The following is a 144,179-nucleotide window of genomic DNA, read 5'->3' as shown; positions in this document are numbered from 1 at the left end:
AAGATTGCCAGCTCATTCGACCTTTTCGTATACGCTTCAATTTCTGACCCCGTCATCTTTAAGTTGAAGAACTCGACTTCCAACTTGTGAATGTCATCACGATTGCAGTGTTCTTCCTTGATCAGTTCCTTGAAATTATTCCATGGGGTGGCGTTGGCAACTGCCAACCCTAACATTTGAACTTGCGCTTTCCACCAAGTTAACGCAATGCCCTCAAGTGTTCCAGTAGCATACTTCACCCTACGAGCCTCAGGGCATTCACACATCTCGAAGACAGATTCAAGCTTCTCAAACCAGTGGAGGAGGCCTACCGCTCCTTCAGTGCCACTGAAAGTAGTAGGTCGACAGTCCATAAAAGTTTTGAAGGTACATGCAGGAGGCTGAGCATGTTGACCTGTCGTGTGTGTAAGAAGAAACAATGTTAAGCACAAGTGTTGGTTTACGAGAGTAATCCGAGGGTAAGTTGCAATGGCAGGTTATACCTCCTGCCTGAGTGGCTGCGAGTGCTGCAGTAACTTGTTCATTGATTAAAGCCGTCAGCTGGGCTTGAGTCATGTTGATACGTCCACTCATGATCTTTATACCAAAGGAAAGATGAGTGAGAGAGGTTCGCAAAAGTGTGATGATAGAAGAGAGTAAGCACACATGTGTTTTCAAACAATAGTTATTACGTCCATCTAAGCATACCATGAGCAATGTACTATGTAACTAGTAAGTAGGCAACATAAACATAAATCATATCACCTATAGGGTTGAGCCTTGCACGTGGAGCGAAGCGCCGTTGTGGATCATTGAGCACTGTACAGGTTATAGTATGGTTTTAACAAAAACTTTTTCCCTTATTAAAACCAAGTTCACTATAACCAATGGCTCTGATACCAATCTGTCACACCCCCAAAATCCACATGCGAAGTATCACCGCTTGGAGGCATGACTGACCAGGATCAAGCCACCAATCATATTGAACATAGCGTGTAAGTAAATATAAAACCCAAACACAATATAATTGGTGTCCAATCCAAACAAAGTTTAAGTAATCAGCGGAAGCATAATGTTTAAAACCAAAACAAAAGTTTAAATGTATCAAATGTTTGACATGGTATATGACAACCCGTGTCCCACAACGACCACGCCTCCCCGTGCAAGCTCCATGAGTACCTAACGACCTGCAAGGCATGTAATAACGAGTCAACAACAAAGTTGAGCGAGTTCACAGTTGGTGTTCATTGTTAAGTTGTTTCAAAACCAGGAGTTCATTCGTAAGTTGTAAGTTAATCTGTTTACCCTGTTTCCCAAACATATCCATAGTTGGTGGGGGCTTCCCCATGTTAACCACTAAACCTGTTTACCATATCGACCACTGACTAAAATAAGTTGGTGCCCTGACGTCAATGTCTATCATCAATGACTAGTGCCCAGATCCATTAGTTCACGCCCGTCCTCTGCGGCACGGTATGAGGCTTATCAAACCTAAATAGCGCTATCTAACTAATGACCCGCTCGCCATTGGCCCGGCGATTAAGTTGATATAAAAATGAGGGACTTAATGATAGAGTTTTGGTCTAGATTCCATGTTGTCACCCTTCAGCAAAGAGGGTGTGTACGTGTTCCAAACCAGGAGATCACACAGTTTCGAATTGAATCCTTATCACATGTTGTCACCCTTCAAGTAAGAGGGTGTGTACGTGTTCCAAACCAGGATATCACGCGGTGATGGTTTAAATCCTTTACCCATTCCCAACTCTTGGGAACCCCATGCCTTGTGTAAGTGTGAACTCACATTGGTTTGCTCGGTATATGCTAAACTATGTGCTCACAAGTAATCAGTCAAGTCCTATAGTATGCACGTATACTCAATCAGTTCAGGTTCGTAAAGTTTCACATGCAATCAATGTTGTTTTTCTTTCTAAAAGGTTGAGGTTATTCTGGGCCGGGCTTGGATGGCATCGAGGTACAGAGTGTGTTTGGCAGTTAACATCATGTAACACATAAACAGTTAGTCAATTTCATGCAATTCATGCTTCACATAAATGTCCTTCACGGTTTATTCTAACATGGTTATTCTCTAACATACTTGACAGGGTTAACAGGCATAACAAAGTTAACATACTTAACAAAGTCAACAAACTTAAAAGGATTAACATACATAACAGGAAGAATAACTAACACTGTTAATTAACTAACAGAGTTAACAAACTAATAGAGTTACCTACTTAACAGAGTTAATAAAGTTAACAGAATTAATAAACTTAACTCAGTTAATAGACTGTCACACCCCGGCCGCGTTAAAACAACAAACCGCGGCGGAAACGCCGGGGAGTGAGGTGACAGAATTATTGTTTCAACAACCATGGCAATTAAAATTATGTATTATTAAGATTAAAGTTTACATTTTCTTTAAATTCAAACTAAAATAACATAATTAACTGTCTTTTAAGTCACTAAGGCCTGAGTCCGCCTAAGTGAAGCACAAACATCATCACGCATTAGCATCTGAAACACATGTAAAAATAGGTACGTCAGCATAAAAATGCCTGTGAGATACATAGGTTTTGTTTATGCAGATTCATGACTTGTATTTGAAAGAAGTGTTTAATAAAATGTAGTCATGAACCTTGTAAAATGTTTTCCTTTGTAAAACCATGTGAAAATCGATATGAAAATCAAATGATAATGAAAGGAAAATGCATGGTTAAATGAATAACCAAGTAGAAGTGAATTTGTATAAAAATGTATACTTTGTAAAACAATGTCATGTTCTTGTAAAAATGTTTCATGTCTTGTGCAAGTGATTTAGATAACGCAACAATGTATGATACGAAAAAAGCACTTATATATAGGAAGTACCAGCGGCGTATCCACCATGCTTTTATCATATAACACATAGCCCCGTTACATAAGTCACTTATCAATAACCAACCAAAATGTCATGTTAAATGTCAAAATGTTTATGTATAAACCATGTATAATGTCATGTGTATAACTGTATCATGTATAACTAATGAAATGCATAGCAAGTAGGAAATCATCTACTTAACTATGTGATGCTAACAAATGCCATGTATGGTGAATAACTAGAAGCTACTCAACCCCATAGAAAATGTACAAAACAACGTTTTTGAATAAACCGAGTTGAAAAAGGATTTCATGAACAGGGGCTATGCAGAGCAACCAAAAAGGGATACCTTACAAAAGGGTTATTTCCCTTCTGCACCCAAATTTTTATTTCATACACTGTTAATGTGTGGTTCTAATAAAACAACGTCTTTTAATGAAATACCAACAAAAATTCAGTGCCTGGGGTATGCAATTTTAAACAATGAAAACTTTAATTACTCCCAGGAAATATTTGATGATTTGGTAAAAAACGTTGATAATAAGGCATTTCTGCTCTTTCCAAGATTTTTAAGCTACTATTTTGAACAAAAATTTGTAGAGAAAGATGCAGATTTTCGCAAACAAGGTGCTTCTTTTAAAATAAACTGTTTAACACCTGAAACATTCTCTAGAATGTTGGCACCAATAAAAACAAAAGCAGAGGTGCCTGAGCAGAATTTAGCAGATGAAACTGCTCCTCAGGTATCTGCTGCTGAGCCCACTGCTCCAGGTGATCAAAGCAGCACATCCACTGTTTTGAAACCCACACCTGCCACCACTAAAAAGACCAAAAAGAAAATATCCAGAAAGCCCACCAAACCCAAACCAAAGGCAACTCTGGAAGATGAGATCCCAGAGTCAATGCCAGTGACGGCACAAAAGTCACCAATAACCACTGCTGCTACTTCCTCACAGCAGTTGGAAGAAAGATCTCAACCCTTGCCTCAAACTCCTCCTGCATCCTCACAAAAGGATCAGGTTGTAAACACAGGGACACCACAATATGAAGCTCTGGACCCACTCGGATCCATCTTCCACAGTCCTGATCCCAAGGACATGTCTCTTTCAACCCCTTTACCCTCACCCCACATAATACCACCATCCACTATACCCTTGTTGCATGCAGCTGATGTTACTCAGACACAAACCAGTTCCTCTCAAACACCTATCACTGAGAGTATACTTCAACAGGTGACTAGGTCTGATGTTGACATTTCTGCTATCCCAGCAACAACTGAGGAGGTTACACTGCAGGAATTACAAGTAATTCCTGTCAGTAGTTCAAGTGGAGCAGCCACTACAAATGTTGAACCCACTGGTTTGCATTTGGACAACGGTTACATTCATAAGACTCCCTTGAAGGCAATTTCTTCAATAGCACCACTGAGAACCACCAGTGAGTTTGTTTTAACTACTGGCAACATCAAAAGGTTATCAAGTGCTGAAGAAAGAAGTCCCCAATACCAAGAACAAGGGGCATCAATGGCTGACTTTTGGGACTCTGTTCCTAAGTCATACATTGGTAAAACCACTGCTGGTGGGGATTCAGATGATCTTGTTAAATTAGGTGATGATTCAAAATATCAGGAATTGACGGGCAGGGTCGAAAACCTTGAAACCTCTGTTGCTGAAATAAAAGATATGGTGCAGCAGCTGTTAAAAGCTCAGAAAGCCCAATCCACTGCTCCTCCTGCTCAAGCATCTGCTCAACAAGCGCCTGTTGTAAATGAGTTATGGAACCTATTCCAACCACTGCTGGAAAGACAAAAACAGATGGCAGATCAGCAGCATGCTATACATGTTCAAAAGCTGACAAATATGGTGGAATCAAGATTCAAAGCTCTGGCGGATATTAAAGCTATAAAGGCTCACATTCAAAGTGCCTCTGGAAAGGTCCCCTCCACTGTTCTTTTCATGAATGAACCCTTCCTAGATAATGCCAAAAAGGGGGAGAAGATCAAGTGGAAGAAAAAGGGAATTGATGATGGTATGTATGTTGAGCCAGAAAATAGTCAAGCCAAAACTGCAGTATCAACACACACCACATCACCACACACCACCACAACTACTGCTCCACCTCCATCTGTGTCTACAGCATCAAAACCACCATCACCATCAAAAACAGCCAACCCATCATCACCTCCTGCCAAAAAGCAGAAAACGGCAGATGTTATAACATCTGTTGTAATGGCAACAGTGGTTGAAACACCAGTTGTTTCAACAGCTGTTAGTCAGCCACTCATCACCACTCAAACTACTGCCATCACAACCCCTGCTCAAAAGCAGAAGACATATGCTGATACATCAGTAGTTGTAATGACAACAACAGTTGAGACACCAGTTGTTTCAACAGCTGTTTGTCAACCATCCACCACTGCTCTCACCTTTCCTACATCTCAACCAAAGCTCTTCAACAAAAAAAGAAAGCCAATCTCTGCCGATGAGGGCATACATGATCCCAATGCTGCAAAATATCCATTGGAACTTGAAGCTATCAAAAATGAGATAAGGCAATTCTATACAGAAGAAGATCCTTCAAAAAGAAGATTCTCCTCACTCATAGGCTACATGGCACCAGAGGATATGGATGATTACCTCAAGATCAAGGCAAGGCAAGCTAAAATAAGAGCTAAAGTTGAAAGTGAAAGTGAAGGTTTAAGTGATGAAGGCATTGCTAAAAGACTGGAGTTCTTCCTCACAAAAGTAAAGCAGATAGAAGAGTTTGCACAAGAACTAAACAAAGAAAAGGCTGATCAATGGAAAAAGTTAAGAAAACAATATCTAGGCTACATCATGAAAGAGAAATTCTATCCTGCTGAAGAAAACCAGTTCGAAGAATGGCCAATAGTTGCTTTAAGGCATGAGGCAGAAAGGATTGAAAAAATCAAGAATGATCCTACAAAGAAGAAGAATGCTCCAAGCTAGAGCAAATACAAAAAGCTCATTGCTGACCTAACTGCTGAGTATAAAGGAAAGAAAAAGGAGCTGGTGGATGCAAAAATGGATACTGCTGAAGCCATATCAATATGGTCAAAATAGCAGACTAATGAAGCCTATGAAAGGCTGAAGAAAAGGAAGATAACTGTTTCAGGGGCTTCAAAGAAACGTGAGCAAATGATGAAGCTTGAACAGCAGATTGAAAGCCTCAAAACACTGTTCAAATCAGCAGATAATCCTACTCTTGTGACAAACCAAGAAGAAGGAAAACAACTGTCTGAAGAAGAGGTCAAAGAAAAGGAAGCTGAGTACTTCAATGATGCCATCATGAAAATGGGTCTAAAAGAAGAGAACTCAACAAAGCTTCGGAACCTTTTTAAGAAGGTATTAACCAAGCCTGCATCACCAAACACTTCGACAGGCATGACAGACTTTGATAGGCAAGAGCTGATCGAAAAGGAGACTGCAGAAGACATAGCTGCAGCCAACAAAGTCATTGAGATGGCCTTCAAAAGAATGTCTAAAAGTCTGCAAGATTTTACAAGGCCAACATCTCCAAACTCATCTAAGAATAAATCTCTCCCAAGAAACCCATTTGGTTTAAAAATACTAAAGTGGATATCTGATCAAAAGACCCAAGTATTGACTCTGGTCAGAACCAATGGTGAAGTGAAGTACATATCAAGGAAAGAAGCACTAGGCCTTAGTGTTGAAGATTTGCAGGATCTTCTTGAACTTACACTGTGTAGGGATGAAGATGACCTGAGTTCCAAGGAATTTGAAGCTGAATTTAAAAGACAAGCTAAGGAACTCTTGATGAGAAATAAAGGTCTAGAATAATGAAGGGTTTTGGCATTATCTGTTCCAGGGGGAGATTGTTGGGATCGAACCCTACCAGAGGAACAGATAATGAAAGCCAAAACCGGATCACAACAGTGGAATCACAATAAGCAGCTGTTTACTATAAGCTTTCCCCTTGACTGTGGCTCCAACAGCTGATATACTCCAAAGTAATGATTTTATCAACATCTGCTGACCTACAACTGCTGTTCTATTCAAGGACTGATGAAGACTAAAAGCCCTGCTGTTCAATCTGCTGCCCTGAGTCAAGCACTGCTGATTATGACAAGTACTGCTAGGTGCACAGCAGTGGAATGATGTAGCAGCAGTTTTGTTCATCTCATGTAATGTAATGCAATATCAGTAGTTAGCAAAGCAGTAGTTGTATAGATCAGTAGATAGAGTTTGTTAGGTTGTTAGATGTCACTTTCATGGTGACGTCAGCGATGATGCTTCCGTGGTTTGGATTGTCTATAAATGTAACAGTACTCTGTACTGTTACACTCCATCGTTTTGAGTGAGTTCTTCTCCTCAATTCAATCCTTTCATCTTGTGCAACCAACCTTGGGGTATCAGGCTGAGGGGGAGTTTAGTTATGTAAGCATGCTTGTAATCTTTTGATTTTCATTGTAATCATTCAACTTAATGAGAAAGCATGTGTTTATCAAACTATTCTCTTCTTTGATTATGTTTATAAACTTTGTATTCATTTCCGCTACACTTTACATTGTTTTATATCCATTGATTTGTCAAATTCTTACAAACAAGCATAATCATGACAGCCTCCGATCCTAACAGTACCATTACATAAGTCCGAGCGGCGTAGCTAATGTTAATGAATGTATTATTGTCCTGATTTAACATACCAAATGTCATAACCAATGTAGCATGCGAAAACCATGTACTAGGAATGCTAAGTAAACATGCCTAGTAGAAATGTTCATGTAAAAACAATGTGCTAGCATGCTTATCAAACATACATAGCAGAAATGTCATGTAAAAACAATGCGTACATATGCTAAATAAACATATGCAGCAAATGTGTAACAAATCAATGCGCTAGCATGCTTGACATACATAGCAAAACACAATTGAAAACATTTACTATAAGTGTACTAGATGAAACTAGCATGTTTATGTCATAAAAGCATGAAATGCACAAAAGTAACATGTATGTACATGTGTATCACCCCAAAATATTTGAAAATGATAAGAGGGGAACTATGTACTCACTTGGGATTGCTAATTAGTCTTGAGAATAAGACCAATTTAAGCTCCAAGTATCACGGAATCAACCGGCACCTAGTATAGGTAACTATGTTAATAAATCGGCTCCTAAATCGGGATATAAGATAGAATGAGGTTCTATAAATCAAATGAGTAATTGAACTCATATGGTATGATTTAATAGGCCCTACATTCTGATTGGAAAGTCTACCTATGTGCTTTTGACCCGTTTCGACCCATTATGGTAACATAAGCCACTATAATGCGTCGTTAGCGTAAAACTATGTTCGGATGGTAATCTATGTGCTATGTCAAGTCTTACATGCCCAATTATCCCTAAACATGTTACTAAATCAGATTACTTGTCAAAAATATGTTCACATAGTCAATATACGGATTTATGCTTCAAAAGGGCATTTTGGTAATTTCCTATGGGCATACAAGCTAACAAGCATATGACTAACCAAATCCTATGTGATCATAAGGTATAACCTCTGAGGTTATTACCTATGTAACTATGATCACTAACTAAGCTTGGTCGGATCCTAAAGATCGACCAAACGGGTCGGGTTCGGAAGTATAAGCGGTTGTTTAGACCGCTTACCTTACGACCCTAAACAAGCACTAAACTAATAGTGTCGAGTTAAACATGTCAAAACATGTTTAACCTACTGATGTGGTATCAAAACAAAGTGTTTTGATACCTTAAAGTAGTCCCATTGAAAAATGCGTACTAAGACGCATTTTGACCGAAACTTTGACTCGACACTACACCTAGCTAACGTGGTAATCAGTAGCTATAATCACGAAGGATTATAACTATCGTGATTACAATCACGTTTCAAAGTTCAATTGAACTTTGACATGACCAATTGATGGTCAAAACTGAAAGTCAAACTGTTGGCCAAATTGTTTGACTTTCTGCACTAACATAAAGAAAAGCAATAAAAGAAATGAAAGAAGCTCACTTAGGGTCCTTGCTATCTTTTCTACAAAGAAGACAAAGTCCCAATCAGCTTAGGATAGCTCCAAAGCAGATAAGAGAGGAGAAGAATGAAGAATGAGTAATGAAACAATGAAATTGGATGGCTATTTATAGTTGTAGTGATGCACTAGGATCATTACAAGTGGTTTGTTTGGTCATTAAGCAATAAATCCCAGCCATACACTTGTTACAAGCAGGTTAGAAGCCTTGGGGAAGAGATAAACTTGCTCAACATTCCAAAAAAAATGCATAAACAGCCCCTGAAGTTGCAACAGATTGCTGAAACTGAATTTCTGGAACTGGGCACACTGATACGGCCCGCATAAGATATGGGAGGGGGCTTACGCGGCCTGCCTGGCCCTCCCAGATCAGCAGAAGTTTGAAAAATGGCAGTTTAGGTCCCTGCATGCATTCGAGTCCATTTCTAGCCTTTTTGACCCCCGTTAAGCCATTTTCAAGGCTCTACAAGGTCAATAAAGTTTAGAGGACTCAAAATATGCTCAGAGAAGTCTCGGATGTCGGCTCGTTTGGTCGTACTGTCGCGTTGTTCGTTAAATTACGACGAAACTCAAACGGACGTGTGTACGATCCAAAATGCATGACGAATGGCGTTTTCGTGTCCGAATCACTAAAATAAAAATATTTTAGTGTGTACAAAAATTTTGGATGTCCAGATGTGGCCAGAACGTAAGATATGAGTGAAAATGCAAACTTACGCCGTTTTTGACACTTTTAGTCCCTGTAAGATCATATAAGCATGTTTTCGCATACGAACCTATCAAAGCTTATTTCTAAGATATGTTTAGGTTATATATGGTATGTTTAACTTATGATCAAGTTCCGGACTGTACGGTGCGTTATGAAACGGTAGACTTTTGCAAGTTGACGCAATTAGTCCCTGAGAGCGAATAAACTTGTTTTTGCCATACCAAAGCCTTCAAAACTTATTTTTAACTTATGTAAAGGTTATTTAAGGTATGTTAAGTTTATGATGATGTTCCATAGTGTTTGTCGCATTAAACTGATCGTGTTTATGCATCAGTTTGCGTATAACTCTCTAGAAAGCGATATAAAGTTCAAAATTGATCAAAAATCAACATGGGCACAAAACCAAACATAAATGACAAACATTGAGATCAAAACACATTGTTTTATTAATATTGTATTGTTCAGAGTCTGTAAAATGATATCACAAGCACAGATGTCACAGTCTCCCCTACTTCAGGAAATTTCGTCCCGAAATTTATTTAGAGGAAACTTGTGAGAATAGGTGCGGATATTTCGCTTTCACCTGATCTTCACGTTCACAAGTAAACTCTGGGCCACGTTTAGATTCCCAGCGAACTTTGACCAATTTAATCCGCTTGCCCTTCAACTGTTTAAATGTACGGTCCACTATCTCCACAGGTTTCTCAACAAAGTGCATCGTGTTATCAACACGAATTTCATCAAGTGGTATGTGGAGGTTCTCATCAGCTAAACACTTTATGAGATTGGACACGTGGAATGTTGGATGAATATTTCCAAGTTCAGGAGGTAGCTCTAATCTGTAGGCTACTTTTCTGACTCTTTCAACGATCTTGAATGGTCCAACATAGCGTGGTGCAAGTTTTCCTTTCTTCCCAAATCTAATCACACCTTTTCAAGGGGATACCTTGAGTAGGACGTGATCACCAACTTGGAATTCCAAGGGCTTGCGTTGTCGATCCGCGTAACATTTCTGACGGCTTCTAGCTGTCTGAAGGTTTTCACGAATCTTCTTGACCTTATCTGTAGTCTCTAGAATGAGTTCAGGTCCAGTAAGCTGAGCTTCACCTATCTCATTCCAGCAGACCGGTGAACGACATTTTCGACCGTATAAAGCTTCGAAAGGAGCCATATTGATGCTAGAGTGATAACTATTGTTGTAGCAGAATTCGATCGATGGTAGATGCGAATCCCAACTACCACCAAAGTCAATCACACACGCTCTAAGCATATCCTCCAGTGTCTGGATTGTTCTTTCAGATTGACCATCTGTCTGCGGATAGTACGCTGAGCTCAAATGAAGTTGAGTACCCATGGCAGATTGCATGGTTCTCCAAAAGCGAGACGAGAATCGAGCATCTCTGTCAGATATAATGTTCAAAGGAACACCATGTCGAGATACAATCTCATCAACATAGATTTTGGCAAGCTTGTCAGCAGATAGATCCTCACGGATTGGCAAGAAATGTGCTGACTTTGTTAGACGATCAACAACAACCCAAATGGCGTCATGACCTCTTTTAGTGCGCGGTAACTTGGTAATGAGATCCATAGAAATGTTTTCCCATTTCCAAACTGGAAACTCTGGTTGCTCCAATAATCCAGAGGGATGTTGGTGTTCTGTCTAAACCTTGAGACAAGTAAGGCATTTGGAAACATATAAGGCTATGTCTTTCTTCATACCCGACCACCAATACTGGGTTCGAAGATCCTTATACATTTTGTCTGCACTAGGATGGATAGAATAACGAGACTTGTGAGCTTCATCCATAAGCAAGGTGCGAAGATTGTCTATACTTGGGACCCACAAATGGCCCATGTAATAGAAAATCCCAAAATCTCTCAGTTCAAGCTCAGGATTAGTATGACACGGTATCTCTTTACCCATCAAGTCTTGTATAACACAAGTATGTTGAGCCTGAATTATGCGAGATTGAAGGTCAGATCGAACCTGAACACAATGAAGCTTGACATGTTCCTTACGACTTAATGCGTCAGCCACGACATTCACCTTACCAGGATGGTAGCGAATTTCGCAATCGTAGTCGTTTAGGAGTTCTACCCAACGTCGTTGCCTCATGTTAAGTTCTTTCTGATTGAAAATATGCTGGAGACTTTTGTGGTCAGTAAACACTACACACCTAGTACCATACAGGTAGTGTCTCCAGATTTTGAGAGCAAACACTACTGCACCTAACTCAAGATCATGAGTGGTGTAGTTCTTCTCGTGTACCTTCAGCTGTCTTGATGCATAGGCTATAACTTTGTTTCTTTGCATAAGAAAGTAGCCAAGGCCTAAATTAGATGCATCACAATACACGACAAAGTCGTCGTTACCCTCGGGCAAAGATATAATAGGTGCATCACAGAGTTTGTGTTTCAGCGTCTGGAAAGTTTCTTCCTGTTTGGATCCCCACTCAAAAGATTTATTCTTCTGAGTTAAAGTAGTGAGAGGAACCGCAATCTTGGAGAAGTTTTCAATGAAACGACGGTAATAACCCGCTAGACCAAGAAATGAACGAACCTCGGTAGGAGTAGTAGGAGTATCCCAATCCTTAATCGCGCTGATTTTGGCGGGATCTACATGTATACCTTGTTCGTTGACTATGTGCCCCAAAAATTGAACTTCCTTAAGCCAGAATTCGCACTTGGAGAATTTGGCGAAAAGCTGTTCTTTCTTTAGGAGCTCCATTGTAAGACGAAGATGTTGTTCATGATCAGCTCGAGTCTTAGAATAGATCAAAATATCATCAATGAAAACAATGATGAACTTGTCCAAATAAGGCTTACAAACCCTATTCATTAAGTCCATGAAAACAGCTGGAGCATTTGTTAAACCGAAGGGCATAACAGTAAACTCATAATGACCATAACGCGTACGAAAAGCAGTCTTGGGAATATTTTCTTCGAAAACTCGAAGTTGATGATACCCAGAATGCAGATCAATCTTTGAAAAGCAAGTAGCACCCTGTATCCGATCAAAGAGATCATCAATGTGAGGTAGGGGATATCGATTCTTGATGGTAAGCTTGTTAAGCTCACGGTAATCGATACACATCCTGAATGATCCATCTTTCTTTTTCACAAATAGGACAGGAGCGCCCCAAGGGGAAAAGCTTGGACGGATGAATCCTTTGTCAGATAGCTCCTGAAGCTGCTTAGATAACTCTTGCATCTCAGACGGTGCAAGACGATAAGGTGACTTAGCAATAGGATTTGCACCAGGCACAAGATCAATGCGGAACTCAACTTGGCGTACAGGGGGTAAACCAGGTAATTCTTCAGGAAATACCTCAGGATAATCCCGAACAACAGGGATATCTTGGATAGTCTTACCCTTGCCTTTCTCTTCTACGACATGTGTTAAGAAGGCAACATACTTGTTGCGTAGATATTTGCGGGCTTGGGTACAGGACATAAGCTTAAGACCACTGACGGGTTTCTCCCCACGAACTTCTAAGATCTCACTAGTCGATAGCGGTATACGGACCAACTTCTCAAAACATACCACCTCAGCATGGTACTTCGATAACCAATCCATTCCTACTATAACATCGAAACTCCCGAGTTGCATCGGTGTGAGATCAATAGGGAAAAGATGGTTATTGAGATTCAACTGGCAATTTCGAAGAACAGAGTCGAGTACAACACGATCGCCACTAGCTACTTCTACTGTCAATGGCTTTCCTAGTTTTGTTCTAGTCATCGCAAGCAAAGGCTCAAATGCTAAGGACACAAAACTCTTATCGGCACCCGAATCAAATAGAACAGAAGCAGGATGGTTGTTAACAAAGAACGTACCGTTCACCACTTCGTTATCCGCACGTGCCTCGTTTGCATTAAGATTAAAAGCTCTACCACGAGCCGGTGCTTGATTCGCATTTGCCAACCTCGGGCAGTTGTTCCTGTAGTGGTTCAGATCCCCACAGTTGAAACATGAACCAGGCGGAAAATGAGGTCGTGCAGGATTCTGGGCAGGGTTTTACACAGCTTGGTTCTGAGCTGCCTGATTCTGATTAGGAGCAAAACAGCAAGTATTCGCAAGATGACCAGATTTACCACAATTAGTGCAGATACGACATTGCAACTGTGGCTGGTGGTGGCTATTACATCTGTTGCACAGAGGTGCATTTCCCGCGTACTGCCTCTTGGCAGCAGGTTGTGCAGCCTGATTCTGTGCAGCCTGATTAGGAGCAGCCTGGTTAGTCTGAGCAGTGACAACAAAATTCTTGGAAGCCTTACGTTTCCTCGATTTCTTCAAAGACTCAGCAGCCTTCTTGCCCTTGTTATCCTTGGTACTATCATACTATTTCTGCTTCTTATCACCCTTCCTGTGGAGTTTACCCTTCTTGATTTGGGATTCAGTAAGGGTAGCAGCTAGCTCAATGGCCTGTCGGACGGTAGTAGGGTGACTGCCAGTGACAATATCCTGAACAGGATCTGGCAAACCGTCTATGTACCTCTCGATTGCCTTATCCAAAGGTGTGACCATAGTCGGACAGAGCAAGCTTAACTCCTCATATCTGTCGGTATAAGCCCGGTGTTCACCACTAACTTGCTTCAGATCATTGAACTCATCTTCGAGTGCCCTCTGCTCGTGTCGAGGGCAAAACTCTCTCATCATGAGAGCCCTGAGTTCCTCCCATGTCTGACCCAAAGCAACATCAGCACCTTTATCTCTCATTACCCCATTCCACCAGGTAAAGGCCCTCTTTTGAAATACACTCGAAGCAAACTCGACCTTACGGTTGTTCGGACACTGAACATGGCGAAATGTGCTCTCAAGACTCTCAAACCACTGGAGAAGCCCAGTTGCTCCTTCAGTACCACTAAACTTGAGTGGTTTAGCCGAGTTAAACTGTTTAAAGTTGCACGGAGCAGGTGCATTAACATTGTTATTGGTGGCTTGGTTTATTTGAGTTATGAGACCAGGTAGCATAGCAGCCATCTGCTGTGCTATAATAGCTGCCAGTTCGGCATCAGGTTGAGGAACGTTACGTCGAGGAGGCATTCTAAAAGAGGAAACATGAGAGAAAGCGAGTGAGATGATGTGATGAAAATGAGATAACAAATAAATCAACAAAAAGCAAGGATGGTGGTCATTTGTTTGTTACCACAAAGCAAACAAACAACACACAATGACAAATCAAAGTAAATGAGTCATAATAATGTATTACCGAAGACATGCTCGCCTATAAGTGAACACTCACCCCAAGAGTTCCCAGGTAAGAGTGACTGGTCCGATACTGCAGATTTGTACGAACACTCTAGCCTTAGACAGAAAACTCAGGGTACAGGCATTCACCCTTCCAGTTTGCACGTGTTCACATTGTTTTGACCCAAAACTTTGACGAGATTTTGAAAATTTGGAAGGCACGAGGCCAAAAAGAAATCATCTAAGGATAGATGATTGATTTCAAAATCATTTGGGAAATTGTGTTCAATTTTTGGTAATCAAATAAGGATAGGTGACGGGTATTGTTTTAAGATCTAAACACAAGTAAACTTGTGTTAGGATCCTAGAAAGTTATAGTCTAGGTCAAAGCATTACTAACAACCTAATTCCCTATAACCATTGGCTCTAATACCAACTCTTCTGTCACACCCCGGCCGCGTTAAAACAACAAACCGCGGCGGAAACGCCGGGGAGTGAATGCGACAGAATTATTGTTTCAACAACCATGGCAATTAAAATTATGTATTATTAAGATTAAAGTTTACATTTTCTTTAAATTCAAACTAAAATAACATAATTAACTGTCTTTTAAGTCACTAAGGCCTGAGTCCGCCTAAGTGAAGCACAAACATCATCACGCATTAGCACCTGAAACACATGTAAAAATAGGTACGTCAGCATAAAAATGCCTGTGAGATACATAGGTTTTGTTTATGCGGATTCATGACTTGTATTTGAAAGAAGTGTTTAATAAAATGTAGTCATGAACCTTGTAAAATGTTTTCCTTTGTAAAACCATGTGAAAATCGATATGAAAATCAAATGATAATGAAAGGAAAATGCATGGTTAAATGAATAACCAAGTAGAAGTGAATTTGTATAAAAATGTATACTTTGTAAAACAATGTCATGTTCTTGTAAAAATGTTTCATGTCTTGTGCAAGTGATTTAGATAACGCAACAATGTATGATACGATAAAAGCACTTATATATAGGAAGTACCAGCGGCGGATCCACCATGCTTTTATCATATAACACATAGCCCCGTTACATAAGCCACTTATCAATAAACAACCAAAATGTCATGTTAAATGTCAAAATGTTTATGTATAAACCATGTATAATGTCATGTGTATAACTGTATCATGTATAACTAATGAAATGCATAGCAAGTAGGAAATCATCTACTTAACTATGTGATGCTAACAAATGCCATGTATGGTGAATAACTAGAAGCTACTCAACCCCATAGAAAATGTACAAAACAATGTTTTTGAATAAACCTAAGTTTAAATCAAATGTTATGTTTTGCAGAAAAACAATGCTTTATGATTACAAACATTTATGCAGTAATGTTAATCGCATACATTCAAGCCTTGCGACTGTGGCGACAAACCCTTAAACGAATTAAAGGTTTATCTAAATTATGTAGTCGGATTCTGTCATTCCCAACTTCCAAACAAACCTAGGAAGTCAGAAACGGGAGTTGTCAATTCCTATGGTACCATTACATAAGTCCGAGCGGCGTAGCTAATGATAATGAATGTATTATTGTCTCGATTTAACATACCAAATGTCATAACCAATGTAGCATGCGATAACCATGTACTAGGAATGCTAAGTAAACATGCCTAGTAGAAATATTCATGTAAAAACAATGTGCTAGCATGCTTATCAAACATACATAGCAGAAATGTCATGTAAAAACAATGTGTACATATGCTAAATAAACATATGCAGCAAATGTGTAACAAATCAATGCGCTAGCATGCTTGACATACATAGCAAAACATAATTGAAAACATGTACTATAAGTGTACTAGGTGAAACTAGCATGTTTATGTCATAAAAGCATGAAATGCACAAAAGTAACATGTATGTACATGTGTATCACCCCAAAATATTTGAAAATGGTAAAAGAGGGGAACTATGTACTCACTTGGGATTGCTAATTAGTCTTGAGAATAAGACCAACTTAAGCTCCAAGTATCACGGAATCAACCGGCACCTAGTATAGGTAACTATGTTAATAAATCGGCTCCTAAATCGGGAGATAGGATAGAATGAGGTTCTATAAATCAAATGAGTAATTGAACTCATATGGTATGATTTAATAGGCCCTACATTCTGATTAGAAAGTCTACCTATGTGCTTTTGACCCGTTTCGACCCATTATGGTAACATAAGCCACTATAATGCGTCGTTAGCGTAAAACTATGTTCGGATGGTAATCTATGTGCTATGTCAAGTCTTACATGCCCAATTATCCCTAAACATGTTACTAAATCAGATTACTTGTCAAAAATATGTTCACATAGTCAATATACGGAGTTAACAAACTAATAGAGTTACCTACTTAACAGAGTTAATAAAGTTAACAGAGTTAATAAACTTAACTCAGTTAATAGACTGTCACACCCCGGCCGCGTTAAAACAACAAACCGCGGCGGAAACGCCGGGGAGTGAGGTGACAGAATTATTGTTTCAACAACCATGGCAATTAAAATTATGTACTATTAAGATTAAGGTTTACATTTTCTTTAAATTCAAACTAAAATAACATAATTAACTGTCTTTTAAGTCACTAAGGCCTGAGTCCGCCTAAGTGAAGCACAAACATCATCACGCATTAGCACGTGAAACACATGTAAAAATAGGTACGTCAGCATAAAAATGCCTGTGAGATACATAGGTTTTGTTTATACAGATTCATGACTTGTATTTGAAAGATGTGTTTAATAAAATGTAGTCATGAACCTTGTAAAATGTTTTCCTTTGTAAAACCATGTGAAAATCGATATGAAAATCAAATGATAATGAAAGGAAAATGCATGGTTAAATGAATAACCAAGTAGAAGTGAATTTGTATAAAAATGTATACTTTGTAAAACAATGTCATGTTCTTGTAAAAATGTTTCATGTCTTGTGCAAGTGATTTAGATAACGCAACAATGTATGATACGATAAAAGCACTTATATATAGGAAGTACCAGCGGTGTATCCACCATGCTTTTATCATATAACACATAGCCCCGTTACATAAGTCAATTATCAATAACCAACCAAAATGTCATGTTAAATGTCAAAATGTTTATGTATAAACCATATATAATGTCATGTGTATAACTGTATCATGTATAACTAATGAAATGCATAGCAAGTAGGAAATCATCTACTTAACTATGTGATGCTAACAAATGCCATGTACGGTGAATAACTAGAAGCTACTCAACCCTATAGAAAATGTACAAAACAACGTTTTTGAATAAACCGAGTTGAAAAAGGATTTCATGAACAGGGGCTATGTAGAGCAACCAAAAAGGGATACCTTACAAAAGGGTTATTTCCCTTCTGCACCCAAATTTTTATTTCACACACTGTTAATGTGTGTTTCTAATAAAACAACGTCTTTTAATGAAATACCAACAAAAATTCAGTGCCTGGGGTATGCAATTTTAAACAATGAAAACTTTAATTACTCCCAGGAAATATTTGATGATTTGGTAAAAAACGTTGATAATAAGGCATTTCTGCTCTTTCCAAGATTTTTAAGCTACTATTTTGAACAAAAATTTATAAAGAAAGATGCAGATTTTCCCAAACAAGGTGCTTCTTTTAAAATAAACTGTTTAACACCTGAAACATTCTCTAGAATGTTGGCACCAATAAAAACAAAAGCAGAGGTGCCTGAGCAGAATTTAGCAGATGAAACTGCTCCTTAAGTATCTGCTGCTGAGCCCACTGCTCCAGGTGATCAAAGCAGCACCTCCACTGTTTTGAAACCCACACCTGCCACGACTAAAAAGACCAAAAAGAAAATATCCAGAAAGCCCACCAAACCCAAACCAAAGGCAACTCTGGAAGATGAGATCCCAGAGTCAATGCCAGTGACAGCACAAAAGTCACCAATAACCACTGCTGCTACTTCGTCACAGTAGTTGGAAGAAAGATCTCTACCCTTGCCTCAAACTCCTCCTGCATCCTCACAAAAGGATCAGGTTGTAAACACAGGGACACCACAATATGAAGCTCTGGACCCACTCGGATCCATCTTCCACAGTCCTGATCCCAAGGACATGTCTCTTTCAACCCCTTTACCCTCACCCCACATAATACCACCATCCACTATACCCTTGTTGCATGCAGCTGATGTTACTCAGACACAAACCAGTTCCTCTTAAACACCTATCACTGAGAGTATACTTCAACAGGTGACTGGGTCTGATGTTGACATTTCTGTTATCCCAGCAACAACTGAGGAGGTTACACTGCAGGAATTACAAGTAATTCCTGTCAGTAGTTCAAGTGGAGCAGCCACTACAAATGTTGAACCCACTGGTTTGCATTTGGACAATGGTTACATTCATAAGACTCCCTTGAAGGCAATTTCTTCAATAGCACCACTGAGAACCACCAGTGAATTTGTTTTAACTACTGGCAACATCAAAAGGTTATCAAGTGCTGAAGAAAGAAGTCCCCAATACCAAGAACAAGGGGCATCAATGGCTGACTTTTGGGACTCTGTTCCTAAGTCATACATTGGTAAAACCACTGCTGGTGGGGATTCAGATGATCCTGTTAAATTAGGTGATGATTCAAAATATCAGGAATTGACGGGCAGGGTCGAAAACCTTGAAACCTTTGTTGCTGAAATAAAAGATATGGTGCAGCAGCTGTTAAAATCTCAGAAAGCCCAATCCACTGCTCCTCCTGCTCAAGCATTTGCTCAACAAGCGCCTGCTGAAATGAGTTATGGAACCTATTCCAACCACTGCTGGAAAGACAAAAACAGATGGCAGATCAGCAGCATGCTATACATGTTCAAAAGCTGACAAATATGGTGGAATCAAGATTCAAAGATACTCAGGCGGATATTAAAGCTACAAAGGCTCACATTCAAAGTGCCTCTGGAAAGGTCCCCTCCACTGTTCTTTTCATGAATGAACCCTTCCCAGATAATGCCAAAAAGGGGGAGAAGATCAAGTGGAAGAAAAAGGGAATTGATGATGGTATGTATGTTGAGCCAGAAAATAGTCAAGCCAAAACTGCAGTATCAACACACACCACATCACCACACACCACCACAACTACTGCTCCATCACCATCTGTGTCTACAGCATCAAAACCACCATCACCATCAAAAACAGCCAACCCATCATCACCTCCTGCCAAAAAGCAGAAGACGGCAGATGTTATAACATCTGTTGTAATGGCAACAGTGGTTGAAACACCAATTGTTTCAACAGCTGTTAGTCAGCCACTCATCACCACTCAAACTACTGCCATCACAACCCCTGCTCAAAAGCAGAAGACATCTGCTGATACATCAGTAGTTGTAATGACAACAGCAGTTGAGACACCAGTTGTTTCAACAACTGTTTGTCAACCATCCACCAATGCTCTCACCTTTCCTACATCTCAACCAAAGCTCTTCAACAAAAAAAGAAAGCCAATCTCTGCCGATGAGGGCATACACGATCCTAATGCTGCAAAATATCCACTGGAACTTGAAGCTATCAAAAATGAGATAAGGCAATTCTATACAGAAGAAGATCCTTCAAAAAGAAGATTCTCCTCACTCATAGGCTACATGGCACCAGAGGATATGGATGATTACCTCAAGATCAAGGCAAGGCAAGCTAAAATAAGAGCTAAAGTTGAAAGTGAAAGTGAAGGTTTAAGTGACGAAGGCATTGCTAAAAGACTGGAGTTCTTCCTCACAAAAGTAAAGCAGATAGAAGAGTTTGCACAAGAACTAAACAAAGAAAAGGCTGATCAACGGAAAAAGTTAAGAAAACAATATCTAGCCTACATCATGAAAGAGAAATTCTATCCTGCTGAAGAAAACCAGTTCGAAGAATGGCCAATAGTTGCTTTAAGGCATGAGGCAGAAAGGATTGAAAAAATCAAGAATGATCCTACAAAGAAGAAGAATGCTCCAAACTGGAGCAAATACAAAAAGCTCATTGCTGACCTAACTGCTGAGTATAAAGGAAAGAAAAAGGAGCTGGTGGATGCAAAAATGGATACTGCTGAAGCCATATCAAAATGGTCAAAACAGCAGACTAATGAAGCCTATGAAAGGCTGAAGAAAAGGAAGATAACTGTTTCAGGGGCTTCAAAGAAACGTGAGCAAATGATGAAGCTTGAACAGTAGATTGAAAGCCTCAAAACACTGTTCAAATCAGTAGATAATCCTACTCTTGTGACAAACCAAGAAGAAGGAAAACAACTGTCTGAAGAAGAGGTCAAAGAAAAGGAAGCTGAGTACTTCAATGATGCCATCATGAAAATGGGTCTAAAAGAAGAGAACTCAACAAAGCTTCGGAACCTTTTTAAGAAGGTATTAACCAAGCCTGCATCACCAAACACTTCGACAGGCATGACAGACTTTGATAGGCAAGAGCTGATCGAAAAGGAGACTGCAGAAGACATAGCTGCAGCCAACAAAGTCATAGAGATGGCCTTCAAAAGAATGTCTGAAAGTCTGCAAGTTTTTACAAGGCCAACATCTCCAAACTCATCTAAGAATAAATCTCTCCCAAGAAACCCATTTGGTTTAAAAATACTAAAGTGGATATCTGATCAAAAGACCCACGTATTGACTCTGGTCAGAACCAATGGTGAAGTGAAGTACATATCAAGGAAAGAAGCACTAGGCCTTAGTGTTGAAGATTTGCAGGATCTCCTTGAACTTACACTGTGTAGGGATGAAGATGACCTGAGTTCCAAGGAATTTGAAGCTGAATTTAAAAGACAAGCTAAGGAACTCTAAATAAAGGTCTAGAATAATGAAGGGTTTTGGCATTATCTGTTCCAGGGGGGAGATTGTTGGGATTGAACCCTACCAGAGGAACAGATAATGAAAGCCAAAACCGAATCACAACAGTGGAATCACAATAAGCAGTTGTTTACTATAAGCTTTCCCCTTGACTGTGGCTCCAACAGCTGATATACTCCAAAGTAATGATTTTATCATCTGCTGACCTACAACTGCTGTTCTATTCAAGGACTGATGAAGACTAAAAGCCCTGCTGTTCAATCTGCTGCCCTGAGTCAAGCACTGCTGATTATGACAAGTACTGCTGGGTTCACAGCAGTGGAATGATGCAGCAGCAGTTTTGTTCATCTCATGTAATGTATTGCAATATCAGTAGTTAGCAAAGCAGTAGTTGTATAGATCAGTAGATAGAGTTTGTTAGGTTGTTAGATGTCACTTTCATGGTGACGTCAGCGATGATGCTTCAGTGGTTTGGATTGTCTATAAATATAACAGTACTCTGTACTGTTACACTCCATCGTTTTGAGTGAGTTCTTCTCCTCAATTCAATCCTTTCATCTTGTGCAACCAACCTTGGGGTATCAGGCTGAGGGGGAGTTTAGTTATGTAAGCATGCTTGTAATCTTTTGATTTTCATTGTAATCATTCAACTTAATGAGAAAGCATGTGTTTATCAAACTATTCTCTTCTTTGATTATGTTTATAAAGTTTGTATTCATTTCTGCTACACTTTACATTGTTTTATATCCATTGATTTGTCAAATTCTTACAAACAAGCATAATCATGACAGCCTCCGATCCTAACAGTACCATTACATAAGTCCGAGCGGCGTAGCTAATGTTAATGAATGTATTATTGTCCCGATTTAACATACCAAATGTCATAACCAATGTAGCATGCGAAAACCATGTACTAGGAATGCTAAGTAAACATGCCTAGTAGAAATGTTCATGTAAAAACAATGTGCTAGCATGCTTATCAAACATACATAGCAGAAATGTCATGTAAAAACAATGCGTACATATGCTAAATAAACATATGCAGCAAATGTGTAACAAATCAATGCGCTAGCATGCTTGACATACATAGCAAAACACAATTGAAAACATGTACTATAAGTGTACTAGATGAAACTAGCATGTTTATGTCATAAAAGCATGAAATGCACAAAAGTAACATGTATGTACATGTGTATCACCCCAAAATATTTGAAAATGGTAAAAGAGGGGAACTATGTACTCACTTGGGATTGCTAATTAGTCTTGAGAATAAGACCAATTTAAGCTCCAAGTATCACGGAATCAACCGGCACCTAGTATAGGTAACTATGTTAATAAATCGGCTCCTAAATCGGGAGATAGGATAGAATGAGGTTCTATAAATCAAATGAGTAATTGAACTCATATGGTATGATTTAATAGGCCCTACATTCTGATTGGAAAGTCTACCTATGTGCTTTTGACCCGTTTCGACCCATTATGGTAACATAAGCCACTATAATGCGTCGTTAGCGTAAAACTATGTTCGGATGGTAATCTATGTGCTATGTCAAGTCTTACATGCCCAATTATCCCTAAACATGTTACTAAATCAGATTACTTGTCAAAAATATGTTCACATAATCAATATACGGATTTATGCTTCAAAAGGGCATTTTGGTCATTTCCTATGGGCATACAAGCTAACAAGCATATGACTAACCAAATCCTATGTGATCATAAGGTATAACCTCTGAGGTTATTACCTATGTAACTATGATCACTAACTAAGCTTGGTCGGATCCTAAAGATCGACCAAACGGGTCGGGTTCGGAAGTATAAGCGGTTGTTTAGACCGCTTACCTTACGACCCTAAACAAGCACTAAACTAATAGTGTCGAGTTAAACATGTCAAAACATGTTTAACTTACTGATGTGGTATCAAAACAAAGTGTTTTGATACCTTAAAGTAGTTCCGTGAAAAATGCGTGCTAAAACGCATTTTGACCGAAACTTTGACTCGACACTACACCTAGCTAACGTGGTAATCAGCAGCTATAATCACGAAGGATTATAACTATCGTGATTACAATCACGTTTCAAAGTTCAATTGAACTTTGACTTGACCAATTGATGGTCAAAACTGAAAGTCAAACTGCTGGCCAAATTGTTTGACTTTCTGCACTAACATAAAGAAAAGCAATAAAAGAAATGAAAGAAGCTCACTTAGGGTCCTTGCTATCTTTTCTACACAGAAGACAAAGTCTCAATCAGCTTAGGAGAGCTCCAAAGCAGATAAGAGAGGAGAAGAATGAAGAATGAGCAATGAAACAATGAAATTGGATGGCTATTTATAGTTGTAGTGATGCACTAGGATCATTACAAGTGGTTTGTTTGGTCATTAAGCAATAAATCCCAGCCATACACTTGTTACAAGCAGGTTAGAAGCCTTGGGGAAGAGATAAACTTGCTCAACATTCCAAAAAAAATGCATAAATAGCCCCTGAAGTTGCAACAGATTGCTAAAACTGAATTTATGCAACTGGGCACACTGACACGGCCCGCGTAAGATATGGGAGGGGGCTTACGCGGCCCGCCTGGCCCTCCCAGATCAGCAGAAGTTTGAAAATGGCAGTTTAGGTCCCTGCATGCATTCGAGTCCATTTCAGGCCTTTTTGACCCCCGTTAAGCCATTTTCAAGGCTCTACAAGGTCAATAAAGTTTAGAGGACTCAAAATATGCTCAGAGAAGTCTCGGATGTCGGCTCGTTTGGTCGTACGGTCGCGTTGTTCGTTAAATTACGACGAAACTCAAACGGACGTGTGTACGATCCAAAATGCGTGACGAATGGCGTTTTCGCGTCCGAATCACTAAAATAAAAATATTTTAATGTGTACAAAAATTTTGGATGTCCAGATGTGGCCAGAACGTAAGATATGCGCGAAAATGCAAACTTACGCCGTTTTTGACACTTTTAGTCCCTGTAAGATCATATAAGCTTGTTTTCGCATACCGAACCTATCAAAGATTATTTCTAAGCTATGTTTAGGTTACATATGGTATGTTTAACTTATGATCAAGTTCCGGACTGTACGGTGCCTTACGAAACGGTAGACTTTTGCAAGTTGACGCAATTAGTCCCTAAGAGCGAATAAACTTGTTTTTGCCATACCAAAGCCTTCAAAACTTATTTCTAAGTTATGCAAAGGTTATTTATGGTATGTTAAGTTTATGATGATGTTCCGGAGTGTTTGCCGCATTAAACTGATCGTGTTTACACATCAGTTTGCGTATAACTCTCCAGAAAGCGATATAGAGTTCAAAATTGATCAAAAATCAACATGGGCACAAAACCAAACATAAATGACAAACATTGGGATCAAAACACATTGTTTTATTAATAATGTATTGTTCAGAGTCTGTAAAATGATATCACAAGCACCGATGTCACATAGACTAATCAGAGTAAATAAACTAACAGGGTCTATGACTAACAGAGTTAATAACTAACAGTATTAATAAACTAATAGTGTTACTGTGCCAGAATACACAGGAAACCATATGTGACGAAAACACTTTAGTGGCGAAAACACCTTGGCGAAATCACTCAGGCAACGAAATCCCTAGTGATTTCGTCGGGCTTGGGGTTTGACGAAAACACTGGGTGTTTTCATATGGTTCTTGTGATTTCGTCTGGGTTTTGATTTCATCTGTATTTTGATTTCGTCGGGGAGAAGTTTCATCGTTGACAGTTACGCAACCACAGGAAACCCTGAATACATTCTAACAGTTACATGATCTAAACATCATTTTTATCATACGATTAACATCAATGGCATCCATTTAAGTAACAGTTATGCATAATCATATGAAAACCCTAATCATCATTGTAACACAGACACTCTGGTTGCAACTTTTTGGCTGACCATAAATCAATAATAAATCTATTCATGAATCAGATCATCAACATCATGATGCAATATATCAGTAACATAACGAAAACGACCATCATCCAAATCAGTTAATGAACCATTCAAATAGGTTTAGCAACATTACATGACCCTACTCTAAAAATCAGAGATATATGTACACATACGCAAACATGTAATGATCCACCAAAAGTCATACACAGACAAACAGCGGTACGAACTAACCGAGATGTAATAAGGATTCGAGCAATAGGCTGGGACGTTTCGGGGATGATGATGATGCCGGTTGCCGTCATACAGAGAATTAGGGAGAGAGACCTTAGGGTTTACTGATTAAAACTCTAACGTAAAAGGTTAATATCAAAACACTAAAGCTGCTCGCTACTGGGCCGAAGCCCATTCCCGTTTTCGCCGGCCCACCTCCTGACGAAAACACTAAGGGTTTTCGTCCAGGAGTGTGTTTTCGTTAGGGGGGTAATTTCGGGTGGGGGGTGATTTCGGCCAAGGTTCCATATTTAATTATAAAACATAAATTAACACAAAACACATTATTAACATAAACTCAAATATAATGCACACCAAATATATATTAAAAACACACTTTGCAAATAAGTACTAGGTTAAGTCGAGTAGAGACCTTGAAAACTCGGGTTGTCACAGCTTCGTTGTCGCGCAGGACGAAGTCTCCTGGGACAAAAGTACATACCCGGACGCGTGCATTGTAGTATTTTTCAAGTTTGGACTTGTACCTTGCCTCCGCGATGGCCGCATTCTCGCGCTTTTCCTCGAGGAGGTCTAGATCCATCCTTCGTTCTTTTTCATTGTTTTGCTTCCCCATGGATATCATGCGCGGTGACGGGAGTCCTATTTCTGCTGGTATGACTGCCTGTGATCCGTATACCAGGCTAAATGGGGTTTCCCTTGTGCTCGTTTTTGGCATGGTGCGATGAGCCCATAGGATGCTGGGGAGCTCATCTACCCGTCCTCTGCGTGCCATTCCCAATCTCGCCTTGATGCCATCAACTATTTGTTTGTTTATACTTTTGACCTGCCCATTTGCTTGTGGGTGCGCTAAGGAAGCAAAGTTGTGCTCGATCTTCATTTCTTTAAACCACTTCTGGAGGTCTTCTGAGGCAAAATTTGTTCCATTATCTGAAATAATGCGCAAGGGCAACCCAAACCGACAGATGATATGTTCCCATATAAACTTGCGGATTACCATCGCTGTTGTTGACGCCAATGCCTTGGCTTCTACCCACTTAGTGAAGTAGTCAACTGCCACAATAATGACTTTGACTGCGCCTGGCGCATCAGGAAAAGGACCGACAAGGTCTATACTCCACTGTTGAAAGGGCCAGGCAAAGGTGACCGGTACCAAAGGATTTTTTGGACGAAGGGTTTTTGGTGCATGGCGCTGCCGTGCATTTGCGTAGTAATTCCACTGTGTATTGTAAGTCACGGATCGTAACATGAAACCGAATACGAAATAGACGTAACGTGGTTAAAACATGGTGGATACGCCGCTGGTACTTCCTATATATAAGTGTTTTCACCATGTTACCAAACTTTCGTAAAACGTGCCATGAGAAATTCGGTGTTTTGCAGACCCTATTTAGACCCAGTACACAAATTTTACAACTCACAAATGCATTGCTAACACGCGATATCCGATTATCCATGACGAGACCACCATTCTTAATGCTTCGTATTCGTTTATAGCCAATATATATAACATTCCTATCCTTGCATTCCTCTACTAGATCGATCATCACTCTCATACCCCCATTATTCTCAGTTATTCTTCATCTTTCATGTAAACCTCATTTACAATCAATCGATCTAAACGTTCGAATCCTAAAATACTTTCTTGTTTTTTTAAAAACTGTCTACCATTCTTATTCATACACAAAACACACCTAGTTGGCCGTTACCTCCAAAACCATTTTATTTAAAATACCTAACTTTTTCGTTCCTCACCAATAAACAATTCTCTACAGACATGTGATTTAATGATACCTTTGGAAACCAACAAGAGATGGAACAACGGAAGATGGCGAAAATGAAGAATTCTAATGGTGAACAGGACATTGGTCTGTACTACAAAGGAAGTACGATTGATAAGACCAATATTGCACCAAAGATCGAAACTGCATTTAACGCAAACAGTTCTTCTGGAGGGTCATCTCAAGGATCAAACAACAATAATGGATTCTCTTCATATCCATCATTTCATCTAAATTTTCCAGCAACCAATTCTAAACCGCAAAGCTCATACAACAATAATGGCCAAGTACTACAATGCAACATTGCATTACATCCTCTGAATGGTCAGAATTTCTCAGAAGAGGTTGCCAAAGGTCATATGTCTTTATTGGTGACCGTATTAGAGTCTTATGAAAGTTTGGTAGCTGGAAGGATTGGTAATCCAATGTTGACCAAAGAAGATTATGATCAGATTGATGCTGAAGAGATGGAATTAATGGATATAAAGTGGTGTATGGCTAGTGTGTTGAGAAGAGCTGAGAAGTTTAAACAGATCACTGGAAGAGATGATTTTCGTGATGCTGGAACTTCACCTTTAGGTTTTGATAAATCTAAAGCTACTTGTTTTCGTTGCAGGGAGAAGGGGCACTTTAAGCGAGAATGCACAAATCGCGAAGCAAGTGGAGCTCAAAATCCATTCGGCAACAACGATTATCATCGAAAAGCGATTTATCATCAAATTGCTCTACAGTCGCATCAACAACAATCGCCACAAACTTCACATGCTAGGAAGCATCTGATCGAAGAGCCATCAAAGAAAGCTTATCTAGTTCATCAAGAAGATGAAAAAATTCCAGAAGGTTTTAATTGGGATCATTATGATCCTAACAGAACTTCAGATTCTAAAGCATTTGTTGCTCAAATTTTTGAAGATTCAACTGCTGAAGATGAATTAGTGTATGCTTATTACGAATCTCAGCAATTCAGCCCTAAAAAGAAAGAAGAAGAACCAGTTTCAACAGAACAGGCTTCAGAAAAAGCACCAATCTTTGATCACTCATCAGATGAAGAGAGTGATGATGACAGTGAAGAAATTCGAAAACTTGAATATTATAAAAGAGAATTTTCACCTAATGGGTATAATTTGTATTTTGCAGGTAAAATGGAAGAGATCAAAGAAAGACAAGTTGCAAAAAAGAAGAATCATAAGGCAGCAACTGTTGAAGAAAAGGTCAAACCTGAGGAAAATGTTCGAGTAGTAAAGAAGCAGGTTAAAGAAATTCCAGCTATCAAGGTTGAGAAGGAAGCAGATACTGAAAAGATACCTGAGAAGTGTGAAAATTGTGATACTGTGAAAAGGCACAACAACAAATTGATTCATAACATGAACAGACTGAAAGAATCTTATGATGTTTTAAACAAAGCTATGAATCAATATAGCAAGTCAAGTAATGAACAAGAGATAGCTATGAAGACACTCAATGGAGCGTTCATGACGAAGCAGAAAATCATCAATCAGTACATTGAGAAATGTGCTGAACTTGAACAAAAATTGGAAACTCAGAGGATAGAAACTGAGAGGGTTAACAGGTTATTGAAAAGTTATTCATGTGCTTCTTACGTGATTGACAGGATTTACCCTACAGTAGAAGGCATGGAAGCATTTGAAGAGAAGAAATCTGAAGTAAAGAATACTGGTAAGAAACATAGTACCAATTATACAAAGTTTCCACCTCCGCTTGAAGAAGGATATTCTCCACGAAATCCTAATTCAGAAAGAGTCAAAAAGGCAACCAATTTAAAGTGGGAATCTGAACCTTCAGATAGATTGCCAGACAACATTGACGTCACATTCACATCGTTTGACACTGATCATGGGTTTGAGTTAATAAAGAAAGTGGTCGATCAGGTGTTAGATAAAGATGAAATCGAGGAGTCAAAGTCTGACACTTCAAGTCCAACAGTTGAAAAGGGAAAAAGGGTTTACAATAATGATTTTCTGATATCAAAAAATAATTTGAATGACGAAACATTCAAAGTAGCATATACTTTGAATAACTCCGATAAATTATATTCTGATTAAGAATTTCCAATAAGAAGTGTTAAAACTGAAATGATTAACAAGGTTTTCAAATTAACAGAAATTAATATTTCTGAAATAAAAGATGTAAATCTTACTGAAAAACCTAAAAAATACACTTTAAGAGTTCAACAAAGATTGAACAAGAAAAAAGGTTACAGTTCTGGTTCTGGTTATCAAAAGAAACCGAACCATAACAGTAATTTCAAAAAGAAAGGATTAGGTTTTATTCCACCTAAAAATCATAAAAATGAGAAAATTTATAAACCAAAAACTAAATTTGTTTCAGGAACATCTTCTGAAGAAGAAAAAGAGAATTTGTTCAGAAAGCAGACGAACAAATAATTCCTTGCTAAGAAGCAAGAGGGAATGAAGAATGATGTTGCTCAGAAGAAGGAAATGAGAACCTGTTATCAATGTAAAAAAGTTGGGCACATTGCATGGAACTGTCCAAAGGCAACCCAAACAAAACAGGGAGTCTCTGAAAACTTGAAAGAAAAGTTGGTTGATAATGAACCACTAACCAAACAATTTAAAGTGTTCAAAAATTCAAAATTTGAGGTTGGTGAGAGTTCAACACGTTTTTACAAAAGAAGAGTGAATCTTAACAATCAAATGTGGGTTGCTAAGAAATCAGAGGTTAAATCTGGCGATGAGTTTGTTTCTTCGGAAGCAAAGGAGCCACTTTCTAGCGATGAATCGGACTCATCAAAGTCAGAGGAGCCACAAGTTGAGCTAAAAAGAGAAAATTCAGTTCCGCCAATGGATGACGCAAACTTTCCACCATTGTGGACTGAAAATTTAAAACAAAAAGCTGGAAAAGTGGAAATTTCGAAAAAATTCTATTCTGAAAAGAAAGAATTCAATGTCGAAAAAGTTTTTAATGGCAAAGTGAAACATATCTTTGGTAAGATGGTTGATGGAAAGGCCAAAGGGGTAAAAGAATTTTATGAATAAAAGAGGAGAACTTACACACCGAGTGGAAATAACTCGGATGCACCCAAAGCTGGCCAGGCTTGGGTGTCTGTATTCTCTGCTTAAAAAATCCTGACTTGCCAGAGCTCCCAATGTTGGTAATCGTGGAGCATGAATCGGTATCTTTCTTAGAAATAAAAATGTTTCTATGAAAAACTTACAAGTGATAATTTTTACAAGTGGTTGAAAGAACAAAGTGATGAATGAATCCCCAGTGATGTGTGAAATCGACAAAACTAATTTTCTGGAAAAACCATTTTGATTCAAACAAACTTAAGTGTTTTGAAATCATAATGGGAAAAAATAGTTTGTTGTCAGGGGGAGTTCTGATTGTTTGAGCCAAGAGAATGGAGAATTGAAGCAATTCACATCAGTTTGTCATTTTATTTGTACAGTTTATTGGAAGTAAAAGCAATACTTTCAAATTTTCCCGGAAAATCAAAAATTGAAACATTTTTTTGATTTCAGGGGTGTAGGATCGTGCGACTGACCCAATGAGTCATTCAGAGGAGTTTTACTTCGTTTCAGGTGCGGAAAACAAGAAACAAAGGTAGAAACAACTTGCAATTCACTTAAATCACTGATTTGATTGATCTGACGTTGTTTACATTCAATCCTCACACCGGCAGCACTTCGGCATGGAATACAAGTGACTCGATACCTGATTTCGCTCCTGAGTGACTATTTATAGAAGTCTGATTTCGCCCGAAACGACATAGCAACATTAGGAGCGGAATCAGCTTTTGTGATTCCGGGCGGAATCACCTTCAAGGATAGCTAGGAGCGAAATCAGCCTCTAACACTCTAAACTTTCCTATTTTCTCGTAAAACGTGCCCTGATCTATACAATGTAGCTTAAGACTCGATATAAGACGAAGTCGACAGATGTATGCACCAACAGACTCCCCCTCAGATGTTGACGAGTCGTAAGTGTCGAGTCTTTGACAATGTCATGTCTTCGCATCTTTAGTCTTGATCAGTCTCTGGGCTTCACTCTCTCTTCCCATCTTCACATCTTCAGACTCCCCTTTGCGATATGCTGGCATTCCTTTAGTTCTTCAGCATCATCTGCTTCAGGATCATTGTCTGGCTTTCACACTTTGTCCACAGAATCGAAACCTGGCACATGCTCTATCCACAGAGTCCTCAGGTATCTGAATCTGGCTCTCAAAAGCTTCTCAGAATCGAATGACATGGCTCTTCAGAAGATTGTTTCAAGATCGAAACTTGGCTCTAGTTCTGCTTAGGTTGATAACCCAGCTCATACTTACCCTGCATAAACTCTACCTCAAAGTAAGTTTTACACATTTAACAATTCAGAATATATGCACTAACCTTGACTCTTTCTCAGATCAAACAAAAATTTTTTATGAACCTATTGAAAGATTTAGATTTTGAAAACATTTAATTTCAAAGAATACACTCCCCCTCAAATTTTGCTCATCATGTTTAGCACTCGGAATTTTGAAAATCAGCTTTTTAATACCAGTTGTCGAAATATATATTTTTTTTAATTTTCAAAAGTTTATGCTAAAACACACTAAAATCTTTTTGGATTTTGAAAAGTAAAGAAAATAAAGACACCAATTGTAGAAATAAAGAAATGCAGAAATGAAATATTTACAAACAATATTTTTGTGAGTTTGTGTAAGAGGATCATATCAGTATATGAGACGAGTCACTAACACCGTTAAGCTAGATTACATTTTAAGCTTTTAACAATTCACCTAGATTGTCAGTATATTTATCCACTTAAATTTTCACACAAAGTTCAATTGTTTCGAGATACGATATTAATGTCTTAATGACTTAAACTTATCCGTGTGTCCCACTACTTGAATATACTCCCGTATCCAGATCCCAATATTCAGTCTTACAGGTGAGTATACCACAGATGATATATGTTCATGGGTTAATTGCGAGGGCCGTGAGAGCTCAGGTCGATACTTCCGTATACGCAAAGAGATGATGGCTTCGACTTTTGGTGTGTCCCCTTTAGAGGATCTTTTGTTACAACAGTAGTGACTATCAATTTTATTGTTTAATCAACTTGCTGAGGGCGATGCTATGTTTTAAACATTTGTGGAAAGCATTATCCGGGGACTAGGTCAGTATTTCCATACAGCAGAAGTCCCGGGATAATACCCCAGATATCACTGAGTATAAAGACCTAGTATCTCATAATAAGGGACCTTTCAAACAAGATTTCAGGGGTTACCTATATATCCAAGAAGTTGTTACCCACAGAATAAATATCTCGTTACAATTTACTAAATGTGCAAAAACCTACTGGCATATCCACAGTGAAATTATTTATCACATTTTTACATTCCAATTCTTTAGCATGTTGTGACAATCCACTGATGTACTATCATTTCCTCTTTTCACAACAAAACTCATTTTTTATTTTATAATGTTTTTGTCTTTTTCAAATTTTCTAATGTTTTTGGATTTTCTGAAATTTTCTACTCCCCCTAAAATGCAAACACATTAAAGAAAATTGAAAACAAACTAAGCTCTTGACCCAATTCTAAACTCAAAATGTAAAAACAACAAAAACTTGACAATCGACATCGAATCGCATCAATTCGCCATTCACTAGGCATCAACAATCCGAGCTCCCCCTTTCACTAAACCATTTTCTCATTTTAGATTTCAAAACACTTAAGTTTGTTTTAATCAAAATGATTTTTCTGGAAAATGAGTTTGTTTTAATCACTTGTAGGTTTACCACTTGTTAAGATTGGGGATATGGTTCATCATCTTGTTCATCGCTTTATCATATGTAGTAAATCGAGTACAACTTAATGTCCCTGATTTACCGTTTTGCAATTAAGCAGCCTCTGTATCAATTCTACACATACAAACAATACCAATTGTAGGAATGTCACGTCTACATAAACCATTTTACCTATCAGGATGCCGAATCCTGCTTCGCACTTACCAACCTGGAAGCTCCGGCGTAGTCTTTTAACCTGTAAAAATTTAAACTCATTCAAACTTTTTCAAACAATCTATTCAAAAACTAGAATGATGCCGATTCCTGATCCACAATTACAAACTTGGGATCTCTGGCGTAGTCCTAAGACTTCAAGGGAAAAGAATTTCCACCCAAGTCTTTTCAGACTTGAGGGTTTTCAATTCTTGCTCAGTAGGGTTATATGTTGCCTTTTTAGTTGCATAAAAATCTTTAACCCCTTTAGCTTTCCCATTAAGCATTTTCCCAAAAATTTTCTTAATGTTTCCATTAAACGCTTTCTCGACATCAAATTCATTTTTCTCAGAATAAAACTGATCTGAGATTTCAACTTTACCAACTTTTTGTTTAATTTCTTCAAATTTCAGTGATGGAAATTCATCATCACTTACTGAATCTTTTACCTCAACCTGTGGCTCATCTGGCTTTGTGGAACCAGATTCATTGCCGACTTTCTTATCAACCTTTTTAACAACCCACACTTGGTTGTCTTTGGCTTTCTTTTTGTAATCATTTTTCTTTGAACACTCACCAACTTCATGAATGGAATTTTCAAAAATTTTGAAGTTTTCAGTTGGTGGTTCAACATCAACAACTATCTCTTTGAGTTTTTCAGAAACTTCCTGTTTTGTCTTTGCATTTTTCGGACAATTCCATGCAATGTGACCAACTTCATTGCATTTGTAACAGGTTCGAGTCTCTCTTGGATGAAACACTCCAGTTCCGTTCCTTTTCTTTTCAGCAAGAAACTCCTGGTTTGATTGTCTCCAGAACGGTTTCTTCTGTTCCTCTTCTGCACTTCCACCTGAAACAAATTCTGTTTTTATTTTAGAATTTTTCTCATTTTTATAATTTTCTGGTGGAACAAAACCTAAACCTTTCTTTTTGTAGCTACGGTTTGGTTTCTTTTGAAAACCAGAACAAGAATTGTAACCCTTTTTCTTGTTTAAACGTTGTTGAACTCTTGAAGTGTATTTTTTAGGTTTTCCAGTAAGATTTAAATCTTTTATTTCAGAAATGTTAATTTCTGTCATTTTGAAAACCTTTTTGATCATGTCAAACCTAACACTTCTTATTGGAAACTCTTTGTCAAAGTATAATTTGTTAGAATCATTTAAAGTGTATGCTACTTCAAATGTTTCATCATCCAAATTTGCTTTTGATAACAAAAATTCTTTACTATAAGACTGTTTAACCGACGACTTTGGACCGTTGACTGACGAATTTGAACCTCCAGACTCAGACTTTGACTCAGACTCCTCATCAATATCTAACACCTGATCGACCACCTTTTTGATTAACTCAGACTCATGATCAGTGTCAGACGATATGAAAGTAACGTCAATATTTTCTGGTAATTCATCAGTTGTGTCGGTTTTTAGCTTTATATTGACTGCTTTTTCAAGTTACTCCTCGTTTGGTTTTCTAGGAGAATACCCTTCCCAGATCGGAGGCAGACACTTGTTATAGCTAACGGTCGGTTTCTTACCAGTATCCTTTTTCTTTGTCTTTTCATCCTTGAATGCTTCGAAACCTGCAACAGTCGGATAAATTTGATCAATAAGATAATCAGAACTATAATAACTCTGCAACAAACGTCTGATTCTCTCATTCTCGATCTTCTCAGTTTCCAACTCTTGCTTCCACTTTGCACTTTCTTCTATGTAGAAGTTGATAGCTTTCTGCTTCGTCATCATCACAGCATTTGTGACAACTGGCAATAAATCGGCAATTCCGTACAAACTAATCACTATTTTATTTACATAATCTCATGCATTTAGCGTAATTTAATTACGTAACAGTGTCGTTAATTGGATAACAAGGTTAGGACAAGGAAACAATGCTAAAACATATGTTGGTTTTCGCCACATTGCGAAATCAGACAAACAATGTCCTAAAAGTGTTGGTAGAAAGTGCCACGTGCACTATTCACGGTTACACTATTCATGCCAGCAAACCGTGAAATCAGACCAAACACTGAAAAACGACACTCGGATAACATAACTGAGTCCATTTATATAAGAAAACATTATTATGAAAACACATCTTGCAAAGAAACAAGACTTTCCGGTATAACGCCCTAATCTCAAAAATGTCTATTTCGGCTAAAAATATAGCACTTTTAACTTGTTCGAACCTATAACAAAGCATTTCCAGGACTTCGGAATTATGTCACTTGATGAAAAACACACTAAAACATTTTAAGGATATCAATGAGATGACCAGAATCATAAGCTTCCGATATTATATCGCTATGCATTAAACTAGTCCGTTAGCGAACCGACGAGCTAGTAAGCGCTATTTCCGACATCATAACAACCAAATGAAAACTCTAGTGAACTAGTTAAAATTATTTTGGGACTCGGAATCACTTCATGCATCGCTTGACGGCAAAATGAAACTTGCGACGAAGTTTCGTCGGTACGACGCAAAAGTGTCGTAAACTCGCCGACGACCAAACGGAAGACATCTAAAGCGTCGAAATGCAATTTCTACTAGTTTAGTGAACTAGTTAATAATAATTTTGGTTCTGAATCCCTAGTTACCCCCTAATGGTGAAAGATTACCTCTAATCACCATACTTTGGTTAATTTCCAAAATATCTAGATTTTTTTATAACTTTTATAAAAAGTTACATTTCACCCCCCTCACATAATTTGGTCAAAGTGGGTCCCACCCCACTTTAATTATGTTGAAACTTGCAAGAAATGAAGCATGGTTCCTTGATTATTATTGAATTATATGATGGTGAAAGATTATATATCATGACATGTTTTACCACTTTACCATCCTAACATTTTCACAACTTCTTTCAAACACCAAAAACCCCTTTGAAGCCCCCCTAACTCACGACTCCAAGAAACCACACAAAAACCCACCATAAATCCTCATTAAACACCATAAATTACTCACATTTAAGGCATTTCAAAATCATTAATGCAATGGTTAAGCATGGAGCTTCACTAGGAGCATCTTTGGAGCTTATCTTTCTTCTTATTATCTAATCTAGCTTGTGTACTTTGTAAGTCTACTAAACACCATATTTATGATTCTTATTACTAGTAGATTATGGAAGTACAAGTTGATCATCAAAAAGATTAATAAAAATATAACCAAAAACCCTAATCACAAAGCTAATAAACACTAAATATGATTATATTATGTGTTGATTATGATGTTTAGTGTTAATATGTTCATGTGTTCATGATGATTATGTTATTTTTATTAATATTAGTGAGTTAAAATTTATATTTATGATGATCATGTTGTTAGTTTCATGTAGTATTTTATATTTGTGTTCATCTTATCATGATGAACATAAATATGTGATTTAAACATGGTTATGTTTAAATCAAGAGAGATCATCATACTCATTTCATGAACTAATCATATATTTTTTGGATTACATAAAGAAACAAGGGTTTAAATAGGTTTAAAACTTAATCTTGGGAAGTCTAGTGAACTTTGTTTCTACAAGATAAATTAAACAACTTGTTTATTATGAAAATTACTTTAAAAAGTCTAACTTTTTATGTGTAAAAAGTGTATTATGAAAATTAAACAACTTGTTAACATATAAACATGCTTAAAAGAAACTTGGTGAATAATGGTGATTTAGTGAATTGACTATTGATTTAAACGCGTTTTTGTAATGTGGGAACGTCATAGTTTAGGGGAAACTATGGCGAATTTTTCTAAAAATCTAATCGCGATTAAATTTTATACAATCTATGAAATTTTGAACTGATTTTGACCGTTAAAACTTCCTAAAATGATAAAAGAAGGTGTAGAAGCTAGAAATATCAATGAAATTCGGCTGTAAACTGCAGAACTCCTCCAACTGGCTCTGATACCAATTGTAGGATCGTGCGACTGACCCAAATGAGGCGTTCAGAGGAGTTTTACTTCGTTTCAGGTGCGGAAAACAAGAAACAAAGGTAGAAACAACTTGCAATTCACTTAAATCACTGATTTGATTGATCTGACGTTGTTTACATTCAATCCTCACACCGGCAGCACTTCGGCATGGAATACAAGAGACTCGATACCTGATTTCGCTCCTGAGTGACTATTTATAGAAGTCTGATTTCGCCCGAAACGACATAGCAACATTAGGAGCGGAATCAGCTTTTGTGATTCCGGGCGGAATCACCTTCAAGGATAGCTAGGAGCGAAATCAGCCTCTAACACTCTAAACTTTCCTATTTTCTCATAAAACGTGCCCTGATCTATACAATGTAGCTTAAGACTCGATACAAGACGAAGTCGACAGATGTATGCACCAACAAGGGGGAGTAAAAAATTTAGAAATTTTGAAAATTTGAAAAATCCAAAAAACATGATAAAATCTAAAATCCAAAAACATTGAAAAATCAAAAATGAGTTTTGTTGTAAATAAGAGGAAATGATAGTACATCTGTGGACTATCACAACATGCTAAAGAAATGTAAAGTCAAAATGTTTTTAAACAAGTCTCACTGATGATGTGCCAGTAGACTTCGCACGACTAGTAGATTGAATTTGAGATACAAACCTAAATATCAATACTTACTTATCTCGTGGGGAACATCTCTCGGATATATGGGTAACCCCCAAAATCTTGTTTGAGAGATTGCCTGATTCTGAGATACTAGGTCTTTATACTGTTTGATATATGGGGTATTATACCTAGTCTTCTGATATTGCGGAAGCAATGGCCTAGCCCTAGTATAATACTTTAAGTTCTTTAAAAGCTTACCCTCCGCATAAAAATTGAAAAATATCGAAAGATATGAATCAATTGCAGTTGAAGAAAAGATTCCCTAAAGGGAACACACCTAAAGTCAAGCCTTCATCTCTTTGATTGAACGGAAGTTCATACATGAGCTCTCAAGGTCTCGCACTAACCCAGAATACAGATATCAAATTGGTATACTCACCTGTAAGACTGAATCTAGGGAATTTTGATACGGGAGTATATTCTGAGGTGGGACACGCGAATGAGTTTAAGTCCTTAAAACACTAATTCGTATCTCAAATCAATTGAAACTTGTGTAGAAGTTTAAGTGGACAACAATACTAACAATCAGAAGTGAATTTGTTTAAGACTTAAAGCTAAATCAAGATCAACGGTATTAGTGATAAGTCTAAAAAACTGATATGATCATCTTACACAAACTCACAAAAATATTGTCTGTAAATATTTCTTTACTGTTTTTCATTAAAGAAAATCTTAAAAAAACCCAAAAAGAAGTGTTTTAGCATAAAATTTTGAAAAATCAAAAAGATTTTATTTCATCTTATTTTCGACAACTGATGTTGAAAAGTTGATTTTCAAAATTCCGAGTGCTAAACATGATGAACGATAGTGGGTTGGGAAAGTGTGTTTGAAATAAAAAATGAAGTTAAAGTTTGAAATAATTTGAGAAATGTTATAAGATAATCTTACAAGTGATGTTTTGAGACTGATTTTACTGTTAGTTAATCAAGATCATTAATTTGAACGTGATATAACTAATGTTGATGATTGAATGATATCTACAAGAGGATTCTAAATTTGTTAAATCTTAACAATTGTGAAATTTACTTTTGGGTAGAGAATTGTGCATGTTACCAGGTTCCTGATCCTGTTGCTACGGAGAGCCAGGAAACGTTCTTGAACATGTGAAAGCTGTAGAGTCAGATCCCCGTATCTAAGCCTGAGCAGAGTATAAGCCAGGATACGATCTTAGAACGAGAGCTATGTCAGATTACGATCCCGGAACAACTTAAGGGGGAGTCTGTTAGCAAAGGGGAGTTTGAAGTTTAAAAGAGCCAGACTCAGATCCTGGAACATTGCTCGAGATAGAAGTTGCTGAAGCCGATGAGCTTAAGGAATCAAGAGATCTGATAAAGAGAATTAGAGAGAGAATAGAGCCAGGTTGAGATTCTGATAGAAGAAGAGAAAGATTGAAGGCTGCTTACAGAGAAGATACTTTGGAAAGAGGGAGAAGACCGATCAAGGCTGAAGACTCAATATACTGAAGACTCGTCAACATCCAAGGGGGAGTTTGTTAGTCCATATGTCTGTTGACTTCGTCTTGTATCGAGTCATGTAATAGAATAGATAAACCAGGACTCGTTGTTCGAGAGAAATGGGAAACAAGCCTAAACCAGCCACTTCACACGAAGTGACCAGTTCGTGCGACCTGGGCCAGCTCGTATGGACTGGTTCATGCGATCTGGTGTTTCATATAAATAGTGAGTCTTGGATCTTCATTTGTAACTTCTGATTCTGGTAGCGAAGCTCTGCCGAAGTGTCGCCAGCTCGTGTAAACATTATCAAATCAATACAACCGACATTTAATCTACTTCTAAGTGTAAATCAAGCTGCAATGAAGATCAAATCAATGAATTCCGCCTCTGATTTGGTCTAGAACTCTTCTGATTGACTCGTTTGATCGATTCACTGATCCTTCAAAAATCAATCTATATATATTACACCGGATCATAGACTAACATCCCAACGATTTTCCTTATCAATTCTGTTTATTATCATATGTCCAGATTTAATACAATTTACAACAATTCCTATGATCATGCTTCTAGTCTAAACACAACAACACTTATTCGTAAATCATGCATGATCAATACAACCAACTAATATAAATCATATGATGGAAAGAACATACCGATCGAAGGATTATAGGTAGAGGAGAAGGTTACGAGAGAGGGGGGTATCTACTGTCGTCGCAAATCAAGAGAGGAGAAGTAGGGTTTGTTATGTTTGTGTTATCAAGTTACGTAACTTACATGTGTGTGTATATATTCTAAAGTCAATAGCCGGCCCCCAAAACAAAACTCCACTTGATCCAAACTAATCGTCCCACTTTAATCCCATTTGGGCTTTACTAAGCCCATGCATAAATGTGATCTAATTAGACTTATCTATGTGCTTAGGGTTGGCTCAAGTGTTGGGCTCAAGTAATACGCGGTCCACAAGTGTCGCGTAAATCCGTGGCCCGAATAAGTTAGTTTCCCAATATACTAAATTACACAGTTACTCGTAACTTGATTTCTTGTAAACACTATACACGCATAAACATTTAATAGTGCACGCGACAGGTAAACAAACACGGAGATACACGCTAACGGTTTGCAGAATTCAAGTAGTGCTAACCTTGGTTATTCGGGTTGTCACATTAGCGACCTTAACCAAGGTTGTTTCACACAAATTCAGAGGTTTTATTTGCCTCTAAATTTTCTGTTTTGTAAAGGGTATTAACCCACAAGTGTTGTAACCTTCCAAGCTTGTTCTTGTAAACAAGACTTGTGTTTGGTGTGTGTGTGATTACTTGGAGGCCTAGGCTATCCTACTTTCAATCCACCGCCTCACTTGTGACTTCCTTTTAGGTAGTATGTATATTTCTTTTCCGTTTCATTCATGACCATCCGAGTTGTCCTTATGACAACTTGTGCATTAGTGAATCTTACAAAAGAGGTTTTAAAGGAAGGTTATCCTCCTACCTCCATTCATGACTTCTATGAAATTCCATGATATACATATTGGACTTATTAGATACTATATCTAAAATATATTAAGTATATGTACATAACCGAATCCTTGATGATAATCAAATGGTTATTTGTCATGGTAATAAGTTATATTATCTAAGCACTTAACTTCTTGTTACGATTCTAATGGGTATCTTAACCCATGAAATCATATCAACCCATACAGGATTCATAGTGTCAAAAACGAGTGTTTAAGTCTAGATGATTACTTTCTCATATACATACTTTTGTGTACTTTAAATTCCTAATTCCGAATCTAGACATTCCTTAAACTCTACACCGAACCCATTCTTTCTCCCATTCTCATTAACTCGTCAATACTTGGATAATCGGAAGAATTAGCAATTTTGTGATTACACTTGACCCTTTTCGCTTTAACACACTTTGGGTGCAACATGTTTTCCTTGTTAAAATGCACGATTCACACAAATATGCTTTATTCACTCAATCCGTTATACATGCTTTGTTATGCTTAGGTTCATGTTAGGATTCATGCTACTTGTTAGCCCACCTTAACAATTATTGTGCTATAGGAGTAGCACACCACTCGATGGGGTTTTGTTAGGTTATATTCTTTACGGTATCGATTACTTCGGTATCGAGGGATGCTTATTATTCATAAATAGTCTTGTCACTTTGTGGCGAGGGACACATATAATTCTTATGGACACTTGGGTTTGACTTTTAGTTATGCATGCTAGATGACCTTGTATATCAAATTTCTATGTTGGATTGAGAAATACTTTTTATACCTATGCCTTGTGTCTAAAACTAGTGTACTCGCCAATACATTGTATTGGACTATGCTTTTAAAACATGTTGCAGGTTATTGATGATGTTGATGATGCATGGAACATAGTAGGATGCCTAATACACATTTTTTATTTTGTATATTGATTGTATTGCAATTCCTTTATTTCAAGTTGTTGTATTTGATTTCAATCCATGTAATTGACTTTTAGAAATGAAATGCAATTCATTATTTAAATACTTGTCACAAATATTAGTGTTATGAAGTCTCGCGCAATCTATTTCGTCTCACTCTGATGTTTCCGCTATCGGTTGGGGTGTGACAGAGACAAGGCTGTTTAGGAGCAGAATTGAAGATCTGGAGGTCTAGAAGCTTGTGGATTGAAGATCCTACCATCCGGTTTGCATCTAATTGCGTATATAAATTCAGTTTGCGTTCGTTTTCAGTTTCTATCACATCAATGACTTCTCTTAGATCTAGTATGTCAGGCTAAACTTCTGTAAGCTATTCAGGCTAAGATGATTCTTGTTCTGGTTTGATTTATACATTGGTTTTTATGTATGATTGTGTGATTTTACTAAAGTTAGTTATTTTGATCTTATGATGTGTATGATTACTTGTTAGTATTGGTTTTAGATCAGATTTGTGTGGTCTTGTTGATCTTTCTATGAAGTTATGCATGCTAGATTCAACACGTATTATCTTTAGGTTATAAAAGTGCAACTATAATATAAGGCTTGAATCCTTAATCGGTAATAGACAAATTTGTGATATAACTAGTAAAACTAGTGAGCTACCTACGGGAACGATCTGAATAAAAGGATCTGGAAACTAGTTAGGGTTTACTTTAAATTGAGTAATATAGAAATTAATTCACTTGGTTCGTCAGTCTACTGCTGCTAGAACAATATAAGAAACTCTTTAATAATAAAGGATGGTAACTAAAACTTGCTTCACAATATTAGGTTTTGGTGTATGTCTAGAACATAAATTCTAGATTTTTGTAGGATTAACCCCAGTAAGGCCCTAATCCATTTTAGTACTTCACACACTATTTGAACTAAAGTAAAGTAGTCTTTATAACCAATTAAAACCGACAGTCATTCTAGTCAAGATGAGTCAAAGTTTAAATGGTTAACTTTCTAATATGATTTCTCTAACTCCACAATTTGTGTCTACTTGCAATCATTAGTCTATTCGCAAATCACTCTTACATCGGTTAGATATTGACAAAAGATAGATTATTAGGAGCCACTTTGTCCTTAGGATCGATACATGGTTATTACCACTACTATACCACGTATACGATTGGTACATTTGCCTGTTATGTGTGTAGTTTAGTTTTAGGTGATTTCCATTTTTATAAATTTAAAACTTGTGTAACTGATACATTTTATACGTACCATTCACATGCATCATATAGATAAGATGAAAATTATCAAAGTTATAGCATACAAAGTCAAAGTATACGAGGAACATGAATTCATGATTACATGATATGATTATAATTATTAAACATCTAACGTGTACACGAATCCATCTATGAACAAATTAATTAAAAGCCTCTTTAGTAAGTACTTTGTTGGTGCATGCGTCTGTCGACTTCGTCTTGTATCGAGTCTTGCATTGTTCAGGGCACGAAGATTGAGAAATTAAGCCAAACAGCTAATTTCACATGAAAGAGGTGATTCCGTACGAAATTACCTTCTGGTAATTTCGCACGGAATTAGCTGATTCCGTTTAAGTCTATAATTTCGTTTCAATGTAATATCGTTTGAGTTAGTTTCATGCGGAATTAGTCAGTCTATATATAGGAATGATTTCGTGTCATTTGGTACGAAATTACTTAGAGGTTTTCCAACGGCGAAGCTCTGTCAAAGTGTCTTCTCATTGTAAAACTGTTTCAGATCAATAGACAAAACAGTTAAAGTGAATATCTTGCTGAATTCAACTCATTATGTCTGTTTCCACCTTTCATTTTGAGTAGAATGCCTCTGAACGACTCGTTTCGGGGCCGACAACGATCCTTCAATTGGTATCAGAGCTCAGGAGGAGGAGTTCTACAGATTTCAACTTGATTTCATCTTATTCTCTTACTTCTACACCTTCTTTTCTCAATTGAACAACTTTTCACGGTTAAAATGATCTGAATTTCACATATTACAAGCAAAACAGTGTTTTAATGAATCCTTGAAAAAATTGGACCATAATTCAATCTAAAACTGAAAAATTTTGTAATTCCGTTTGAAAATCTGTTCGAACATGGTGACATCAGCATAATTTCGCTTGAAAGTGTTCTTTAATTTGGCACGGGATTACACTGTTTAGCTAATTTCGTTTGAGATTAAATCTAATTCCGCACGGAATTAGAATTTTGTTTGTATAATTTCGTTCCAAATCTAATTTCGTGTGAAAACTGAGTAATTCCGCACAGAATTACCTGATTTCGTTTGAAAGTCACTAGTTTCGTTTGAAGATTGTTTGTGCAGGTTAATCTCGTTTGAAAGTAATCTCGCTTGAAGCTAATTTCGCTTGGAAGTAATTTCGTTCGAAAGATCTGATTTCGTTTGAAAAGTGTTTGTCTTGATAATCGTGTTACCGAATCATGAGTGAAGAATTTTACTACGCATTTGCCACATCCCCGACTACTCCAACATCCATTGCTCAAAACATGAACTTGGAAAATGAGACTGCAACTATGCAAAAACCCCCGAAGCTAATGAGCATTGAGGAGTATTACGGTTGGAAAGATCGGTTTGAAAACTGGGTTCAAGCTAATCATTTGAGATCTTGGGAGTGTATTTTGAAAAAATATGTACTACCATGTACTGAACTGCGAACTAAAAAAACAATCTCTGAATTCAATGACAAAGAACATGACATGTACAAAGCTGAAAAGATGATGATTAGTCTACTTCAGCAAGCTATTAAAGAAGACATCTTTGTATTGCTTCAACATGACAAAACTTCAAAATCAATTTGGGATGCTCTTAAAACCAAATTTGAGGGAAGTGAGAAGATGATTAAGAGTAAAAAGGCACTGCTTAAGAAAGAATTTGATCTTTTCACAAGTTTGCCAGGGGAAGATACAAAGAAATTGATTGAAAGATATTGCCACTTAGTGCGTTCTATGTCATTGTTAAGCATAACCAAAGAACAAGAGGAATGGGTCGACAAATTAGCTGATGCTTTACCTCAGAAAGAGTGGGGTACATTTTTAATGATCTTAAAGAACACCGGAGAATATGATGGTTTGACAATTTCTCAGTTCATCGAGAAGATTGAGGGTCAAGATCTTGAACAACAAAAGATTGCAAGGATGAATAATCCGAGTGGTCAACAAGATGTGAAAATGTATTATAAAGGCAGTGTTCAAGAGGCTGAAATGAGTCCAAAAATCCAAACTGCTTTTAGTGCTGGAAATTCATCTGAAAATGTTGATCAAAATTCAAACAATAGCAGTGGATTTTCTTCATATCCGAGTGTTAATCCAAAGAGTTCAACTTCAAGTTTTCATTCTCAAAGTTCAAAAAGTGGAAATGGATGTGTGATACAATGCAACATTGCATTGAATCTTCCAGATGGTCAAAGTTTTTCTGAAGAAGTTGCAAAAGATCACATGGCGTTACTTGCAACTGTGCTACAATCCTATGAAGGTTTGGTTGCAGGGAGGATTGGCAATCCTATGCTCACAAAAGAGGATTACGATCAGATAGACGCTGAAGAGATGGAACTCATGAACATTAAATGGTGTCTAGCTAGTGTCTTGAGAAGAGCTGAGAAGTTCAAAATGATTACAGGAAGAAATGATTTTCTGGATGCACATGTTTCTACTTTGGGTTTTGATAAATCTAAAGTTACTTGTTTTCGATGCAGGGAGAAAGGTCATTTCAAGAGAGAATGCAAAAATCAGGAAGCTAGTGGAACAAAGAATCCGTTTGGAAAAGATGATTACTATCGGAAAGCAATATATCAGCAGGTTGCTCACCAACCGAATCAACAAAAGGAACCACAAACTGCGCATGCAAGAATGATCGAAGATGCAAATAAGAAAGCTTATTATGGTATCATTGATCAAGATGATGAGAAAATGGCTCCAGGATTTAGTTGGGATAGGTTTGTGGATGAGAATGGGGAGTTTAAAGCTTTCATTGCTAAAATTGTTAAAGAACCAGATTTATTTACAGAATGGATGAAAGTGGTTGGTGTTAATGTGAAGAATCAAGAAGAAGAGTCTGTTTCATCTGATGAAAGTTCAGAAAGAGCAACTGTGTTTGATCAAACACCATCTGATTCTAGTTTTTCAGATGATAGTTCTGAAAAGTCAATAGATTTTGATCAATCACCAACTGATGACAGTGGTGATGATGAGGAAGAAAGGTATATTAATGTTGCAAAAACTCATTTATCTCCTGAAAGTTTTCAATTTTATTTTGCAGATCGTTTGGAGAAACTGAAGGAGAGACGAGCAGCAAAAGAACAAAAGAAAATGAAGTGTGAAAGTGTTGATCAAAAAGAAGAAACTGTTCAAAATGAAGAGGTTAAAATTGTTGTTGAAGAGATTGTTGAAACAGAAAAGGTGATTGAAGTTGAAAAAGTTGTTGAAGTCGAGAAAATCATTGAAGTTGAAAAGATTGTGGAAGTCATCAAGCCTTGCTTAAAGTGTTTAGAATCTTGCAAGCAGTGTGCAGAAAAAGATGAGAAGTTGACTGAGTTTGAGAAAATGAAAGAACAATTACTGTTCAAGCTCAATTATGTGAAAGAGTCGTATGATGTGTTGAAAAGAACAGTAACTGGTCTTCAAAAGACAAATTCTGAAAGAGAAGATGCATTGACCATGATGAATGCTGTGATGATGACGAAGCAAAAAGCAATAAATCATTACATTGATGAATGTGCCAAACTAAAACAAGAGTTGGAGACTGAGAAAATTGAAAATGAAAGAATTAGAAGACTGTTGCAAAGTTATTCTAGTTCTGATTATCTGATTGATCGAATTTATCCAACTGTTGTAGGTTTTGAAGCATTTCAAGATGATAAAAAGCCAAAGAAGAAGGATACTGGTAAGAAACAGAGTGTTAGTTATAACAAGTGTCTGCCACCGATTTGGGAAGGGTATTCGCCTTGAAAACCGAATGAGGAGCAAGTAAAAAAGGCTGTCAATATAAAGTTAAAATCCGAAACAACTGATGAATTACCAGAAAACATTGACGTCACGTTCACATCGTCTAACACTGATCATGAGTCTGAGTTAATAAAAAAGGTGGTCGATCAGGTGTTGGATACAGATGAGGAGTCGGAGTCAAAGTCTGAGTCTGAAATTCCGGGATCATCATCAGTTGACAGTCAAAAGACGTCGGTTAAACGGGTTTATAGTAAAGAGTTTCTGTTATCAAAATCTAATTTGAATGACGAACCAATCAAAGTGGCATATACTTTGATAGATTCTGACAAATTATATTCTGATGAAGAATTTCCAATAAGAAGTGTTCAAGTTGAAAAAATCAAAAAGGTTTTCAAATTAACAAAAATTAATATTTCTGAAATAAAAGATGTATATCTTACTGAAAAACCTAAAAAGTACACTTCAAGAGTTCAACAACAGTTAAACAAGAAAAAAGGTTACAGTTCTGGTTCTGGTTTTCAAAAGAAACCAAACCATAACGGTAATTTCAAAAAGAAAGGTTTAGGTTTCGTTCCACCTGAAAATTATAAAAATGAGAAAATTGCTAAAACCAATACAAAATTTGTTTCAGGAACAAGCTGTGAAGAGGAATCAAAAAGCTCATTCTGGAAACAATCAAATAGAGAATTCATTATCCAGAAGCAAGAGAGAATGGGGACTGGAGTTTTTCATAGAAAGGAGACAAGAACCTGTTACAAATACAATGAAGTTGGTCACATTGCATGGAACTGCTCTCAAGCTACAAAGACAAAACAGGAAGTCTCTAAAAAGCTCAAAGAAAAAGTTGTTGAGAAAAATGAACCACCAACTGAAAAATTCAAAATTTTTGAAAATTCAACTTATGAAGTTGATGAGTGTTCAAAGAAAAAATTTTACAAAAAGAAAGCTAAAGACAACCAAATATGGGTTGTTAAGAAGTTTTCTAAGATATTTGGCGATGAATCTGATTCCACAAAGTCAGAGGAGCCACAAGTTGAGGTTAAAGAGCAAAACTCAGTACCTCCAATGGATGCTGAAAATTTTCCACCATTGAGGGCTGAAAATTTTAAATCAGAGATTGGTAAGGTTGAGATCTCGAATCAATTCTATTATGAGAAGAAAGAATTTGATGTCGAGAAAACGTTTAATGAAAATGTGAAAAAGATTTTTGGGAAAATGGTCGAGGGAAAGGCCAAAGGGGTAAAAGATTTTTATGAAACAAAGAAAGCAACTTTTTACCCAAGTGAAGTTGAGGAGGAAACATCCAAGTTTGGTCAGGCTTGGATGACAGTTTCACAAGTAAAATCCTGACTTGCCGGAGCTCCCAAGTTGGTAATCGTGGAGCATGAATCGGCATCTTTCTTCAAAATGTTTTTGAATATGTTTAAGTGTGACTGGCCAAAGCTTCCAGGTTGGTAAGTGTGGAGCAGGAATCAGCATCATTATTCATATTAGGTTTGATTGTGCTTACTTACAAGTGGTACAGAGAGTTGCTTTTACAGAAATGATTAATCAAGGTCATTAATTTGAACTTGATGTAATCTTCATACAGGTGGTTAAAAATGAGGTTCATTTATTGTAAAATGGTTGAAAAAACATTGTGATGAAATAATCCCTGAACCTACAAGTGGTTTGTAAAATCAACAAAACTTATTTTCCGGAAAAACCATTTTGATTAAAATAAACTTAAGTGTTTTGAAATCATAATGGGAAAATAGTTTGTTATAAGGGGGAGTTCTGATTGTTTATGCTGAGTGGATGGCGATTTGAAGCAATTCACAATAGTTGTCACTTTGATTGTATAGTTTGTTTTCAAGTTTCTTTAAATGTTTCTGAATTTTAGGGGGAGTAAGAAATTTCAGAAAATCCAAAAACATTAGAAAATATGAAAAAGCCAAAAACATGATAAAATGAAAAAGAGTTTTGTTGTATAAAAGAGGAAATGATAGTACATTAGTGGACTATCACAACATGCTAAAGAATTGGAAAGTCAAATGTGATAAACAATCTCACTGCGGATATGCCAGTAGGTTTTTGTACATTTAGTAGATTGTTTTCGAGATATAAACATAAATTTCAAACTTGCTTATCTCGTGGAGAACATTTCTTGGATATATGGGTAACCCCCGAATCTTGTTTGAAAGGTCCCTCTTTCTGAGATACTAGGTCTTTATACTCAGTGATATCTGGGGTATTATCCCGGGACTTCTGATTTTGCGGAAGCAATGGTCTAGTCCCCGTATAATACTTTGCAAATTGCTTGAAATATAGCATCGCCCTCAGTACAAAAAATGATGAAACATTGAAAAATGCTAATCATGTGTTGTTGAAGAAAAGATTCTCTAAAGGGAACACACTTAAAGTCGAGCCGTCATCTCTCTGCTGAGCGGAAGTTCTGACCTGAGCTCTCACGGTTTCGCATTTAACCCTTTAACAGATATCATCTAGGTATACTCACCTGTAAGACTGAATATTAGGATCTGGATACGAGAGTATATTCAAGTAGTGGGACACGCGAATAAGTTTAAGTTCTTAAAACATTAATCTCGTATCTCGAAACAGTTGAACTTTGTATGAAAATTTAAGTGGACCAGTATATTGACAATCTAAGTGAATTGTTTAGATCTTAAAATGAAATGAAGCTTAACGGTGTTAGTGATATGTCTCATAGACTGATATGATCCTCTTACACAAACTCACAAAAAGATTGTTTGTAAATATTTCCTTACTGCATTTTATACAAAAAAAAAAATTCCAAAAAGATTTTAAGTGTGTTTTTTAGCTTAAATTTTTGAAAAATCCAAAAAGATTTTCGACAACTGGTGTTGAAAAGCTGATTTTCAAAATTCCAAGTGTTGAACATGATGATCATTTTGAGGGGGAGTCTGTTGAATCTAAAATGTTTGAATATTTTTTCTGCAAGTGGTCATCAGAAGGTTTAAAATGTAAATCATTCTGGATTAATTTGAGGGGGAGTTTGAATATTTAGATTTGTCAAATGTTAAATTTGTGAAATTTATTGTGTGGTAGAGGATGTGCAGGATAACCTGGATTCTGACCCTGAGTAGACAGAGAGCTAGGTTTCAATCCTGATCCTGTGAAAGCCAGGCTGCGATCTCAGCAAATAGAGAGAGGGAGTCTGTAGACATCTGAGAAGGAATAGTTAGAGGAGAGCATGCAGGTGCTAATAAAGAAAGAGAAAAGAGAGCAGTCAGACTGATAAAGACTGAAGACGTTGAAGACTCGACACTTAAGACTCGTCAACATTCGAGGGGGAGTCTGTTGGTGCGTGCGTCTATCGACTTCGTCTTGTATCGAGTCTTGCATTGTTCAGGGCACGAAGATTGAGAAATTAAGCCAAACAGCTAATTTCGCATGAAAGAGGTGATTCCGCACGAAATTACCTTCTGGTAATTTCGCACGGAATTAGCTGATTCCGTTTGAGTCTATAATTTCGTTTCAATGTAATACCGATTGAATTAGTTTCATGCGGAATTAGTCAGTCTATATATAGGAATGATTTCGTGTCATTTGGTACGAAATTACTTAGAGGTTTTCCGACGGCGAAGCTCTGTCGAAGTGTCTTCTTATTGTAAAACTGTTTCAGATCAATAGAAAAGATAGTTAAAGTGAATATCTTGCTGAATTCAACTCATTATGTCTGTTTCCGCCTTTCATTTTGAGTAAAACGCCTCTGAACGACTCGTTTCGGGTCCGACAACGATCCTACATACTTGCCTACTTTCTCCCATTCCTCCATAGGAGACACAAATCAAAGGAAGAACACAAGCCATAGATCAATCTCTTGTTTCTATGGTGATGTAGAAAGAGAATTTCTTAAAAAGAATAGAAAGACACCTGAATAATGAATATACCACATGAACATGTATGGCTTTTTATAGTGTATGGTGCATGTCTATTGTAATCACACAAGATATTCACAACATTCAGATTTATAGAAATTATGTTTAACCAACAACTTTATAAATAAAAGTAACTGAATATGTGTAGCGTTTATTTATCTTGTATTGTTTTTAAGATTACCATTATTTTGCATTTGTAAGAGACACAGTTATATACACATACATCAAAACTCAATATAATAGTTAATCGAACCTGAAAAGTTAGAGGAATTAATATGATACAAATATATACAAGTTCATCAAGGTTGATTACCGAATGATTATATTTTTTTGTGATTTTCAATTAACCAATGTGTGTGTATATATATATACAGAGAGAGAGAGGGGAAGAGAGACGATGGCTAGCACTAATACTAAATCATAATAGGCCTTAACTTTAAACTACGTACGATTTTTATTTATCGTAACACTAAATCAAAAATAAAATGTTGGTCGCATCAATGTGTAAGGATGATAGAAAAACCCAAACATCCAACGAGAAAACCCGAAACATGAAATGTTTAGAACAGTTACGAGGGTATTTGATTAATAATGAATTAAGTTATTCTTGAGTTTAGGTAGGTATAATCTTAAGTAGTGCTTGCCCGATTACCCTAAGCCTATCTCAAATATATTTACAGACATAGAAACCAAATATGTTAATTTGTTGTATAATCTTCAACAAGTTGTATTTTAATACATGTAATAATAATAAGATTGTAAGTAATATTTTGGAGTTGTTAGAAACTTTAAATTGTTAAAGTTATACAAGTGTTGTTTAGTATTTGATATTTCAAGTCGATTTTTGGTGTGTGTATAATATCATGTTTTGGGTAATTGAACTTTTAATAAGTATTTTTTTAACTATATAAGATCATAACCGACTATACTTAATATCCGTAGGGAAATCTGTGAACCTGAGGGATGAAAATAGTTTTATCATCAAGTTTGAGATTGGATGAACAAAACTTGTCCCATGTTCTAGTTTCGTTGTCTTTGCTTCATTTGGTGTACAAAAAATCATAAAAAAACATTCGATAAAAACGAAAAAAGTTTTTAACCAAGTTTGGTCAAGCCCGATAAAGCAACCAATTCAATCGTGTACCATAGAAAACCAAAGACCCACATGTTTTAAGATTTTAAGAAAATCATGTCATATACAAATGTTTCATATATCTTCTCTTATTTAATTTTGAGTTAAATGTCATTTTAGTTCCTGTGGTTTGAGTCATTTTGTCAGTTTAGTTCAAATGTTTTTTTTTTCGAACGTGAGTCTAAAAAGATTTCACTGTTGACATTTTAGTCGATTGTGTTAACTTCATCCATTATTTTTGTTAACGAGAAAGACAATTCGGTCATTTTATATGGCCGAATTGCTCTTCTAGTTCACAGAATTACATATAAAATGACCGAATTACCCTTCTCGTTAACATAAAAAATGGATGAAGTTAACCCAGTGGACTAAAATGGCAACAGTGAAACATTTTTGGACCCATAGACGAAAAATGAAATATTTGGACTAAACTGGCAAAATGGCCCAAAACACAAGGACTAAAATGGCATTTAACTCTTTAATTTTTTTATACTTAATTCCTCTACTTTGATCACACCGTCTACTCGTTACAAATACTTATTTTCTACATAGACAATTTTCACTGTATTAAATAACACATCAAAGTTGATCACGGATCAAACATGTGTTCTTATTTTGATTATTAATAGGTTTAAAAAGAACAAATGTCACATTAGTTGAACTAAGTTTGATCAGTTCGTTTAACCACTACACTTGTAGAGGTATGTCATCTTTTGTTTTTGAATTTGCCTTCTGCTGGAAAAGAATTATGGCATATCCAACCCATGATTAAATAAAAATATTCATTTAAAAGTATATGAATAACTTTGGATAGAAAAATAAGTACGTGGTGTTCAAGAATTCGTTCATAGTTTGGGGGCAGATAGTTTTATAATTATAGTGAAGACACGTTTATGTAGGCAACAAACACAAATTAAGCCATGTTCTTCATATGAATTTGTGAATTGTTTGATAATGCATCTTTTTACACTCTAGTTTCATACAAGTGGATTAATAAAAAAAGTCATAAAGCAATGATCTATTATTTGATATTAATCAACATGGATTAGGGGCGGACCTATAGTATTACAAGGGGTAACTCTCGTTGTTCCTTGACGCTCTGACGGTAGTGTAAATTTTGGAAAAATTTAACCTTTTTTTGGTTTCGTTACCTTTTTTTTTTTGAAACGTTACCTCTATGCGAATTTTCTAAATCCACTGACATGATCCAGTTACTTTGTATGTCTCAATAACCAGTTTGCATACTCTATGTTGGATGCAGGACCAGGCAATAATTAAGAGCACTAGAGATTGGACTTCAACAAACGTTAAGAAAACTAGACCAAATAAGACGATTGGATCAGGAATAACTCATCTTGTCGGTTTGGTTCGCAGGCTATGGACCGTCACAGTAGAACCAGCCAATTTTCCTGTTAGTCTGGGTGAATCGTCGAACCGATGGGTTCGGCCAAGCCAGGTTCGAGAGATTGTCAAGGGCCGAACCTATATGAATTTTAATATCTAACCTATCTACCATCATATCATAATTGTTTAACATGTAAGACTGAAGAAACAGTGATCTAATTAGAGAGTTAATTAGATTGGTTTATGTTCCTTTCATGTTGGTTAATCTTCTTCAAGATATTTAAGCTCCGACTTGGTGATCTAACCTGCAAAACAGAACACCGTTACTCGTTAAGAGGGGAATGTGGGGGTTTCCCTCTTAACCAGGCTCCGGCGTGAGAATAAGCGACTGCTTTGAGAGTGATTAAGTGTAAAGAGTAAGAGCCGAGAGAATAGAATGTTTAACCTGTGAAGTAAGGTCTCTATTTATAGCCGGAGAGGTGTGAGGGGTTATGGGCTGATGGGCCTTGGGCCAGAAGCGGACAACAAAACGGATATGCTCTTTGTCTCACTGGCGTCGACCGCTTAGTGGCTTCTAGATGCTCGTTGGTGCTGGCACACCTTGATTGGAGCCACGTGTCATTGTTGTCGGCCTTGTTGTCCTTCTGTCATCAGCAGACGAGTGGAGATCGTGGGACAGTTGTCTCCGTCCTCTGATTGGTGCCATGTAGGCGTCCTTGTGTACTTCTCGTCAGGCGATCGTGGCGCACGATTGACCAGAGCCTGCTAGACGCTCATTGGCTCCTTTTACTGCCACTTGTACCTTGTGTACCACTGTAGGTAGCCGCGCGCTTCCCTACCGAGTGGCTCATTTCTTCCATTGTTTTTATGTTAAGTGCTGATATCTGGGTTTGTTGTGTGCATTCCCTCGCGCGGGATAATCGTAGAGCGATGTAGGCCGCGCAAGGTTGTTGTTAACACCTTGTTGTGTTAAGGAGTATGGTCTCACGCGCAACCTGATCTGAGGTTTGCGCGACTTTTTGGGACCATACCCCTTCAAGTCCCCCCAGTCCAGTGCTGCACCATGCGCAACGCTAGTGGTTGGAGCTTTGGACTTAATAAAAAAATAAGAGAAGGGGAAATGGTTCTTTTGATCCTGACTTGTATGGCGGACGTTGAAAACTGTCGTTTTCAATGCGCAGGTACTAGGCAGGTGTCGAGTGATTTCTTGTTTGGCCTTTTAGGCGCGCGAGGTTATAGTAGTTTACGTATATCTGGCGCGACTCATGTGACTTCTGCATGAAGTTACTTGCACGTTTTATGGCGGGAAACTTCGAAATTTGAACTTCTGACAGGTTGGTGAGATAAGTCGCTGAGGGCGACGTGTGAGTTGACCCCTGGCACGGGTGTCATCATGCCGCCTGCGGCGGTTGCACTTCATGTCAGGAGAGTGAGGCCCACGCGCGCGTGGTAACCGTCACCCCTGGTTTTCCGCTTGACGTGGCAACCTCCTGTTGGTTAGCCTAGCGGCGAACGCGGCACGGTTACCCATCGCATTAAATGCGATGGGTATATATATCCGAAGAGAAGGTGAGAGATTCTCACTTCTCTTCGTTGCTTCTCCACTTTTCTCTCAAAACTCTTTGAATCTTCAAAGTGTTCTTCGTCTTCTTCAAGATTTCTTCAAATCTTCAAATTTTCTTCAAGCCTTTTTTCCAGATCCTTCTTCAAAGATGAGTGAAGAACACCCAGAGGCTCCTGTTAGTGAGGAAGGACCGGTTCCTGTCCTTAGATGGGACTTAGGTCTGTTCGAACAGATTGTTCGTAGTTTTAGATTCCCACCGGAGTGGGATGCCCGGTATCCGGCTCAGGGCCAGACCGCGGCTGATGCACCACCCGGTTATATCACCCTTTATGAAGACTTTTTCCTTCAAGGGAATTTCCGACTGCCGGCGACCAATTTCCTGGGCAGTATTCTTTCTTACTATAACTTCCACATATCCCAGATGAGCCCACCCGGGATGGTGAGGGTGCGGCACTTCGAATTCCTGTGCCGGTCTCATGGCATTGAGCCATCGGTAGATAAGTTTCGTGCTTTCTACCAGTTGCAGAGAACGATGGGGTTCTTCTCATTTGCGAGCCGAGGTGCGGCGAAGAAGATTCTGCTGAATCCTCCTAAGAGTTTCCACGATTGGAAACCCAAGTTCTTCTTCATTAGGGAAGAAGTTTTGCCAATCGCTATGCCTTTTAGGGAATGGACTGAGGTCATACCCAAGGAAGATCTCCCGATCCCGAAGACTGCTCGGTGGTACCAGCAGCTAACCCCAACCCCTAACCGGGTGTTTGGGGAAAGTGTTTTGGTTGCTGCTAAGATGAGTGACCAGTGGTCACCTAGCAGCAAGGAGGTTCCGGTCTTGAAGATCGGTGATCAAGGTTAGACTCTTCTTTGTTCCTTTTTTAAGTGTATTCGCTTTACCTTGTTTCTTACTTATTTTTGTGTGTAGAAGCGCAACTCTATCAAGCTGCCTTCTCCACGTTTGGTGGCTCCATGGGCGTTCGCCCAGTGCGCGATGATGAAGAAAGCTGGTATGACCAGATTAAAGGAAACTTCATGTTTCCAGCTGCTGATGCTTTCGCTTCGCCGCCAACCGCTACTGAAGGTGCGCAATACCCTAAACCTCGTCCATTGCGCTCTGTGACTCTCGCTGGGAAAGAAACTTTCTATCTTTCCAGCGAGGAGTCTGTAGGTTCTTCCAACGGCGAGCTAAGCTCTTGGTCTGAAATCTTTGCAGGTGTGTTGCGCGACCTGGGGATTGACCCCGAGGAGAAGAAGAAAAAACCGGTGAAGAAGAAGAAAAAGGTGGAGCCTGAGGTGACCAGTAAGGGCACCGGCCCTAGTCGCGCAACATCTGCTGCTGTCAAAGGTACTCTTCGCCTTCGTCAACGTGATTTAGACGACTATGTGATAATCAGTGACTCATATGAAGGTTTATCACATGCAGCTAAGGGGAAAACTGGTGCTGGTGGGTCGAAGAGTTCTGGGAGCGCGGGTTCTCGCAACCCTGAAGCTGGCGCGACTCCGTCTTTCCCAGAGGATGAAGAAGTAGAAGAGGAAGATGCTGGTGCCCGGCTTATTGGGCGGAAGAGGGGTAGGAGCGAAGCCACGACTGGTGTGGCTTCCGCCCCTACATCTGCTGTGATTCCCGTGGTTGGGAAAACGAGCAAGCTGCGCTCGTTATACAGATTTTCTCCTGGTAAGTTCTTCGTTTCTCTTCTTAATACTTTTCTCTTTACTCAAATGCTTTTGCTTTATTTTTCAGAAATCAAGAAGAAGACCCCTGAGAAGGGTGTCACGTTTAGTGAGGCCGGGGTAAAGAGGCCCAAGATTACCGTCAAGTCCACTGACACTGCAGCTCAGGATGCCGCGAAGGATGCTGAGGCGCAGTGAAAGGTGGAGGAGGACCGGAAGAGAGAGGAGGAGAAGAAGAGAGTTGCGGAGGAGAAGAGAAAGAAAGAAGAAGAGAGGAAGAAGGTAGAAGAGGAGAGAAAGAAAAAGGAGGAGGAGGAGAGGAAGCAGAGGGCGGAGCAGGAGAGGTTGGCTGAAGTGGCGAGGAAGCAGGCCTTGGAGAAGGAGCTATCGGCGAAAAAGGCTATGGATCAGCCTCTTAAACCTCCAGGTCCTGAGGTCACCAAACCAACCAACACCGGTCCTGTTACTACTTCCAAGGGTTCCAGCCGCTTCTCCTCAAGCGGCGCGAGCTCTGGTGGAGCTGGGGGTTATAACCCCAATGTGATAGGTGCGAAGGACACCGTTGGGGATATTTACTACAAGACTTACACTGAAGAAGAGCGTGGGGACGCTCCTCATCAAGCCCCCTGGAGTTTAAAACAGAAAGATACTTTCGTCGAGTTCAGCCCTGCGCGCGAGTGGTTCCTGAACTCCTTTACACCTGCTGAAGTCCATCGGCAAAGGGCGAAACCTCACGAAATGTTGTATCGTACTTACATTCTTGGTGAGGCCAACGCTCGTGCTGCCAACCATCAAATAGTTCGCGAATGGCGAACGATGGTTAGGGAGCGCGCCGACTGGGAGGCTTATCGCGAGCGTATGCTGAAACGTATTGCTGAATTCGAAAAGTCGAAAACCGCGTTTGGTGAGGAGAGAGCCAAGTTTGAGGCTGACAAGAAGGCTGAAGAGTGGGGCCGCGAGGGGCTGCAGAAAAAACTCCACAATGTTGAGGAGCAACTGGCCAAGGAGAAGGCCGAGTTTAAGCGTATATGCGCCCAAGACAACGATCGTGCTTATGCGCTACGACAGAAGATCGTTGATCTTGAGGCTAAAGTTGCGGACTTGACCTCAAAGGTGGAGGAAGCGCAGGGTGAAAGAGCTGCCAAGCAGCAGATGGAGGTTAGTTCTACTGACTCTCGCTCTTCCCTTTTTTGTTTATGAGATTTCTCTAAGTCAATTCTCAAGGCGTTTGCCAATGTTTAGGTTGAGCTGACTGAAGCCAAGGTGCAATTGTCCAACAAGGACAAGGATCTCCACGCCAAGGACGTTGAGATTGCGGAACTCAAACGTCGCTTGAATGAGCAAATCGACAGATGCGAGTCTTTGGAGATTGACCTTGAGGCTGAGAAGGTCAAGGCTGCTGATGCTGAGGAGGCGCGTGCTGTCAGCACTGCTGCGCTTAATGTGGCCCAGACAAACTACTCCGAGACCCAAGGCATCGTTGATACGCTTGTCTCGGAGGCTGAATGGATGCGCACTCGAGGAGTAGTGCTGGTAAGTGCCTTTGACTTATGCTTTTTCTTGTTGAGAGTTTTATCTTTAATGCTTTTTGTTTGTTGTGAAGGTTGCCAACTCCATCTTGAATGCGAGCGAGGTAGACCGCGCCGTAGCGGCTCTGACAGATGCGGCGCGTGCGGTGGGTCATCGGGGAGGCTACCTGGAGTGTGCCGATTACGTTGAGCAGATGCTTGCGCAGGAATTTGACATAAGTCATTGCTCAGTGACGGAACATGCTGATGCTGCATTGGCTAGTGCTGAAAACTCCTATGACAACCTTTCCTTGCCTATCATGGAGTTGGTTGTTGAATCGTTGAAGAAAGACGACTGGTGCCAGCGTCTTAAGGCAGTCCTCGATCCACCGGTTACCGTCGAGTTGTCCGACGAAGAGCCAGCTGGTGATGATGGTGGCGATGGTGATGATGATGGCAACGATGATGATGGTGAGGATGACGGAGATGATGGTGATGATCGCCGCGATGAATAGGATAGTTTGTTGAATAGGTGGTTGATAGGGATTTGCGCCTTTGTAATTTCTTCGGATACTCTATGTACAATGCTGCGCATTTGCGCAAGTTTTAAATGACATGAAACATTTTGATTTTTTCCGTTGCAATTATTGTATTGCTATAAAAACTTTATGTTAAATTGGCTCGAATAAATGGAAGCGTTTTTTAAGTATTAAGGTATCCACCCGGTCTCGCGCTATTGTTCGCGGAGGACCTTGGAGGTGGTTTGAACAACCCTGAAATGCTGGAGTGTTTTCGCGCTAATCATAAGTTTAGCATGCATTTGTAACGAAAAAATGTAATAGAAAAACATGTCGTATGTTTTCATTCAAGTCAGAAATGGGCGCTTAGGCCTTCATACATAATTGCTAATGGCTTGTAGCCGGCTTAGTGAATTGAAAGATGGCGCAGGGCCGAAATAGATTACATGTAACATTTGCGCAGTTGTTGCGCATTCCAAGTTCTTGGTAAGATGTGGCCATCTAGGGTGCGCAATTTGTAGGCCCCTTTGCCCAGGACCTCATGAATCAGATATGGGCCTTCCCATTTAGGTGCCAATTTCCCTGGACGTTCCGCATTTGATGCTTCATTGTCGCGAAAGACGTATTCCCCTGGGTTGAAGGTACAAATGCGAACCCTTGTGTTGTAGTACCTTTCCAGCTGGGTTTTGTATTTGGCCTCTCTGATTCTTGCGATTTCGCGTCTTTCTTCTAACAGGTCCAAGTCTAGACGCCTTTCCGCTTCATTGTCAACTGCGTTGACCGCTGTCATGCGTGGCGAGGGCAGGCCAATCTCCGCCGGGATTACCGCCTCTGAGCCATAGACCAGGCTGAAAGGGGTCTCACCGGTACTCGTCTTTGGCATGGTCCGATGAGCCCATAAAATGCTTGGAAGCTCATCAACCCATCCGCGCCGCCTTGTTCCTAATCTGGCCTTTATCCCTTCGACGATGCATTTGTTCACACTTTCCACTTGTCCGTTGCCTTGTGGGTGCGCAACGGAGGTGAAAGTGTGTTCAATGTTCATCTCCTTCATCCAGCTCTTAAGATCGTCCGAAGCAAAGTTGGTGCCATTGTCTGTCACGATCTTGAGCGGGAGGCCAAATCTGCATATGATGTGCTCCCATATGAACTTGCGCACAATCATAGCTGTGGTGGATGCAAGGGCTTTGGCTTCTACCCACTTTGTGAAGTAGTCGACAGCTACTATGATGAACTTTACGGCGCCGGGAGCATCCGGGAAGGGTCCCACCATGTCAATTCCCCATTGTTGAAAGGGCCATGCGGTGGACACGGGGATAAGATCATTTTTAGGGCGCAACGTTTTTGGAGAGTGCTTCTGGCAAGAGTCACACTTGCGGATCTCCTTCATTGCGTCAACGCATACCCGGCCAGTAGTAACCGACGCTCATGATCTTCGCGACTACCATCCGTGGCCCGGAGTGGATGCCGCAAATCCCCTCATGGATTTCCCTTATCAGATAATTCGCATCCTGGGGGTCCACACAGCGCAGTAGTGGTCCCAGGAAGGATTTTCGGTACAAGATACCGCTGTTCATTTCGTACTGTAGGGCTTTGTTTTGGATCTTTCTTGCTTCCGCTTTGTTTTCGGGAAGCACCCCTTCTTGCAAGTATTGGATGATGGGGGTCATCCACGATGTTTGCCCTGTTTCGATCACATTCACCTGTCGCAGCAATACTGACGGGTTCTTGAGTACCTCTATCCTTACATCCTTGGCGAGATGTTGAAAGGAAGTCGAGGCGAGTTTGCTCAGGGCATCTGCGGGCTTGTTTTCTGAGCGATTGATATGTATGACTTTGTGGGTTTTGAATTGTTGGAGCAATTCTTTCGCTTGTTCCAGATATAAAGCCATGACTTCTCCCTTCGCGTCGTATATGCCATTTACTTGACTGGCTATCAGGAGTGAATCAACATGTGCGCGCAAGTTTTTTGCTCCCATCTTGATGGCGAGGCGTAAGCCTGCCAGAAAAGCCTCGTACTCAGCTTCATTGTTGGTGTTTTTGAAGTCGAGCTTAATGGCGTAAGTAAACTCGTGCTTTTCTGGGCTCACTAGACGTAAACCTGCTCCCGCGCCATCTTCATTTGATGCCCCGTCAGTGTAAAGCATCCAAGTCTCCTCTGTTGTATTTTCCTTAGGAGTCTCTATCATCTCGCATTCCTTGATTTTATCAGCCGGCACTTCTGTGATGAAGTCGGCGAGGACCTGCCCCTTAATGGCTGGGCGCGGCCTATACAAGATGTTATGGCCGCCCAGTTCAATGGCCCATTTTGCCAACCTGCCTGATGTCTCAGGCTTCTGTAGTATAGTGCCAATGTGGAAGTTTGTAAGCACAGTTATCACATGGCCCGTGAAGTATCGGCGCAGCCTTCGGGAGGCGTGTAATAGCGCAAGGACCAGCTTTTCCATTGTGGAATATCTTGTTTCTGGGTCTGTGAGTACCCTGCTGACGTAATAGATCGGGGTTTGCACACTGTTCCTGTCTACCAACAATACTGACCCTACTGCCTTATCCGAGGAGGACAAGTACAGCACAAGGGGCTCTTTTTCAAATGGTGCCGTCAGGGTAGGGAGTTCGATCAGACACGCTTTCATTTGTTGAAAAGCTGTTTCAGCTTCCGGGGTCCATTTGAACTCTTGCTTCTTTACACAATTGCGCAACGTGCTAATGAAGGGATATGACTTTGCGGCGTGATTGGAGAGAAAACGATTTAGCGCGGCCAGCCGGCCGGCTAGTCGTTGCATTTCCTTGATGTTTCTCGGTGAGGGCATTCGTTCTATAGCTTGTACCTTCTCTGGATTCACCTTGAAACCGCCGTTTGTGACAATGAAACCCAGAAACTTCCCTTCTTCCATGCCGAAGGAACACTTGGCTGGATTTAGCTTCATATTTACGCTGCGCAATGAGTTGAACGTTTTTTCGATGTCTTTCAACATTTGGTCCTCCTCGGGACTTTTCACCACTAGATCATCGATATAAACCTCAATATGCTTTCCGATGTCGCCTGCGAAGGTTTTGTCCATCAAGCGTTGATATGTCGCGCCTGCGTTCTTCAGACCAAAAGGCATCTTTGTGTAGCAGAAGATTCCAAGATCTGTTCTGAATGCTGTCTTGTCTTCATCTTCTAGCTTCATCTGCACTTGATGGTATCCTTTATAGCAATCCAAAAAGCACTTCCATCGGTATGGCGCGAGAGAATCTATTTTTTTATCGATCTCAGGCAAGGAATAGCAATCCTTTGGGCATGCCTTGTTGAGATCAGTGTAGTCTACGCACATGCGCCATCCGCCATTTGATTTTTCGACCATCACAGGGTTCGCCACCCAACTCTGATATCTTACCTCTCGCAGGATCCCGGCTTTGAGCAGCTCACATACCTGCTCGTTCATTGCTTTTGTCTTGTCTGCCCCTAGGCTGCGCCTTCTTTGGACCTTTGGCTCGACAGATGGGTACGTGTTTAAGCAATGCTCGGTGATGTTGCGCGGGACACCGGTCATGTCTGCCGGCGTCCAGGCAAATATATCCATGTTTCGAAACAGCAGTTGCTTTAGACGTGTTCTGATGTCTGACGAAATGGCGTGGCCAATTGTCACGGTCTGCTCGGGGTATTTTCGGTTTAAAACCCATTTCTCCGGCTCGGTCGTGGAGACCTTTGCCGCCTTTGTTGGGCGCAGCTCTTCGGTTGACATTACTTCTTTCTTGGCATATATGATTGCTACTCCTGTCTTGGTTGGGAAACCTATTGCAGAATGAGGCGTTAAAGTCACCATGTTTAGCTCGCCTTGTGTTTCCCTCCCAATAAGCACATCATGCCTCGATTTCACTGGCATTACCATGAAGTTCACATTTGTTGTTCTCGAGTGTTTCCCGTCAGAGAGCGTGACGGGGAAACTGATCTGCCCGAGAGGAAAAACCATCTCGTTGCAAAATCCAGACAAAGGATAATCGACAGGTTCGAGTCGCGCTTTATCCTCTTCATCCAGCTGATTGAAACATTGTTCATAAATGATGTCGGCAGTACTTCCCGGGTCTATGAATATGTAGTCAGTTTCATAATGCCCGATTATGTCGGTGATGACCACAGGACGTGTGGCGCGAGGTCCGCCACGCACTACTGGAAATACAACTTGCTGCTCTTGCCACGAAGGTTCATAAAGGCGTTTGCCTTTCTCTTTCGCGCTGTACCTGGGTCCGTTGACCATGTGAGTCTCTAGTCGTCGGACCTTTTTGTGGTTACCTTCATCATGGCGCTGGAGTTGACGGGTTTCCTTGCGTACATTCTTCACTAAATGGCTTAGTTTGCCGCTTTTGAGCGCTCTCTCGATTTCTTGGCGCAAGCTGTAACAGTCGTCGGTTAGGTGCCCTGAATCTTTGTGAAAATCGCAGTACAAGTTAGGGTCTTGCCCTTTCTTGTTTGTCATTGGCCTTGGCGCCTTGAAATCGACATTCTCCGTCATCAATACCTCCTTTGGAGTTTTTGTGAGCGGAGTCCAGTGTTTGTCACGATTGTCGTCTCTGACTGCTTTCTTGTAACCGATTCGGTCAATCGTTTCTCGCGCATCTTCTCTGTAACGTGGCCTGTCGTCACGGCCTCTTGGTCTCTCAGACTTCCAGTCATGACTCTTGTATTTGTTGCGCTTGTTGTTGTTGTCGCGCGTACTTCCTCTTGAAAATCGATCTTCTGGATAGTAGCCCTTTCCACCAGCAAGGGACTCCTCAGTTTGCGCGACGATTTTTGCGGCTTCCATTAGTTTATCCCACTCCTTCGGCATTCCATCTTTGCCTGTGATGGTTCTAATAAGACTATCGCAGCGTATAGCCTTTTTGAAGTGACAGCGCATGAGTTGCTCACTGACGCCGCCTATTTCCAGGCACTCTTTGTTAAAACGCGTGATGAAGTCCTCCAGACCTTCACCATCTCTTCTCCAAATATCTTCTACTTCGGCTGTGTCGCGTTGGTAGCGACGTTGTTGGCTAAAGTAGCTTAAGAATTGCGTCTTGAAATCTGTCCATGACTTAATCTTTCCGGGCGGAAGGCTGTCGAACCAGGCGCGAGCCGCTCCGGTAAGAGTTTGAATGAACAGGTGGCACCACATGGGCATGTTCCAACCTCCCATGCAGCCCACACTCGTGAATGTTCTGACGTGATCGTCTGGGTCAGTCAACCCATTGAATTTCCCAACGGTTGGGGGTAGCTTCTCTCGTGAGAGCGGTGCGAGTGCGATTTTTGGGATAAACTTGGAGTGCTCCGCAGCTTCCGCTGGTCTGTATGCCAGGCGGAAATCTCGTTCAGCTTCTTCTGTGTAGCCAATGTGTTGTCTTGGCTTATAGTACTCATGGTTTTTTGGTAAACGATTAAAGACTGATGATTCTTCGTCACCTTCCCATGTAGGATCATATGGGTCGGTTTCTTCCCATTCATTGTTCATGTTGCGCGGCGTGAGCCGGCTGTGAACAGGGCCTCGTTGAAGGTTCGACGGATATTCATAGTAACTATCCGTTTCCCCTCTTGTATCGCGCGTGTCTTGTACGCTTAAACGTCTTGTAGGGGGAGGCCTGTTGGTTCTGCCTTGTATATTGGCTGGTGGTGGCATTTGGCGCACCCCCTGACTCGGAGGGGTGACCAAGGACGGTTCTGCCGTCAAAACTGCTTGCTGCGCGATGAGCGATTGGTATGCTGCATTGATAGTGGCGATGTTCTTGGCATACCACGAGGCTGGGGTTTCGCCTTCTGGTAAGCCAAGTAATGCAGATACATTTTGAGGTGGCGCTGTGTTCGAAGGTCCTTCTCCGTTTCCTGGGGTGACCACTTGTGTGATGCGGGTGAAGCTCCCGCGCGGACCCCCAGTATTGTTGATTTCAACTTCTCCGATTTCTTCGATTTGTTGGGCTTGGAAGGTTTGGACTCCTTCACCCAACGTCGTGTTAGAGTTGGTTCCGAAACCGAACTCTGGGATGATTCCTTGACCAGTCATAGTCGAATGAAGGAAAGGATGTCAAAAGCTCAAATAAAAGAAGATGAGGGTGGTTATAGAAAAAATCGGTGGGCGCCAATGAAGAAACAGTGATCTAATTAGAGAGTTAATTAGATTGGTTTATGTTCCTTTCATGTTGGTTAATCTTCTTCAAGATATTTAAGCTCCGACTTGGTGATCTAACCTGCAAAACAGAACACCGTTACTCGTTAAGAGGGGAATGTGGGGGTTTCCCTCTTAACCAGGCTCCGGCGTGAGAATAAGCGACTGCTTTGAGAGTGATGAAGTGTAAAGAGTAAGAGCCGAGAGAATAGAATGTTTAACCTGTAAAGTAAGGTCTCTATTTATAGCCGGAGAGGTGTGAGGGGTTATGGGCTGATGGGCCTTGGGCCAGAAGCGGACAACAAAACGGATATGCTCTTTGTCTCACTGGCGTCGACCGCTTAGTGGCTTCTAGATGCTCGTTGGTGCTGGCACACCTTGATTGGAGCCACGTGTCATTGTTGTCGGCCTTGTTGTCCTTCTGTCATCAGCAGACGAGTGGAGATCGTGGGACAGTTGTCTCCGTCCTCTGATTGGTGCCATGTAGGCGTCCTTGTGTACTTCTCGTCAGGCGATCGTGGCGCACGATTGACCAGAGCCTGCTAGACGCTCATTGGCTCCTTTTACTGCCACTTGTACCTTGTGTACCACTGTAGGTAGCCGCGCGCTTCCCTACCGAGTGGCTCATTTCTTCCATTGTTTTTATGTTAAGTGCTGATATCTGGGTTTGTTGTGTGCATTCCCTCGCGCGGGATAATCGTAGAGCGATGTAGGCCGCGCAAGGTTGTTGTTAACACCTTGTTGTGTTAAGGAGTATGGTCTCACGCGCAACCTGATCTGAGGTTTGCGCGACTTTTTGGGACCATACCCCTTCAAAGACTGTGGGGTATGGTGGGCTTGGGTTGGGGCATTTGTTGACACGTGGAATGGGAAAAAAATGGAAAAAAAAACTCACGCCCATGGGGTATGGTGGGGCTTGAGTTGGGAGCTTGGGTTGGGGGCATGAGTTGACACATAGCCATTGAGAGCCTGCCATGTCACCTTGCTAGCCCGCCCCACGCCCGGCTTCAAACCCACGAAAAAGGGGCCACGCCCAAACCCATGCCCACCCGGGGTGGTGGCTTGGGCGTTTTCAGCCCACCCACGCCCAAACCCCCGCCCCATACCCCGCAGTCTAAGGAAGGGGCTGTTTAGCAACTTCTGAATGGTTAAATGCTGAACCAGTACGAGGTCTGAACCATTAAGAGCTAGTATGATGTTTAACCGTTCAGATGCAAATGTCTATCCAATTCAGATTATAGGTCTTAACTATTCAGACTCAGTATAATTCTTAACCATTCAAAGACAAATGTTTGAATCATTTAGACATCTGCTCGCGAAACAAACAGTCTGAATCATTAAGTGCTAAACTAATAAAAGATCTCAACCATTAACCATTAAGAGCTAAACAAACAGTCACAATCTTTATATTTTAGACAACTTATCGTTTAATTGGCTACATGGTGCTAATTCATGCATTCATGTTTTTTATTTAATATATTTTTTTCCTTTTAAGTTATTTATGACGATAACATATTCGACTGGTCTTAATATGGTCCGATTAATAAACTAATAGAGTAGTCAGTTTGATGACCGGCTCGTATTCAAAGTACTGCATCTTACATACGATCATCTTCCATTTTTTAAAGTAAAACTACAAGATCTTAATTTGTACGAACTTATATAAGTAGCAACCCTCAATAATTTTTTGTATAATTGTAATAGTGACTAAGGATTTTATTTGCCCAAGAAAAATATCCATCTTATACAAGTAACTATCATATGATAATATTTGTTTATATCTACTTATATTAAATTAATATTAATATTAATTCTATATGGTATACAATTATAAGATAATAATTGACCATTTTAATATCTTGGTTTCCCAACATTTATATAAAACTCAGCAGTCAAATCTTAATTTATACTTCACATGTGAAAAAGTTTGGGTGTAGAAGTCAAACCCTAATTGTAATTAGATGTATATTTTTTTTTTTGAATGGAATTAGATGTATATTTCATATTTGAAGGGGATTAACAAAGTCAAACCCAAATTTATTCTCTTTTTTAAAAAGAGCAATAGGCAATATCTTAAAATCTTTAATTCTACATGTATGAATTCGTAGATAAGATAATCTCTAACGAGAGCTTACCGAAAAGTTTTTTATTATTGTTTTTGATTGTGAACAGATAAGGTATTTGTTGCTTTGTAATGTTTGTAATATAAATTAAGGAGTGTATGCTTGAGATAAAATAAGAAGTAGTTTTGATTTAATTTAATCTAATTTATTCATTATGTTTAATCAAAATGACTAGTTTTGATTGGTTTCGCATACAACTTAGGTGTTTAACAGCTTCATATTCATTTTCCCCAATTGATTAATACAATGATTATTGCTATATAATTATTTTATTTTTCTATTAATAATTATTCAATATTTCATTGATTCAACCACATATAAGACACAAGTTTCTAACAAATTTAATAAATACATAAATAACAAAATAAAATGTTATAATTTACGTAATACACAAGTTTCAAACCTAATAATAAACAAAAAAATAAAGTAAAATGCTATAAAAAGTATATAAGTACAACAAAGTTCATTTTTCCAAAAACATATATTGACGACTGTATGTGTTAACCGATTACATTATATATATATATATATATATATTCAAGCTACGCAATACATGCGTTTATTCAATCCGTGCAAGGCACGAATTTTTAAAATCTATCTTTTTTACTATTTAGTATATAAAGTTATATTTATTTAATATGTGTTGAGGTTCTAACTTAGTTTATTTATATAATTAAAAGCACTCATCAAGACAATTATGTTGAGCACACAATATCTTTTTCTGTTATTTTTGTTCTAAAACAAAGTGTTAACAAAGTTTAGCTAGCTTGTATGTTAAATATGGTTGTAAAAATCTCGATAAGGTATTGATTAATCACAATTAATCCTAATTAATCACAATTAATCCCTGATTAATTGCTAATCCATACCTCACCGCCCAACTAGCTACTAGCGATTACTACCACACTGATTTTAACTTTTTTTATGATCTTATTATAGTCTCCATGTGGAGATGGGAGATTATTACACTGAATAGCTTTTAACAATATTGAACGATGTTATTAAACAATTTTGGTACAAGTAGATGAATATATCATTAATGAATTGACAGATAATACCTAGGAACACTTCTTCTCGCATATGGATTTAGAGAAAGACGTCCAAGATTGCGAAAAAAGGTTACATCAACGTCATTTGAACATGGTTGTGAAGAGAGATAATACAATAACCTATCCGGAACCCAATCCAACTACCAAGACCCACACGTTAAATCGTTTTCGCAACATTTACTTTTAAATTACGATCTTAAAGTTAAAAGAAACAAAAGGCAGTTAATTTAAATTTTGATATATATATATATATATATATATATATAGTTAGGTTTATTTGTAAATAACTCCATTGAAACTTTTACTCGACGATACTTTTGTGAAACTTTATGCGTGAACAAATATGAATCTTGACTCTTTTGTGATACTTTGAAACTAGACTCTTGTGATACTTGACTCTTGCGAAACTTGACTCTTGTGAAACTAGACCCTTGTGATACCTTGAAACTCGAATCTTGAAACTTGACACTTGTTAAACTTCAATACTTGGTTAAACTTGAAACTTTGATACTTGGTTAAACGAGAAACTTGAGGCTTATTAAACGAGAAACTTGATACTTATTAGACGTGAAACTAGCTTGAAAGCAGAATCAAAACACGGAAACTTTTGTCTAATTTATATAATGTTATCATGTAATGGTTACTCACAATAATACGCAACGCAACGCTTAATCTAGCTCGCAAAACAAACCAAAGTCGGAAAACTAGCAAACGGGTCTCGGCTGTCCGAATGGACATCCGATCGGATGACCATCCGATCGGATGACCATTCGACCGAAAAGCCATCCGATCCCTTGCACACTTACACCGCCTCACCTGTCACTGTCATCTATAGATAGACCCTTTGTGCTCTCATTCTCACCTTTCACTCCTTGCCATCCGACCACACGCACTCCCAAGTCCTTTAAGCACATTTCACTCGATTCAAGGCAAACTTGTAAGTATTTCTCCTAGATTCTTGTACAACTTTCATCATTCATCACTTCTGTTAGGGCAGGATTTTTTAATAACCTATGATCCTCATGTGTTATCCTAATAGTGATCCTTACTTCTGTGACAGATAGTGATCCTCAGAAGTGCTTCAGGATCAGGATCATGGATCACCCTAAGGATCCTTATTCTAACGATTGTTTACTTTGAATTTCGTATTGTTTTGCAGGAGTAACAAGTTGGACTTGGTCTTGGCAACGTTACTAAGGAATATTCCACGGTTATTTCGCACGTATTTGACTGGAAATGGACGTTGTGGAGAATGTGGGAGCATGGCACGAATTGCGGATAGTTTGTTAAGCTAGTTAACTTCTATTTTTAAAAGGGGTAGCGAGCTAGCTTTAGAAACACTTGGCTAATTTTGGCTACACACACTCGTACAGCAACACTCTTGAGCATACAGCAAAACACTTAGCAATTTTACACATTTTCTGCACTTTACACTATAGTGATCCTTGTACCTAGCTCGCTATTATCCGAAGTTGTAAACAATTATTGGTTAATTTGAAGTTGGTGATCGGTAGTTTCCATCATCCGAGGTTTTTTATGCCGGAGATCATTCATTGATCAATGGCTTTTTCCTCGTACAAATCTTTGTGTCACTTATGCAATTTACATTTAAGTGATCCTTATCGTTGTTCCTCAATTCAAGCATCATACCCCGTAACAAAGAGTTTGGTTGCATTATCCTCATCTGATTTTTTACCAAAACAACTTCTACACGTTATTCTTCAACAAAATCACACGAACACTTCAACATTTTAATGAAAACCGACTGATTTGGGGCCTCTTGGAGGTGGTCTACTCAGATGTTTGTACAAACTGTAGTAGGGCACTATTTAACCAAGATTGGCCTCAGATCTAACATAATTTCATAACTTTTATACGAAAACTAGTAATCTCACACTTTTATACCGGATCCGACGGAATTTCACATGGTTTCCGGCTCAGATCTACTGAACATCATGTTTTACACTTGATTTTCGAACTTTTCTTCAACTTTTATACAAAACATGGTGAAATCAGACTCAAACAGACTATTGACTCGTTCCTTAGTCAACAGTTGGCTTGAGAACTGGATTCCACCAGAAAACGGGCCGACCAACGGGTCCAAACATGAAACACCACCAGAAACAGTTCGTCGGTTCGAGAAGGGGTGGTTCCCAGCAGACCGAACGAGCTGGGTTTGGTACGTTTCCGTTGTTTGACGCGTCGTTACACCTTCTCCGTTAACTCGAAACTTAGCAAATTTCACAGAACTACACTCACTGACCATCTGCCCGAATGGTCATCCGATCGGATGACCATTCGTCTAGATGATATGATTATCATGACACTTGTTTGTTTTACAGGACACAGTGATCACAACGTTTGAAACTTTATCAGTTCGCAAACACTCACTGTTCGAATGGCCATCTGTTCGAATCGTCATCCGTCCGGATGACAATCCGCTCGGGTATTCACTTTGACACTATTACTCGATTTTCGCACCATTCAACACTCTGTTCTGAACCGGGTCAGCACTTAGAGAACTTATGCTCTGTTCCCCGCACGCAGGCTGATCCAACGCTCCCTTCGATCCAATCTTAGCAGTGTTTGGTTTAAGCACCCACTGTGAGTATACTCGATCCTTTTTTGTTTTAAACACTTTTGGGATGCAACATGTATTCTATATCAAGACACTTGACACTTGAAACTTATTTGAAACATACTCTATCCTCATTAAACATGAAACTTGAAACTTGATACTTGAGACTTTTATGCTATGTGAACGTTTAATCCTTGTGTGTAGTTCCTCCTTAACAATGGTAGCGCTATAGGGGTAATGCACCTCCCCGTTAGTCTTTGGGGTATTGTTAGGATGAGACATTTAACCTCCCATTAGTCTTTGGGAAAAGCATTTAATGCATTGGAAACTTGGGCTATCACTTGGACTGTGTAAACTAGCATGGTGAAACTTATTATATGTTTTATGACGGATATGAGTTTTTGTTAAACTATTATGCTACGTATTTGTAGGTCCCCTTGATGTATGGATCTTTCACATAATTGTCAATCTAATCAAGAGTGCGGAATCCTCTTGATCAGAATATAGCAGAAAACGTGTAGGAACAGCAAATCACTTTCAAAACGGGTTTCTATTGATTATCAATCTCACGAATTACAATCAATCAAAACCCTAACAACCTTCAAATTCGTCCAAGCCCTAATAGCTCTCACGAAATTCTTACACAAACTGTTTTGGCTGATTAACCTAAACCCTAAAGCCTAACCTTGTTTATATAACACAAGGTTTGCTACTTGGGCTAGGTTAAACCTCATGGACTTCGAATTGGACAAGCCCAATTCGCCCCCATACACCCAATTCGTTGGGTTTGGTTAACCCAAACATTACAACTAACTATTACAAAGCTAAACTCGCTAACTGTTTATCGTTTAACTAATTACAAGATATCCAAAGACCAAATCTAAGCTGTTGTCATAAATATGCACCAACAAACTCCCCCTTGACAATAGCTTCATAAAAACTTTGTCTTCAGTCTTCTTGCAATTGTAGTCTTGCACTGTCTTTGGTCTTTGGATAGCTTCAGCTTCAATAGCTTCTGTTAGCAACAGACTCCCCCTAAGCTGATGCATCCAATCACCAAATCTTCAAAACGTTAGCACTTGAGTAAACTCCAGTTTAGCATTTTCATTCCAATCTCCAGACTCTTCAACTTTGTCTACAATGTAGAAAGGAGGTTCTACCATGCATCCAATCAAATTCTCATCTTCACAGCAACTTCTCAGCAACATACTGCTTCAATCTGTATACTATAAAACAAACATCTCGAGAAACCATAAGAATTTTTCAACCAAGTTAAATAAATTATTATTTTTCAAGAGAATAGTTAAACTGTATCACAGATTAAGCAATTTCGATTTTTTCACCAACACGCAAAACTTTTGTCCAACACACAAGAACCTGCATGATTTAAAATTTTGAACTCCCTTTCTAACACCGTCTCCCCCTATCAGTAACAATTCCTCCAAGAATAACAGTTTTCCGTACGTTAAGAATTTTAAACAGAAAATGACACTATTTTTGGATTTTTTGTATTTTCTGAAAGCAAGTAGATAACAAAAAGCAATAAACACTCTATTTTTGTGAGAATCACTGGTAAGAAGATCATGTCAGCACAATCAAACTGTTTCACAAAATTAGATAATTCTTTATTTAATTTTTCGTGAAAAGCAGTCCAAGACGATTTCCAGTATGTTTGTCCACTTAAACAAAATGCATGAACATTTCAAGTACCATTACCGTATGATACGTTAAGGTAATTTTATTACTGAAATATTAGTGTGTCCCACTTTAGGATATACCCCCGCGATCAAGGTATGCACAAAGATTCATCGTAGTAGGTGAGTATACTGAATTCATCCGTTTCGTTTTTCAACAATAGATAATTGATGAACAGGTCAGTACTTCCGTACAGCAAAGAGACAAAAATATCTTATCGAGGGCTAAGACAGATACCATTTTTTGGTACGATTTATGCATTTTGCACTTTTTTGAATGACTCTCTATGAGAGCTTCTTCATTTTCAAGGTTTTGGCATTTTTAGCTCTTTTAAGATATCCTGGGTGTGTCTAGGTCAGCATGTATCTGGATGCAGCAGAAGGACACCCCTGATATCCCCAGATGAAATAACAGTATAAAGACCCAAAACCTCAGATTTTGGCAATCTATCAACGCAAGAATTAAGGTCATTAAACCATACACCACTGATGTGTTCCCCACTCATATTTAGTTCATTTAGGTTTATATCACTTTGGTAAGTTGATTATTTCATGCTTTTTGCCTACTGGTACATCGTATGATGAAGCTGCTATCACACTTAAGCAATTTATGTTCAATTTCAGTGTGACAGTCTAACTTGCTGATGTACTATCATTTCTTCTTTTTCACACAGTGATAACTCATTTTTGATTTTTTTTATTTTTTTAATGTTTTTGTATTTTTGATTTTTAAGAAAACAGTAAACTATTTACAAAATTCTTATGAAAAACTAGTTATTCAGGATTCCTCATTCCGTTGAGTTCGACTAAATGTTCAAAGCGAGCCCTGTCAAATGCTTTAGTATAAAGATCTGCAAGGTTATCTTCTGTGTCGACTCGATGTAATTCAATTAGTCTCTTTTCAGCACAATCCCGTATAAAATGATGACGAATGTCAATATGTTTTGTGCGACTGTGTTTCACGGGATTATTAGTTATAGAAATAGTGGCATTATTGTCTATCATAATAGGAGTACGAGTGAAATCCAAACCTTAATCGCGCATCTGCTATTGAATCCAGAGAACCTGAGAGCAGCAGCTACCCGCAGCAATATATTCAGCTTCACACGTAGATGTAGACACACAAGATTGCTTCTTGCATTGCCAAGACACAATCCTGCCTCCTAAGAACTGACAACCACCTGTTGTAGACTTTCTGTTCGACTTGCATCCTCCAAAGTCTGAATCAGTGTAAGCAACAAAATTCAGATCACTATCAGCTGGATACCACAACCCAAGTTTAGGTTTCCCTTCAAGTAACGAAGAATCCGCTTCACTGCTTTCATGTGTGACTCTTTAGGATTAGCCTGATATCTGGCACGCAAGCATACGGCAAACATGATGTCGGGTCTTGAAGCAGTCAAGTACATTAGAGAACCAATCATTGCCCTATATTGAGTAGGATCAACGTCTTCAGTACTTTCATGATCTGGGCCAAGACTGTGATTTTCACATATGGGTGTGTTGAAAGTAGAGCAATCATTCATTTTGAACCGACTCAAAATGTCATACACATACTTTGTTTGACGAATAAACATCCCATCCTCCTTCTGTTCAACTTGTAATCCCAGAAAGTAAGACAGCTCACCCATAGCACTCATTTCGAACTTGCTCTTCATCACCTGCTCAAACTCTTTACACATGTTTTCATCAGATGACCCAAAGATGATGTCATCCACGTACACCTGTACCAGCAGAAAATCTTCCTTCTTCCTCTTGATGAAAAGTGTACTGTCAATCTGACCTCTTTCAAAACCATTCTTGATAAGATGTGTAGACAGTGTCTCGTACCACGCCCTAGGAGCTTGATGTAATCCATACAAAGCCTTATCAAGTTTGTACACTCGATCTGGATAATCTGGATCAATGAACCCATCTGGTTGTGAGACATACACCACTTCTTGGACTTTCCCGTAAAAAAACGCAATCTTCACGTCTAGTTGGTAAACTTTAAATCCCTTGAATGTTGCGAAAGCTAGAAACAAACGAATTGCTTCCAACCTTGCCACTGGTGCAAACACTTCATTGTAATCAATTCCTTCTTGCTAATTGAAACCTTTGACAACCAATCGAGCCTTGTTTCACGTGACTATTCCTCTTTCATCCTTCTTGCACCTAAATACCCATTTAGTGCCAATCTCCTTTTCACCTTTAGGAAGGTTAATTAACTCCCAAACTTTCAACTTAGCAAACTTGGCCAATTCCTCTTGCATAGCTTCAACCCATGAATTGTCTTTAAGAGCCATATGAATGTTCTTCGGCTCCACTTGGGAAATGAAGCAACTATACAAGCACTCGTTCACAATCCCAGTCTTCTCAATCGACACAAATAAACCTGTATTCACTGCTATGCTTCTTCTCGTCTAAACACCTGCAGTAGGATCTCCAAGTATCATGTCAACTGGATGATCTCTATTTGCTCGTGTAGTAGCAACGGTATCCACTTCTAAATTGTCACCCAGGTTTGAACCAACCTCCCCCCCTGAATGTTCTGATCCGCAAACGGATTAATGAAATCCTCCCCCTGATTGGGTTCAGGTTCACTATCGCTTGAATCAGTATCAGCAGCACTTTGGGAAGTCTCCGCAGCATCTGTCATATCAACATTTGATCTAGGCATGAACTCGCCTTCATCATCTTCATTTATCATTGTCTGAATCAGCTGAGAATCATCTGCATTGGAAAACTCAGGAATATTAAATGATTTAAAAACACTTTCATAATCATATAATATAGCAGGTCCATTCGTTGATTGTTGAGGTTTGTAAGAAGTAATTTCAACATTAAACACAACCTCAATTTTACCATTTTTTAGATTAAAAACCCTTTTATTCGGTACGCCAGGTACGTAACCTAGAAAGTAGCCTTCGTCAGCCACCTCACCGAATTTTTGTTTATCTTTATTACACACAATGGTGCAGGGTAATCCAAATGGTTCAAAGCCTTCTAAGTTTGGTTTCTTATTAAACATCAACTCATGACAAGTTTTGTTAAAACGTTTAACAGTCAAAACTTTGTTTAGGACATAGCAAGCTGTATTCACAGCTTCTCCCCAGAAAAGAACTGGAAGCTTTGAATCTGAAAGCATAGTCCTAGCAGCTTCAATCAACGTCCTGTTTTTCCTCTCAGCGACTCCATTTTGTTGAGGCGTATAAGGAGCAGAATATTGATGTTCAATTCCCTTGCGAAGACAATAGAGATCCAGAATACGATTCTTGAACTCCGTGCCATTATCACTCCTTGTCCTCTTGATCTTTGCATCATGGACGTTTTCCAATTTTGTAAAAAGATCTATCAACATCTCTGTTGTCTCATCTTTTGTACCTAAAAAGAAAACCCATGAATAACGTGAGTAATCATCAGTGACAACAAGACAATAGTACTTTCCACCTATGCTCCTCACGTTCACTGGACCGAATAAATCCATGTGAAGTAATTCGTAAGGGGCATCTATGGAATTTACTGTTTTTGATTTGTGAGGTTTCTTGTATTGTTTTCCCTTTTGACATGGAAGACATTTGTCTTCCACTTGAAACCTCTGCATTGGAACCCCTTTCACTAGCTCATGTTTAACAAGGTAATTCATTTTTCGATAGTGAATATGGGCCATGCGTCTGTGCCACAACATCGATTCAGCTTCAGATGCTTTTGATAGTAAACACGCCACTACAGCAGTCAGATCCTTAGCACCCATGTCCATGACATAAGTGTCATTTCTCCTTAGCGCTCACATCACTATCCAATCGTCCGGTATCTCCAAACCTGGTTTCAACACAAATGCTTCATTCTTGGTAAAATGGAACGAGTGACCCTTGTTGCAGACTTGTGACACACTCATCAGATTGTGTTTAAGCTGCTCAACATATTTCACTTTGTCTAGTGTGATCTTCCCATTGGTCACTTTTCCTCGACCTGTAATTCTACCACCTTTAGCACCCGCAAAATTCACATGTCCTCCATCATAATCTTCAAATTCAGTCAACAATCTCGCATCCCCCGTCATGTGCCTGGAGCAGCCACTATCAACATACCACAAGTTGATAATCCTCCTTAGCAGCTCCTGCACACACCAACCAAGAAATTAGTTAGATAGGGACCCAATCCTTAATGGTCTTGGGTCGTCCAAATTCACCAACCACTGGAACATCCATCCAATATTCATTACTCCTAACTGGAGTCTTGGATCTCAGACCTGTTGGAATTTGATTTTGATTTCCACTAGGTCTTTGGTCCTGAGGGTTCCTAAATGTGTTTGGACTATTTGACCTTTGATTTTGATACCTTGAATTTTGATTCCAAGAAGCATTATTGTTGTAATTTCTAAAGCCATTGTTATAAAAAGTTCGACCACCATTATTTTGGTATCGATTTTGATATTGACCTTGACTTCTGAAATTATTAGAATTATGATTGTTCATTCTTGGTGAACTGCTTCTAGGTCTTTCATTTCTGCCTGGTGGAGATCTAGGCTGAAATCTTGGTTGATTTCTTTGAAAACGAGGAACTTGTGGAGTTCCTTTTTCAGCCTTATCTACACCAACAGCAACATTCTCTGGTTGCTTAGGAGCAGATTTCTTTGGAGAGTTTGACTCACTCTCCTTTTTATCACCACTCTTCTCTGGTGACTTTTCTCTCTTCCTCTCACTAACTTGCGCTTCATTCTTTTTGTTAGGACAACAGCTAGCTACATGTCCTTTGGTGTGACACTTGAAGCACGGTCTCTTTTTCGAAGACTTCTTATCTGAATCCTTTGAACTAGATTCAGGTTGTGATGATGATGCCTTAGAAGAATTTGGTTTAGTTTGCTTAGTTTTAGAATTTTCTTTGTTCTTGTTTTTAGCAAACTCTACATTAGATTCATTTTCAATAACAGCTGTTTCGTTTTTCATGTCACTTCCTTGAACAAAATTAATCTGTTTAACAACAGTTGGATTCTTATTCTTAGGATGTGAAGTTTTCTTTTTCAAAACTGGTTTGCTGTTATTATTCTTCTTAGCATCATCACATGCAGACTCATCACCTTGTCTTGATGTGGAACTACTTGGTGCTGTTGACATAAAATTGGTTAGCTCATCTTCATCAGGTAGGAATGAATAATCATGACTAAGAGGAGGTGGGACTTCATTAAATCCCTTGAAACCCAAACTACTCTTGTCATTACTCTTCTTTAACCCACCCATCATGTGTTTTATAACAAAAGTAGAGTCCCTGAATTGACCTAATTTCTTTTCAAGTTCAACAATTTTGAGTTGTGCATCTGACAACTCTTTGCATTTTTCAGAAATCTCTTTTGTTTTCTCAGCCATCATTTCATGAGCTAAGTCTATGACTTGAAGTTTTTCATTTAATTTGCAGGTTACGGCTTTAATTTCACTTTCATAACCTTTTATTTTCTTCAAGTATGACGTTTCATTTTTTTTAGCAAAAAGGTTTGACTCTTTAATGTTAGACATCTCACTTACCAAACTTTTGTTTTGTGTGGACAACCTGTCAACTTCACCCTGTAGTTCACGACATTTTAAACACACAGAATTAGACTTTACCTCTCCTGTTTGTTTGTCAAGGTTGGCCATTAGAGCTGCAAGCTGAGCTTCCATTCTTTTATACTTAGCATTCTTTTCTTTAGCTTCCCGTTCCTGGTCAGACTTTTGCTTTTCCTCTTCAGCAACTGCTGTCTGGTCAACCTTCTTTTCTTCAGCTTTATTCTCAATCTTCACCTCAGCATCCACTGTCACTTCAGCATCTCCCACATCAGCTTTATCATCATCAACAGGCACTATCTCTGCCATGAATGCCTGAGTGGCATTCTCATTTTCTTCTTGGTGAATACTCCAATCATAGGAATCTTCTCGTGCTGTAGAGATCAAGGCCTTTGAGCTAGAGTTGTTTGATGCATTACTGTTGTTTGAACTCTGACTCGAATTCTCTTGCTTTTGTTTTTGACATTCCCTAGCGAAATGCCCATAACTTTGACAGTTAAAGCACCTCACTTTGGTCTTGTCAAAACCAACACTTCTCCCTACAAACTTCCTTCCTGTTCTATTCATAAACCTCTTCACTCGTCTAGAAATCATGGCCATTTGCCATTGCAAATCCATCTCTTCAAGATCATCAGGGTCAATCTGATCATAGTCTTCATCTAAAGTAGCAGGATCAGATATCTTCCCCTAAATGTAGTTCTCATAAGAAGCAACGAATGAGGCAAGTAAAGCAAGATGTTCTTCAGCAGACTTCACACTCATAGGCATCGACTTAGCACTACTACTCTGCTTAGAAGCTGATGTTCTTTTGCTCCTGTTGATCCTCCCGAAGCAGCTACAAAACACACATCACCATCCTCATTTACTGTAACCTGCTCATTCTCACATGATAGAAACGCAGTAGCAGAGTCGCTAGAAGCGTTGTGAGATGAAAAAGATGTAAGCCCATTGTAAGCCCCTAGATCTTGAACCTGATCGTATCCAGTGTCTTTCTTCTTCATACTGAGCTCATAAGCTCTCAGCTTGCCAATGACTTCTTCAAGCTCTTTTATCTCATAATCAGCTTCTCCCTTGATCATGAGAGTGTAGATATCCCACTTGGTAGGTAAGGCATCAAGCAGCTTGTCATTCTTCTCTATGTCAGTATAGCAATCGATCTCATAATTTTCCATTTTTGACATCAGATGGTAGTAACGAGTGATGATGTCCTCAAGTGACTCATGTTTCATGTACTTAAAAACAGCTAACTGCTTCTTCAGTAGGTCAATCTTGTTCTTCTTGACATCAGCATTTCCCGCGTATCTTTTCTCTAATGCATCCCACATATCCTTTGAATTTGTGTACTTCTTGAAGGTATGCTTGATGCTATCAGGTAAGGACGCCAAGGCTCTCTTTTCAGCCTCATACATCTTTTTATCATTTTCTTGCATGTTCACATAAGCTGTTCTATGTGGTCTGCCCTCAAAGTCGTGTGTAGGGTTTGTGTACCCATCTTCGATGCATATCCACATGCGAGTATCCTGATATTCAATGAAGGATTGAAAACGATCCTTCCATGTCAGATAATTTTCCACCTTCATCATCATAGGCGGTTTGTTGATAGTGCCAACCTCATGCTCCATTCTCAACAGCTCATTCAAACTAGACATGTTCGACATTTTTAATGTAACAGACTGATAAAACCGTACAAAATTTTTTCAAAAACAGTGGTTACCAAATTACACCGTTAGAATCGTCTCGAAAAGACGAATCCAATGATATATAATGTCAAAAACCGAATTCGGGATTGCAGACGGTTTCTTCAGACGAGTTCAACGGTGCAAACGGTTTCTTCAGACGAGTTACGGTTCAATTTCTATTTGCAAAACACTGAAATTTTATCGACGATTGCCAACTGAAATTCCACTACTTAATTCTTCTCCTAATTTCGCTGGGTTCTGGGTTAATTTCGCTAGTTTTAGTTCGCAGGTCTAGTTCGCTGACAAGTCAAGTTCGCTGACAAGTGTGTTAATTTCGCAGGGTAACCAGTTCGCTATTACGACGACTGGTAAAGTCACCGAAAACCTTGGTAATTTCGTTGTGGACAATTACACGGTTACCAAAGTCGCCTTTGGATTTACTTCGCCGGTAAATATACTGGTACAGATAATTTTGCAGGTCAGACAAATTCGCAGACTTGTTAATTTCCTAAACCAGTAAATTCGGAAACCTAATCTGTTGAACTTTTTGAAGATTCTCCAACACAAATATGCAAAATCAAACAACCTAATCAGCTCAATATTTTCGAAAAATATGAAGAACTGATCGAAAAACACGAAGAACAGTCTTCGAATCTTCAAGTCTATCAGCCGAAAACTTTTCCAGAATCAACAAAATCTTTCTAGAAAACCTGCAAAACACCAAACAAACAAACAAACCAGAAGATCAAAACAGCCAAATATTTCGAAAATTTTTATCAAACCAACACAAAATTTCGAAACCCTAATTGTCAATCCAAGCACAATTCTGAACCGAGCCTTCAAGAGCCTAACGCTCTGATACCAATTGTAGGTCCCCTTGATGTATGGATCTTTCACAGAATTGTCAATCTAATCAAGAGTGCAGAATCCTCTTGATCAGAATATAGCAGAAAACGTGTAGGAACAGCAAATCACTTTCAAACCGGGTTTCTATTGATTATCAATATCACGAATTACAATCAATCAAAACCCTAACAACCTTCAAATTCATCCAAGCCCTAATAGCTCTCATGAAATTCTCACACAAACTGTTTTGGCTCATTAACCTAAACCCTAAAGCCTAACCTTGTTTATATAACACAGGGTTTGCTACTTGGGCTAGGTTAAACCTCATGGACTTCGAATTGGACAAGCCTAATTCGCCCCCATACACCCAATTCGTTGGGTTTGGTTAGCCCAAACATTACAACTAACTATTACAAAGCTAAACCCGCTAACTGTTTATCGTTTAACTAATTACAAGATATCCAAAGACCAAATCTAAGCTGTTGTCATAAATATGCACCAACAGTATTCAAACTTGTATGCTCGCCAACATTTTTGTTTATAGTATTTTAATACATGTTGCAGGTTGATAATAGCTGGGATTCAAGAAACAATCTAGGATGATGCTTATAAACTCATCTTAGTTAATTCAGGAAATTGAACAATGTTTAAATGTTTACGTTATTTGATACTTTGTGGTTGTGAAGTTTTGGTTGATGTTTTAGACAATTTATTAAACTTTATTAATCAATTATCGAAACAAATAGTGTTGTGGAATCTCTTGAGCAATTGCTTCGCTTAGTGTCGCGCCCCGATGTTTCCGCCATCGGTTGGGGTGTGACAGATTGGTATCAGAGCCATAACTATAGAGAATTAGGAAAAGTAGGAACGCTTTGCCTAGTCTATAGTTCTAGGAAACTTGACTCTTATCTGTTGTTTAAGATTTATGCATTCTACTGTACATGTTTCCTAGCAACACTGTCCTGTTAAAAATTACATGCCTTTCGTAAGGCTAACACAATACACACTTGAACGCTTTGAAGACACTCTCAAAATGACTCATCAAAAGAGGGGTGATTCGCGCCTTTGATGTCGACTTTCGTTCAACAGTGTTTGTATATTGCATGAGATTTACCCTCAAGTCAAGAGTGACATCCAAACCTTGAAGGAAATTTCCAATCATATTCTAGTAGGTCTTATCTTTTGATAAGTACCGACACAATTTGGGAACGATGTTGTCAAGTTAGAGGTGAAACTCACATCTGATAACTAGTCCCAATCTTTGATTTTCAGTCTCGCCAAAGTCTCGAGATTCCCAATCAATTAAGGATGTGTAGTGACCGAAAGGGGTTCGATTCACTTTGGTTAGTCAACGTTACTCTACCCGAATCAATCCCATGTTTTATGAGCCTATCTTTTATGTTATCTCAATTTTACATGTGGTTTTATACTTGATACTTTGTTCGTTTCGAAACTTTTACACAAATCCCACTATCTTTGCAATCTAAAACATTAATGGTAATCTCTCAGGACCGAACTAAATTTATGATGCTTTATTCATTATACTACGTGGGAGTCTTGATTAAACTATGGGGAAACATAATTGAACGCTATGCTATGTGAAACAACTTGAATCAAACTATGTGAAACTTGTTGAACGTATTATGCTATTAAACAATGTGAAACTTGTTGAATGTTATGAGATATGTGAAACAACTCGAGTCTTTTATGCAATCATGTGAAACTTTATGCTATGCTACGTGTTCGTGAAACTATGATCGAGTCTCACTCGATCCTTATTCTGACTCTTAGATGTCGTCAAGTCGTCTCTCCAACCCACACAAGAGGTCAAAGGCCAACACTCAGAAAAAGATGATGTCTTTCATGGCCGACCAGATTGCACGCATTGTTCACAAGATTGTATCTGAAATCCAGGGATCAAACACTCCTCTCTCCTCCGTGGACACGAAAGCTGTCCAGCCTAAGCCTGTGAGCTTCAACTACAAGCACTTTGTCTCTTGCAACCCTAAGCCTTTCACGGGTAGCGATGGGGTGACTGCAATGCTGGAGTGGTTCGACAGCATCGAAGTTAACTTCATCAACAGTGAGTGCCCTGAGCATTTAAAGACTAGGAGTGCAACTAGCGTGTTTCAAGGCAGAGCTCTAGAATGGTGTACAAATGAGATGAACACACGCTCCAATGATGAAGCTTATGCTTTACCTTGGGCTAAAGTTAGGGAAATGATGATGCTCGAATTCTGCCCTCCGCATGAGCAACAGAAACTTGAGGATGAATTCTAGCATCTGAAACAAGTGGGTGATGACAACTTGGCTTATACTACCCGTTTTAATCAACTCAGCATCATTGTGCCACACTTGGTGTCCACTCCTAAACGTATGATCACCGAGTACATTCATGGGTCACCTCCTTCTATGCGTAACGCCATTGAAGCAGCTTAACTCAGCTCTATTGAAGCAGTTTACCGTCTTGCACCAAGTTTGAACAACAACTGTGTCCTTGATAAACAGTCTGGAAACTCTGCTCCATCGAAACCTGCTAACCAGATTACCCAGCAGCAAAGTGGTAGCAAAAACAAGAAACGAAAGTCTCAGGGTTCTGGCTGCAACGCTATTGTCCCTACTACAAACACAAACCCTGATGGTAATGCCATTGTGCCTACTGCTGCTAACCCTCCTGCTCCAGAAAACGCCAAGAAGTCGTACACAGGGATTAATCCCAAGTGTGCCACTTGCAACTTTCATCACCCGGCCAACTCTGCTTGCCGTCTGTGTACCAACTGCAACCACTATGGTCACACAACTCCCTACTGCCGTCAAGCCAACCAGGTCCAGCAAGCACCACCAGCTCAGGCAGCTCAACCAGCTCAGCAAAACCCCAGACCAGCAAACAATGTGAAAGCCTGCTACAAGTGTGGAGACACTACTCACCTTCGTCCCCAGTGTCCCCAGCTGAACCAGGAGCGACAGCAAGCTGCTCGAGGACGAGCGTTCAACATCAATGCAAATTAGATTCGTAACGACAATGACGTTGTTAATGGTACGTTTCTCGTTAATAACCTTTACGCTTCGGTACTATTTGATACTAGTGCCGACAAAAGCTTTGTGTCCGTAGAATTTGAATCTTTGTTAAACTGTGCACGCTCTAAACTACCTAAGTCGTTCTCTGTTGAGATTGCCGATGGTAAGTCTATTCTAGTTGATTATATCCTCCATGATTGTTCCCTGACTCTTAACGATCATGTTTTTACCATTGACCTCATACCCATGCAATTGGGTAGCTTCGATATCATAATCGGCATGAATTGGTTGCGTAAGAACCATGCTGAAATCGCTTGTCACGAGAAGTACGTTCGTTTACCTCTCCCGTCTGGTGATACTTTGCACGTCTAAGGAGACCGACCTTCTAGAGGACTGAAGTTGATGTCATGCACTCAAGCGAATAAATGCTTACGTAAGCAGTACTTTGCCTTCTTGGCCCACATAGTGGAACAAAAGGGCAAGGGAAAGAGCGTAAGTGATGTTCCAGTAGTGTGTGATTTCCCTGATATCTTTCCTGAAGATCTTCCCGGTCTTCCTCCTCCTCGATTTGTTGACTTTCGTATCGATCTCATACCTGGTTCGACTCCGGTTGCCAAGGCTCCGTACCGACTTGCACCTTCTGAGATGCAGGAATTATCTAGTCAACTACAAGAACTACTCGACAAAGGTTTTATACGCCCAAGTACCTCCCCGTGGGGTGCTCCTGTGCTATTCATCAAGAAGAAAGATGGTTCGTTTCGTATGTGCATCGACTACCGTGAACTTAATAAACTCACCGTTAAGAATCGTTATCCTCTCCCCCGTATCGATGATCTATTCGACCAACTACAGGGCGCAAGCTATTTTTCTAAAATCGACCTTCCATCTGGTTATCATCAGCTTCGTGTTATCGAAGAAGATATCCCCAAAACCGCATTTCGCACCCATTATGGGCACTACGAGTTTGTGGTCATGCCTTTTCCTTTGACCAACACACCCGCGCTGTTCATGGACCTTATGAATCGTGTCTGTATACCTTATTTGGATCATTTTGTGATAGTCTTTATTGATGATATTCTTATTTATTCAAAAACTCGAGCTGATCATGAATGACATTTACACCTCATGTTAGAACTTCTACGTGGTGAACGCTTATACGCAAAGTTTTCTAAGTGTGAATTTTGGATCAATGAAGTACAATTTCTCGGGCACGTTGTTAGTAAACAAGGAATTCATGTTGACCCTTCTAAGATTGAAGCAGTGAAGAATTGTAGTACGCCAAAATCTGCATCTGAGATTCGTTCCTTCCTAGGATTGGCAGGTTATTACCGCCGATTCATCTCAGACTTTTCAAAGATCGTCGTTCCTCTCACTTTGTTGACTCAAAAAGAAAAACCTTTTGCTTGGGGTCCTGAGCAAGAGGAATCCTTTCAAACTCTTAAGAATCTTCTTTGTAACGCTCATGTACTTGCTCTTCCTTATGGGAATGACGATTTTGTGGTGTATTGTGATGCCTCGAACCATGGCTTAGGCTGTGTGCTCATGCAGCGGGACAAGGTCATCGCTTATGCCTCCTGACAGCTCAAAATACATGAGAAGAACTACACTACCCACGATTTAGAGCTTGGTGCAGTTGTTTTTGCGTTAAAGATCTGGCAACACTACCTATATGGTACGGAGTGTGTGGTTTTCACCGACCATAAGAGCCTGCAGCATATCTTTAACAAGAAGGAACTGAATATGCGTCAGCGACGATGGGTGGAGTTACTTAATGACTATGACTGCGAGATTCGCTACCATCCTGGCAAGGCGAATGTTGTGGCCGACGCTCTCAGTCATAAGACTCATGTTAGTAGTATTCTCTGTACTCAGATCGCCAGTGATCTTCATGCTTGTATCCTTGAAGCTCAGTACTCGTCAGTCAACGAAGGTAGTCTAAACGTTGAAATACGAGGTGCGTCTACTGACCAACTTGAAACAAAGTCTGATGGACTTCAAGACTATCTCAATCGTATCTGGGTGCCAGATCGCGACAATCTTCGCGAACTCATTATGAATGAGGCTCACAAATCCCGATACTCTATTCATCCTAGTGCCGATAAGATGTACCACGCCTTGCGTATGACTTATTGGTGGCATGGCATGAAAAGGACATCGCCGCGTATGTCTCAAAGTGTCTTACTTGCTCGAAGGTTAAAGCCAGACATCAACGTCCTTCAGGTGTTCTTAAACAACCCGAAATCCCTGTTTGGAAATGGGATAGTATCGCTATGGACTTTATAACTAAACTACCCCGTACGCCTGCCGGTCATGATAGTATATGGGTTATCATTGACCGTTTGACCAAATCAGCCCACTTTCTTCCTATTCGTGAACATTTCAAAGTGGAGAAACTTGCTCGGATCTACACCGATGAAACCATATGTCGTCATTGTATACCCATTAACATAATCTCTGACCGTGATGGTCGTTTTACTTCACGTCTTTGGCAAACTTTTTAATCTGCTATGGGTTCTCACTTGAATCTTAGTACAGACTTTCATCCTCAAACGGATGGACAGACTGAACGCACTATTCAAACCCTAGAGGATATGCTCCATTCTTGTGTCATCGACTTTGGTGGTAATTGGGATGTACATTTACCATTGATCAAGTTCTCGTACAACAACAGCTATCATTCCAGTATTCAGATGGCTCCTTTCAAAGCTTTATATGGTCGCAAGTGCCGATCTCCTCTTAGTTGGCATGAGATTGGTGACAAGTAACTTACTGGCCCTTAGATCATTCAAGAGATGACAGATAAGATTCTTCGGATCCACGATAACTTGATCAAGGCTAGGAGCAGACAAAAGAGCTATGCTGACAAAAGGCGTAAGCCTCTGGAATTCAATGTTTGAGATCACGTTCTGCTTAAAGTATCTCCTTGGAAAGGAGTTATACGTTTTGGTAAAAAGGGAAAGCTTGCCCCTCGCTATGTGGGTCCTTTCAAGATTCTCGAAAGGATTGGCAAGGTGGCTTACCGACTCGATTTGCCACAAGAGCTTAGCAATGTACACCCAACGTTCCATGTATCTAATCTTCGGAAGTGCTTAGCAGATGAGGAACTTCAGGTTCCCATCAAAGACTTGCAAATAAATGAGACTCTTCATTTCATGGAGAAACCGGTCGAAATCATGGACCGAGGAACCAAGCGGCTGAGGCGCAGCAGAATTTCCATAGTTAAGGTACAATGGGAAGGAAAGCGTGGCGCCGAATTCACTTGGGAACTCGAGAGTGAAATGAAGACCAAGTATTCACAGCTCTTTGAGCAGTCTTCCTCTTAGATTTCGGGGACGGAATCACCTAAAGGAGGGGAGACTGTAACGCCCTGCGTTTTGAAACTTTTATCTTTTGGCAAGTCTCGTCCCTGTAATAATTAGTGATACTTATTTGAGTCTTAATCGTGTTAAACTAAGTGAAACTTTTACTCTATGATACTTTTGTGATACTTTATGCGTTAACAAATATGAATCTTGACTCTTTTATGATACTTTGAAACTAGACTCTTGTCATACTTGACTCTTGTGAAACTAGACCCTTGTGATACCTTGAAACTCGAATCTTCAAACTTGACACTTGTTAAACTTCGATACTTGGTTAAACTAGAAACTTTGATACTTGGTTAAACGAGAAACTTGAGGCTTATTAAACGAGAAACTTGATACTTATTAGACGTGAAACTAGCTTGAACGCAGAATCAAAACACAGAAACTTTTATGTTATTTATATAATATTATGATGTAATGGCTACACACAATAATACGCAACGCAACGCTTAATCTAGCTCACAAAACGAACCAAAGTCGGAAAACTAGTAAACGGGTCTCGGCTGTCCGAATGGACATCCGATCGGATGACAATCCCATCGGATGACCATCCGATCGGATGACCATTCGACCGAATAGCCATCTGATCCCTTGCACACTTACACTGCCTCACCTGTCACTGTCATCTATAAATAGACCCCTTGTGCTCTCATTCTCACCTTTCACTCCCTGCCATCCGACTACATGCACTCCCAAGTCCTTTCAAGCACATTTCACTCGATTCAAGGCAAACTTGTAAGTATTTCTCCTAGATTCTTGTACAACTTTCATCATTCATCACTTCTACATGTTATTCTTCAACAAAATCACATGAACACTTCAACATTTTCATGAAAACCGACTGATTTGGGGTCTCTTGGAGGTAGTTCCACTCAGATGTTTGTACAAACTGTAGTAGGGCACTATTTAACCAAGATCGGCCTCAGATCTAACAGATTTTCATAAGTTTTATACGAAAACTAAAGAATCTCACACTTTTATACTGGATCCGATGGAATTTCACATGGTTTCCGGCTCAGATCTGGACCATCTGGTGAACATCATGTTTTACACTTGATTTTCGAACTTTTCTTCAACTTTTATACAAAATATGGGTGAAATCAGACTCAAACAGACTATTGACTCGTTCCTTAGTCAACAGCCGGGTTGAGAACTGGATTCCACCAGAAAACGGGCCGACCAACGGATCCAAACATGAAACACCACCAGAAACAGTTCGTCGGTTTGAGAAGGGGTGGTTCCCAGCCGACCGAACGAGCTGGGTTTGTTACGTTTCCGTTGTTTGACGCGTCGTTATACCGTCTCCGGTAACTCGAAACTTAGAAAATTTCACAGAACTACACTCACTGACCATCTGTCCGAATGGTCATCCGATCGGATGACCATTCGTCCAGATGATCGGATTATCATGACACTTGTTTGTTATATAGGACACTATCATCACAACGTTTGAAACTTTATCAGTTCGCAAACACTCACTGTTTGAATGGCCATCCGTTCGAATGGTCATCCGTCCGGATGATCATCCGTCCGGATGATCATCCGTCCGGATGACCATCCGCTCAGGTATTCAGTCAGACACATCGATTTTCGCACCATTCGACACGCTGTTCCCAACCAGGTCAGCACTTAGAGGACTTATGCTCTGTTCCCCGCACGCAGGCTGATCCAACGCTCCCTTCGATCCAATCTTAGCAGTGTTTGGTTTAAGCACCCACTGTGAGTATACTCAATCCCTTTTTGTTTTAAGCACTTTTGGGATGCAACATGTATTCTATATCAAGACACTTGACACTTGACACTTGAAGCTTATTTGAAACATACTCTATCCTCGTTAAACATGAAACTTGAAACTTGATACTTGAGACTTTTTTGCTATGTGAACGTTTAATCCTTGTGTGTAGTTCCGCCTTAACAATGGTAGCGCTATAGGGGTAATGTACTTCCCCGTTAGTCTTTGGGGTATTGTTAGGATGAGACATTTAACCTCCCGTTAGTCTTTGGGAAAGGCATTTAACGCATTGGAAACTTGGGCTATCCCTTGGACTGCGTTAAATAGCACGGTGAAACTTATTACATGTTTTATGACAGATATGAGTTTTTGTTAAACTATTATGCTCCGTATTCAAACTTGTATGCTCGCCAACATTTTTGTTGATAGTATTTTAATACATGTTGCAGGTTGATAATAGCTGGGATTCAAGAAACAAGCTAGGATGATGCTTAGAAACTCATCTTAGTTAATGCAGGAAATTGAACAATGTTTAAATGTTTACGTTATTTGATACTTTGTGGCTGTGAAGTTTTGGTTGATGTTTTAGACCATTTATGAAACTTGATTATTCAATTATCGAAACAAATAGTGTTGTGGAATCTCTTGAGCAATCTGATTCGCTTAGTGTCGTGCCCCGATTTTTCCGCCATCGGTTGGGGTGTGACAACATTAGTTCTCATGGTTCTCACAATAAAAGGTGGTTCATAATGGATCCTTACCTTAAATATATACACACACAAATAAACTGGTTGTTTGAATGCATACACGTATCAATCTTCTTTTTTGTTTATGCTCGCTATAGGGAAAACAAGATGATTCACTAGTTGTTTAATGGTTAAATGTGCATATACTATATACATGTCACTTAATACTTGATGATTCACAAAAGCATTAAGATCATCATATACAAGACTTATCACATGCAAAGATCAAATAACGATTCAAGACTTCAATTATCAAGAGTTGGGAAATGAATTGCAAATCATCAAAATCAACAATCATCAAAGTGCAACAAATCATCAAGTGCAACAAGTTGTGATATGCAAAGGTGAAAGACCAAAGCAATATATAATGAAGACTCAAAGACTATAAAACTCAAAAATGAAAGAATTGTCACACCCATTGTGATATGCAAAGGTCATAAGATGCTTAAAAATAACAATGTATGATCTTACAACTTTGGAAATTATTAGTGAGTTATTTGATAAAGGAGATGATGATGTTGAAGCTCTAAAATGCCAAGAACAAGACCCTCAATGCATCTCCATGCTTGAAATACCCTTAGGTCACCTTAAAATGAAGTTGTAAGTCTAGGAAAATGGTGTTTAATGGATGAAAATGGTGATGTTGTGGGGTTTAGTTGTGGCCGAAAGTTAGGAGGGAAGTGGAAAGGGTTTTGGTTTCTTGAAATGTTGTAGAAAATGGAAGGATGATGATGGTGATGATATGTTATGAATCTTCAATGTTTAAGTTAGTCAAAACAAATCTTCAAACACCATGTATATAATCTTGCAAGCCATACTTTCTCCATTATTAAACTTGTTGTAGGTTATGCTTGTGGGACCCACATGGGTAAAGTGTAAATTATTTATAAAATAACTTTTATAAATTATAACATGTGATGAATAGTATTAATCAAGTAGATATTTTGGTAATAAAAGGGGGGGGGTTGAAAACCAATGTTTTGGGTATCCCATTGATATCTGATGCGTGTCGTGTGTTATATATTTTCATGTATATTTTTAGCCCTTTTTACACGTTAGTCAAGTTTTAAATTTATAAAACACGATATTTTACTAAAACCAAACACACATATGGGCAAGTGCACCCATCGTAAGCGTAGTATAGTGTTGGCAAGAGACCGAGGTCGTCCAAGGACACAAGAGCTTTTAGTACCGGTTTATCCTCAACGTCTAATCAAATCAAAAGTTTAGAAAAATGTTTTTAAACTAGAAAATAAAAACTAAAAATGCTGAAAATAAAAATACAACAGATAGACAAGATAAATCACTTGGATCCGACTCGCATTCAGTGTAACCTTTGATTATTTCCGCACTTTTGCACTTTTTAAGAGATTATCTTAGTTATAGTAGTAGGCCCCTCTTTTGAAGGTGACGTTACCCTCAACCCAGTAGTTTGAGTCAGCAAGGATACAATCCTAAAGGGTTGGATTATTGAAAGATAATTAATTAAGTTATTAATGCATAATGTGGTAGGCCCCTCTTTTGAAGGTGATGTTACCCTCGGCTAAGTAGTTTGAGTCAGCAGGGATACAATCCTAAGTAGCCGGGTTTAAGTTTTAATAGTAGTTTACATATGAGGGGGTCAAGGAGTTCGGACCCCCGCCATCCAATACCAGTGGGTATTGAAGGAGGTCCTACTAAAGTTGACCCAGGTCCTTGCAGGATCTATATACTGAACAAGGCAAGACTCTTACCAAACCATTCCCTTAACCCCCGACCAGGTAGCCAACATATCTCCATATAGACCGTGGAGATATGAATGGTGAGAATCTTTTATTTTATATAGACAATAAAATAATGACAGGACACCATGGACAAATGATAAGGAAGACTCAACTTTAACATAAGAAACTAGTTATTAAAGTCATTAATACATAACCAAATAAAAAGTGGAAAAAAATAAAAATAAAAAGTATTACACTAAACACTTGTCTTCACCAAGTGATGTAAGAGACTTAGGCAAACATGGCCTTTGATTGTCAAGAACTCTTACGATCAATCTTGGATCCCGAGACTACTCATACACTCTATGATGGATGATGGATGATGGTGGTGGATGTGGGTTGTGATGGTGGTGGTGGGTGGATGAAGTGTGAGAGAGGTGGTTTGCCAAGGGATGCCTTTGAAGTGAACCAAGCACCCCTATTTATAGCCTGCATAGAAGCCTGGACACGGCCCCATGTCCACCCTTTTTCTCTTTCTTCATTAATTACAATTTGTCTATATTAACTCCACACACCCCCGTGTTCGCTGGGCATGGCCCCGTGTGCAGAAGCGTATCTGTACTATCAAGATTTGCAAGATTCTAAGAATCTTAGCGTTGACCATGGCCCCGTGTCGAGCTGGGCACGCCCCCGTGTTGGGAATAGAAGCTTCTATAGCTTTGTCTTTTCTGCAGACATCTGGCCACGCCCCCGTGTTCACTGGGCACGCCCCGTGTTGAGCTGGGCACGCCCTGTGTTGAGCTGGGCACAACCCCATGCTCAGCTGGGCACAGCCCCATGCTCAGTTGGGCACAGCCCCATGCTCAGCTTTCTTCTTGTTTTTGCTTTGGGAGATGCTGTCGAGGAGTCGGGCATGCCACGTTTCTTCCTTTTCTTTGTATTTATGTTGGTTTTGGCTGTATATTTGTTCCTTTTGTTCGTTTAAGCTCATTTGATCCTGTAAATTCAAAAGGAAGACAAAAACACACTTTTCCAACATTAGTACTAAAAAAAGGGTAGTTTTATGCCTCCTTTGATGTAATTTATATGTTGCATTTTACACACATCAATATCCCCAAACTTATCTAGGATGTATAATATTATTTTCGAGTCTTACAAACATTAAAATGCTAAATTTTTAGTGTTGCGGACATTTATTATTGTTACAGTTTAGCGCGGGATCGGACACTTTTTATGTTTATACACATTTTTCGGAAAGTTAAAGTGTCTTAGCATTTTGTGCCCCTAATTAGGGGTATTTATTTATGTTTCAATGATAAAAAGCTTTCATGCCGTTCGTTGCTTTTTCGGACAGTTTTCAGAACTAGCTCGCATGAATAGTATGTTCAGGTGAATAGTAATTTTCAGCATTTTGCCAAAATATTCGGACATAGTTTGTTGTTTTCTCGCAACGCCACGATTGTAACGATATTATTTGAAATATTTAACCATGTCCTATGATTGATAGGCATTGCGTGACCTAATCGTGCATTAATTAAGTCATAACGAACGTAACTAAATGTTTAATTAGATTGTTAAGTTGTACGAAAATTCCATTATTTTTGCCGGTTGTCACAAGAACATCTACAAAGATCAAAGCATGATACATCAAGAAACTGATTGAGAATTAGAGAGAATATTAATTAGAACTTAATAAAACCAAACTTATTAACTTTTCTCAAAAAATGACAACATCCCGAGTAAATTGTGCTAAGATATTTTTCGCTTTGCCCCGATGGGTTGTTCATCTAGGAACTTATGATTTTTGTTTTCACTTGACGAATTGGTCGCCAAGGAAAAATGTGTCTTGGTATAGAAGGTTTCTACCCTCTTGTAAAGAAGGCTTCATTCTCCTTTTCAACCAATGTGGGACTTACATCTCAACCCTCTCTCCCTAGGGAGCCTAACATCCTTGTTGGTACACCGGCACAACACTTGGCTTTGATACTATTTGTAACATCTCAAGTAAATCGTGCCAAGATATAGTCTATTTTACCCTTGATGTGTTTCCCATCCAGGAACTCACGGTTTTGTTTTCATCCGACGAATTGCTCGCCAGGCAAGACACGTCTTAGTAGAGAAGGTTTCCACCCCCTTGTAAGAAAGGCTTTGTTCTTCTTCTAAATCGATGTGGGACTTACAAATATTTTCTAGTAAAAGTCCGAAAATAACAAGTTGATAATTAGTTGGAGTGATTTTGAATTTTGAAAATGAAAGTATTTAGTTGGTTTCTTTCCATTTGTAGGATGTAATCATGGTGGGAACCAAAGAATTTCCATAAATGGAAAGAAAGCAACATGCTTCACTAAACACCATCATGCTTTGAAAAGTAAATGTCTAAGTTGATGAGGTTGCTTTGAAAGGTCGAAAACCAAATGTATGGGTGTGTAGAAGGTGTTGAGGGCAAATTATAGTCGTTACACAACATTTAAGATTCAGAACAAAGTAAACGACAAAAACTAGGAGATCCATGGTCGATAGATTAACCGTAGATTGGTAATAGTTTGTTTTTATTGAATCTTGTGCCTTCACTAATAATACAAGTATTCCCCAACCTTTTTCACTCATCACACTTTAAATACATTTCTATTAAGTTTTTCACTAATTCCCTTGATATTTATACATCCAATGAACGAGAGATTGAAAATCAAAAATTAAGAGAAAAAAAAGACGTTGTGCTATTCAAATATAACAATTGTGAGACTATCACTAGCGAGTTGACGGATACATTTGTAAAAGGTCTCAGTTGGTGATTGTTGTATGAACACTATTGGTAGATAGTGTTGAAAGATTGATCACCATTGTGATAGAGTGATGATCAACAAAACATAAATCTAGTTACTTGGTGTAGCTAGTGAAGAAGGTGATCACTACCTTAAACTAATGAGGAAACGTAAGAACACACTATAGAGATAGTGGGTTGAAAAAAGTGGTCACTACCTTAGGGCTGTTTGTTTACATCTTAATGAGACTCTTAATGGTTCAGACCTCTTACTGGTTCAGCACTTAATGGTTCAGACTGTTTGTTTCGCGAGCAGATGTCTGAATGGTTTAGACATTTGCCTCTGAATGATTGAGATTTATACAGAGTCTGAATGGTTAAAACCTCTAATCTGAATTGGCTAGACATTTACCTCTGACCGGTTAAGCATTATACAGGCTTTTAATGGTTCAGACCTTACTGGTTCAACACTTAATGATTCAGACCTCTTACTGGTTCAGCACTTAACCATTCAGATGTCGCTAAACAGCCCCTTAAATTAGTTGTTTGTATCAGTGATCTCTTCTACTAAGAGAAGATTTTTTAGTGGAGAAACTCTCGATTGAGGAATTGGGAAAGGACATAGAGTAGATCAATTAACATCCACTTGAAGTTGAACCTCTATAAATCGGCTTTTTCTTTCTTACCCTTAACTCTTTACTTTCGTTATCGATTTATATTATTGGGATTCGAACAAGTCTTAACAATCTACACTCACAATGGCTTTTATCTCCATTCCTATAATTTAGCTAAAAGCATTTTTATCTCTAAATTGTTTTCGCCTTTTAAGACTCACTAAATCTAATTCTCCATATATGTCTCTATTCAACTAAATAATATATTTTTGTTCTTTTTAATATTTTTTTTTCTCTTCCTTTCACTCACAAACATTTATAGAGATGCATATGAAGGATAAATAATATGTGTTTTTATTTAGAGATTCACTATAGCATCTCTATTTTTTATCCGTTATAAAGAATGGGATGTATGTAGTTTATTTGTCCATTCTTTAAATTATAAGGATGAAAATAAAGATAATACTCTAAGAGTGGAAAGAGTCTCCCCTGAAAGCACCATGAGGGAAAAGGCCACCTCACACCAAAATCGCCCCATGTGGATGTGAGCTCAGGAAGAGAAGGTGAAGATCTAGCGGTACTCACTAATTAAGCCAATAGAGTGTGAGAGAGCATGATGTGAAAGGGGGAAAAGGGTTTGGCGAGGGAGGGGGTACGGAAACACAACGCCCTTCAAGTAGGATCTGCATTTTTTTTTCTACTAGGGGGACTTCTATCCGTACCCACTCCTTCCACCCTAATAGGCTAATAGTCCAATCTTGAAGGATATAAACATGATGATAAAGTAAGTCAAAAAAGGAAAGTTGGAGGGCTTTAAGTGGAAACTTGTAGAGGATCAGAATGTAACATTACATCAAGAAATAGAAGCGAAATTCTATAGCAGGAAATAAAAAGTTACTATAACAAGGTAACTAAGAAAAATAAATATTATTGGAAGGCAAACTAAATATTATGTTGAAATATTTATCTATCTATATATAATACATCTTATTGTATTATATATACAATACATCTTAGATGTGCATGATTATAATTTAATATAACATGTTAAGACAAATTTAATAAGATTAAATTAATAAAGTTAAAGATAAGTTAATTAAGTTAGGTTAAATAATCAAGTGAGATATACATTAATTATCTAAATCTATCCTACTATAAAAATAAATGATAATAATAATAATAATAATAATAATAATAATAATAATAATAATAATAATAATAATAATAATATTGAAATACAATTCTTTGAGACAAAAAGCCAATTTCCACGCTATACTAAGACGCAAGATATTAATACGATATGATATATTGGGTTATAAGGTGAAAGCATGAAATTTAATACGCGAGATACTAAGAAGCGATACATTAAGACGATACAATATACTGGCTATAAAGTGAAAACTTGAATTTAATCATCCATCATTCTAACCTAAAGATCGGTCACTTCCTTATCTTCAATGTATCGAGTGTTTAACCTCCTAATAACCGACACCTTCATCTTATATTTTTTTAAACTTAATTTAAATTCTATTATTGTAATGAAATTAACTCCTCCGCCATGTTATAGCGAATTTGCTCTAGTAACATTAAATGTATTTGACGTGGAAATTGGCCAGCACCTCATGGTTGTGTTGCCCTTCCCACATTTCCTGCATTTATTTCTTTGTTTTTTGGCATTCAATTTGAGTTTCCTACTACTTCTGTCACTCACTTTAATTTTCCATTTAACTAACGTGTATTGTACATTTATTAGATATTTATTTATATATTTAATAGTGTTATACATATTTTATAGAAAACTTTTTAATTAAGTTGATTTTTTTTCTTTGAGAATATGTTAATGGGTAAACTTACAAAATTGTCTAAATGCCATTATAACTAAAGAGATCAAGTAAAACGCAACACGCTTTGGACATGTGATCTTCTGAGGGAGTTTAAGGTGAAAAACTAGTGGAAGATGGATTCAAATGTGAGATCTTTTCTAAAGGGACTAAAACGCATACAAATTATTTTGATGTTTTACTAGTCCAAAATGTAGGAACCGTTCGCGTAATTAAATAAAATAAAACAAATTTTATTAATACGATTACAATATAGAAATTAAAAGGCTAAAAATACTAGTACGAATACAACTGAAATGAAAAAAAATACAAGAAAAGTGTAGAAGCAGAGTGGCTGAGGCAAGTGATCACACGCTTCCCTTAAAACAAATTCCGAGTCTCCCAGGAGCACTCGTTTTGTTTCCCAGGGTACAACAGCCGAAGCAGAGGTACTGCCGGAGTTCGCCTACAACCCGAAGGTTACCTTGAAGAGAGCAGGATGAAGATCAGTAGTAGAGAGAGAGTAGCTTGCATAAGTTGTTGTGTTGTTGGGTTTTCGTCGTGTGTTCAGCAGCAAGGTATGAAGCACTATATATACAGCTCCTGATATGAAACAGCCAAAAACCGAATTAAATGAGAGGTTTAAATTGCATTAAACGTCTTCAATGCAATTTAATACGTCATTTAATTCTCAGTCATAACCGTTTGACTTGGCAGTTTCGTTGCTGAAGTGTAACTGCATTGCTATTGAATGCTGGAAGCTTCTACGCGCGTGCGCGCAAGACACACTAGTGCGCGTACTTGCGCGCGCAGGTCTGCACGCTCATGCGCGGTGCGTCCATCTAGCTCACTGTCATGCGCGCGTGCGCCACACTGACTTAGGACCATGCGCGCGTGCACCACGTCACCTGTGAGTCTCTACGAGCACGCCATACAGTCGCGCCGTATTGGCTCACTCTGGTGAGCCGCGCACGCACAACAAGACCCATGCACCATGCGCAACCGCGCGCCTTCGTGCCACTTATACCCGCGCGCGGATTGCCACGTAACGCGCTTCGAACACGAACGCTACTTGGTCCTTGCAACCCCTGTAATCAACCACGCGCACGTGGTCAAAAATACAAAGGCGGCTCTCAAGCGGCGCGAGCGTGCAAAGTGTGCCATCAAAGCGCCACATTGCGCCTCATCGCCACGCCACGAGCGCGCGCGCGCGCGAGCGCGAGCGTGTGCGAGTTAGGGTGCTCCGCACCCTTCGCGAGGACACTGGTGTGTGCTTCCATGAAACAATAAGGATGGAGAGTTCCACCGTAAATACCCTTTTAAGTTCCATCTCTCCTCCGATGTGGGATAAGGTGCTACTTTCCCTTTTGTTTCAGCATTCAATGTTTCAAACACCCAACTTTGAGCATCGATATCTCATTCATCTTAGCTCCGTTTTGGACGTGGTTTAGTTCGTTGCGAAGCTCTTCCAACATAGAACACAAACCCACAAATAAATATATAAAACCCGCTCATTTTATTATATTTATTTCTAGTCCAAAATAGGAAAAAAAATCATTTTCCTATATTTGTGAAAAATGCTATTTTCACCTATTTTTCCAACAATCCCCCACATGAAAAATGCTATTTTCATCAAATTTCCAACAATCCCCCACATGTATGGAAATGAATCTTTTCCTTACACTTTTCAACGATGAACTTTGACAGTTGAGTATTGCAAGATAGGTAGGTTGATGCCTTTGAACCTTCTTTTGTGAAGCATACTTAGCTTACTAGCGGTTTGTAGACGCGATGTCGTTGAACATACCCCCATTTGTGTAAACGACAATACACTTCACACAATACTCTCCCTGGTTTGGCCAACCCCTCATTGTCGTGTCCTATTATGGTCCTGGAACACTAGCCTGGTTCTGCGAGAGCTCTAGGATTTGCGCACCCCACAAATCCATTTGAAGCGACCCCACTTCTCTCTAACATAGGTGATTCCTCTGAATCATTAAAAGCATCATGGTTATTTGATTTCCAGAAATCGTTAACCTTAATATGCTTAGCCTCACTTCAATGTAACTGATTGGAATGGACTAGGAAGTATATAACTCCTTTTTATGTTGTTTGGGGTACTCCCCCACAGTGACTCCGTTTTTGGTAATATGATTAAGTTGTCCTATTAAACTTAGATCTTGGGATCTCCAGTCAACTAAGTTAGGTTTCCCTCATATTCCCATTTACCACGGGCTTTAGTCCAATTCCTCTTGACGACGTTTCTACTAACTCTCTGCTTAAGCCTTTTGTAAACGAGTCTGCAATGTTATCCTTTGATCTCACATAATCAATTGTGATAACACCCGTTGAGAGTAGTTGTCGTACCGTGTTATGTCTACGTCGCATATGCCTTGATCTGCCATTGTACATCAAGCTTTGAGCTCTACCAATCGCTGATTGGCTATCACAATGTACACATATGGCTGGCAAAGGCTTTGGCCATCTTGGAATATATTCCACAAATTGACGTAGCCATTCTGCCTCCTCGCCTGACTTATCCAAGGCGATAAATTCAGATTCCATTGTGGATCCTGCTATGACCGTTTGGTTAGAAGATTTCCAAGCAATAGCAGCTCCTCCAAGTGTAAACACATAACCACTTGTTGATTTGGAATCTTTATTATCCGATATCCAGTTTGCATCAGTGTATCCTTCGATCACTGCTGGTTGTCGGGTATAATGCAGTCCATAATCTCTTATGTATCTTATGTATATAAGCACCCTCGTGATAGTTTTCCAATGATCCGCGCACGGATTGCTGGTGTATCTACTTAGCCTACTCACCGCGTAAGCCAAATCGGGTCTAGTACATGTCATTAGATACATTAGACTGCCAATAATTCTTGAATACTCTAACTGAGCCACTCCATCTCCTTTATTTTTCTTGAGATATTGTGAGGTATCAACTGGAGTTCGAGCTACACTCGTGTCTCCCGATTTGAATTTTTCAAGAATTTTATCCACATAGTGAGATTGACTTAACACAAGACCATCTTGGGTTCTTATGATCTTTACTCCAAGAATCACATCCGCTAAACCCATGTCTTTCATGTCAAATCTCGCTTTCAACATGCTTTTAGTAGCTTTGATAATTTTATCATTACTCCCAATGATAAGCATATCATCTACATAAAGGCATAAGATCACATAACCTTCATTTGTGTCTTTGAAATAAACACATTTGTCGCACTCATTTATTTTGAAACCATTGTCAATCATGACATGATCAAACTTTTGGTGCCATTGTTTTGGTGATTGCTTCAAGCCATACAAAGACTTGACGAGTTTGCATACTTTACCCTCTTGACCTGGGGCAGAGAAACCTTCAGGTTGCTCCATGTAAATCTCTTCTTCTAAATCGCCATTTAGAAATGCGGTTTTAACGTCCATTTGGTGAACTTCCAAATTTCTTAAAGCCGCTATAGCAAGAACCAATCTAATCGAGGTTATTCGTGTCACAGGCGAGTAGGTATCAAAGTAATCTAGACCTTCCTTTTGTCTAAATCCTTTAATCACCAACCTAGCCTTGTATTTATCAATACTTCCATCAGTTTTCATCTTCCTTTTGAATATCCAACGATATCCAAGTGGTTTGCAACCAGGTGGAAGATCTACTAACTACCAAGTATGATTTTTCAATATAGAATCAATTTCATTCCTTATTGCTTCTTTCCATTGAGGTCCTTCTGAAGAGGAAACCGCTTCGCGATATGTATTGGGCTCGCCCTCAACCATATAGCTAACGAAGTCTGGACCGAAGGATTTTTCAACCCTTGTGTAACACCTCGAAAAATTTCGTCCAATAATGTCTTGACACGTGTCATAAGGTTCCGTTATGTGAAAACATACTTTAGAGGGACTAAAAGTGACAAACGGTGAAAACTATGGAACGTAAGGGTCCAAAGTGTCAACAATGGATAAATAGGCTCTATGATAACCCTACATAATGTTTGTAACCTTTAACGGATGGTTCATGGATCATACGACGCGGAAATTGCACAAAAGTGAAGTATTGCAAACTATAGGGGCCAAAAGTGTCAACATGTTTAATTTATACCTCTGAGTGAACTTTTGGCAGACCCGAAGCTTTATATAGCTAAAATATACTCACTAGAATATGTGGTAAAAATTTCATGAAGTTTCGTCAACGTATGAGAAAGTTATGGCCAAAACCGTACTTAAGGGACTAAAAGCGTCAACGTCGAATTTCATGGCTTTTCGGTTGAGCGCAAAGTTATCCGAGGACATTACCATGTTGGTAAAAGTCCTAAGGTTCTTAAAAATCAAGTTTGGGGGTTTACGGGTCGAGAAAAGTAGCCGAAACATCGCGTACAAGTTCAGGGGCCAAAGCTGTCAAGTTTGAAACTTGTTTTGGCTGAACCAGGGTCAGGCGACCCGCCTGGTAAAGCCCAAGCGGGCCGCGTGGGTTGCCCAGCGACAGAATTCGCAAAAATGGATAGTTTGGTCCGAATTTGATGTTGGTAACAGCTGGTGGCACCTCCAATTGACCCAATAACATTCCTTGCATGGCTACTACAACAGTAACCTCGAATTTGTGGCTTTAAATCAGATTTTGATCATATTTCTTGGACATTCTCAAAGTAAACAAGGAGCTCTCTATCAAGAACCTTCAAGGCAAGCTTTCTGGAGGAAATCTGATCAACAAGGCCGACTTCTAGTGTTCATTAAACACCTATAGGACCTTTGTAAGCTTTCAATTCGTTCTTTAATCCATTCTTGTTGTGATTATTGCTAAAAGTCAAACTGGGTGTTCATAAGCTTTGACTTTCTGATTAAACGGATTTCTTTCAGTCATTTCTCGAATTGAAACCTGTTATAGATTGGTATTTAAGTGGGAAACAAACCCTCTAAAGGGCACTATCTGAATCCCACTATATGCATGCTAATTGTCGAGTCAAACATGGTTCTAAAAAGTCAACAGAATTGATTTTCGCAAAAATAAGCTTGAATGTTAATATATTAGACATGCAATCTGATTGATCATCATAAGTAACTTGTATTACATATAAGAATGTGTTTTAATCATCATCAACTCGACAATCTATAGTATAGCCACGAATCGGAACCGAAAGTCTTGTAAAACGATTATTTCGTAGACTATCGATTCGGATTCGTACATGCATGTTCGAGATCTGTATTGGAAAGTATTTTTGACTATTTTTATTTTAGTTAAACTTTCTGGAAATTTTATGTCATAAGTCTATGCTTAGCCGATTCGAATGCATGTTTCCGATTTAGGCATAAAGTTGACTATTTTGCCCTTTTTGATTTAAAACGGGATTTTTGGAAAAGTGAAAGGATAGAAATCTTTATTTCTAATATATAAACTTGCACCGAAAATTTCGGATCAGTTGGTGGTCCAGATTGTGAGTTATGGCCATTAGCGTAAAACTATATTATAAATTTACATAAACGGTCCTTTTCGCGTAGAACCCGTTTCTGGCCACGTTTTGATACGAAATTCTTTACCAACAGAAGTAATATAATATTCTGGGAATTTTGATGATTTTTAATTAATTTTTGGCTGAACGGATCCTAGATCGCCTAGTCATTTCGGCTTATGTCGGTTTTGACCGTTTTAGCCATAAAATGAGTTTTACACATCCTTTTGACCCGAAACCTTTTTCTACTGATTTTATATGATGAATAAATTATTTTATGTATTCTGGAAATATAAAAATCTCAGATTTAATTTGAAAACCCGAAAACGCCCTTAAATCGCATATTTAGCGTTTTAAGCACATAGTAAGCGTTATACTTGTTTTAAACATATAAGACCTATACCTACTGATGTGTTTAGCATATTTTCATATAAAAACAGTAAGTATAAGTATATGAACTCAGATTTCCAGTTTTGGCACTTTTAGCCCTTGTGAAATTACTAAAATACCCCTGCGGTGCATAGTTTGATTTTAAATGATAAATTTGATATATGGGTCATACCCTACTGATATAATATGTTATAATAAGTATATTTACTGTATGAACCAGACCCGAAACTCAGAGTTCTAATTTTACTCTTTTATTATCTTTTAAATGACCAAAATGCCCTTCTAAGGCATAAATTGAGTTTAAAATTATTCCGGGCAATATAGAACATAACTTACTGATATTATATCATATTTAAAGCATATTATCTCAGGGAACTTGCATTTGAATCATTTGTCTACCCGTATCGCCCTTTTTGTGTTCGGTTCGGTTTACGTAACTAGTTTGCGTAAATTGACCGAAACGGGTCAAACGATATCATTTTTATTTCAAAATCCAGAATGTATTTAGTATACCCATATTATACAAGTATTCAAACTTGTCGGGTCTAAATCACATTCTATCCGGTCTTTCGCTTAATCGTGCGTAAACCGTATCATTCCTAAAACTAATCGGTCAAAGCTTAGGCTTAAATAAAAGGCCGTTAGGAATCTAATAGGTTAATTATAAACCTTTGTTCCAGATTAGGAGGCCCGGTAAAAGCTACCAACACTTATCATTTGTGACTTATACTTGCTCAGGTAAATACATTTTGACTTATTTCCCCTATACGGGCTTGGGGTACGGTATTTAAAATACCGCTTGATCGGGCGCACAAGTCCTGCGCCTTATAGGTGTACAGTCTTGAATAGCTTGTGCGACTTCGTTTAAACAGTTTTGTCTTACTTAAAGGCTTTGGGGGGTTGTTGACCGTGTCCCGGATATCCTTGGCATTATCTTACGAGATGGCCACGACCAGAGCACGGGGTGTAGGCGTACACCCGACGTGTATAACTCTTTAATGTGGTGTGTCATTTAATCTCTAGCCCGGACAGCAGATCCCGGGCCACCAGAGATATAAGTGCATGTAATTCGTTCACAAGTTTATATTATATAATTATCCCAAGTTAATAAAAATATTTATGCCTTGTGCATTTAAATCAATTTTCAATCATTTTCAAAATGAGTCAGTCGATTTGTATTTACCAGTGTAAACTGACGTATTTTTCCCAAAAGGTTAAGTGCAGGTACTATACGGAATTAGGCTGGTTGTTTCCTAAGAGCGTCCATGATAGTCTCGCAAACTCGGACGACAATATATCTGTTGAACTATTTTTATCTTATTTTTATTGATCCGCCTGTGGATCCGTTTCAACTACTATGATGTTATTATGTCATTTTATTTAAAAGTTGAAATGTATCTATTCTGCTTCCGCTGTGCATTATTATATTGTGTTGATTGTCTATGACGATGCCAACTACGTCACTGTACCCCACACCGGGCCCACCGGTGACACGTGGAAGTCGGGGTGTGACAGGTTGGTATCAGAGCCAACGCTGAGTGAATTAAACACTAGTCTTTTGTGTTTAATCTCAGTTACACAATTGCACAATCCTCGATTTTCGAGTCTAGACAAAGAACTTAGGAAATGTTCAACATTTCGTTTAATTTATTTTTTTATTATTATTTAGCTTTGTCTTATATATTTGTTGTGCAACTTGTTTGACTTTTGACAGGATCATTATGCCGCCGCGGATGAGAGGTCGAGGAGGATTTGCTACATCCAATGACCATGAGGCAGGGCCCTCACATAGGCGAGCACCATCCGCCACGCACAACACAGCCGCCAACGACCTTTGGAGGTCTTTCGCCGAGCCTGCTAGACACTCGGTATCCGCCAGCACTTCACCGTCTTTACCCCACTCGTTTGGGCCCCACTCAGAGAATGGGCCCCATGGTTCGCATGGATCCTACATACCATTGCACCAGTCACCGCACCAGTATCCCGCACCAGTCTACCAGGGTTTATATGACCCTAATGCTTTTGTGGATGAGCCAGTGGGTCATAACCCACTTGGACCGGAGGACCACTTTTCTGGTGGTCACGAGATGGACGTCGACGAGGATACGGACCCCTCGCTACCTCCATCAGGTACGCCTAACCATCCGATTGAGATATCGGATGGGTCGCCATTTAGGGGATCACCCTACAATGGTGGGGACAGCTTCCAGGAGAGATTTAAGCAGCATGATTGGTATTTCACCCCCAGCCACAACTCTCCAATGCTCCAGTCTCACCAGGTTTCACCGGTGCACTCGCAGCACCACTCGCAGCAGCAGCAGCTCCAGCAGCAGCCGCCTCTACCGCAGGACCTATCTGAGGCCCTATGGCGTGACGTGATCACTCCGTCACCACCACCGCCACCAGTTTTACCTCCTCCGCCTCAGAGGCCTAGGAGGAATGCGCGCATGTCTACGCGCGGAGGGATTCACATAGGCACCCCTCCACATGTTGGTAGCAGCCGCTACACGTCTCTTCCCGGGGAGTCAGAGACAGGGGAGTCTCAGCATCCCGTATCGGAGGTTACTTCCGTACCGATCCCGCCTCTGCCGCCGCAGAACTATGGAGAGCCGATTCCGGCTTATGCTAGTGCAGCTCAGTTTAACCCGTTCGAGCATGTTTTCCCTCAGGGTTATGATTACACAGGAGACCCTTATTGGCAAGCTGTGAACTACAGCTCACTCCCACCTAGTGGTCCATTGGGAGACACTTGGACTGCTGGGCAGTCTACTTTTGGTTACCCTCCGGGTTACCAGCAGCCACCGCAGCCGCAGCAGTACCAGCCACCGCAGCCGCAGCAGTACCAGCCACCGCCACCGGCGCCTATGATGTCGCCGCCGCAGGTTCAGGAAATCCTGCATGGGATTGATAGCATGCGACGTGAGTTTCAACACGAGATGCGAGCTGATCGCCGTCGCACCAGTGGCATGTTCAAAAAGGTGTTTGACCTGCTCAAGGGTAAGAGCAAGAGGGATCATTGAATCCTTCGATTGTTATCTCTTTACTCATGTCCCTGCGTGGACATCTATCCCTGTACTCTACCCCTGCGTGGGTATATCTATCTTATTCTACCCCTGCGTGGGTATGCTGTTCTGTTGACCCCTGCGTGGGTTTGCTTTACTTTATTTTGTTATTGTTGTTATTTGTTTAGCCCCTGCGCGGGCATGTTATTCATGATTATTCATGTTATTTCAAAGTCCCGTTTAGGGCAAAATATGTACTGGTACTTTATTGAAATTTGAAATGGTTAGTTTGAATTTCTCATTTTATTTATATGCATGAATAATATTAAAATAATGGAAAATATCAATTTTATTTGATTTGCCATTTTATAAGAATCTTAGTAAGGTATAACCTAGCTTGAATGCCTTATTAACAGGCCTGGCTGTGATGGTAAAACCTGGTTGAAAAGATTCAACTCCCTATTAACATCTGAAAACATGTTAACATTCTTGACTAAGCGTGATTCGTAAAATCACCCACGTCACCCTTTTAATAAATTATCTACAGATTTTATCTGTATACAAGTCTATTAATGACTTGATACCTACGGGTTTTGACTATGTCATATAGTGGCAGTTGTGGTTTATAACTCCCTGCCAAGAAAAGAATTATCTACAGATTTTATCTGTATACAAGTCTATTAATGACTTGATACCTACGGGTTATGACTATGTCATATAGTGGCAGTTGTGGTTTATAACTCCCTGCCAAGAAAAGAATTATCTACAGATTATATCTGTACACAAGTCCGTTTATGACTTGATACCTACGGGTTATAACTATGTTATATAATGACAGTTGTGGTTTATGACTCTCTGTCTAGTAAAGGATTATTTGTTTAATTATACAATTTATAATCCTATAAAAATCTAAATTTGTAATTTAGTAATTGTCCATGTGACTAGGCCTATGGTGCCAATATATATATATTTTCATTCCTTGATTGCTAATAAGAGCCTGAATGAAATTTATTAAATTAACTGCTAAGGTTATTGATACCATGGTTAATAAATCGTCTAGAACGATAATACTGTTAGGTCCTAAATTAGACCTTGTCCTTTATTGTAGCTTAAAGCTACAATGGCCAAATCGGAGGAAACCAACAGTCATTCTGGGGAACACTCAGATAATGCAAAGATTCACGTTACCGGTGCAGAGTTGCAAGCACTGATAGATAACGCTGTTGCCAAAGCTATGGATAGGCAATTCAGGGAATCTAGTGGTACTCGGAGTAGGACCCGAACAGAAACGCACGCAAAGCCCAAGACTCATTCTGAGGCTCATAGTAAGCCGCCATCTAAAAAGAGTGAGCCGAAGAAAGCTGAGGATGATAATCACTCCTCCAACCACAGCAGCGTCCCAAAGCAGGAGATTAAGCTGAAACATGACACGTACAGCAGGTCCTGTACGTACAAGTATTTTGTATCCTGCAAGCCCAGAGATTTCACTGGGGAAAAGGGAGCCGTCGATTGTATGACGTGGATTGACGAGATGGATACTGTGGTGGATATCAGCGGGTGTGCTGATAGGGATGTTGTGAAGTACGCATCCCAGTCGTTCAAGGGAGACGCGTTAGCATGGTGGAAGTCACTACTTCAAGCTGCCGGTAAGGCCGCCCTATATAGCATGAACTGGGATCAGTTTGTAGCACTGATCAAAGAGAACTTCTGTCCGCAGCACGAGGTCGAGCGAATTGAATCGGATTTTGTATCCTTAGTTATGAAGAATCTCGACTGTCAAGCGTATCTTACTACGTTCAACACCTTATCCCGATTAGTGCCTTATCTGGTGACCCCGGAGCCGCGAAGAATTGCTCGATTTATTGGGGGTCTGGCACCGGAGATAAAGGCGAGTGTCAAAGCTTCAAGACTTACAACATTTAGATCCGTAGCAGATCTATCCCTCTCCCTCACTCAGGATGTGGTAAGATTGAGAGCTATGAAGAGCTCTGAAGAGAACAAACGAAAACGTGAGGATGACACCTCGCGCAGGTCGGAGAAGCGACATAGAGGGAACAACGACCACAGGAAAGGGTCGGGGTCTAGGAAAAGTGATCATCAGTCGGGTGAGAAACCCAAATGCAAGGTTTGTAGGAGACACCACTTTGGGAGGTGTCGGTTAGAAACGAAATCCCAGTCTTCGGAGAAACGATGTGGAATCTGCAAGTCCACAGATCATAAAGCTGTGGATTGCAAGAAAATGAAGGATGCAACCTGTTTTGGTTGCAACGAGAAAGGTCACATTCGGCCCAACTGCCCAAAGTTTGCAAAGAAGGCCAAGGAAGGGAAGAAGACTAATGCGAGAGTCTTCAGAATGGACGCAAAGGAAGCAGTCCTTGACGATAACGTCATTACCGGTACGTTTCTTGTAAATGATGTTTTTGCTAGAGTCTTGTTTGATTCAGGGGCTGATAAGTCGTTTGTTGATGATAAGTTTTGTAAATTGTTAAACCTTCCTGTTAAAACCTTAAGCGTGAGATATGAGGTGGAATTAGCCGATGGAACCATAGAAACCGCCTCGACAGTTCTAGATGGATGTGTTATATCCATTAGGAATCATTCCTTCCCGTTATCCTTGCTTCCCTTTAAGCTAGCTGGATTCGACATAGTGATAGGCATGGATTGGTTGTCGAGTAACCAAGCCCAGATTCTGTGCAATAGAAAGCAAGTAGTAGTGAAGACTCCATCTGGTGAGTCACTTACTATTCAAGGAGATACCCAGCATGGATTGCCCGAGCAAGTGTCCATGCTCAAAGCATCCAGATGCATGCAGAAGGGATGTGTCATCTATATGGCACAAGTTACCATTGATGAGCCGAAGCCGAAGATTGAAGATATTCCTGTTATTTCGGAATATCCTGAGGTTTTCCCTGAAGAGCTACCTGGTTTGCCACCGGATAGGCAAGTAGAGTTTCGGATAGATATCATACCAGGTGCAGCACCTGTAGCAAGAGCACCATACAGATTGGCACCAACGGAGATGAAGGAGTTGAGGACGCAGTTGGATGAGCTTTTAGCCAAAGGTTTTATTAGACCTAGCTCATCTCCTTGGGGAGCGCCAATCTTGTTCGTTAAGAAGAAGGATGGGTCGATGCGTCTGTGCATCGATTATCGTGAGCTTAACAAGGTCACTATCAAGAATAGGTATCCGTTACCCAGGATCGACGATCTGTTCGATCAGTTGCAAGGAGCAAGTTATTTCTCCAAGATCGACCTTAGGTCAGGATATCATCAGTTGAAGTTCAAGGAGGAAGACGTACACAAGACCGCGTTTAGGACTCGTTATGGACATTACGAGTTCCTAGTGATGCCGTTTGGGCTCACAAACGCACCAGCCGCGTTCATGGATCTCATGAATCGCGTCTGCAAACCTTATTTAGATAAGTTCGTCATCGTCTTCATTGATGACATTCTTATCTACTCGAAGAGCCAAGCTGATCATGAGAAACACCTTCGTTGTATTCTCAAACTTCTGCATCAAGAGAAGCTATATGCCAAATTTTCGAAGTGTGAATTTTGGCTTCGAGAAGTCCAGTTCCTTGGACATGTAGTAAGCGAGCGTGGTATCCAAGTAGATCCCGCTAAAGTAGAAGCAGTCATGAACTGGCAGGAGCCGAAGACTCCTACCGAGATTCGCAGTTTCCTCGGATTGGCAGGATATTATAGGCGATTTATCGAGAACTTTTCAAGGATTGCTGCGCCCCTAACTTCGTTGACCCGTAAGAAGATTAAGTTTGATTGGGGCCCTAAGCAGCAGGAATCCTTTGACATTCTAAAGCAGAAGCTGAGCAATGCGCCAGTATTGACGTTGCCCGATGGTATAGATGAATTTGTGGTGTATTGTGACGCATCACACACTGGCATGGGTTGCGTACTCATGCAGAAAGGCAAAGTCATTGCCTACGCTTCTCGACAGCTCAAAGTGCACGAGAAAAACTACACCACCCACGATTTGGAATTGGGTGCGGTTGTGTTTGCTTTAAAGTTATGGAGACATTACTTGTATGGAACCAAGTGCATAATTTATTCGGATCACAAGAGTCTTCAGCATCTGTTCAATCAGAAGGAATTGAACATGCGTCAAAGGCGATGGATGGAAACTCTCAATGACTATGATTGCGAGATACGATACCATCCAGGCAAGGCCAATGTAGTTGCCGACGCCTTAAGCAGAAAGGAAAGGATGAAACCAATCAGAATCAATGCCAAGCGCATTGAAATAAGAAATAATTTAAATGAAAGGGTGTTAGCTGCACAGAAGGAAGTTGTGCTGGAAGCTAACTATCCTGCAGAAAAGTTGGGAGTAACTGAGGAGCAGTTATCCCACGACAAAGATGGAATGCTACGACTAAACGGACGAATATGGGTTCCAGTTTATGGAGGACTTCGGGATGTTATCCTCCAGGAAGCCCACAGCTCTAAATATTCCGTTCATCCTGGAGCTGATAAGATGTATCAGGATTTGAAATCAAACTACTGGTGGATTGGTTTGAAAAAGTCCGTGGCCGAGTATGTGGCCAAATGTTTGACTTGTGCGCAAGTCAAGGCTGAGCATCAGAAGCCGTCAGGTTTACTTCAGCAACCTGAAATTCCCAAGTGGAAATGGGAAATGGTGACAATGGATTTCATCACCAAGTTACCAAAGACGAAAAAGGGAAATGATACCATATGGGTCATAGTAGACTGACTGACTAAGTCAGCTCATTTTCTACCCATCAAAGAGACGTATAGCTCAGATATGTTAGCTCAATAATACGTCGATAAGATAGTAGCGCTACATGGTATACCTATATCTATTATCTCCGATAGGGATACTAGATATACGTCGCATTTTTGGAAGAGTTTCCAACAGTCGTTGGGCACTCGTTTGAATTTTAGTACGGCTTACCATCCTCAGACTGATGGTCAGAGTGAGCGTACTATTCAAACTTTGGAAGACATGCTTCGTGCATGTGCGATCGACTTAGGTGGTAGTTGGGATAAGAACCTACCACTGATTGAATTCTCCTACAACAATAGCTACCATTCCAGCATAAAGGCTGCGCCTTTTGAGGCCCTATACGGTAGAAAGTGTAGATCGCCCATTTGTTGGGCAGAAGTCGGAGATGTCCAGTTGTCTGGACCGGATATCGTCTTCGAGACGACAGACAAGATCGTTCAGATCCGTGATCGTTTGAAGGCTGCCAGGGATAGGCAGAAAAGTTATGCGGATCCTAAGCGCAAAGATTTTCACTTTGATGTGGGTGAAAAAGTGTTGCTTAAGGTATCACCTTGGAAAGGTGTGATGAGATTTGGAAAGAAAGGCAAGCTAAGCCCGAGATACATAGGACCTTTCGAGATTATCGAACGTGTCGGGTCAGTCGCTTACAAGTTAAACTTGCCTGAAGAGCTTAGTGCTATTCATAATGTGTTCCATATCTGTAATTTGAAGAAGTGTTTCGCTGACGATTCACTGGTTATACCGCATACAGATATACACATAGACGAAAGTCTAAAATTTGTGGAAAAACCTTTGTCGATTGAGGATCGACAGGTAAAGAAGCTTCGAAGGAAGCACGTGCCTATTGTTAAGGTCAAGTGGGATGCCCGTAGAGGTCCCGAATACACGTGGGAAGTGGAATCCACGATGAAAGAAAAATATCCCCATTTGTTTGAATAAATCTCGGGGTCGAGATTTCTTTTAAGGGGGTGAGGATGTAACACCTCGAAAAATTTCGTCCAATAATGTCTTGACACGTGTCATAAGGTTCCGTTATGTGAAAACATACTTTAGAGGGACTAAAAGTGACAAACGGTGAAAACTATGGAACGTAAGGGTCCAAAGTGTCAACAATGGATAAATAGGCTCTATGATAACCCTACATAATGTTTGTAACCTTTAACGGATGGTTCATGGATCATACGACGCGAAAATTGCACAAAAGTGAAGTATTGCAAACTATAGGGGCCAAAAGTGTCAACATGTTTAATTTATACCTCTGAGTGAACTTTTGGCAGACCCGAAGCTTTATATAGCTAAAATATACTCACTAGAATATGTGGTAAAATTTTCATGAAGTTTCGTCAACGTATGAGAAAGTTATGGCCAAAACCGTACTTAAGGGACTAAAAGCGTCAACGTCGAATTTCATGGCTTTTCGGTTGAGCGCAAAGTTATCCGAGGACATTACCATGTTGGTAAAAGTCCTAAGGTTCTTAAAAATCAAGTTTGGGGGTTTACGGGTCGAGAAAAGTAGCCGAAACATCGCGTACAAGTTCAGGGGCCAAAGCTGTCAAGTTTGAAACTTGTTTTGGCTGAACCAGGGTCAGGCGACCCGCCTGGTAAAGCCCAAGCGGGCCGCGTGGGTTGCCCAGCGACAGAATTCGCAAAAATGGATAGTTTGGTCCGAATTTGATGTTGGTAACAGCTGGTGGCACCTCCAATTGACCCAATAACATTCCTTGCATGGCTACTACAACAGTAACCTCGAATTTGTGGCTTTAAATCAGATTTTGATCATATTTCTTGGACATTCTCAAAGTAAACAAGGAGCTCTCTATCAAGAACCTTCAAGGCAAGCTTTCTGGAGGAAATCTGATCAACAAGGCCGACTTCTAGTGTTCATTAAACACCTATAGGACCTTTGTAAGCTTTCAATTCGTTCTTTAATCCATTCTTGTTGTGATTATTGCTAAAAGTCAAACTGGGTGTTCATAAGCTTTGACTTTCTGATTAAACGGATTTCTTTCAGTCATTTCTCGAATTGAAACCTGTTATAGATTGGTATTTAAGTGGGAAACAAACCCTCTAAAGGGCACTATCTGAATCCCACTATATGCATGCTAATTGTCGAGTCAAACATGGTTCTAAAAAGTCAACAGAATTGATTTTCGCAAAAATAAGCTTGAATGTTAATATATTAGACATGCAATCTGATTGATCATCATAAGTAACTTGTATTACATATAAGAATGTGTTTTAATCATCATCAACTCGACAATCTATAGTATAGCCACGAATCGGAACCGAAAGTCTTGTAAAACGATTATTTCGTAGACTATCGATTCGGATTCGTACATGCATGTTCGAGATCTGTATTGGAAAGTATTTTTGACTATTTTTATTTTAGTTAAACTTTCTGGAAATTTTATGTCATAAGTCTATGCTTAGCCGATTCGAATGCATGTTTCCGATTTAGGCATAAAGTTGACTATTTTGCCCTTTTTGATTTAAAACGGGATTTTTGGAAAAGTGAAAGGATAGAAATCTTTATTTCTAATATATAAACTTGCACCGAAAATTTCGGATCAGTTGGTGGTCCAGATTGTGAGTTATGGCCATTAGCGTAAAACTATATTATAAATTTACATAAACGGTCCTTTTCGCGTAGAACCCGTTTCTGGCCACGTTTTGATACGAAACTCTTTACCAACAGAAGTAATATAATATTCTGGGAATTTTGATGATTTTTAATTAATTTTTGGCTGAACGGATCCTAGATCGCCTAGTCATTTCGGCTTATGTCGGTTTTGACCGTTTTAGCCATAAAATGAGTTTTACACATCCTTTTGACCCGAAACCTTTTTCTACTGATTTTATATGATGAATAAATTATTTTAAGTATTCTGGAAATATAAAAATCTCAGATTTAATTTGAAAACCCGAAAACGCCCTTAAATCGCATATTTAGCGTTTTAAGCACATAGTAAGCGTTATACTTGTTTTAAACATATAAGACCTATACCTACTGATGTGTTTAGCATATTTTCATATAAAAACAGTAAGTATAAGTATATGAACTCAGATTTCCAGTTTTGGCACTTTTAGCCCTTGTGAAATTACTAAAATACCCCTGCGGTGCATAGTTTGATTTTAAATGATAAATTTGATATATGGGTCATACCCTACTGATATAATATGTTATAATAAGTATATTTACTGTATGAACCAGACCCGAAACTCAGAGTTCTAATTTTACTCTTTTATTATCTTTTAAATGACCAAAATGCCCTTCTAAGGCATAAATTGAGTTTAAAATTATTCCGGGCAATATAGAACATAACTTACTGATATTATATCATATTTAAAGCATATTATCTCAGGGAACTTGCATTTGAATCATTTGTCTACCCGTATCGCCCTTTTTGTGTTCGGTTCGGTTTACGTAACTAGTTTGCGTAAATTGACCGAAACGGGTCAAACGATATCATTTTTATTTCAAAATCCAGAATGTATTTAGTATACCCATATTATACAAGTATTCAAACTTGTCGGGTCTAAATCACATTCTATCCGGTCTTTCGCTTAATCGTGCGTAAACCGTATCATTCCTAAAACTAATCGGTCAAAGCTTAGGCTTAAATAAAAGGCCGTTAGGAATCTAATAGGTTAATTATAAACCTTTGTTCCAGATTAGGAGGCCCGGTAAAAGCTACCAACACTTATCATTTGTGACTTATACTTGCTCAGGTAAATACATTTTGACTTATTTCCCCTATACGGGCTTGGGGTACGGTATTTAAAATACCGCTTGATCGGGCGCACAAGTCCTGCGCCTTATAGGTGTACAGTCTTGAATAGCTTGTGCGACTTCGTTTAAACAGTTTTGTCTTACTTAAAGGCTTTGGGGGGTTGTTGACCGTGTCCCGGATATCCTTGGCATTATCTTACGAGATGGCCACGACCAGAGCACGGGGTGTAGGCGTACACCCGACGTGTATAACTCTTTAATGTGGTGTGTCATTTAATCTCTAGCCCGGACAGCAGATCCCGGGCCACCAGAGATATAAGTGCATGTAATTCGTTCACAAGTTTATATTATATAATTATCCCAAGTTAATAAAAATATTTATGCCTTGTGCATTTAAATCAATTTTCAATCATTTTCAAAATGAGTCAGTCGATTTGTATTTACCAGTGTAAACTGACGTATTTTTCCCAAAAGGTTAAGTGCAGGTACTATACGGAATTAGGCTGGTTGTTTCCTAAGAGCGTCCATGATAGTCTCGCAAACTCGGACGACAATATATCTGTTGAACTATTTTTATCTTATTTTTATTGATCCGCCTGTGGATCCGTTTCAACTACTATGATGTTATTATGTCATTTTATTTAAAAGTTGAAATATATCTATTCTGCTTCCGCTGTGCATTATTATATTGTGTTGATTGTCTATGACGATGCCAACTACGTCACTGTACCCCACACCGGGCCCACCGGTGACACGTGGAAGTCGGGGTGTGACACCTTGGCCTTTTACTTCGCCTACGATCACTTTCTTCAACCTCAGGTCGTTCATGTGTCTTATCATGAACTACCTTTAACAACCCTCAAAGATAGTCTCGATAACAAACCGTAATCAAAACCAGAAATACATGCGACGAAACTTGTATACTCAATTTGGAAAATTTAGCGGGTAAGGAATCTTGGAGTCCAACGAACCAAATCACATAAAAATAGTCTTATTAGATTCACAATTGAAAATCAAATTGATTGGAATCAAGACCAAGCATATGCGATAAGTATCGGCACGAAAATCGAGAAAAAACGCATGATTGGACGAAAAAGCGGCCAAGGACACGTGTCACGACGAGGCGCCACGTGTCAAGCCTATACTGGACACATGGCAGACCTAGGCTCGGCTGACTCTCGCCGCGATACGCGGAGGGTTACCCCGGTGTCTTCCGCGACTCGCGGGGGGTGCCATTTTGGGGTATATAACAGGCAGCAGTGGGATGAATTCAGTGCACCAGCTTCGATCGAAAATCGATGCTTCTTTCCCCCTTGTTCCGTCGTTCTAATACTAAAACCCCTAAAACCCCGAAACTCTGCTCGTTATTAGGGTAATAACTCTAAATCACTGGAACGATACTCTATCCGATCGATTGAAACTATCCGACAGGATGTTTAAATGCTATCCTTTGTCATTAGTCGTGATTCCGACAGGATGTTTGAGTACCACCCGAACTCGGGGAATACTCTGTCATTCGTTGTGAATCCGACGAATGTTTAAGTGATTGCACTTTGTCATTCGTTGTGAGGGTTTTATCTCGTGATTATCGTTAAAGTTGAATTGAGTTAATACACTAATACGAGTTCCATTGTATCTAGAAATTAGAACTCATAAGCAAGGAGCTGCTAGAGTACTTAATAGCTAAGTAAACTTAATAGTTAAATAAACTTAGCAGCTAAGTTAGCTGAGTAGATTAATTAAACTATTAATTAAGTTAAGTATGATTAATTAATCAAGATTAATTAAGTTAATCAAGATTAATTAAGATTAATTAAGCTAAGCAAGATTAATTAAGCTAAGTAAGTTATTTAGTTAAATGGATAAGGAAACTTAATGGTTAAGGAAACTTCCTAGCTAAGGAATAAATCTACCTATAAATAGGAAGCTTAGGATTCATTTTCCTTTGTTCATTTCTTCTATTCTTCTCTCTATACGTTGGTGTTCTAACCAATAATCACCAAAGCGATGTCCTGTCCGATCGATTCAGGAACCATCTAACGAATGCCGAAGTGTTGTACTTTGTGAATTTCGGTAAACGGAATCCAAAATGTTATACTTTGTGAGTTCGTTAAACGGATGCCAAAGTACTACACTTTGTGAATTCTGTTAAGGTTCGAATCTCGTGACTACCGTTAAGGTTTGATTTGGGTTTTACACAAATACGTATTCCATTCTGTTAAACTATATGTTTAACTACCAGAATACTCCCAACTCCACACTTACAGTTAAACAAGCTATTAAAACATCAGAAGATCCAGAACAATAAAGTATACGCTTAATTATCAGAAGATGTAGAATCAAGAAGCTTGTTAAATCAATACTGCATGCTTATACTGTGAGTCATTCTCTTTTTATCAACTGTTTTACAATACTCCAAATTATTTTCAAAAGTTATAATTACAGGGACTAAGTCGTGGATATCTTGAATCACTGGCTAGTGGGGTATTGTGCACATTCTAATTTTCTCCCAGTTAGGTTCATTGACCTACTAGGGATAATCATCACTATTTGGGTTCATTGACCTAATAGTGGTATGACCATCGTCACCATTGTGACTTGTCACCATTGTGACAGAGCGCCAGATAAAAATAAGATAGAAGCCATTGTAATCGCTCTTATGCTGGAATTAATAACTAAGAGTCATTTTATAAAACCTGAATGAACACTCAGTATTTCCCGATGACAAAACCTTTTTAAAACGCGTTTCAGGTAATTACAGTAGATGGGAGAAAGAATTGGATCCGACACTGAAAGACTTCAAGAAGTGGCTTATTAATTAAATCAAATTAAGAAATATTGTTTTTATTAAAAGCTACCTTTGTAAAAATGGAATTTATTCCATCTATTTAAATAAAATCCGGTGTTTCTAAACTCTGATATTTTTCCTAACTCACGGTCCTGATGAAATTGCCGCTGCAATGTTTTCAAAAATAACCACCGGTACCGCCTGGCTGCTCGCGACTCCCGATTCCGTCCAGGGTGGGTCAGGGGTCGTGACAGAAGGTGGCATCAGAGCCACTGCTTTAAGCCTATAAGTGTTGTGATAATAATACTTAAGCTTAAATAAAAGAGTTAGGAGATTGCTATTAACTGGTAGCACATCTTATAGCATTTAGACTTGAACATAAGAAAAAAATGCCTTAGTATAAGCTAAGCCACTTGTTTAAGCAATTAGGTGTTGTAATAATACCTAAGTTTAAACGGAGAATTAGGAACTTAATATTATCTGATAGCACTCAGGATAATATTTAGACTTGAACTTAAGAATTTTACCTTAATATAAGCTTCAAGATAAAATTACTTATATAAGTATAATGTAATGGATATTGGTATGCCATAAGAATGACGATTAGCAGGCAATAGCACTTAATTGCTATTTATTCTTGCTTATTGATATTACTTGGTCTAGAATAAAGATATGTTATGGAAATACAAATTTCCTTGATTCTGGAAAAAGGCCCTAATAAAAAAGGCACTTTTTGAAAAGATACTATTTATAGGAAATAGGAAATTTTCTCCGGCAAAACTGGGTATAGAGTAGCAGACTCTCCAGCTTCTCCGGACATACTGAGATTACCGCTCCGGCGCGAACCGGATAAGACGGGGTAAATGATATGTCAAATCAGTGACAAGATTTCCCTAAATAATATCATGACCAAATATCTGATTGGTTCTTGGAAATATGAATCTGATAAATACATTGACCTTATAAAGGGTATGTATATTACAGCATGTGAAATATATGATTATATAGATATGTATAAGAAATTCCAAAAACCTTAACGATTGATAATTAAGAATAAAACACAAGTGTATATGTCAATAATAATTCTAGATTTCTTTATCAGAAATCTCTTGCATATATCTTTAATTCCGATATCAAGCATTATTTCGTTTGATCATCTGTCTCGTAACTCATGCGACAATAATAAATGGAAACCCATTAAGTTGGAACATCATCAAAAGTATAAATTTCCAATGCGTTACCATATACTATTAACGCAAGTAAGAAGCATATAAAGTTGTGCTAATGCACAAGAAAACACATGAAACTTAAAATATACGTCCACAGACATTGAAATATATCACACACGACTTCCAAGGCAAGACCTTTGGTTAATATAAATTGGGCACGATGACACCAATACTAATTCTGTCCGTAGAAGAACTGCTAATCAAAAAGAAGCACTTTGCCACAAGATCCTACAAACCATCTGAATATCACTAAGGTACGTTGAAACAATATTTCACAACCATAGGTGCACAGTCTAATCAGAGTTATGATTATTGGCACTACAAAAGAAGTCATGTACCTTTGCAATTCCCCTATTTCATTTCATTTCATTCGACATTCCTTGGTAATATCACTTAACAACAGTTTTCACACGAAATTCCAGATAAAGTTCTTATATTCCTTTCGTTGCAATTCTGACTTCTGCCTATAATGAGTTGACTTTCGCGTTTCTACTCCCCCAAATGGTCATCATACCTTGAGGATTCCTTTCATAGTAGCAAATATTGATCCATTTCATTTCTTGGTAAATCCACATGTTACATATGCTCTGTTTATTGCGCATATAATTCGCTTGCTTTATGAAAACCACTGGAGGGCTTCATTCCGAATTATTATTTTATCCAAACTCAAATATCATTTCATTTAATTTTTATTATAAACCGCATTATTGCAAAACAATAATTTGTTGATATCAAGTCAATGATTTTTGTTAAATAATTGAAGTAAATACTTTTATATATATATATATATATATATATATAAATTATGCTGAGGTCTACTTTCATTTTAAGTTTATGTTTAAGCTATCTATTATTAATAATTTTATTATTAGTAATAATATATTAATAATAATAGTGTTAATGTTATACTATGGTTATTGTCTAGGGCAGATATTGAATAGCCTAGCCTTAGGTAGGCATGGACTGGCCACCTATGCTTAAACAAGGCAGCACTAACCAATACCCAACCATGATAATGACCAGTTAATATATAAAATATATATATATATATATATATATACTTTATACTGTAAGGAGAAGACATATTTTCATAAAACAAATACAAGAATTAGATGGACGAATAAAATTATCTAAATAACTATCTAAGTAGTCATGGACAAGACATTTTATAAATAATTGTTCATCTTGATTAATATTCCACAACTATTAAATACTTATAGAAATATTATTTTATAATATATGTATTTTAATATATTAAAATATCAAATGTTATTTACTCAAGTCAATATTTAAGTATGTTTGATATTAAAATAAACATTTATTATTTTACTTTTATAATTTAAAATATCCTGTTATAAAATCTTTTAGTTAAACATACTTGATTTTAAATATGATAATCGTGAGATCTAGGATATTGGATAAACATATATCATTATTTTGTCAAAATTACCACGGGTTTTGATATTTTAAAAACTATCTATATTCATTTATTATTTTACTTTATGATAACATAAAAGGAAAAGGTATTTAATAAATCAAAATATCACCTATCTTTAATCAAACATTTTGATTAAAATCATCTGAATACAATTATGTATTAAGACAAAAATACACTAACTTTATTGTCTTTTTGTGTAATCACCCATCTCAGCACATTAATTTTCTCATATCATAATTCAATATTTGACAAATCATTTTTATGCTTTTATTCCATTTTTGAACCTGTCGATTCTAAGTATTCCGCAATTGCCAATCAAAGTAAGCTTTCTTTTGACAAAGAATTTTCTTGATCCTAAAAATCCTTCACATTCATTTTTCATATATCTTTTGGCTTGAACCTAATCACCTTGGAAACTATATCATTTCATCTCATTCGTTTGAACTTCTCATCTTTTGAAATATCCAGATTCGCTTCCTTGAAACTTTCAGTTAATTTCGAAAACGGTGAATTTATTCGGTCACCATAATTATTGAATTCTTTCAATCATTACAACACTTTGCAGTATCCGTATAAATTTGTAGCCTGTGCTAATAATAAACCCTATTCATACGTCATTTCGTTTGATTCGTCATTTTAATAAGTCTTGATACAGTTATGTATTCAGACCATGATACACTCAATTCCATTATATTGTCCAGTGTATCCTTACCATTTAAGTAAACGATATTGATTTTTGGTTTGATCATTGACAAATCATTTTTCATACTTCCATTCACAAAATAGAGATTTATCAATTCAGAATCTCCCTCAATTGATCAAAGTAAGTTCTTTTCTGACATCGAATTCTATTGTTTCTACAAAGTCATTTTATTTCAAAATTTCATGCCTATCAAGTATCTTTTGATTCCATCCGATGATATATTGTTAAAAGGAGTAACGTAACCCCTAAAAGATATCGTAACCCAAATCTCGAGGACGAGATTTAAAACAAGGTGGGGAGGATGTAACAACCCTCAAAGATAGTCTCGATAACAAACCGTAATCAAAACCAAAAATACATGCGACGAAAGTTGTATACTCAATTTGGAAAATTTAGCGGGTAAGGAATCTTGGAGTCCGACGAACCAAATCACATAAAAATAGTCTTATTAGATTCACAATTGAAAACCAAATTGATTGGAATCAAGACCAAGCATACGCGATAAGTATCGGCACCAAAATCGAGGAAAAACGCATGATTGGACGAAAAAGCGGCCAAGGACACGTGTCACGACGAGGCGCCACGTGTCAAGCCTATACCGGACACATGGCAGACCTAGGCTGGGCTGACTCTCGCCGCGATACGCGGAGGGTTACCCCGGTGTCTTCCGCGACTCGCGGGGGGTGCCATTTTGGGGTATATAACAGGCAGCAGTGGGATGAATTCAGTGCACCAGCTTCGATCGAAAATCGATGCTTCTTTCCCCCTTGTTCCGTCGTTCTAATACTAAAACCCCTAAAACCCCGAAACTCTGCTCGTTATTAGGGTAATAACTCTAAATCACTGGAACGATACTCTATCCGATCGATTGAAACTATCCGACAGGATGTTTAAATGCTATCCTTTGTCATTAGTCGTGATTCTGACAGGATGTTTGAGTACCACCCGAACTCGGGGAATACTCTGTCATTCGTTGTGAATCCGACGAATGTTTAAGTGATTGCACTTTGTCATTCGTTGTGAGGGTTTTATCTCGTGATTATCGTTAAAGTTGAATTGAGTTAATACACTAATACGAGTTCCATTGTATCTAGAAATTAGAACTCGTAAGCAAGGAGCTGCTAGAGTACTTAATAGCTAAGTAAACTTAATAGTTAAATAAACTTAGCAGCTAAGTTAGCTGAGTAGATTAATTAAACTATTAATTAAGTTAAGTATGATTAATTAATCAAGATTAATTAAGTTAATCAAGATTAATTAAGATTAATTAAGCTAAGCAAGATTAATTAAGCTAAGTAAGTTATTTAGTTAAATGGATAAGGAAACTTAATGGTTAAGGAAACTTCCTAGCTAAGGAATAAATCTACCTATAAATAGGAAGCTTAGGATTCATTTTCCTTTGTTCATTTCTTCTATTCTTCTCTCTATACGTTGGTGTTCTAACCAATAATCACCAAAGCGATGTCCTGTCCGATCGATTCAGGAACCATCTAACGAATGCCGAAGTGTTGTACTTTGTGAATTTCGGTAAACGGAATCCAAAATGTTATACTTTGTGAGTTCGTTAAACGGATGCCAAAGTACTATACTTTGTGAATTCTGTTAAGGTTCGAATCTCGTGACTACCGTTAAGGTTTGATTTGGGTTTTACACAAATACGTATTCCATTCTGTTAAACTATATGTTTAACTACCAGAATACTCCCAACTACACACTTACAATTAAACAAGCTATTAAAACATCAGAAGATCCAGAACAATAAAGTATACGCTTAATTATTAGAAGATGTAGAATCAAGAAGCTTGTTAAATCAATACTGCATGCTTATACTGTGAGTCATTCTCTTTTTATCAACTGTTTTACAATACTCCAAATTATTTTCAAAAGTTATAATTACAGGGACTAAGTCGTGGATATCTTGAATCACTGGCTAGTGGGGTATTGTGCACATTACTAATTTTCTCCCAGTTAGGTTCATTGACCTACTAGGGATAATCATCACTATTTGGGTTCATTGACCTAATAGTGGTATGACCATCGTCACCATTGTGACTTGTCACCATTGTGATAGAGCGCCAGATAAAAGTAAGATAGAAGCCATTGTAATCGCTCTTATGCTGTAATTAATAACTAAGAGTTATTTTATAAAACCTGAATGAACTCACTTAGTATTTCCCGCTGACAAAACCTTTTTAAAACGTGTTTCAGGTAATTACAGTAGATGGGAGAAAGAATTGGATCCGACACTGAAAGACTTCAAGAAGTGGCTTATTAATTAAATCAAATTAAGAAATATTTTTTTTTATTAAAAGCTACCTTTGTAAAAATGGAATTTATTCCATCTATTTAAATAAAATCCGGTGTTTCTAAACTCTGATATTTTTCCTAACTCACGGTCCTGATGAAATTTCCACTGCAATGTTTTCAAAAATAACCACCGGTACCGCTTGGCTACTCGCGACTCCCGATTCCGTCCAGGGTGGGTCAGGGTCGTGACACTACCTCATCAACTGGTGTAGATGAGGTTTCACCTACTTCAAAATTAGGTGTTGATGACGTTGCATGTGCTTGTCTTTTTAAAGGAAACACATTTTCAAAGTAAGACACAACGTTAGGATTCACCTCCATGATAGTGTTTACGTGTACATCAGGATTCTTGGACTCATATCGATGTGCACTACTTTAATGCACATACCCAATAAATATGCAATCAACAGTTTTGGGTTCTATCCTAAGAGCCTTAGGAAGTGGTACAATCACCTTTGCTAGGCACCCCCACACTTTCAAGTATTTGTATGAAGGCTTCTTCCTTTTCCATAACTCATATGGAGTTTCGTCTCTCTTTTTGAGTGGTATCTTGTTAAAAAGATAATTAGCCGAGAGAATGGCATCCCCCCACATTTCCTGGCTAACCCCAGAACTTATCAACTTGGCGTTCATCATTTCTTTCAATGTACAATTCTTTCGTTCCGCCACACCATTTGATTGTGGAGAATAAGGAGGTGTATACTCATGTGCAATGCCACTTTTTGCGCATAAATCGGCAAAAAGTGCAACATATTCGCCTCCTCGGTCGCTTCGCAAAGCTTTTATCTTCTTTTGAAGTTGATTCTCAACTTTATTTTTATATAAGATAAATTTACTTATTGCTTCATCTTTACTCTTTAGTAAATATACATAGCAATATTTAGTACTATCGTCAATAAACGTGATGAAGTACTTATTTCCACCTCTTGTGGGTACCGCTTTTAAATCACAAATATCAGTGTGAATTAAATCAAGGGGTTCGGTTATTCGTTCAACCGATTTTGATGATGATCTTGTAAGTTTGGATTCAACGCATGTTTCACATTTATAATGTGAATCAATATGGAATGTAGGTATACAATTTAAATTGATTAAACGGCGTATTGAATTAAAATTAACATGACCTAATCTACCATGCCATTTATTCGATTCAGAAAACTCAAGCATATAAGTAGAAGTAGTAGCAATTTTATTCATGTTCTTTTTGACAGCCATTACATTCAATTTGAACATACCATTTTGAGCATAGCCCTTGCCTACATACATTTCTCGTTTAGTTAGTACAAATTGATCGCTCTCAAAAACTAAACGAAAGCCAAACTTATTAAGCAACCATCCCGAGACTAGGCTCTTGCGTAAGTCTGGGACGTACAACACGTTGCTTAGAGTGAGCTCCTTCCCCGAAGTCCACTTCAAGATAACCGTTCCTTCACCCATGATGTCAGCGGTGGCTGCATTTCATATATACAGCTTCTCTTCTCCAGAAAGCGCCTTGGAGGTGGTAAAGAGGCTTTTGTCCGTGCAAACGTGACGGGTCGCGCCCGTATCAACCCACCATCCTTTTGGAGTGTTGGTCACAGTATTGACCTCATCCATCATTGCGCTTTTGTCGGAAATCATTGCCTCCAAAGGCATTCCGTCTTCATCCACCATGTGCACACGCTCACGATTTGGTTTCTTGCATTGGTTAGTCCGATGCCCCGGCTCGTCACAGTTGTAACAAGTCCCTTGGAACGTCTGAGGTTTCTTTTTCACAACCCCTTTCTTCGGTCCAAGTTTGCTAGCCTTTGCTTTCCCTTTGTCCTTTTCCCCCTTGCCCTTATTGCCCTTAGAGGATTGCCCATGCTCAAGCAGATTTGCGCTAGCACTAGTCTGCGCAAGGCTACCTTTTTGGGCAATTCTATTGTCCTCTTCAATCCGAAGACGAACAATAAGTCCTCTATAGTCATCTCCTTTCGTTTGTGTTTAAGATAATTCTTAAAATCAACCCAACTAGGAGGTAACTTTTCAACCATCGCTGCCACTTGGAATGTCTCGCTAAGTGTCATGCCTTCCGCAAAGATGTCATGTAGTATAATTTGGAATTCTTGGACTTGATTCATAACTGTTTTAGAATCAACCATTTTGAAATCCAAGAAACAGGCTACCACAAATTTCTTTGTGCCAACATCCTCCGTTTTGTACTTCTTGTCCAAGGCATCCCAAAGATCTTTGGAAGTCTTGACATTGTAGTACACGTTATACAATGCATCTGAAAGCCCGTTTAACACATAGCCTCGACAAATGATATCCGAGTGCTTCCAAGCCTCTATCGCGCTCAGAGCCTGAGCGCTGGTCTCCCCTTCCGCAGGTTGGGGAGCGGTTTCAATTAAGAACCTCGCAAGGTTCATGGTGATCAGGTAGAAGAACATCTTCTGCTGCCACCTTTTGAAGTGTAGACCCGAGAACTTCTCGGGCCGTTCAGCGTGATTAGCCACTGTGGACGCTCCGACAGTGGTGGCGTTAAGGGGGGCTCCCACAGTTGTTAACGTTGACGTTTTCGTTCGACATGCTGAAAATTAAAATTTTAAAGTTTAGTCCAAAAAAGTCTGATTTACGCAAAAACTAGAAGGAAACCACTAAATTTTAATTTTACCACAAATTTACTGTTTAGGCTTCTAAGTCCAACTTTGAAGACCAAAACAGAAAATTTATAATTTTAGAACTTACTGATTGGCTTCTAAGTCCAACTTTGAAGACCAAATCAGAAAGCTTTAGCAAATTTTAGGACAACCTGAATGTAACCAAAATAGTTTTCAACCAAAGTCGCTCCTTTGAAGATGAAAACTAAAAAAATCTGTTTTTAAAACACAAACTGAGTGAAAACAAAACTGGTTTGAATCACAAATAGAATGGTTTTGATTACACGAACGATTTTAAAAATTTGTTTTAAGATTGTAGGAACCATTCGCGTAATTAAATAAAATAAAACAAATTTTATTAATACGATTACAATACAGAAATTAGAAGGCTAAAAATACTAGTACGAATACAACTGAAATGAAACAAAATACAAGAAAAGTGTAGAAGCAGAGTGGCTGAGGCACGTGATCACACGCTTCCCTTAAAACAAATTCCGAGTCTCCCAGGAGCACTCGTTTTGTTTCCCAGGGTACAACAGCCGAAGCAGAGGTACTGCCGGAGTTCGCCTACAACCCGAAGGTTACCTTGAAGAGAGCAGGATGAAGATCAGTAGTAGAGAGAGTAGTTTGCATAAGCTGTTGTGTTGCTGGGTTTTCGTGGTGTGTTCAGCATCAAGGTATGGAGCACTATATATACAGCTCCTGATATGAAACAACCAAAAACCGAATTAAATGAGAGGTTTAAATTGCATTAAACGTCTTCAATGCAATTTAATACGTCATTTAATTCTCAGTCATAACCGTTTGACTTGGCAGTTTCGTTGCTGAAGTGTAACTGCATTGCTATTGAATGCTGGAAGCTTCTACGCGCGCACGCGCAAGACACACTGGTGCGCGCGCAGGTCTTCACGCTCATGCGCGGTGCGTCCATCTGGCTCACTGCCATGCGCGCGTGCGCCACACTGACTTAGGACCATGCGCGTGTGCGCCACGTCACCTGTGAGCCTCTACGAGCACGCCACATAGTCACGCCGTATTGGCTCACTCTGATGCGTCGCGCACGCACAATAGGACCCATGCACCTTGCGCCACCGCGCGCCTTCGTGCCTCGTAACGCGCTTCGAACCCGCACGCTACTTGGTCCTTGCAGCCCCTGTGATCAACCATGCGCACGTGGTCAAAAATACAAAGGCGGTTCTCAAGCGGCTCACGGCGATGCGAAGTGCAAAGTGCAAAGTGTGCCACATTACGCCTCATCACCCACGCCACGCGCGCGCGTGTGCGAGTGCGAGTTAGGGTGCTCCGCACCCTTCGCGAGGACACTGGTGTGTGCTTCCATGAAATAATAAGGATGAAGAGTTCCACCTTAAATACCCTTGTAAGTTCCATCTCTCCTCCGATGTGGGACAAGGTGCTACTTTCCCTTTTGTTTCAGCATTCAATGTTTCAAACACCCAACTTTGAGCATCGATATCTCATTTATCTTAGCTCCGTTTTGGACGTGGTTTAGTTCGTTGCGAAGTTCTTCCAACATAGAACACAAACCCACAAATAAATATATAAAACCGGCTCATTTTATTATATTTATTTCTAGTCCAAAATAGGAAAAAATCATTTACCTATATTTGTGAAAAATGTTATTTTCACCTATTTTTCCAACACAAAATTTAGCAAGCTTAGTAGTGTGTTATCTTTAATGATACAAACGTATGACTCAACTTTCGGCCTTGGTTGAATCCTATCCTAAGGGTATTTCAATAGTGACATCAATGTAGTCAATTCCGCATTACATTTAGGAATGGCTTGAACTTATGATATAACATGTATCTACCAAAAAAAACCAATGAGTCTGTGTTTAGGTTAAATGAGTTTAGTTCAGTTCCACTAAAACCCACAAAACATTTTGAAGGGGTATGGTCCCAAATCTCGCACCTAAGCGGTCGCGAGTGACCATCACCCTTATCAAACACCTCCACCAGCAAGAGCTTATCTACGTCCGTGTGGGCACGCGCGAACGCAGTTATCCATTCCAATCAGTCAAGTGATGAGAAGACTTACCTTGTGTATGAAAACGGATGTTTTCATCACGACAAGGGATGCGGTAACAATGGCAGTTACCGCACATAACGATGCGGCGTAGCACCGCATCCTGTACACACTTTCGTCAGAGCAAGGGACACGGAAACAATCGCAGATAACGATGCGGCCCAGCATCGCATCCTATTGACGACGCAAGTGGGACTGACACCTTGACTCAGGTGGCCAAAACAGCAAGTGGCACTGATGACAGTCATCTGTCAGCCCATACGTAAGCAACGCTGGCACACAGACTGACAGCCAATGTGGGACGTGGCATCACCTCCATGACCTACGCGCCTAACATACCTGCAAGGGGCTGCGCGTTGTCAGTCTAGCCACTCAATTACCCTCCTTCACTCTTCGGCTATATATATCCATCCCGGACCAGGTTTGAGGTATCGCTTATCAACTCTCTCACTCTTACTACTATCACACACTTTGCTCTCAAGCAAATACTGATTCTCACTCCGGAGGATAGTTTTTAAGTTGCAAGTAGACATGAGTTCATCGAAATCAAATACAATAAGCTACAAAGTCATAAAAACAGAATTGGGTTTTACATTTAGGTTTCCAAATACACTGCCTAGTTTTTGGATCTTTCACAATGGTAATGCTTTATTTGCCAAAAAAACAAGGTTTGATCAGTATATCAATATATTAATAAGACAAAACGAAACCTCAAAATCCTTAAAAAGAAAAGAAAATAATACTAGCTTGATAGCAACTCCTACACTACTTTGAATGTTAAAACCTGCATATCATGAAACACATAAACTTAGTTAACTATTTAAATAATAATAATACTAACAACAACAACAACAATCTCGGTTCATTGTTTGCTTACATATATTTAAGTGTACCCGGTCCATGTCTTTAGCAACTTCATAACTCTAATAGTTTGCTCCGAAATCAAATCAAAACCAAAAGCACTAAAGAACAACTCCATGTCCCAAAAATTAAAGAAAACAATTTAAAAAATAACTTCTTGTACAAGCAAAATTTTGGAAAATCAGGGCTATAACATCAGTTTATCTTACTTAATCAGTTAATCCAACAAATCTATAATTAAATCGAAATCCAAATCGAAAACTAAAAATCATAATCAGTAAACAAACCTATTCCTTCAAAGTCTTAAAAAAAAGAAAAAAAAAACTCAGATCTGAATGTAAAACGTCTGAATGTAGCTAAAAACTTAGATCTGCAAAGTTTTGTTTGCCTCCCTGGTTCGTGTATCACCACCACTCCATCTTCATCTACAACAAAACAACAAAAAACGTCAAAAATCGACCCTAAATAGGAGAAAATATTCAATAGACAATAAAAAAGTAAACCTACCTGGATCCTTTTCCCACCGATTGCAACCACATGAAGCTTTATGCTTCAGGTTTCCGTAAGAACATGTGTGTTTGTACTCATTTGTGTGTACGAAGAGGGAAGCGGCTGAAAACATTTACCAGGGAGATGTGCGACGGTGGAGATGCGATTGTGGTTTAGGTTGTTGGAATCTTCATCGATCTAGAGAAAGATCTAGGGAAATCTTCATAGATCGCCTTGAATCGCCATATAGAGAGAGAGAGAAAAGGCAGATGGGGGCGAGATAAAAATTTTGAAATGTGAGATGAGATTGACCTAGAAACCCTAATTCGCTATACCCGTGTTTTTTTGTGTGAGTGAGGGTATAATGGGAAAGTGAATTTAATTTTGATTTTAATGTGCTTTAAACACTTGTACATAATGCTTTACAGGTGTTTTAAGGGAAGTGGCAAATTACATTAAGTAGTATGTCGGATATGCTTTATAATATATTATAGATAGTCAATTTTAAACTATACATATGTGTATATTACGAAATGCTTAGGGAAATGTGTTGTCCAGGAGACTTCTCAAGTTTCTCAAATAGGGTGGACTACTCTTAGGATCCCAACCCTATATATATATATAGTGAAGTGTATTGTACATTTTGCCTTAACATACGAGCGTACAAAATGGCAAGTTCGCACGTTATAAGACCAGAAAGGAAATATCGCATGTTGTAAAAAAACTAAGGTCGCATTTCAAAAAAAAAGTCGCATGTTAAAAAAATAAAAATTTCGCATGTTGTAAAAGAAGTCGCATGTTTCCTAAAAAACCAAAATCACATGTTCAAAAAAATGCATGTTGATACTGCATCTCGTACGCATCGTACGTTAAGACAATTTGTATTATAACCGGCCTCTATCTCTCTCTCTCTCTCATATATATAGGGGATGGATCATGAGAAAACTCATCTTAATGAGAAAACTAAAAAACTTCATCAAAATAACTAAAAAGTATGGGAATGTGACTTTAATGAAGGAGGGGTAAAACTGGAATATATATATATATATATATATATATATAGGGAGCCGCTAGAATGAGAACCACCACGAGTTGTAAGAACCACGAGAACCGCGACCCGCGGGTGGCCGTTGACCACGAAATTTTTTTACACCTAGATCCGTATATTTTAAGACCGGGTGTAAATTTTGGGTTCAAACGGCGCGCCCGAGGGGGTAGTTTTTTACGCCCAAAGTTTGGTTAAAAAAAAAAGAAAAATTAAAAAAATTAAAAAAACCCAAACTTTGGGCGTAAAAAACTACCCCCTCGGGCGCGCCGTTTGAACCCAAAATTTACACCCGGTCTTAAAATATACGGATCTAGGTGTAAAAAAAATTTCGTGGTCAACGGCCACCCGCGGGTCGCGGTTCTCGTGGTTCTTACAACTCGTGGTGGTTCTCATTCTAGCGGTCCCCTATATATATATATATATATATATATATATATATATATATATATATATATATATATATATATATATATATATATATATTAAACATTTCTAATTTCTTCATACGTTAATTTTTTTAAATTGCACCATAAGGTCACATTTTTTTATCTTTCCTTCGAGCATATTTTTATGAAATAAAAAAATTAAGGTGTTGTACTTTTTTCAATACTACTATTTATTACTACACATGTGCAATATTACGAAAAACCTAAACCCCCACCCCCAAAACCTAAACCACCCAACCCCCTCCCATCCCCCCCCCCCAAAAAAAAAAAAAAAAAGAAAAAAACTAAACTCGCCAACCCCACCCCCCTCCCCCCCCCCCCCAAAAAAAAAAAAAAAAAAACCTAAATGCCCACCCCCCAAATACTTAACCCTAAAAGCTAAACCAAATCCAAAATCTTAACCTTAAGGCTAAACTAGATATTATGTTACACATGTGCACTACTATAATAGTAGTATTGAAAAAAAAAAAAAAAAAAAAGACAACACATTAAATCTTTTGTTTGTGTTCGAAAAAAATATGCTCAAATATACTCGAATGAAATATAAGAAAATTTGTGATATTATGTACAATTTAAAAAAAAATTAACATATGAAGAAGATATAAATGTTTGAAAAGTTATATATATATATATATATATATATATATATATATATTTTCAATTTTGCCCTCCTTCATTAAAGTCTCTTCCCCCTCATTTTTAGTGGTTTTGAGCAATGTTTTCAGAACCTGACCAGACGTTGAACCGATATTCTTACCGGTTCAATGATCTGACCGGTCGGACTGGACGTAAAAACCAGAAGGTATCGTAAATATTATAAAAATTAATAGGTTTAAATCTGAGAAAATATATAAAAAACCGGTCTAACCCTTCCAAAAACATGTCCGACCTTTCCAACAACCCGGTCCAACCGTCGGGTCACCGGTTCCACTCCGGTTCAATGCATTTCCAGCCCGATACCATGACCCGCGCTCAACCTCAGGTTCCCGGTCTGACCGGCCGGTCCGGTCCGGGTCTGAAAACACTGGTTTTCAGTGAGTTTTTTTAATTTTCTCACGTTTAACTAGTTTTCTCGTGATCCTCTTTCTCTCTATACCAAAACTTATAAATTAAAAGAAGCCATCAAATTTTAACTAAAAGTAACTAGTTTTTTTTATATCGCGCGTTGCGGAAAAACCGAACAAATGATAATGTAAAACAAACTTGATTTGAAAATAAAGCATGTTGTTTAGAAAGTCAAACCATTAGAACGATTTATTTTATCATCGTACCGTTTTATGATACCAAATAAATACTTTGTTTTGAGTATAACCTCGTTTTCACAAAATTTATAACGGAATGTCAAGAAAAGAAATCAAGCACAACTACGTACTTATTAAAGAAGTATCAAATTAATCGATAAATTAAGATATGTTAAAAAAAGAAAAAGAACAATTATTAAAAAAAGGTAAAGGAAATAAATGTTTAAAAATTATGTTATTAAAAGTAAATATAAAAATAAACTATTATAATATATTAAATAATAAATAAAAAATAATAAAAAAACTATATATTATTATAAAAATAAAGTCACTATTCATCGTCCCTTGAAATCAATATATACTAGGTGGATTTGCCCGCGCAACGTGGCGGGAAGTCGGTCGGTTCGGTTCAGTTTGTCACCGTACATATCTTTATAGTACCGACACTCGGTTTAAAATCATGATATGTCCAAAAGAGCGTGATATACATTGAAAATCATAAAGAAACGAATACCGTTGTGGGTTCCAATAATAATATAGCAGTACCAATGTCTGTATCGATTGGCTAACGAGATTTTTTTTTTAAACAAAGTCACATATTCTATTTTATAAAAAATATTTTGAACGTGAGATATTAGATGAAAATTAAATAATATAAAACTAAACGGGTAAAAAGCATATATTTTTGTAAGTATATATCAATGCCGGTTCCGATAATACCGATATGGGTATCAACGTGGCTCGGTCGGTGTCGGTGTCGTTCGCCATGGTACCGCTATTACTCCGACACTTGATATAAGACCGGATACCAAAAAGACCATATTTCGAATAAACTGCGTTTTCATGAAAATTATACAGGAACGGTGAGAAAAAAAAATTCAAATACAACTTCATATTTAACTTTCTTTTAAACAAAACAATGCAAGCAATTGAATAAAAATCAAATTATTAAAATTAATTATTGTAATATACTAATAAAATATATATATTAATAATAATAACAAATATATAAAATATTATCACTGTTCATGAGCACTTCAATCGATATAGATAATGAACACGGGTACCGAGACCAATGTTCAAACGATATTGATTGATTCAGATCATCACAACATTGATATCATTATTCATATATCGTTGCAGACAAAGTTGTATAAACCGGTACCAATGTTGTTCGTTTGGTTTGTTATGGTATAATAACGATTTGGTACCAGTTTATCAAAAGTAAAAACAATAAAAATTAATAGCGGTATCGATACAAATGTTGTTCAATCGATTCGGTACATTTTGGTACGTTAGCGGCACATTATCTATTAAAAAAAACTTTATCACAATACTGGGAAAAATAAACACAGATTATTAGAAAAAATTAAAATAAATAATAAATAATAATATTGTTTAAAAAAAATAAATACTTCAAAATAATAATTACCATTCATTGTCGCTTTCGGTTCGGTTTGATACACCTCCAACACAATATCCATTTTCAATAAAGTTATTGAAGAGGTATGGTCCCAGATCTCGCGTCAGCACGACCGCGAGTGACCATTACCCTTATCAAAACCCCCACTAGCTAACAACCTACCTGTGTCCGTACAGGAACGCGCAGACACAGTGGTTGAATCCAATCTGCCCAATGATAGAGGAGGACTTACCTGGAATATGAGAATGGTATAGTGATGCGGCACGGCACCGCATCTGGTGTATGAAAACGGAAGTATTCACAACGATGCGGCCTAGCACCACATCCAGTGAACACTTCTATCAATACAAGGGAGCTGGATAATAGCAACAGTCAATGCGGCTTGGCACCGCATCTCGCGTATTTCTTGATCAAAGAGTGAGACGCGGGACATCTACAGTTACCGCAAACAGCGATGCGGCCCGCACCGCATCCTGTGCACTCAGCAAGTGGGACTGACACCACAGAGTAAGTAGCACCAATGGCAGCCGCCTGTCAGGTCTACGTAATTGACAGACTGACGTGGCTGCACCTCCACAGCCGACATGCCTGACACACCTGCAAAGGTGCAGCATGCCGTCAGTCTATCCATCCACCTCCCCCTTCACTCCTCGGCTATAAATACCAACCCCAAACAAGGTTTGAGGTACCTCTTCACAACTCTCTCACTACTACTACTATCATACTTTGCTTCCCAAGCAGACTACTGATTCTCACGCCGGAGAGTGGTAACAAGGAGCACCCCCCACCCCATCCTCCTTGTTGCGAGTCACGGTTTGTTTCCTTGTGCAGGAAATCAACCAGCAGGCGATCCAGCCAGCGATCCTCGAGAGGAAGGGATTAACCCTTCTTGACGAGACCAGTGTGTTAACTCTGCCCGGTTAACCATTGTTTAATCATTAGCGCCCACTGCTACTCTTAAGCACTTTTGTACCATCCCAGAATGAAATATTATTTAATCGTGGAAATGCCATGTCAGGCGCACCTATCAGAATCGGAACAGACCAATTACCAGATCCACCTATCATCGCCGGCATAACCATAAAAAAGATCATTAACAAAGCGTGAGCCGTTATTAAAACATTGGTCGGGCATAATGAGTGTAGCTCAGTGCTCTCTCTCCTTAACAATCGAGCTATTTCTTTCCTTTCAAGAAGCACGAGTGGAACGGTCAAACCGTTAAGTCAACAGGTTGAGAAAGAGATTGATCGCCCTCTCAAAAGATCATGTCTGACCGTCTAAATAACACTGCGGGGGATAACCTAAACCCCACCAACTCAGGGTCTGCGAGGATCACTCCTCCAATCCCAAATCCTGTCCACATTGGCACATCAACGCAAGGGGGCGCATCCCTTACGTTTGGACACGATCTCTCACAGTTCACATCTGTGATCCCTCCAGACATGAATCCTCATGCCTGGTATGACTAGCAGGCAGCCCTGCTGGCCGCAACATACAATCGAGCTTGTGCGGAAGCACAAATACAAGCCGGGCCTACCCCGGCACCGCATACCCCTGCGGGTCGTATTTTACAATATGACGGCAGGGATCCTTCACGCCCAGCCTCCCGAAGCAGGCGGGAGGACCGTGGATCCTCATACTGTGAGGTCCGCACAATTGATGAGGACAACTACTCATATGGGTCTCGCGCCAGAGGCCCAGTACATAGCCGCTTGGGCCCTCAAGGCGATAACCGGCGGCAATCCATAGCCCACCACGGCTCTGGCATCCAAAGCCGGCTGGGACCGCAGTCCCATCACGAAGGATATGGCCGTACCGACCCGGACGACCATACATATTGCGGGGAATCTCATGCCACTAGTAGCAGACCGGGAGGACGCAACTATTCTCCTCCCACTCATCCCCGAAACACATACCTCCGCGCTGCAAAGCGCCCCGAGAGCCGACCCTATAGGCCAAAGGCTGCGGAAGAAAACTCCAAATTTGCCCCAAAAATAGCCCACGCCCATGTTACCACTACAAAATTCCCATTTAACATAGGGAAATACAACTGTTCGTCCGACCCGGACGATCACATGAACATTTTCATGGGTGCAGGGTGCAACGGCCAATGGGACGAGCCCACCTGGTGTCATTTTTTCCCCCCCCCCAGACCCTCACAGGTCTGGCCAGGGCTTGGTTCGTTTCTTTGCCAGTAGGATCACTGGCCTCATTTGAGGACTTGCATGCAAAGTTCCTCGCGTATTTCAGCCAGCAGAGACGTCGCGAACGTGATTTGATGGACGTCATGAATATCTGGCGCAGGGACGACGAATCTCTTGAAGCGTTCGTCGTCCGATACAACAAAGAATGCCTAGAGATAGGCGACGTGGCAGACCAAATGGCACGTAACCACTTCATCCAAGCCGTCAGAGACGAACAGATGGTTATGACCATCTCCGGCAAGGAGGGCTTGCCAAAGAAATGGGAAGATGTTATGGCTGCGGTCAAGACATATGCCCAGACTCAGCGGTCCCTTAAACTGCACCTCGCAAAGGCACAGCCCCAAGCGGAAGGTCAAACCTCCCACTACGAGCCCAAGCGCAACAATAAGCGCAACCGGGATACAGGGAATCGCGATAGCGATCCCAAACCATATTTCCCGCATACCAACCAGTTTGACGCAAGGGCAACAATTAACGCCCAACGGGACAACCGGGCGTCAAAGAAAGAATCTCGGGACCGCAACTGGACCGAGATCACCAAGTCGCCAAGCGAGGTCCTTCTTACGGACGCGCATTGCCTGCGACCGGCCCAACCAATGAAGTCCAAGAAAAATCAAGATCTCACTCTCTATTGTGAGTATCACAAGGACCAGGGCCATACAACAAACAACTGCATCAGTCTCCGACTGGAGATTGAGCGAGCCCTAAAGGAGGGGAAGCTGCAACACCTGTTGCCTGGTGGGCAAAAAGCCACCAAACGCATCACCCCCATGGCGAGGGCACCTCCTCAGGGAAGAGGATCATGTATGTGGCTTCAACCCATATGATCAACGGAGGCAAAGGAAGGCCGCGCAAGGCGGCGAGAAGACCGGACAATGACTGGAAAGACGAGCAAGTCGTTTTCCCAAAAGTCCGAGGCGGACCGCGCGACAGGCGCGCCGTCGTTTTTACAGGCCAACTAGCTCATTACTGCACCGAGCGATTATTCATCGACCCGGGCAGTACTTCTGATATCATATACGAGCAGTGCTTCAACCAGTTCGATCAGGAGGACAAAGATCGGTTGCAAGCAGTAGATTACCCATTGGCCGGGTTCGCAGGGGAAACTGTCTTTCCCCTAGGCCAAATTACATTTCCTGTGCGCCTCACCAGCGGAAGGCACACGCGAACAGAAGAGGTAAACTTCATGGTTTTACCTCATACTTCCAAATATGACGTGCTCCTTGGGAGAGAATCCCAAGGTGATTTCAACATGATTACATCCGTACCTCATTCTGCAATCGGTTTCCCAACCGAAACAGGGGTCGCGATAATCTATGCACGCCGAGAAGTTATGACGTCGGACGAACTGCGTCCGACCAAGATAGCAAGGCCGACCCCTAACAACCAACCAGAAAAATGGGTTCTCAATGCAAGATACCCAGAACAAAAGGTCACGTTGGGCCACGCCTTGTCCCCCAACACCAGAGCGCACCTGAAGCAGCTTCTCTTCAGGAACCAAGATATTTTTGCATGGGCACCCGCAGACATGACCGGGGTGCCACGCGAAATTGCGCAACATTTCTTGAATACCTTGCCAGGTATCAAGCCGGTGATCCAAGGCCAACGCCACCTTGGATCCGCAAAAAACCAGGCGATGCATGAGCAGGTCGAAGAACTGCTCTCCGCAGGCATCCTGCAGGAAGTCAAGAACCAGACTTGGTTGTCCAACCCGGTCATGGTAGAAAAACCATCCGGGGGCTGGCGCATGTGTGTCGATTACAAAGACATCAACAAAGCCTGTCCCAAGGATTGTTACGCACTTCCGGAAATCGACGAAAAGGTCGATAACCTCGCACCATTTCGATGGAAGTGCTTCCTCGATTGTTACAAAGGCTACCACCAGGTACAGATGGCAATCGAGGATGAAGACAAAACGGCATTCCGCACCCCTACCGGAAATTACTGCTATACAAAAATGCTGTTTGGGTTGCGCAACGCGGGCACAACCTATCAAAAACTTATGAACGACACTTTCCGCGGGCAAATCAGCAAAAGTGTCGAAATCTACATGGACGACCTAGTCGTCATGAGCATGGAAGAAGATACCATGCTCACTGATATCGAAAGTACATTCCAAACTCTGCGAAGCGTCAATATGAAGCTCAATCCAGGGAAATGTTCGTTTGGAATGGAAGAAGGCAAATTCCTTGAATTCATCGTAACCAAAGATGGATTCAAGGTAAACCCGGAAAAAGTTCAGGCGATCGAGCACATGCCATCGCCTTCAACAATGAAAGAGATGCAACGACTAGCCGGCAGGCTAGCCGCACTAAACAGATTCTTAGCCAACCATGCAGCTAAGTCTTATCCTTTCATCAAAACCCTGCGGCACTGTCTAAAGAAAGAACAATTCCAATGGATCGTAGAGGCTGAAAATGCTTTCCGGGAAATGAAGGAGTGTTTAATACAACTCCCAACTCTAACCTGTGACAACTGTGTTCTGTAATCATCGTATAATGTAAAACAATGCCAGTTATCAATAAAACATTGTGCTTTGGTGTTATTATATGTGTTTTGGTGTTATTATATGTGCAATTGTGTTTATTAATTTTACAATTTGATTCGATACCGATTTCAAGCTTTAAATCACTTTCTTGAAGATTATACGCAAACTGGTGCTTAAACGCAATTAGTTTAACGCGACATACACTCCGGAACTGTGACGTAAGCCAAACATACCCTAACTATCCTTTACATAACTTAGAAATAAGTTTCGAAGGATTCGGTATGGCGAAAACATGTTTATTTGAACTAAAGAACTAATTACGACAAAACTGCGAAACGAACGTTGGTGACCGCCCGGATAATATTTAAATCCCACAAATATTCTGTTATGATTAAAATCTTATTTTAATCAGGTTCATGTTGAAAAATAAATTAAAACGCCTAAAAACGTTATTTTTCAAGTTTAAGCACGTACCGCGTGTTTATGCGCGACACAGTGCTTTTACTGCGAAACGCAGACAACGTAGCCAGTCTTGGCAACTGAAATTTTTTCAGTAGTATTTTGGCGAGTTTATTTTTATAGAATAATAAAAATAAGTTAGAACACCAAAAATCGGGATTTAAACGCTAAATAAAATACCCGGTACATAATTAAACGCTTTAACGGAACGGTGTTTAACCGAACAACCGGACACTACCCGGGACACTAAAATTTGGCCACATACATTATTTTATTATTTCTAAGCTAGTTAGGGTCCCCGAATACCCTAACACCCTCTATAATACACTACACACTAGTAACCTATTTAAAGATCAAACTAAGCATAACCAACCACTCAACTATCCATTGGAATCCAACCATAAACCCCCCCCCCCCATTGTTCAAATGGTTGTGGATGTGGGGGACACACCCCACTATTTTTTGATTATTTTAGTAATGTTGTCTAATATCTAAGTGACATATTATTTGATGGATAAAAGCACCAACTTGGATTATAAGAATGCTTAAGAGGTAAGGCTTTCATTCACTTCAAACCCACCAACACTTGCTCTCCTCTTTCCCTTTCTTTGAATTCGGCAGCCATCACCACACCATTATACACCCACCTTCAAGCTTCTTGCAAGCAAACCATACATACACAAAGGTGCAAGAAGGTCAACAACGAAGCTTGGTGCGTTCGGAAGTCGAAGGACCGCTCTCGTTTTCTTTTATCCACCACTTTTCTACACTCGAACTCCCCTAGCCTTCTGCTAGTAGTAAGTTCCTTAGATCTTCATTTTGTTCATGTTTTTATGTGGTTAATAATGTTTAAAGATCAAAAAGATAGAAAACCTAATGAACATAAACAAGTCTTGAAGTGTAACTAACTAAAGATGAAGTATGGTTAAAGTAGTGTTAAAATAATGAATGAAATATGATATTGCTTGATAAATCTGATATATATAACTAATAATCTGCTGTAAGTATTGTTGTGATCGCTAAACATGTTAACGGAATCAATCGAACACAATTTATGATGATAAAAGACTGAAAACAGCATGCTGATCTGCTTTTCCAGCCGCCTTTAACTAGCTGTAACTGCATCGTAACTTAACAAAAACTTGATTTTCTTAATTCTATAATGTGTTATTATAAAATACGGTTCTAATGACACCGGAATCATAATTTTTGGACTCCGTTTACTATTTTTAAAGTGTCTTTCCGTAACAGCAGCTTAAGCTTAATTTTTTTGCTGAAAATGTGCGTCCTGTTTTCAGTGATAACCTGGATTATGTGTAGGATTAGATCATGAAACTTATACTGTAGATGTTCACCGTTGTCGCCGTGATCCTCCAACTGGAATTACGTTAAACGGACTTATGATTAATTTTTAGTGAATTATTCCGTAGACTGCGATCAGAATGTAACAAATCTGATTGCAGTCGGGAAAATATATTTTTTTAAAATATTGATAATGAACTAGACCCCGATATTTTTATACAATAATATTTGGTTCATGTAAGACGTTCTGTAAAAATTTGGGAATGTTTGGAATAAGTTAACCATTTTATTTAAATGTCTGAAAATAGTCCAGTTTCATATACATTAAAACAGAAGTGACATAAGTAGTAATTGCTTGCCAAAGTGTGGTTCTTGATTATTAAAAATCATTCTTATTTAATTTTGGGTGGATAAACAATTGAGGGATTGTGTTAGCATTTAAAAACGCCCCCGAAGGTGAGTTCATAGTTCCCCTATTTTACTGTTTTCAAATGTTTTGGGGTGATTCATATGTATCGAAACGATTTCGATGTTTTAACGATGGTTTCACAACGAGTAAGATGGTTTATATTAAACTAATAACGATTTGGATAATGTGAACGAGCTTGTTGGTTGTAATTACATAACAAATGACATTCATTAATTTCGGCCAAACCGACCAGTATTAGGTTATGGTACCATAGGATCCGACAAATCACGTTATCAGACCGGACCCATGGTTATGTGTGGGTTAGGTGGGTAACGACCGAATCTGATGATTGTTAACTTACCCTTTGAGGTTTGTTAATGCGAAAACGAGTTGAACAATAGACGAGTCACACAGGTTTGAATGTTATTAGCGAGGCGACCAAAAGAAGTTTCACGATCTAAAACGAGAATGATTTAAACGACTAAAGCGATGTTTAACGAATTAAACGATTTGGGTAAACAATTGGAAGCGATGTTACACAAACGAGGTTTTCGAAACGATATAAATTATACGAGTTTTATTACGAGAATGATTTATGATCTGGTTTACGAAAAACAAATGTTTTGGGTAAAGATTCATGGCTTCGAGGTTTATAAATTATAGCCAAACTATTTTGATTCGGTTATTCATTTTACGATACAAACATTTTATAAAACAAGGTTTTCTAATGACAATTAATGAGGTTGCACAACTTATTCCAACGTATAAACGAGCCATGAATCTGACACTCTCACAAAACCAATGTACTCGCCAGCATTTCTTTGCTGACTTTGTTTTTACATATGTTTCAGGTGAAGTTGCTTAGTGTTGATTGCGAATAGGAAGCATGCTCACTTAGGACCGGACGAGGCCTTAGTGATTTAATAATGATATTAGTCTATGTTTGATTTGCTTGTTTAACTTTAAAACATTGTTTAATATTTAATGAAATGAAACTCTTCGTATCCATGGTTTGAAACAATAATTCTGTTACAACACTCCCCCGCGTTTTCGCCACGATTTGTCGTTTTACGTGGTCGGGGTGTGACATAACCGCACCACGCAAAGGTGAACCACTTATATTATACCTATCCGCCGCAGACAATGCGGTGGGTGCGGTACTAATAGTGGAGCGGGAGTTTTCAAATAGTGGAGCGGGAGTTTTGAACCCTCTGTTATAAGGTTTTGAACCCTCCCAGTTTGACTCATTTTGGCTTAGTGCCTTCTGAGTTTTCAAATCTCGTCAAAGTTTGGGTTTAAGTAATGTGAACACGTGCAAACTGGAAGAGTGAATTCCTGTACCCTGAGTTTTCTGTCTAAGGCTAGAGTGTTCATACAAAAACACATAATCGGACCAGTCACTCTTACCTGGGAACTCTTGGGGTGAGTGTTCACTTATAGGCGAGCATGTCTTCGCGATACATTATTTTGATTCATTACTTTGATTAGTCATTGCGTGTCGTTTGTTTGTTCGAAGTAACAAACAAATGATCGCATTCCTTATGATTCGTCAATATTTTCAAAACCTCTTTTGTTTTTCCTAATCGTCGACCTCACTCGTTTCTCATATTTCCTTGTTAGACGATGCCTCCTCGACGTGATGCACAACCTTTTACCGCTGAAGAAATCGCAGCCCTTGTCTCTCAGCAAATGGTTGCTGTGCTTCCAGGCGTTGTGACCCAAATCCACGAGCTGTACAACAACAATAACAATGCACAATGCAATATCAAGATTTTCAACTCTGCTAAGCCGCTAAAGTTTTCTGGGACACAAGGAGCGACTGCACTCCTTCAATGGTTCGAAAGTATCGAGAACACCTTCAGACATGTGCAATGTCCGAATGGCCGTAAGGTTGAATTTGCATCAAGTGTGTTCGAGAAGCGTGCTATTACTTGGTGGAACGGAGTGATGCGCGATAGGGGTGCCGAAGTAGCGTTGGCACAAACATGGGAAGAGCTTCGAGCTCTCATGATGAGAGACTTTTGTCACCGTCACGAAATTCGAGCTTTGGAACGAGAGTTTGACGATCTAAAACAAGATGGGGGAGAACACCGTGCGTACACGGATCGATTTGAGGAGCTCAGTCTTTTGTGTCCTACTATGGTTACCACGTTGGAGAAGGCGATAGAGAGGTATATCGATGGCTTACCCGATTCCATTCAGGATATTGTGACCGGTGTTAATCCTACTACTGTTCGCCAAGCGATCGAGTTAGCTGCTACCCTGACTGAGTCGCAAGTCAGGAAGCGTAAACTTACCTGCAAGGGTGATAAGAAGAAGTCAACTGATTCTGCTAAAGACAAGGAAAAGGGTAAGGGTAAGAAGGGTGAGTCTTCGAAGAAGTCGAGAAAGCGAAAGGGTGCTCAGAACTTTGCAGTTACTGCACAAACTGCTCAGAATCCTCAGAACCCACCAGCTCAACCTCCTGCGAAGAAAGTGTATGCTGGTACCGCACCCCATTGTGCTCGCTGCAACGGTCATCATGTTGCACAACAAGCTTGTAGACAATGCACAACATGTGTAAGCTTGGGCATCTGGCCAACGTCTATCGCTCGGGTCAGAATCAGATTGCTCAGGTTCAAGTCCCAGTTCAGGGGAATGCTGCTAGATTTCCACCGGGTTCATGCTTCAATTGTGGAGAGTATGGTCACTTCCGCAACAACTGTCCGAGGTTGGCAAATACGAATGCAAATCCGAACGTGAATGTCAATGTCAATGCGAATGTGAATCCCGCTCGTGGACGAGTATTCAATCTGAATGCAAACGAGGCGCGAGCTGACAACCTCGTCGTTAATCGTACGTTTCTTGTTAACAATCAACCTGCATCCATTCTTTTTTATTCTGGTGCCGATAGAAGTTTTGTTTCGTTATCTTTTGAGCCTTTGCTTGCGATACGTAGAACTAAGCTAAGGAAACCCTTATCTGTCGAAGTTGCTACTGGTAAACCTCTTGTTCTCGATTATGTTATCCGTGATTGTCAGTTAAACCTTGATAACCATCTTTTTCCCATTGACCTCACGCCGATGCAACTTGGGAGTTTCGATATTATCGTGGGGATGGATTGGTTGACCAAATATCATGCGGAGGTAGTTTGTTTCGATAAGATTGTTCGTATTCCTCTTCTGTCTGGCGATATTCGGGAAGTTCGTGGAGAGAAGCCATCTGGTGGATTGAAGCTTATGTCGTGTATGAAGGCCCAAAGATGTTTGCAAAAAGGATATGTTGCTTTCCTGGCACATGTCACCGAGGAGAAAGGCAAGAGCAAGAGTATTCAGGACATTCTGATTGTTCGGGATTATCCAGAGGTGTTTCCCGATGAACTGCCTAGTTTGCCTCCAGTCACCTTGTACCCAATGCCAACCCGATTGCGAAGCACCTTATCGTCTTGCACCGTTGGAAATGCAAGAATTATCAAAACAGCTTCAAGAGTTGTCTGATAAAGGATTCATCCGTCCGAGCTTTTCACCTTGGGGAGCTCCTGTCCTCTTTGTGAAAAAGAAAGATGGATCTTTTCGAATGTGTATCGATTATCGTGAGCTTAATAAGCTTACCATCAAGAATCGATATCCCCTACCTAGAATTGATGATCTCTTCGACCAGCTGCAAGGTGCTTCATGCTTTTCCAAGATCGACCTGCGTTCTGGGTATCATCAACTTTGTATTTTCAAAGAAGATATTCCCAAAACTGCTTTCCGTACAAGATATGGGCATTACGAGTTCACTGTCATGCCTTTCGGTTTGACAAATGCTCCAGCTATCTTCATGGACTTAATGAATAGGGTTTGTAAACCTTATTTAGATAAGTTCATCATTGTGTTCATCGACGATATTCTTATCTATTCAAGGTCTCGAGCCGATCACGAAGAATACCTTCGTTTGACGTTGGAACTCCTAAAGAAGGAACAATTTTTTGCTAAATTCTCCAAGTGTGAATTCTGGCTTAAAGAAGTTCAGTTCTTGGGTCATATTATCAATGAGCAGGGTATTCATGTAGATCCATCCAAAATTGTTGCAATTAAGGATTGGAATACACCTACGACACCTACATAATTTCGTTCTTTTCTTGGTCTTGCTGGTTATTATCGTCGATTCATTTCTAATTTCTCGAAGATCGCGGTTCCATTCACTGCTTTGACTCAGAAAAATAAGCCTTTTGAGTGGGGACCTAAGCAAGAAGAAGCGTTCCAAACGCTGAAACGAAAGCTCTGTGATGCTCCTGTTTTATCTCTGCCTGAGGGAAACGATGATTTTGTTGTCTATAGTGACGCGTCGAATCTAGGACTTGGTTGCGTTCTTATGCAACGTGGTAAAGTCATAGCTTATGCGTCTAGAAAATTAAAAATTGACGAGAAGAACTATACGACTCATGATCTTGAGTTAGGAGCTGTGGTTTTTGCGCTAAAAATCTGGAGACACTACCTCTATGGAACGAAGTGCGTGGTTTTCACAGACCACAAAAGTCTCCAGCATATTCTTAATCAGAAGGAACTGAACATGAGGCAACGACGTTGGGTTGAACTCTTAAACGATTATGATTGCGATATCCGCTACCAACCTGGTAAGGCGAATTTCGTAGCCGATGCGCTTAGTCGAAAGGAAGGAGTCATGCTTCATTCTGTTCAAACTCTATCTGATTTTCAATCTCGCGTCCTTCAAACTCAACGATCTTGTGTGATCAAAGACTTATTGAAGTATGAGCTACCGCTTCAACTTGAGCTTAAACTCGAAAGGAAAGATGATGGTTTACTCTATTTTGAGAATCGTTTGTGGATTCCGAATCAGGACGATCTTCGCACCTTAGTAATGGACGAATCTCACAAGTCTCGATATTCTATCCATCCTGGTGCTGACAAAATGTACAAGGATCTTCGTACCCAGTATTGGTGGCCTGGTATGAAGAAGGATGTTGCCTTGTATGTATCGAAATGCCTAACTTGTCTCAAAGTCAAGGCGGAACATCAACAACCTTCTGGTTTGCTTGTACAACCAGAGATACCGGTTTGGAAATGGGAGAACATTGCAATGGATTTCATCACCAAGTTACCGCGTACGTCTAAAGGTCACGATGCTACTTGGGTCATAGTTGATTGTTTGACAAAATCTGCTCACTTCTTACCAATCCGTGAGGATTTCTCTACTGAAAAGCTTGCCAAGATCTATGTAGACGAGATTGTATCACGACATGGTGTTCCCTTGGATATCATTTCTGATCGTGATGCTCGATTTTCATCTCATTTTTGGAAGACCATGCAATCTGCTTTGGGAACCCAACTGAATCTAAGCACTGCTTATCATCCCCAAACAGATGGTCAATCTGAGAGGACGATTCAAACTTTGGAGGATATGCTTAGAGCATGCGTGATAGATTTTGGTGGTAATTGGGATTCTCACTTGCCATTGATTGAGTTCTCATAC

Source organism: Helianthus annuus, chromosome 1 (genome assembly GCF_002127325.2).
Source record: "Helianthus annuus cultivar XRQ/B chromosome 1, HanXRQr2.0-SUNRISE, whole genome shotgun sequence".
Lineage (NCBI taxonomy): Eukaryota > Viridiplantae > Streptophyta > Magnoliopsida > Asterales > Asteraceae > Helianthus > Helianthus annuus.
This window is presented reverse-complemented; position numbering follows the sequence as displayed.